This window comes from Girardinichthys multiradiatus, chromosome 11, assembly GCF_021462225.1.
Source record: "Girardinichthys multiradiatus isolate DD_20200921_A chromosome 11, DD_fGirMul_XY1, whole genome shotgun sequence".
Classification (NCBI taxonomy): Eukaryota; Metazoa; Chordata; class Actinopteri; order Cyprinodontiformes; family Goodeidae; genus Girardinichthys; species Girardinichthys multiradiatus.
Genome location: NC_061804.1, coordinates 12,861,477 through 13,005,655, shown reverse-complemented (window position 1 = coordinate 13,005,655; position 144,179 = coordinate 12,861,477). Strand labels below are relative to the sequence as shown.

Here is a 144,179-nt window from a genome sequence, read left to right as displayed (position 1 = left end):
ACTACTAATGAACAAAACCATCTGCCTCTGTTCAATACGTTTGAGTGCTTTTATATAAGTTTGCCAACTTTGATCTTTCCCTACATTCTGGAGGTCTTTTGTTATAAGACCAAGAAGAGGAGTAACAAGAGCTTTAGAAGTCCCTCTCAGGTGTTTAAAGAGGTTCAAATGTCAGGGTAAAGACAAGGGAGGGAATAAAGAGAGGGGGGAGATAGAAGATGAAAGGAATCTGCAGACAAAAAGAGAAAAATGAAAGTCATACAGAGAGAGGCTTTTATCGTTACCAAATGACACATGCACCGCAAATGAAGGAGAGAAACGAGAAAAACTGAGAGCCGTGAAAGTAGAGAGTAAGGTTTCTGGAGGCAACATTTAGCAACAACTGCTACATCCCATTTATTCTCTTAAACCTCCCAATGTCATCTTCTACCCTTTTATATTCACAACAAAGTAGACTCCTTTAAAAACAAAATAGTAAAATTGTACACTTATTTGTTCTGGTGGTCCTTTAAATAGTTACAAATACAGTCTTAAAAACTCTTACAAATAAACAAAATTTGCATAGTGGGTGCATTAGAGTATACTGAGCCCGGCAGGTGTCAGCGCGTGAAAAAAAACAAAGCCGGTGGAAATCCGTGATCACGTTTTATTAAACTCAGCGCTCAGTTTAGCAATCTGCGCATACGGATTACTAAACTGTCTTGCAATCCATGCCCACAGATTACACAGTGACATCTGTCCAGAGTTTGAACACATGACCCACACCTGACAGGTAAGTTCAGTGGATCTGTTGTCATATATATAAACTTAAAGCAATGTTTTAATCAGTACACAGCTTGTAATATGACTTTATTTTTCTTACACTGAGATATCTCAACAACTGTCACTGAGTAATCTGTGCATCTGGATTGCAAAACGGAGCGGACAGTTTATCAAACTATGCAGACAGATTGCTAAACTGAGCGCACAGTTTAGCAAAGTGTGAGCACAGATTTCCACCGGCTAATAAACCCTTTAGCCATGAACGATCAGTTATTCATGAGCAAATAATGATAATGTGAAAATGATTGCGACCCACCACCACCACGAGAGGCAAATCATATTGCTGAGGAAACAAGGAGACAGCTTACAATAAAAAAACTTCTTTATGTTGGACCAGAAGCCATGAAGAACAGTAGAAACCAACAAGGAGCGACAAAAAAACAGATAATAAAACACAAAGGAGCATTGACTGGTTGAGTAAGGGGCAGCTGAGTCTATATTGGTGTAATGAGTAACAGCTGTGGGTAAGCAAATTTACAAAACTTGATCAATCAGTTCAGAGACAGACAACTTTTAAAAATGTGTTATTTCTCACACTTTTTCAACGAGGAAGAAAGACCAAATAATAGGAATACGTGCGAAATTTTAAGCCCACCCTTCAAATAAGACGCTAACAAGCTAACAGCTTATCAGTTGGAGCCATCGCCTTCGTCTTCATTAAAGCTTGTGGTGAGATGTGGGTCTTCGCCTCTCACTGAAATGGTTCAGCTCAAGCGGGAGGACAAATTAGCCCGATCTGCCAACTGAGTTGAAAAATGGTTATCATGAAAGACGGCACCAAAGTGGACCGGTTTCATCTTTTCCAAAGTAAATGGTGATCTAACCCACTACAGAGTAACTGCTAGCATTCATCCCACTTTCTGCACAATAAACAGGTGACATTACTGGGCTAAGCCTAAACGAAACACTGACATGAAATTTCCTATGAGAAGACTTGGTTTTAATTACAGTCAGACATGATTTTTTCCTGGTCAGTTTGAACATCTACTTTCGAACTCAAACACACATGCTAGCATGAGTACTTCAGGATCAAACACGGTTCACATTATAGTCAGTCCGTCCATCCATCCATCCATTTCCTGAAACATTTTCAATCCTTTTGTTTTACATCACACAATTTGGAGATTCACGACTCAACAAACGCATATACCAACCATAACACAATAAAGCCTGCATGATTACCTTTGAAGCACATATTCCCATATACAACTTATCTTTGGGAAGTAATTAGAAACTGAGAACAGGCTAAACAAGTGGAGGATCAAGACAAAATAATGCAGACAGAAGAAATAATGATAGCAAGACCTTTTGTAAGTTTGATAAGTTGGACTGCAGAAGGAGATGGAACAAACAGAAAAAAGTGACACGTGGATGGAGAAGAGCTGTACAGAAGGATCAGCTAGTGCTAATGTTTTTGGGTTTCTTTTTATCTCAAAACGGCGAGCCAAGCAAAAATCCTCCTGGAGCCAAACACCCTGCCTATGACAAGTAAAAATCTAAATGAAACCATATCATCCTCAAAGAGGCAACATTAATTTTAATTAGTGTAGTTTTAGCTGTCCCCACATTTGTTAAAGTGCAGCAGTTTTCTTGAAAACTTTCAAAAAAAGAGTTGAAGAAGCAGCCCACAAAAGGTTTAAGAGAGGAGAGATGGACAGGCAAAAATGTCTCGTCTTATTTCAACAAGTCCTTTCTCTGTTAAATTTATTTTACAATTTTACATGTGATATTCTTCTTAATCACAGAAGAGCAAAGCATTATTCCAATTTTATAGGTCAGGCAGATGGTTCCTTTGTTGAAGAGATTAATTACCATGCTGTGCAGCCTTAATAAAGGCAAATATTTGAAGAGAAAATTTAATTTGCCCTGAGTGCAGGCCTAGCGTAAATAGGCGAATCAGGGCCAGAAAAGGCTGATAGCCCAAGGATGGATTGTAATTTATTCTTTCCATTCGCCTGTTGAGCCTGAAGCTGGCAGAGCAGAGCAGATAGGGAGACTAATGGGCATTCAACCACCTGGCAGCAAACATGGGATCACAGCCTCTGCCAGAACAAGAGAAACACAATGGACCCCTGTATATTAAATACTTTTAGACCTGAAAGTATGGGAAAAAAGGGTGTTTGTGGTTTTGCAGCTATCATAAATCCTCAACACTAATTAAATTAAATTACATAATATAATACATTTTGATCATGTCCCTGTTTTTTTCTTGTAAGTTTTAGTTTCTTGAAGCCTGCTGCTGTCCAGCATGCACCTGTTTTTGGTATAACTTTTAAAAAGTAGCTGCTTCAAACACACTACAATTTTCCATTGCACCATTCCTGTGGTTTAAAAGTCACTGTAGCTAAATGCTGGAGAAAGTGCTAGAGTGGCCAGCATTTTCTAACAGTACAGAGAATAAAGCGGCACAGCCCCACCCCACATGCTCAGTCAGCAGGCTAAAAAAGACGAACACAATTCTCTCTAGCTAACAAAAAAATAATAATAATAAATTCCAGCTAGTTTTAGAAATATTTCACACTAACTAAAGAGCACACAGAAATTAATAGAATATGGCAGGGACAAGAGAACATAATGAACAACAGAGCATAGATAAGATCAAAACAAAACCTAACCCAAACAACCAACCAATTCACACACAACCGCATCCCCAGGCAAGACCTTTTAGTTAAACAAAAACTAGATTAAATATCTCAGACAAAAATAATAAAACAAAAATCAAAATATATAAAGAAAATCCCTATCAGTAGCTCTGAAAAATAAAGGTTTTGGACCTCTACATAGTCTGAACCAAAAGCTGATCTTATTCACAGGTTAATGAGTTCATCTCTGACTACAACTAAATACTTCTTATCGTTTCTTTGCTACATTTTTATAAAGCCCATTCCAGGGCTAAAACAAATAATCGGATTAATAGTGATTATTAAAATAATCATCAACTAATTTAGTAATCGTACATTACTGGAGTATACAGACTCTAAAACATGTCGGACTCTAAAACATGTAATTTGCTGAAAGAACAATCCACTCAGAGCAGTAATTAGGCCACAATTGTACAAAAATATGTCCATTTTGATAAATAAAATTAAAAAATCCTTCTTTGTCTGGAAATATGCTCTATCCAGAACTCCTCAAATGGCATAGTTGCAGGTTCACCTGGTTCAAAATCTGTAAAAAATCTCAAATTCAGCACCTTTTGCTATCCGGTTATTAATCAATTAATCAAAACAAAATAGTCGACAGATTAATCGATTAGCAAAATAATCATTAGTTGCAGCCCTAACTTTAAGGTTTCAAGTCATGTTGCCGGAGGGCCCGCTGTCAGCTGGGAGCTCTGAGCAGTTACAAAATTCTTTTGTAGATTGGGCCAGCCCTTCCAATTGCTGTATCATACAATATGTCAAAGACTGATTTATTTTGAAGGTCTTGTTTATAAAAGTGGGTGGTGCTCGGTTTTTAGGGCTTAACATCAATGAAACCTGCATTTCAAGGCTTGGCCTTTTAGGCTTTAAAGGTTTGGAGGCATTTCATTAAATCATACTCAAAGCTTTAAACAGGCCCCTCATTCACCTGCATCCAAGCTATAGGATTTGAAGACCAATGGTTTTTCACCCTGTGGGTTAACTCACTTTATTATAAAGAGAGATATTTCTTGTCTTATGCTGCATCCTCTGCCTTTAATTAATCGCACAATTTAATTAATAATCAGGAGCTTTAAAGCCATGCGTCAACATGTGAAGTATAGGGTTGTTAATTTAGCTCTGCAATTTCCTGGTTGCAAAGGAGGGGCTGCTTAAAACGGACATCATCTGAAATTGTTCTCTAAATAAATAGATGCAACAGATCAAGAAAAATTGTGTTACAGAGCAGAATATAAAGAAATGTATAGTGACAGAATTTTAAGCGTAAAGTATTCATATAGTAAGCGCAGGAAACTATGTGAATAAGAACATAAAAGCCCATGCTAATATTTGACTTGGCTCTTTCTAAAAAGAAAGGATGTTTTTGAAAATGCTGAGTGCTTAAAACCACTTTGTTTTTAAGTTTGTTTTCAAGTGGCCAAGTTTCAGTGTTGTCTTTGATAGTAATCTGAGAAAAATGAATTTTCAAGCCAGCATTAAACGGCAATATAGATGTATGTACAAAGAATAAGTTTGGTACGTAAAACTGGTCAAACTAAGTGTGTATTTTGGATAATAATCTACTATTTAATCTATGTTGATTGAATATAGTGTGATTCCAAAAAATGACAAAAAAGAACAGTTCTTGTTATGAGTCAAAATTGCTACATCATACTCTACATACTTCATTTGAGGACATTTCAGAAAGTTGCACCTAATAATAGAATCCAGACATATTTTCTTATCTGATATCAAATAAAAAGTGACAGTAGTTGTTTTTTTGTTTTTTTTCCTAAAACAAGTGGGTGAACTTTGATAGTGCCCACTAAAGTTTCCTTGTCATTTTTCCATGGAACATTGATTGATTGCAGATGTTGTAGCAGAGGAAGATAAAAAGGACCATGTGTTTAAATAAAATCCAGTGTTTTTGTTCACCTGTTGCAGTTGTCTGGCTCTAGCAGTGATTGCTTCAAAGAATACACTCCAGATTGAGACTGCGGTTAAATTTAAGCTGATTATTTGCGGCTGTTCTTTCCCAGCTCTAGGCCTCCCCATGTTCAATTGTTGGGCATCAAAAGAAAGTGATTGCACCTGCATTGAGAAAACTCATGGCAAATCGCCTTAAAGATCCAACAAAAGTTCCATCTTTGAAAACAGACATGCTGCATAATTGTTCATTTTCTCACTTCTGTTTCATGTACTGTATGTCAGAAAATAGCAGGACAAAAACTTTTTAGCTGTATTTGAAGAGAGAAAATAATATATATTCTCTTGTGGACATTGCACAGCAAAAATACATGTGTGCACCAAATGAACAGCTACCCAGGTACAATAAAGCATTAAAATTTGAAGGGAAGCATGACACACTGTTTACCAACTATCTAAGTACCACTTCTGTGTTAAAATTGCCACTTGTGTTGTTTTAGGCTTTGTTGTGATCATCCCTAACAGCAGAGACATTGGCAATAAAGAGAAATACATAGTTGCTTTCACACGAAAAAGGGACAACAATTCATTACATGAAGCCATTAAATGCCATCAGCGGTAATTAACCCACTTTAAAACAAGGTATTAAATAGAGAATAAATCAGAATTAAAATAACAACCTGGAGTGTAATGGCATAATCTAACACAGAGTCAGTCTTGCAATGTTTTAAACTCACAAAAAAATGCGAAAACAGGCTAGAAATTATTAAATCTGGAAGCTTAAAGAGCAGGGTTCCAACAAGTGCTTGAAATCCTTAAGAACAGCTGAAATTTGGTGTTTTCAAGGTTTTCCAAGAGCTCAAGTGTCAGTTCAAAAGTGCTTGATGCAACTAATGTTCAGTATTGCTATCGAGGCCTTAAAACTTGATCTTGTTGTGCAAAGCAACCAATAAAAGACTGGTGCAACAATTTGGACACATATGGGTAGATTTTATTTAATATTTTTTGAGTAGAAGTTATATAGGTTTAAGAGCTGAAATAAACTTGAACACAACACGTGAATTCCAACTACTTAAAAATGTACTCATTCATCAAAATGAGTAAAATTTTACAAACAGTAAATGGATCGAATTTATATTGCGATTTTCATTCAAAGCACTCACAGACATGCACACATTCATACACAGATATGCAAATCCGGAGGCAAGTTGGAGTTAAGTGCCTTGCCCAGAGGCACATCGACATGTGGCAGGAGAAAGCTGCAATCAATCCCACAATTTCAGATTAATACAACTACTCTTTCCACTGAGCCTAAGGCCCCCTAACATTTTCCTTACATTAAACTATTTGATAATATAGACAAAATATTTCGGAGCTAATTTAACTTAAACCTTAGACAAATATATGTTGAATTACATCATCAATCAAAAAGAAGTACAATATATAATTTTAAAAATCTTCTTAAAGATGCTTGAATATGACAATAAAGGTAGAGGTTTATAAAGTCTCAAACCCATGTTTGAAATTTGAATTACAATACAACTTCCTGACCACTAGGATGTCTCTTTTTGCTTTCTTTTTCGGGTTGGAATCTGCCAGTAATGGCATTAGATGCACCTGCTTTACAAAAACCGCTGTCATCTCTTCAGACTGGCTCCTCTGACCAGTGGGGAGTTCACCCTGGTCACCTCTGATTACAGCAGGGTTGTGCAGTCTTTGAAACGGAGAAAAGTGTCATAGCTAAAGTTAAACCAGTGCTTGTTTCAGATTATTCTTTCTACTGTTTGAGGACGATGGTGTCCATACAACTGATGAATGTGTGTTGCAAAGTTATTTGGAGAACTCAGAAACACTGTGTAACCTGGAGTCTTAACTCAAACACTTGCCACAGGACAGACATGTTGAGCTTTCCACAGTCATTAAAGAGTCTGGTGATTTTCCAACTCAGACACCTCTTCTGGAGCATAAAATTGATGTAGGTGATGCTAGGCCTATTTGCCAACATTTTAATGGTAAATGTAGAGAGAATCCAATGTATAGTGAAATAAAATGTATGCTTGAAAACATTGCCAAACCTTCATGCTGAGGTTGGGACTCGACTTGTTTGTTAGTGGAAATAGCTGACAAAACAAAGAAGTTTTGTATAGATTACAGCAAGGTTAATGCTATCACAAAGCCAAATGCAAGTCATGTTCACACAGTTGCAGTGTGACTGAAAGGGTGTTTAACATCCTCTGAGTTTCTCCTCCATGATGTTTACTTTGTATCAGTTTAACTATTCGGTCATTTGAAAAGAAAAGTGTCTGGGCACTCCAGCATTTTGCTGTTTATGGAGAGTCAGAACATAATCCCGTAAAGTCTTTGAACTTCTTGCATTGTCTCAATTCGCAGATTGATGTAGATACAGAAAGATATAGGCTACATAAAGGGTTCTGACAACCACCAGGTAGATGCTTTGTCCAGAGCCCCTTGCTCTTTGATTAAAGCTCTATTTACACACTTGTATCCTTAAAGTGCTTTCTTTAGGTGCCAGGGATTGCTGGGCTTCAGATTACGGCTAGAGGGTTAGTTGAGGGTATTTAAATTGGTGAGTATGACAATTCGAGATTTTACATTGCTGCAAGTAATACTTCTTGGTGTCAATTGGATTTCTAATGGAATCCAATTACTTTAAAGGCAGGGTGGGGGGTGACAACCCCATCACTGGGGGGGGGGGGGTCTCTTTTTGTTTTCTTTTTCAGGTTGAAACCTACCATTAGCGGCAGATGAGATGCACCTGGGTCCAGTGTGCTCCTGCCCTATAAAGGCTGCTTCTGCCTACTCTTCAGTATGGCTTTTCTGTTCAGTGGGGATTTCAGCCAGGTCACCTCTGATGTTCTGTGGCAGTTATGTCTGGGGTTTTGCACCAAACACATGTCCACACATCCAGTCATTCTGGCCTAACTGACAACTGATTAAACATATTACTTCTTTGGTTTACTTCAATACATTATTTTTCTTAAACTCCTGCCTCCTTGTGTTGTCTCCCTTTGGTTGTTACAGTTACAGTGAGCCAGGCTGTAACAACAGAAAATGAATGGAAGTGGTTGTGCACTTATAAACAACACTACACTGTGCTGGTATTGACCAGATTACACATGGCATTCCTACACTGCTTGCTGACAGGATCCGTGAAAGAAAACCTTTAAGATTAGCCAAACAAGTCTGGTTATGTTCAGCAGATGCAAAAGAAAGACCAAGAGACATCTTTGGTAATTCTCTCTAAATTAGCTGTGATTGTTATGTTTTTCTCCCTTAGAGCAGGAGTCTAAATTTACAGTCATTGAAGACCAGTGTCCTGCACCAGTGTCCCTGGTCCAACACACCTGAATTGACTGGCTGAATTACCTTTTCGGCATCCAATCAAGTCCTACAGAGTTTAACAGAGTACTCCACACCTGAAAGAAAATTTCATTATAGTAGATCATTATCAGGCGATGCTGTAACAACCTTTAAAGAATCTGTTCCACTTTTAATTTCTCATTATCACTGAAAAGCACAGTGGAGGTCAATAATTCTGTTTCTGCCCCTTCACAAATTGATTCTCTTGTTCATAGTGTTACTTCATCATTGCGTGGTGCATTAGACAATGCAGCCCCCCTGAAAAAGAAGGTAATTATTCATTGGAGGCTAGCTCCCTGGTTTAATTCAGAACTGCATACTTTAAAGCACAATGTTAGAAAATTGGAGAGAAAATAGCGCTTTACACATCTAGAAGATTCCTACTTAATCTGGAAAAATAGCCTACTGTTGTATAAAAAGACACTTCGCCAAGCTAGAACAGCTTATTTCTCATCATTAATAGAAGAGAACAAGAATAATCCTAGGTTTCTCTTTAGTACAGTTGCTAAACTTACACAGAGTCATAGCTCTGTTGAACCATCCATTCCCTTAGCTCTCAGCAGTCATGACTTTATGGGATTCTTCCAAAATAAAATTGATTCTATTAAAAAGAAAATCTTTGACATACTCCCAAAGATGATTACTTCATCCTCAGCAAGTGAGACAACATTGGAAATAACTGCAGAACCTGATTTGTGTTTGGACTGTTTTGATCCTGTGAAGCTATGTGAAGCTGTGAGTTATCAGAAATATTAGCTTCATCTAAACCTTCAACTTGTATGTTAGACCCAATCCCAACCAAATTATTTAAGTAAGTGTTCCTTCTGATTACCAGCCCCATTTTAGATATGATTAATTTATTCTTAGTAAATGGATATGTACCACTGGCTTTTAAGGTAGCTGTAATTAAACCTTTGCTTAAGAAACCTTCCCTTGATTGAGATTACTTGAAAAATTACAGACCTATATCCAATCTTCCATTCTTATCTAAAATTCTTGAGAAAATAGTTGCTAATCAAATGTGTGAGCATTTACACACCAATGACCTGTTTGAAGAGTTTCAGTCAGGCTTCAGAGCTCAGCATAGCACTGAAACAGCTCTGCTGAAAGTCACTAATGATATTCTTATGGCCTCAGATAATGGACTTGTGTCTGTTCTGGTTCTGTTAGATCTCAGTGCTGCATTTGATACAGTCGATCACAAAATTCTCTTAGAAAGGCTGGAATATGCTGTAGGGATCAGGTGAACAGCGCTAGGCTGGTTTAAATCTTATTTGTCTGACAGATTCCAGTTTGTTCATGTAAATGATAAATCATCTTTAAACTCCAGGGTTAATTGTGGAGTACCACAGGGTTCAGTGCTTGGGCCAATTCTCTTTACTATACAGGTCCTTCTCAAAATATTAGCATATTGTGATAAAGTTCATTATTTTCCATAATGTCATGATGAAAATGTAACATTCATATATTTTAGATTCATTGCACACTAACTGAAATATTTCAAGTCTTTTATTGTCTTAATACGGATGATTTTGGCATATAGCTCATGAAAACCCCAAATTCCTATCTCACAAAATTAGCATATCATTAAAAGGGTCTCTAAACGAGCTATGAACCTAATCATCTGAATCAACGAGTTAACTCTAAACACCTGCAAAAGATTCCTGAGGCCTTTAAAACTCCCAGCCTGGTTCATCACTCAAAACCCCAATCATGGGTAAGACTGCCGACCTGACTGCTGTCCAGAAGGCCACTATTGACACCCTCAAGCAAGAGGGTAAGACACAGAAAGAAATTTCTGAACGAATAGGCTGTTCCCAGAGTGCTGTATCAAGGCACCTCAGTGGGAAGTCTGTGGGAAGGAAAAAGTGTGGCAGAAAACGCTGCACAACGAGAAGAGGTGACCGGACCCTGAGGAAGATTGTGGAGAAGGGCCGATTCCAGACCTTGGGGGACCTGCGGAAGCAGTGGACTGAGTCTGGAGTAGAAACATTCAGAGCCACCGTGCACAGGCGTGTGCAGGAAATGGGCTACAGGAGCCGCATTCCCCAGGTCAAGCCACTTTTGAAACAGAAACAGCGGCAGAAGCGCCTGACCTGGGCTACAGAGAAGCAGCACTGGACCGTTGCTCAGTGGTCCAAAGTACTTTTTTCGGATGAAAGCAAATTCTGCATGTCATTCGGAAATCAAGGTGCCAGAGTCTGGAGGAAGACTGGGGAGAAGGAAATGCCAAAATGCCAGAAGTCCAGTGTCAAGTACCCACAGTCAGTGATGGTCTGGGGTGCCGTGTCAGCTGCTGGTGTTGGTCCACTGTGTTTTATCAAGAGCAGGGTCAATGCAGCTAGCTATCAGGAGATTTTGGAGCACTTTATGCTTCCATCTGCTGAAAAGCTTTATGGAGATGAAGATTTCATTTGTCAGCATGGCCTGGCACCTGCTCACAGTGCCAAAACCACTGGTAAATGGTTTACTGACCATGGTATCACTGTGCTCAATTGGCCTGCCAACTCTCCTGACCTGAACCCCATAGAGAATCTGTGGGATATTGTGAAGAGAACGTTGAGAGACTCAAGACCCAACACTCTGGATGAGCTAAAGGCCGCTATCGAAGCATCCTGGGCCTCCATAAGACCTCAGCAGTGCCACAGGCTGATTGTCTCCATGCCACGCCACATTGAAGCAGTCATTTCTGCAAAAGGATTCCCGACCAAGTATTGAGTGCATAACTGTACATGATTATTTGAAGGTTGATGTTTTTTGTATTAAAAACACTTTTCTTTTATTGGTCGGATGAAATATGCTAATTTTGTGAGATAGGAATTTTGGGTTTTCATGAGCTGTATGCCACAATCATCCGTATTAAGACAATAAAAGACCTGAAATATTTCAGTTAGTGTGCAATGAATCTAAAATATATGAATGTTAAATTTTCATCATGACATTATGGAAAATAATGAACTTTATCACAATATGCTAATATTTTGAGAAGGACCTGTATATATGCTTCCAATAGGTCAAATTATCAGGCAGCATGGGATCAATTTTCACTGTTACACTGATGATACTCAGCTTTACTTATCCATGAATCCTGATAAGCCCAACCAGTTAGAAAGACTACAAGCATGTCTTGAAGTCATAAAAACTTGGATGACATTGAATTTTCTGTTTCTAAATTCAGACAAGACAGAAGTTGTCGTCTTTAGACCGGAGTCTTTAAAAAAAAAAAAAACAGCTCAGTCAATCACTTAACCTGGATGGCATTAAATTGACCTCTGATAATAAAGTAAAAAACCTTGGTGTTATTTTTGACCAGGACATGTCATTTAAATCCCATATTAAACAGGTTTCTAGGATTTCCTTCTTTCACCTCCGGAACATTGCCAAAATTAGAAATATCCTATCCAGGAGTGACGCTGAAAAACTAGTCCATGCATTTGTTACTTCAAGGCTGGACTATTGTAATTCTTTATTATCAGGATGTCCACAAAATGCAGTTAAAAGCCTTCAGCTGATTCAAACTGCTGCAGCAAGAGTTCTGATGAAAATTAAAAAGAGAGATCATATTTCTCCTACTTCATTGGCTCCCTGTTAAATCCAGAATGGAATTTAAAATTCTCCTCCTCACATATAAAACCCTTAATGATTTAGCTCCATCATACATCAGAGATCTGATTGTTCCATATGTTCCTAACAGAGCACTACTTTTAAGCTTTCAAGGCTAGGCTTAAAACTTTCCTTTTTGATAAAGCTTATAGTTAGAGTGGCTTAGGTTATCCTGAGCTATCTGTGTAGTTATGCTGCTATAGGCTTAGGCTGCTGGAGGACATAATGACCACTTTCACCCTCTTCGCTACATTCTCACACTACTCTCCAATTTTGCATTATTTGCTGTTATTTCAGCTTTTAACCTTGTTCTCTCTATTCTCTTCCTAGAAGCTACACCCGGCCTGGCTCTGTGTCTACCTTTGACACCTTTCTGGAGAGGGGAATCGTCCGAGGTTCTGCTGGCAACAAGTTAATGCTCACCCTCTATCGATGATCCACATGGCCCTGTCTTTCAGTGTTTAACCCTTTCTCTCTCCTAGATATAGAAATTGACTGAGCTTTTACTGTAACTAATTATATGTGCTCTCTTTCAGACTCTAACCTTGAAAACTGGCTCAGAGTTTATCTGTTCATTCTTTCTAGGTGAAACGACTAAAGGAGCTACATCCATTAACATTTACTTTTCCTTCCCATAGAAAGTCCTGGATCAGTGCTTCTTTGTTCTCTTTGTGTCTCTGCTCTGTTCTCTCAAACCCCCAATCGGTCGTGGCAGATGGCCGCTCACACTGAGCCTGGTTCTGCTGGAGGTTTCTTCCTGTTAAAAGGGAGTTTTTCTTCTCCACTGTCGCTACATGCATGCTCAGTATGAGGGATTGCTGTAAAGTCAATGCCAGTGACTGTCCACTGTCTCTACATGCTCATCCGGGAGGAGGGATTGCTACAAGTCACTGACTGGATGCAATCTGCTGGGTTTCCTTAGACAGAAAAACTTTTTATCCAATTTGAATAAATAACTAACCCTGACTGCACTGTTCAAATTGGAATGTATGTACCTGACTTTTGTGAAGTGCCTTGAGACAACATGTGTTGTGAATTGGCGCTATATAAATAAAACTGAATTGAATTGAATTGCTGAGAAAAGGATCCCCTCAGCATGATGCTGAGTATTCTACATATTCTACCATTTACATTTTGCAAAAATGGCATGGTTTCTTCAGGGTGTTAGCTTTGTGATTTTTCCACTTGAGCTGTGGATCTCAGCAGCTTCTCCAGAGTTACTTTGGCCTGCTTGGCTGCTTCTGATTAATGTTATCCATGCAGAGCCTGTTAGTTTAGTTGGATGTACATGTCTTCATAGGCTTGCAGTTGTGCAGTATTTTCCATTTTCAGATGATGAAACAGTCCAAGCTGTATTCCTTGGTCTTCATGATGCTGGTTGTTCTCTAATGTTCTCTAAGAAACCTCTGAGGACTTCACAGAACAGCTGAATTTATAATGAAACTAAACAAGTGGAATCCATCTTCAGGTTACATAGTTGCATTGGGATTAATTTGGGGGGTAAAAAGAGTAATAGGGTTAAATACACATCCAGGCCACACGTAAGGTTTTTATTTTCCTTTCCATAAAGCAAATACAATCTGATAATGTTTACCTCCAGGCAAAAAGAACCAGGGTGTGCTTTTGAGTTTTAGAACCCAGCCAAAGCCTAATCCATAGAGTGAAAATGGACAGAAAGCACACATGAAGGTTCTACTGAAACTGAGTGGGGTACAGTGTGAAAGCTGTGAAGATGTACCTATCTACAAACGCTATGACTGTAAGAACACTGAGTACCATTTACAAGGTTTATAGCCCTTCCAATATAAGAAGCAAGGTTACAGCCATTAATTCAAAGATCACATAAACACAATAAAGAGGCATGGTGGCAAGCTGCTTATACCAAATCACATCTGCTCTGACTAACAGACTTGACACCATTTTATACCAGCAGGTGCAGGTAATTGACTTACTTTGATTAGAGAACACTGCTGGGGCACGGGTCCAATAAGACATGCTGCCGGTCGGGCTGGATCAAAAAACATCAAAGAGGCGATGTAAAGGGAGGGAAAGCACTAACTGATGAGGAGAAACAGCTCCCAGTAATGATAAAGACTGGAGAGGGGCATTTTCCAAGCTTCTGCTGGCAACAACTTAATGCTCACCCTCTATCAATGATCCACATGGCCCTGTCTTTTAGTGTTTAACACTTTCTCTCTCCTAGACATGGCGATTGACTGAGCTTTTACTGTAACTAATTATATGTGCTCTGTTTCAGACTCTAACCTTGAAAACTGGCTCAGAGTTTATCTGTTCTTTCTTTCTAGGTGAAACGACTAAAGGAGCTACATCCATTAACATTTACTTTTCCTTCCCATAGAAAGGGAAGGAAATGTATCTACTAGACACTGATCCTGGATCAGTGCTTCTTTGTTCTCTTTGTGTCTCTGCTCTGTTCTCTCAAACCCCCAGACGGTCGTGGCAGATGGCCACTCACACTGAGCCTGGTTCTGCTGGAGGTTTCTTCCTGTTAAAAGGGAGTTTTTCCTCTCCACTGTCGCAACATGCATGCTCAGTATGAGGGATTGCTGCAAAGTCAACGCCAGTGACTGTCCACTGTCTCTACATGCTCATCTGGGAGGAGGGAATGCTACAAGTCACTGACTGGATGATATCTGCTGGGTTTCCTTAGACAGAAAAACTTTTTATCCAATTTTAATAAATAACTGAATCTGACTGCACTGTTCAATGGTTAGGATTAATTGGAATGTATGTACCTGACTGTTGTGAAGTGCCTTGAGACAACATGTGTTGTGAATTGGCGCTATATAAATAAAACTGAATTGAATTGAATTACACATTAGTCTACATATTATTCTTGTAGGACTCCTCAATAAAAAAAGCTGATATTGTATAGTGAATATCAGGGTGTGGTATGAGTGGATCGCTTTTCTGCTCTTGTCCCAGGGTTTTTTGTAATCTTGCCATATATGTTTGCTGATTTAAAAATATGTCCTACATAGGTTTAAACGTGAAGAAATGAGGCATTTTTTGAGAAAGCTCTGTCACGTCTGCTTTTGACGCTCCCCGTTTTATGTGATGTATGTATGCACTGGGATGAAAGGAGTAAAATTATTAGCCAATGCTAAATTGCAACCATTGTCCCTGGCTAGGGGTTTGAGAAATTAAACACAAAGGTGGATGGAATACAAAGCATATTTAAAAACATTACTTCATTCCTCCTGAAATTTAGGGATGGAAGTTCAATCCTCTATAAGCAATTAATTAACTAATGTTTAAGAAAATTATTAGCATAAATGATCAGAAAGAAGACCAGACTCCATTCAATTGGAGCTGTTCCAAGCATTCAGCATTCAGAGTTGAGTAAAACTTCATGAGATCAGATAGAGCTTCTGGAAACTGGTGAGGAAGATAAAGTTGGGTTTTTATTGGCTCATTGCAGCAACATTTGAGTACCAAATTGCACATATTTTGCAGTAGATGTGCAGATGTGTAGCATCTGGTGTCTCTGGACTGAGATGCTCATGTTGTGGGGAGATTCCACATGTCCAAAAAAGTCAAGCAAGTAGCCTGACTTAGCCTTAGATCAAACTCCATATGTTACAGTATGGCAACATTGTTTAAAAAGGCAGAACATCTTCCTATGCCATTACAATGCAAGTTACATTTGTTGTATTGCAAATGGGGGTACAAAGATGTTTAGAACAGTCAAATGTTTTACTGCTGTGGTTTTTTACAGGTTATATCTTTAGGGTATTTGTGCTGCTGCTTGTGTTTAAAGTATTCTCTTTTTACTTTTATTTGTGTAATTAGGCTCAACAAGAGTTTTTTTGAAACCTAATAACTCCATAAAATATGAGTTGCATGAAATCAGTGTTAATGTTTGAAGGATAAAGTAGAGCAGTTGATTTAATGCATATATGCCTATGTAAAATTATCAGTGGAGCTTCTAATAGCATTGACAGCACACAGTGTGGATTTATGCTTCTTTGCATGTGAAGCAGATACCTGTGATCTTTTTATACCAGAGGGATTTTAATGCTAGGTGTGAATGGTCATCCAGGAGGTTTGTCTATTAGAGTAAGAATCTACCAGGTCATACACTCCTGATCAAAATCTTAAAGACATATTAAAACTTTGCTTTTTGCACTATTGCATCTTAAAAAAGGTTTTAGGTAGAGCTTCGCAACATTTAAAAAAGGTATAGCAAGAGGCAAAACAATTTGAGCAGGGATGTATTGAAAACAAACATTTAACATAAAATAGGCTGTTCATCAGCAGATCAAAACATAGCTCAAAAAGCCCAAAACCCCCCTCAAAACAGAAATCAAAGTGTCAAAAAGGATTCAGTACTCAGAACTCATAGCTCCAAACAGTCTTGTTGATCACTTGGAACGGTTCTTTAGTCATTCTTGATGCAAGTGTTTCCAGGAGGCAAAAAGCAAATTCTTCCAATATTTTAACTGGTCTTAAGATTTTGATCATGAATGTATGTTGATATCAGGTCCAAATACAGGACCAAGGAGACACATTTATATAAAGTGTTTTGCTCTGTTTCAGTGTTTGGGATCCAACAATATGGACAATGTTTAAACACCAGATTTTTTCACACTGGAATAATAGAGCAAATTTGATGAAATGTCACTTGGCAATAAATCGCAGGATATCAATCATCCTTTGATAATCATGTAATTGTGACATTGAACAACTGGGAGAACAAACAAGGCTGGTGGACTGCATAAGTGCTAAGTAATGCAGGACATGTATGTAAAATCCTCTTAACGGTTTAATTTGACACACTTGAGCCTAGAGTGGTTTTGGATTCTTTCATTTATACCGTTCAGCCGACAGCTTCCTCTCATCCTCATTGATTAACTTGTCAGAGTGACCAGCTGTGTTTCGCCGGAGATAATGTTTTAATTAACGGACTTCAATATCTAATTAAGATTAGATGTAGATGCTTTATAGAGGTTATTTAAATAAAGGCAGACAGGACTGTAGGGGAAGGTCTGGACTGATGACAGGATCAATATGTTGCCGTTGGGGAGTACCATCCTGTGCTCCTAAGGTACTTTTGGAGAGAATGGTTCTCTGACATGTTTAACCAAGACTTCTATATCACAAGGGACAACTTTCTACAAAGGTTCATAGACTCTTGAAAAGTTATCAGATATACAAACTCGAAAGGCTTTCATTTTTGGTTTTCAGTGAAGTAAAAAAACTTGCTTCAACTTTACTATGCTATTAATACCACTCTTATTCTTTATGGATTCTCAATAATGAGCCAGAAAATAGGTCACATGAATGATCTTAACTTTTTTAAATCTACAATATTTTTTTCAGTCTTGAAAAGCTGAAAACTTGGGGTCGGAAAATACAAAACAATTAGAAGTAAAACTTTAATTAGTGCCTAAACCACAAACCTTGCACTAAGAGAAAGCATTAATTGCGGTTTTGAAACATTTTAGGTGTTTTTTTATAAACTTCCTTAAAATAATCTTTTAGATTAGCCTTATATTAAGAATTTGCATATTTACAGTATAACAAAAATAAACCAAAACAAGCCACCATACAGACTTATTTCAGCATAACTGTTCACACTGACTGGGTACGCTGCAGTGGTTTACTGGCGTATTTCAGTCAACCAGAATATAATTGATGTTAATTTATTTTAGTAATTCAGTTCAAAAACTGAAACCTGTATAATAAATAGATGTAATACACACAGAGTCCTATATTTCAAGCAACTTTTACAATTAGGGTTAATACCTAATCTAAAATTCTGTTTCTCAGGAAATTTTAATATTTGCATAGGACCAATGAAAAAAAGATTGTTAATACAGAAATATTATGTTATGTGCTACAAATCATTGGGGAAGATTGCTGATTGTAGTTGTCAGTGTCACGTCCCCCAGAAAAGCTAGCACTTTACACAGTGTTATATACAAGAACATGGGCAGAAAGTTCAGTGGAAAGAAAAAGTGTGGTAAAAAATGCATGTACTAGACTGATATTTGCACCCTTGAGAGGATTATGAAGCAAAGCCTGTTAAAGAATTTGTTGAAGTTCAATAAGGTATGGACTGTGGCTGGAGTCAGGGCTTCAAGAGCCACCATACATACAAGTATCCAGAACACTGGCTACAAATATGGCGTGGTGTTAAGCCTCTCCTGAAGCAAAGGCAATGCTCGAAGCATGGGTTAATAAGAGAATGGACTGGATTGTTACTCAGTTTCGAAGTCCACTTTTCAGCAAGTCATATGTCCGTCTGCCGAGATGTCAATTTTATTTTCCCCAAGGACTTATCACCTGCACACACTACTAAAAGTACCAATAGCTTGATTGGTCAGCAAACTGGCCTGACCTAAACCCCACAGAGAATCTAAAGAGGTTTGTCAAGAAAAATATTAGAGACACCAGAATCAATAACGCAGATGAGCTGAAGGGTCCAATTAAAGCTACCTTGGCTTCTTTAAGACCTCAGCAGAGCCACTGGCCAAACACCTCAATGTCACTCTGCATTGATGCAGTAATTCATGCAAAAGGAGCCCCAACCAGTATATGGACAGTATATGGACATGCTTTTCATCTTCCTTCCACATCACAGCTAAATAGCAAGAGTTTTATTCCATCACATAATATAAAACTGGTACAAATTTGTTGTTGTAACATGACAGTGTGAAAACGTTTAAGGTGTCTGTATATCTTTGTATTCTGCCCATCTTACTAGACAGTCCTTAAAAGATTCATACACCCACGTAAAATAACCCCATTGTTACACCACAAACTTTTTTATTTACAAGAACTCAAAATTGATTGTCGGAAAACAAATCAAAATAAACAATAGTGCTTTGTCTTAATTACAGTTACAATTTTTATTGTATACTTTTGTTACCATACTGGTAAAACTTAAAACCTGAAGAGCTGGTTCATTAATTTCTGAAGCAACTGGCAAAAACATGCGTTGAAGATGAAAGCGTAATGACAAACATTTTACAACTTTTCAGTCTGAGAGGTCAGACCTCCCCAAGGTGACTTTGATCCTTCACCGAGTAATCCTTCCACTTTTTTCCTCTTCTCTTAAATCTCTCCATCATGTCCTCTGTGCCTTCCATAGACCGGATAGCTGCAGTCATACCCCAACACACAAATCATTAAAGGCAGAGCTCTAATTAAAGCCAATGTTTAAATACCTTCACTAATCCATGCACTATTGTAGTGTATTAAGTATCCCATCATTGATTTGGACTTGGTGATTCAGAGGAAAACTCATTAAAGCAGATTTGAAAGATGCCCTTTGTTGATGGTTCCAGACGAATCTTTACCCTGTTTGTTTTCTTGACTAGAAGTACAATTTTCTAAATGGCTGATAAATGTGGGAGCTGTTACAGAAGCCAGACTATTGGACGGACAGGCCTGCAGGATTCCCAGAGCATTATTCTGATTAGTGTCTGTAATTCGGAGAAATAATGGCTTTCAAATGAAGGAAACATAATTGATATTTGTGCGAGGATAGTAAGAATGAGGGTAATTATTAATGAAATTAACAGGCAGGACAGAACAAGCATACAATTAGAGCTCCTAACATGCAAGCTGATTGTTGGATTATTCCTTAATCAAAGAAAGCAGCCTTGCTTATTGTCTTGATTCATGCAACCAGCTGAAAAAATATATTTTCAATTAAACATATTTATACATCTTTGATTGTACTGGTTTTCTCACACGGGCCTAAGGCTTTTATTTTATGTTACTCTTTGGACGGATCAGCAACATGTCCACGATATATTCCCACATCTTCTAAGCAGAATTTGCATTTAATGGCAAATCCCAAGGTTTTGAATTTTCATTTTTAGAGTACAACTTTAATGCTTTGTAAATTTTTGAACTTCGCATTCGATTTTGATACTAGTTAAACAGTGAAAGTTAGTAAATTAAATATATGTCAGGGAAAGAGATTATCCAAACACTTGCCCAAGGGGGGCACTGTACCGGGAGCAAGAGAGCAATTGTTTTCTGCTAAGAAAGGAAAGCAGGGATGAGGACTACAGTCATGATACTGCAAGGATTTGTTTTGCATAAAGATTAGAAGTGATTAACATTAAACAATATTATTTTACTTCGTTGTTTATTAAAAGAACACTGAATGAATTGATTGTAAACAAATTTACTGGACAACACAGCTGTTGGTCAGCCAGTTTAGAGCACAGTACAGCTTTTTCCTAGTAGCGACTCTCCTTGTCAACTCGTCCCTTCCTACTTAATGTTCGTTGCAATGATAACTGGACAGACGGTTTATGGCTGCAACTCTGCTTGCAGCATATTTAAATCGGTTTAACATGATTTGTGGGGCTAAAACCGGACTCAGTAATAGAAGCGTAGGAGTGCTGTTTGGCATCAGGAAAGGTGAAAGATAATGATCATTTTGCGTTTATTTACTTTAATGTTACCACAAAATTCAACACCTCAACGTTGTGGCATATTTCCAGCAAAAAAACAAACAATCAAAAAATGTTTTTTCTAATAATATTAATGTAGCCCCTACATGTGTCTAACTGTAATAGCAACATAGATTTTGTCATCCTGCAACATGATTTTCCATTTATGGTAAGGGGGAGCATTTTCCCATCCCCATTAAAGTACAATTGAAAATACATAATTTTTGAGGTATTTTGTTTATATAGCGCTTTTCAGCTACAAGGCACTCAAGGCGCTGTACATAAGGAAAAACATTACATTGATACAGAAAATCAAACAACAGAGGTAATAAAAAAAAAAAAAAGAATAAAATAAAGAGTATAGATGATGGATAGGAAAATTGGACTGAAAACGTAACTAATAATGTTTAGATGGCACAGTCAAAGGCCACTCTAAACAAATACGTTTTTAATCTTGATTTAAAGCAACTTAGGGTTTCAGCGCTTTTACAGTTTTCTGGCAGTTTATTCCAGATTAGTGGAACATAAGAACTAAGAGCTGCTTCTCCATGTTTGGTTCTGGGTGTGCAGAGTAGATTTGAGCCAGAAGGCCTGAGAGGTCTGGGTGGTTGATACACTCACAACAAGTCTGTAATGTATTTTGGTGCTAAGCCATTCAGTGATTTATAGACTAACAGAAGTATTTTAAAGTCTATTCTCTGAGCTACAGGAAGCCAGTGCTTTAAGGACTTTAGAACCGGGATGATGTGCTCCACTTTCTTAGTTCTAGTGAGGACGCGGGCAGCAGCGTTCTGGATCAACTGCAGCTGTCTGATCGACTTTTTAGGCAGACCTGTGAAGACACCGTTGCAGTAATCTATTCTACTAAAGATGAACGCATTAATTAGTTTTTCAAGGTCCTGCTGAGACATTAATCCTTTAATCCTGGAGATGTTCTTTAGGTGATAGAAGGCCGACCTTGTTACTGTCTTTATGTGCCTCTGAAGGTTCAGATCTGAGTCCATCACTACGCCCAGGTTTCAAGCCTGACTGGTGGTTTCTAGCTGTATTAACTGAAGCTGTGTGCTAACTTTTTAACGCTCTTCCTTTGGTCCAAAGATTATTATTTCAGTTTTGTTTTGATTCAGCTGAAGAAAATGTTGGCCCATCAATGCATTGATTTCTTCTAAGCATTTATCCAGCGCTTGAATGGGTTCATGGTCACCTGGTGACATCGTAACGTATAGCTGTGTGTCGTCTGCATATTTATGATAACTTATGTTGTTTATTAAAATCTGAGTTAGGAGGAGCATGTAGATATTGAATAGAAGGGGCCCTAAGATGGACCCTTGGGGAACGCCACATGTGATTTTTGTGCTCTCTGATGTAAAGTTACCTACTGACACAAAAACGTTCCTGTCCTTCAAGTAGGATTTAAACCAGTTGAGTGCTGTACCAGAAAGGCCGACCCAGTTTTCCAGGTGCTCTAATAAAATGGAGTGATCAACAGTGTCGAATGCTGCACTATGTCCAATAATACCAGCACTGTGGTTCTTTCACAGTCTGCATTTATATGGATGTCATTGAACACCTTGACAAGAGCAGTCTCTATACTGTGGTGAGCACGGACGCCTGACTGGAAGACATCGAAGCGGTTGGTTGTTGTTAGGAAGTTGTTTAACTGCTGAAACACAGCTTTTTCAAAAATCTTACTGATGAAGAGGAGGTTTGATATAGGCCTGTAGTTTTGTAGTAGCAGCTTGTCCAAGTTGCTCTTTTTCAATAGAGGTTTGATAATTGTTGTTCTCAGGGCCTGGGGGAAAACACCTGACAAAAGGGACGTGTTTATTATTTGTGTTAAATCAGATGTTATTACAGGCAAAGCTTTCTTAAGGAAAGCTGTGGGTAAAAGATCGAGACAGCAGGAAGAAGAGCTTAGTTGCTGTATGATTTCTTCTAAGATTTTGCAGTTTATTTGGTGAAATTGGGAAATTTTGTCAAAATCAGTTCTAGTTGGAGACAACATTGGTACTGGAGTTGATGTGGATGTGCTGACTGCCCCTCTAATCTTTTGGGTTTTTTCAGTAAAAAATTTAGCAAATTCATTGCAGGCCCTGGTAGAGTGGAGTTCAGATGCTACAGTTACAGGAGGGTTTGTTAACCTGTCGACCGTGGCAAATAATGCACCAGCATTGTTAATGTTTTTGCTGATGATCTCAGAAAAGAAAGATTCCCTTGCATTTTTCAGTTGTAGGTTATATCTATATAGTCTCTCTTTATAGATAATATAGTGAACCTGGAGTCTAGTCTTTCACCACCTGCGTTCAGCTTTTCGACACTCCTTTTTTTCACTTCTGACTGGAGGAGCACTTCTCCATGGAGACATTTTCTTCCCAGAAACGACTTTCACTTTAATTGGAGCAATTGAATCAATGATGTCCGAGATTTTAGAATGAAAGTTATCTACCAGCTCATCTACAGTGTTACAGGGCAAAGTGGAGGTAGAAGAGTAAATCTGGTTAAAGGTTTCAGCAGCACTGTCCTTAAAGATGCGTTTTCTTATCATGTCTCTTTGGCAAACTGAGTCATTGCAGATGATGCTTTCAAAAATAACAGAAAAGTGGTCAGATAGAGCAACATCAGTTACAGACACCTTGGAAACGTTTAGACCCTTAGTGATGATCAAGTCCAAAATATGTCCCTGTTTGTGTGTTTGCTGTTTAACATGTTGAGTCAAACCAAAATTTCTACGAGTGTCACATAGATTTATTTCACTTCTGTCTTCAGGATTGTCCATGTGAATGTTGAAGTCTCCCACAATAATTAAACAGTCATAATCAACACAAATCACAGATAAAAGCTCATTAAAATCACTGATAAAGTTTGTTTTGGACTTAGGAGGCCTGTAAATATTCAAGAACATGGATCAAACTCTTCAATTTTTTTTAGATAAGTATTCATTTTATTTGTTCCTGTTCTTTTATATTTGTATTGACAGAGGAAAAAAAGCTGGGAGAATACATTCAAACTTAATTAGGAATTAAGAATCGGTCTTCAACTCCTCTACTTTGATTAAAGAAAATTGTTTACCTCCTCCTTTAATTTGAACTCTTCACTGTTAAATATTTTCAATCCTTCAGAGACTAACATTAAATCACAGTGTTTTTTTTACTATTATAGTTTTCTTATCTAATTCTGATTCCGTATGCAAAGACAAATACAAGTCTAGGGGGGAAACCCAGACATTTTTCTCCCGACCAACACTCTCCTGCTCAATCTGAGAGATCCCAAAAATGTTCCTGGGCAGAGAGAATATCTACTTCCTCCACCGAGGGGTCTCCTAACCTAACCTAAAAAGAGAATAATCAGATTGTTGATCCACCTCAACTGATTCCGTTTGGTGTGAAAGAGCAGCCACAGTATCTATAAAAAGCAAGTCTGAGACCCTGACGTTGCAAACAAAATAGCCTCCTCTTCAAGGCTACATCTTGAGATCATGTCAATGAACAGCAGAAACAGAACAAGGGGCAGCCCTGGCGGAGGCAAACCTGCTCTGGGGAGAAGCTTGACTTTCTGTTGATAATCTAGATGCAGTTCTTGCTTAACTTTGAAAGGGCCAGCTGGCTCTCGAAAGTATGGTCTGCACCTTATACTTCCAGGGACCCCCCAAAAAATACATTGCTTAACACAGTTGCAGTGGAAGTTCTCTTTCTGCTGCCCCCCACACCCACTACTAATGTGTCCCTTCTGTGGTTGTTTCCATAACACAAACATCCACTGAAATGGTCCCAGTTTCTGAAGATGTAATTTCTTTGAATTGCCCAATTGAAAGTAGTTAAACACCTTAAGGAAAACAGTCACTAAATACCTTGTGCCCCACCTCACATAGGCATGGTGTGAACATATCAAAGCAATAGAAAACCTGTTCAGGGTGCCATTAACTACAAATCATGTGCCCTCCTTTCTAATGTCGCCTATATGGTTCATATTTAAATCTCCACTGCACAATTGTAAGCCTTCTCCTGATTCATAAAACACATCTGGATCTAACTGCTAAACTTTCACGACTCTCACAGAAAATGCACAGACAGGATAAAGCCACACTGCTCCTAAATCTGAGGTTTGACGGCTCAATAGGTGTTGTCCTTGTCCACCATGCGAGATGAAAGAGAAGTGTCAGCCATAACATACCCAGAGGTTCCGATGTCCAGATGGGAGGCCAACATTGTGGGGATGTTTTTCTTTTTCCCCTTTAATAACAGAGTGTATGGTGCACAATAAGCCTAGCATCAACTAAACAGTATCAGGAGCTATATCTCTGACTGGCAGTGATTTAAAGGCAAAGTGCAGATGAACTATATATAAATTAGTTACGTTATCTGAGAGAAACAGAAAAACCACATGTAAATTTCAAATCCCCACATTTACAAATTAAAGTAATTCAAAGTAAGCCTCTACTACATATATTAGCACAAAAATAAACTAATAAAATAATCAAAAAAGTAGCACCAAAGTGCTAGAAAACAGAAGTAACTGCATTTGTCTATGGTGTCTGTTGGACGAAGCATTTTTTTCCTAATCTTTGCTTAATCCTGGGGTCTGTAACCTGTGGCGCTGGAGCTGCAAGTGGTTCTCTTTGAATCTGAGGTTTTTTATAGAATAATTCAATTTCCACAACAGAATAAGACTAAAGTACCGGTAATATGTTTTAAACCTATTTTTCTGGTTATTAAGTTGGAAACTCTGCGCTTTTTTCCCCCACAAATGTCAACATCCCATAGAAGTAAATGTATCTATCCTCTTTTACAAAACAAATAAATAATTTATATATAACCGTCCTGTAGTAGATATTTATTCTGGTGATTTTAAATTACATTTACATTTTTTTAAAATTCATGTAACATTTGCTGGACTTAGGGCAAAATTGGCCCCTGGTTTAACCAAAGAATGATGAGACTCCCAAATCTCAAATGCTACTCTGTTTAATCTACCTGGATACAGAAGACATATTTTAGTTTGGTATTTTCATGAAACACCACTTGGATGTCGCTCTATTAATCAGAGAAAGTGAGAAATGATGTAACTAGCAGAGAACGAAGGAAATATGTTTCTGTCTCCTGTTCTTTTATGGGGCTGATCTTTAGACTTAGATTTAAGCTCAGTATTGTGTAAAACTCAGTGCTGGTGGCAACTTGTTCTCCTTGCTCTTTTAAACAGACCTGAACCAAAGAAAATACAAAGCGTTTTGCACCAGGAGCACCATGGGGCCCCAATCTTCGCTCCCACTTCTATACTGTTTCCTCAGTTCTTCTCTTACCGTTGACCTTTCTTTCTCTTTGGATTTTCTCCTTTAAATCTTGATGTTCTTCTCTCGGCGCATTGTAAAGGCATCTTTTGTGTAGCACTGATGGAAAGACCACTTTCAAACAAAGACAGCTCACATTGTGTAACAGGGACAACAAATAGGATGTTTTGTGGGCAGTCTGAAGGTGCTCTTTTATCATCAACAGGGAGAGGATAAGAAAAGAGGAAGTGGAAAAAGGTGAACCTGTAAGTCAGGTTTATCATTCTGGAAATCCATGGCTTTCAAAGGACAGTTGGTCATTGTTTTAAAGTCTGTTTTACAATAATTCATATGTTGGCCTAGGATAGATCATTTAGACCCTGACCACAGCCCTTCAGTTATTAATCACAATCGGTTAGACGGGCATTTTGTTCAAGCATGTATCTGTATACCGAACACGAATTCACAAAGCTATGCTTTTTGCTCATCTATTGCACACAGTATTTGTTCCATCTCAAAAAAAACATATAGTGCATTATTAGTTTCAGATGCCAGATTTTCCAAGTTGGAAATGTAACAAGAAAGCACCCTTAAGTCATAATAGTGACAGGGAAAGTGTGAGGTTGTCAAGCAGCCAGAAGTTTAGTATTCAATATGGCTGCCGTGAGTAAAAAACAAAGTGAAAATGGCAACTATTAGTATTTCTGACTATTTGTATCTTATTGAAATAGTGGTGCACATAATACAATACAACAGCTGTTTGGCTTAGAATTTAAAAAAAGTGTGAAGTCCCAGGAGTTGAGCTATGACCTCTGGGCCAAATCAAACCCACCAAGGACGCAGACTAACTCTAACTACATGTCAACATCATAGTTGTCCTTACTTCATCCATAAACACAGCAGGTGCAGAAGTGATAAAAGACACAGGGAGAAATTACTTGACTAAGTGAACCTGGGTCTGACAAGATTTAAGCACACCTCAAAACCAGGAACAACATCTCATCGTATAAGTGAGGAACCAGGTGTGGGATGGCATTTTTAAATCAGTAGGGTCATTTGAATGTTTTTGAGGTGCTGTTACAGACTGTAAAACAGGTATGTCTTAACCTTTTATTTGATAACTAGAAGATCCAGAAGACTGAAGTTAAAAATGTTGAAATATTTCAGATACTTTTTACAAATATATTCTAAATTAAAGATATATAGTATATATTAGTACTAATTTGTGACATTGTCAGAATGCAAAATGAAAGCTTGCATTTTGAGTAAAGGATAATTTTTATTACATTTTTCAACAATTTATTTGTGTGTGACAGAAATTGTTTGCACTCCCACTGTGAGACAATAATTTCTTTGAGATATAAGCAGTGCAACAGGTGGTTTCTTTTACCTTTCTTCTGTGTTTCTGGTAAATATTTCATACAGCAGTGAAGAATTAGACACATTTTGCACTGACTGTAATCTACCCAAGTAAAAATGCATAAAGACAAGCTAAAATTAATGTATAATGTGTCCAAACCGTGTCAGAGAACCACTACTCAACAGCACAGTTTTAGCAGATCCTTCCTTGTATGCATGTTAAAAGTCTAATTAACATAAAAAGGGTGGTTCACATGCCTTTAGCTTTTAAACTAAAAGGTTTGTGAATGTACCTGTTTGACCCTAATTGTATTAGTCACCTCTCAAAGTACCTAGATTTACAAAAACTGTGTTTTGTGCTTTAACATCTTGAACTTAAGGCAAAACTGCTCTCATCCCCTTATTACTATTTATTTATTGTATTTCACCAGGAAAGTCCCACTGAGATTAAGAGCCTCTTTTTCAAGGGAGTCCTGGCCAAGAAGCAACAAAACATAACATCTGTGTAAAGGATAAAAGGACACTGGATTAAACTTGGCTTTGAGAAATCAGAAGATGCTTTAAAAGTTTAAAATCTACTGTTACTGTCATTGTTTTAGGAATTCTTTTGACCCACATGCAAAACTCACTCAGGAGACCAGAGAAGTTTCAAAGGTTTATTTAAACACACAAGGAGAGTTCTACTGAAACGAGGGTTGGAAGGTTCTTCGAGTCCACTGAAGAAAGAGGCAAGAGTTAGTTCAGATCTGGGCTGGAAGTACATCCATATAGCTCCAGACGTTTTGCTTACTTGATCACTTGAGCAGAGAAATTCAGGAGGGTCATGGATTCCAGTTCTTGGTTCATTCTCTCAGTTTGACCATTAGTTTGAGGATGGTAACCTGAGGAGAGAGCAACTCTAGCATTTAAGGCGAGACAAAACTGCTTCCAAACCTGTGAGGTGAACTGAGGGCCTCGGTCCGACAGGATCTCTTGTGGGAATCCATGCAGACGGAACACATGACGGACAAGTAGCCGAGCAGTCTGGAGTGCTGATGGAAGTTTCTTTAATGCAATAAGATGGCATGATTTGGAGAATCTATCCACTATGGTCAGAATAGTTGTCATTCCACGAGAGGGGGGTAACCCAGTAACAAAGTCCAAAGCTATGTGGGACCATGGTCTCATGGGAATAGGTAAAGGCTGCAGGAGACCAGCAGGAGGGCGGTGAGACGGTTTACTTCGGGCACAGGTAGAACAAGCCCCCACATAGCTCTTAACGTCCTTATGTAAAGTGGGCCACCAGAAACGACGTTCCAGGACGGTATGAGATGGTGAGGTTAAACCGGGAGAAGAATAGGGACCAACGGGACTGGCGTGGGTTCAGACGCTTGGCTGACTGAAGGTAGGAGAGGTTCTTGTGATCAGTCCAGACCAGTGCCCTCCAACCAGTGACGCCATTTCTCCAGGGCTAGTTTGATGGCTAACAGCTCTCGATCACCAACATCATAATTTCTCTCAGTGGGGGACAGTCTGCGGGAGAAATGAGCACAAGAGTGGAGTTTGTCGTCATCACTTGAACGTTGAGAAAGCACAGCATCTACCCCAGAATCTGAAGCATCCACCTCAAGGACAAACTGTTTGGAAGAGTCAGGTTGAAGCAGAATAGGCGCTTTGGCAAATCTTTCCTTTAGCTCTCTAAAGGCAGAGTCAGCTTCATGTGTCCAGGAAAAAGCTACTTTGGTGGAGGTGAGACATGTAAGGGGGGCAGCCGTTTGGCTGAAGTCCCTAATAAAGCGACGGTAAAAGTTTGCAAAGCCCAAAAAGCGTTGAAGCTGCCTCCTGGACTCTTGTACGGGCCATTAAAGCACTGCCTTAATTTTTGCTGGGTCGGAACACAACTGACCACTGCGCAGGATAAAGCCCAAAAAGGACACAGTGGACTTGTGAAACTCACATTTCTCGGCCTTAACAAATAATTTGTTCTCTAGCAGCCGTTGCAGCACAAGTCGAATATGTTTCCAGTGTTTAGATTGCAGACTATGTAGGAAACTCTGTATTTGTCCAGCCATTTGTTCCAAATTTTGATTGGTGATGGTAAGCTGGTCATGTAAAGACCTGAGCTTGGAATCATGCGACTGTATTAATTGATACTGATCTGTTATTTGAACTCTGAGTGAGTCTGCTGGGTCTTGTTGGCCTGAGTGTTCTGTCATTGTTTTAAGAATTATTTTGACCCACATGCAAAACTCACTCAGGAGACCAGAGAAGTTTCAAAGGTTTATTTAAACACACAAGGAGAGTTCTACTGGAACGAGGGTTGGAAGGTTCTTCGAGTCCACTGAAGAAAGAGGCAAGTTAGTTCAGATCTGGGCTGGAAGTACATCCATATAGCTCCAGACGTTTTGCTTACTTGATCACTTGAGCAGAGAAATTCAGGAGGGTCATACCACTGGGCTTGGGAGTCAGGCAATCCAAATAGCTTGTCAGAGATGAATAATCCAAATTCACAAACAGCAGTAGAAGGTGTAGAATGTCCAAGTCCAGCTCCGTAGGTAACAGACCACACCTCACAGGTTTCTAACAGGAAGCAGGGAAAGATAAACAGGATTAGCAAAAGCCAAAAACAGACTGGCAAAGTTTCTCTGGCTTGGTGTTTACCACTAAGGCAACAACACTCAGGTGCTGAAGGACTGGTGGCAGGCTCCGAAGTACTCCTCCCAGGTAAGGCCAATCAGCCGAAGATCAGCAACACCTGTAGATGGTTAAAAGAAGCTCCAGGAGGACCTCTGGTGGACAAGCACAGGAACAAACACTCCCAATTCCCAACAGTTACCTGGCAAACCCCTCAGCAGAAATAAGACAAGTCCGTAGAATGACACGCACGATTATTTAAAATTTCAAAACCTTTACACTTAGACCTTTAAGACTGCATTTTTCTAAATGCGCCCAGTCTCATAAATAATTGACATATGGTTACAACAACAACTGTTCACTGTCTGGGGCATCTGGTTTAGTGGTATTAGGGAAGTGTTAAACCAAATTAGCACCTGATATTAGGAACCAACTAATAGGGTGGTATAAAAACTATTCTTTCATTGTACTTAGCTTTCTGAGGGTTTTTTCACCTCTGACTCAGTTTGGGTATATTACTTGGATTTATTTGTTAAGTGATTAACCTTTGTTCATGTGGTCTTACAACTGTGATAATGGATGAAGAGAAACCCACTGATTTTAACTGATCTTGACTTCTACCAGGCAGGTGGTGAGACTGGCTATTACAGAGAACTTTAATACACTTGAAAAAGGCTGGAACTCCAGAGTCACGTCAAGGTAAGGCTTCAATTTAAACTTGAAATGTTTGTTCTTTAGCTGAGAAGTGATATTTCAAAGTTTTTCAAAGTCACAAGCTGATACATTTACATGGCTGTGTGTGTCTCTGTGTTACTCTGTATGGCTGTTTGTGTTCAAGGTGCACACAGAGCTCACAGCAAAAGTTTAAACCTTTAAGTTCTAGCAGAGAATCATACATCATGTCGACAGGTTTGCTGCTGATAATTGCAGCTTTTCTTTACTGTGCTTCTTGGTTTGTGAACCTTTAGCTGACCAGCCGCTCCCCGTTTGTCCAGGTCGTGTTCCACTTGGGAAATTTCTTCTGAAAATATCCACCAGTTCAGGTTCTATGGCTAACCAGGTACAACAGCATCATATTAAACTGAATGTCCTTTTCTTAAATAAAGACTTGGAAAAATATACCCGGGAGAGTATTTGTCTGTGAAGTATTGGGTTAGAAACAAAATCTGAGTTTATCCACCAGCTCAAGTCAATCCAAAATTGCGTTTGTCAAACTGTGCTTGTTGTGTTTCAGTAGGCTGTGCTGCTGCCCTCCTCTTTCCCTAGATTTCTCCGCTCCGCATAAACATATTCTTTCACTTTTAATGTGGTCCGGCATCAGCATTGTGTAGCTGCAGTAAATACTTTGAGAAAGTCACAACAGGTTTAGGCTGCTTAGAGTAAATATGTATACATTTCAAAGCACACATTATTTCACTGCCTCCTGTCCTTTAGGAATGGGTTGTTTAACCACTTTTTAAATTTTTAAACTTTAGATTTTTAACTATAGTACTGGAATCTTTATACATGGAAAAATGCATTCAAAAGTCCTAAATCTGACTTCTTTGGGCTCAATCACAGAATCAGGAGATCAGTTGTTGCTTCTGAAAGTTTTTGACCTGTCTGACCCCTGCATTATGGATGTTCATAATCTGTGGGAGATACCCTCTTCTTCGCTGTTCCTGACAGACTCTGATCTCCCTGCGCGCTCTGCACTCCTCCTGCTGGACGTCTCCGGGAGTTCATGTTGGACTATTCATTTCCTGGGTCTTCTGAATTCGCCGCCAATCAAGAAGGGACTACATTAAATAAACTCTCTACACCTGCCACTAAAGGCAGCTGGTATTTGGACAGAACAGCTCACCACTTCTGACTTTGGTGTTGTGAAATTTTGAAGCTTGGTTATTTTTGTATGCTTACCTGCTTGTTGGGAAGCTTGGGTATTTTGTATGCCTGCCCGTTGGGAAGCTTGGTTATTTTTGTGTGCTCACCTGCTTGATGACTCCATCTTGGCTCAGAGGAGTCTCTTTAAAGTTGATTGGGCTTTGTCTTGATTTGTTTGTTTGCTTGTTGTTAGCAGGGACGTTTTTGATTTAGGAAACTGTTGAATTAGTTTGTCCCTCCTTTTGGGGGATTATTTTTAGTTAAATTACTGAAGGTTGTGTATTTTGTTTAAATTTATGGTTATTGTGTATTTTGGGTTTTACCCCTTTTTATTTTCAAACTGTTTGTACTTTAAGTACCCTCCTTTTGTTTGTTTTGTTAAAAATAACGGAAACTGAACTAAAAAGAAATAAATTACTCTCTTTCATAAAACCAACAACACCTGGTATGAATGTTTACTTCCCCCTACCCCTAGACCGAGTGGGGTCGTAACAGACAGATTAGGACTTTGTCAGCGTTAATGCGGACTCCACTCCAGTTCACCAGTTTATGGTCAAGAAAGAAGAGAAGAACTGTACAAAAAAGTGAAGCTCTCGGTTTTTCAGTCTATGTTCCAACCCTCACCTACAGTCATTAGATATGGATCATGACAAAAAGAACAAGATTCGAGAAACAAGCAGTTCGAATTCTTCCTTCGTGGGGTGGCCAAAATCAGCCTTAAAGATAGAGTCAGTGGTCCAAGATCCACCGCTCACAGACATCCAGGATGTGGGCTATAAGACTTAGACTTTATTGTCATTCAGCTGCACGTTCACAATGTATATTTGAGAGAGATTTGGTTGTTCCCAAATAAAAACAGAGAACTAAAAGAAAGACAGTATAAATATAAGTAGATGCAATATAAAAAAGAATAAAATATATATAAAAGAAACAGAACAACAGGAATGTGACAGCAAACAATTTTGTTTTTTTAATAATGTACACAAAAAAATATATATGTACAACATTATAGATTATCTGCAATTATTATTTGCAATTATCTGTAGCAGCAGGGTAGATTGAGTTCACAGTGCCCATGTAAAGTGACTAGTGATGCATGTATGGGAAGGGGGGATTATTGGGAATTTATCAGCCTTATAACATGGGGGATGAAACTGTTTTGGAATCAGGTTGGTCTGCATTTGAAACTGTCTGATTCTTTGTGTTAAACCACTATTTAACCAGAAAAAAAACTTTAGAAGTGCCGTACCTGGAAAAATAACTGCTGCTCTTCTGAAGTAAGAGTAAGAGATTCCACATTGCTTAAAGTCCTGTGTAAAGTTTCGACACTCATTGATTATTTAGGGTGTTGGTGCTCTGTGTTTTATCCAGTCTAAGGTCTGTGGAGCAATCTAGCCTAAATTAAATCCCCCAGAAAACCAAATATTGACTGCATACACTGTATAGTACATAAACATATCATGTTGACATTTCTGTGTTAAAAATCATGTTTATAAATTAACTTCTTAAATAAAATGATTTTGTGTTTATTAAAACACTGACTGAATGACAAAACAAGACTGACAGAAACAGACAGCTCTCTCAGGTTTTATGTTTCAGTCTGTGATTGACGCCCTTTCTTTGTTTCTGTTAAACAGACAATTGAGCCGATAAAAGTTTGTGTATTGAAGCACAAACTCCGGCAACCAGTAAGAACACTGTATGGCATACTAGAAAACACATTGAGATGTTTAAAACATATACAATAGCATTGTTGAACACACCTAAATCTGTTTAAAAAGGAGTAAATCTTTAGATAATTACTCCAAACCCCTGTAACAATATCCTGATTGACAACTGAGAATAATCTGCACCTTTAACCAATAAGTAAATGAAGTACAAACATAGTGCGAAGTTAGAAGGGGACTGCTCCCAGTGTAATATTAAAACCTCTTAGTTATAAGCTCTTCTGACTGAAGCATAAAAAGTAAAAGTGCTTTTGTCACAGCTTGGGCCCCCAATCACCACTATCGTTAAGTGCCAGCCACATCAACTGCTGACAGACCAACAAAGCAATAATAATGTCCTGAACGCAGGATGGGTGAAGAGGACCATGAGAGAAAGTATATTGGAGGTAAGGTTTTATTTTTGAGCAAAAGGATAACATAAAAGAGACCAAAGAGAAGGAAAAATAATAAAGAGGAGAGTCTAAAAGTGTGTAAAAGTTTTAGGCTCAAAATAAAATTCAAGTATTAGTGAAAGAATAGGTGAACGTGTTGGAGGAAGGCAGAACTACAGTAGATGGGAGGGAAGGAAAAAAGGTCAGCATTGGGATCGTGTCATATGATCACCAAAGAAACTTGGTTCCTAACCAAAAAAATCTTTGTAAGTTATTATTTTACTTTGAAGTTTTTTGTTCTTTTATGGAAAATCAAACCAACATCTCCACAAAGCTCGTCAGCAGAGGGAAGCATCATAGACAGCTGCAGTGACTTAGGCTTGATAAAACAAAGTGAAGGGTAAAATATCTGTTCAGTCATGTCTGCCATTTTATAGCGCTCTAAAAAACATGTGCCCTCATACAGAGTTGTTAAATGTTTCATATCTAATAAATTTAAGAGCAGAGTAAACACTAAAGCAAGTTTTCAAATTCTGATTTCATTGAAACAGAACAAACTTCTCTCTTTGAACAAACTATTCACCAGCTGGCTTCCTGGTTAAATCATGAATTTACTTTAATTAATCACATTCTATAGACACCTGAGTTTAATTTTGTTAGCCACACCCAGCCTGATTATTGTCATGCCTGTAGAATCAAGAGAACCCCTCTAACAATATGAAGTAGGCTAAAAGATCACGGAAAGCAACACACCATGCCCCGCTCTAAAGAAATACAAGAACAGATGAGAAACAAAGTCACTGACATCAATCGGGAAAGGGTTAGAAAACCATTTCAAAGGTATTGGGATTCCACAGTTTCAGCAATTGTCCACAAATCGAGAAAACATAGAACACTGGTGGTGAACCTTTCCAGTAGTCGGCTAACCGAAATTAGCACAAAAGAGCACACCAGTAACTCAAATAGTTCACAAAAGAACCCTAAAGAACTTCTAAAACACTGCAGACTTGTTTTGCTCTGTAAAGGTCTGTGTTCATTATACAATCAGACAAACTGAACAAAAACAGAATCCATTGGAGAATAGGAAATGGACTGAATTTATAAAGCACTCATCTAGTCCCACTGACCATTCAAAGCACTTCACACTACATTCACCTAGTTGCACACACATTCGTAAAACCTATATATCGGGGTTTAGTGTCTTGCCCAGGGGCATATTGACATATGGCAGGTGGTAGATGAAATGTACACCCACACCTTTCATACTGCAAAACGACTAGTCTACCAACTGAGCCACAGTCGGTTGTTCAACAAAAACACAGAAAACTGTCTCATATTTTCATCTATATTATTATATTTACATCTTTGGTACAAAACGAGTTGGAAAAATATTTTGTGGACCGATAAAAAGAAAAGTGTTTGGAAGGTGTGCCTTACAGATCTGGTGTATAACGAACAGAAATTCGGAAACAAAAATCATACCAACAGTCAAAAGTAGTCCGGTGATCTGGTGCTGTTTCAGGACCTGGAAGCCTTATGCAACCATACATTTTGCTCTCTGCTCTCATCAGTTCATCTTAAGTTGAGGTGCTATTAGGTTGTATAGGACAATGATTGAATGCACATCAGTAAACCCAAATCTGAATGGCTCAAAAACAAAAAAAAACAAAAAAACTGATTTTGGAGTCCAGACCTAAATCAGATTTATATGGTAAAACATGACTTTAAACAGGCCCTTCATGCTCAAAAACCTTTCAATGCATCTGAATTAAAACAATTCTGCAAAGGAGAGTGGGGTTAAATTCTTCTACTGTGATTTGAAGACTCGTTGATGGCAGTTTTTGCCACCAAACGGGGGAGCACACACACACTAATAAATTTAGTGGGCAGTTACTTTGTCAATCAGGATCACAATAGTTTGGATAGCTTTTTCCTTTACTAAATGAAATCATCATTTAAAAACTAGAGCAAAGAGAAGAAATTTGTAGGAGGATAAATACATTTATAACAGTTGTGTTTTTCATAGATAGCAGAATGAAATGATTCTTCATTCCACACTTAAAATGTTTCCCGTTCCTCTGGCTGCAGCATCAGTCCAGCACATTTAAAGATTTTGTTTTAGATAAAAAAACACATATTTAAATTTTCTAGTTGAACAAGAAGAGATGCATGATTGGACAGATGAAGCAAACGTCTGAGAAGGTGTACACCATTGAATCTGCCCAGAGAACCGTCTGTAAAAGCAACAAGACAGCAGCTTGATGACAAGCTGGAAACTAAAAGCTTGTTGCTCCTAAAGAACTTGGAGTCTCCCAAACCAATTAACACATTGCTGCTATCACTGTCTGGAGCTGTGAAAACCTCTGGATGTGTTCCAGACAGAAACGATAACAACATGAACAAGAATAACAGCTTCAACAGAGGCTGAATTATGCTTCTATGAGAACTTTTTCCTTTCTAATCGGAGAGAGCACGAATGTTTTTGACGCCATATGTGAAGAAGATAATGATTCTTCATATTTACCACTTTGTTTCTCAACAAAAGTGAGACTTCCAGAAAAGATGAGGTGCGCAATTTGCAAGTTTCACGAATCCTCAGATCCAAGAATAATTTATCCTTAGACAGACAAAATGTAAAGATTGATACATATTTGTTTGGCAACATTAAAACACCAAATTAAATTTAGGGAGCTACAGTGCCTTGCGAAAGTATTCGGCCCCCTTGAACTTTTCAACCTCTTGCCACATTTCAGGCTTCAAACATAAATATATAAAATTCTAGTTTTTTGTGAAGAATCAACAACAAGTGGGACACAATCGTGAAGTGGAATGAAATTTGTTGGATGTGTCAAACTTGTTTAACAAATAAAAAACTGAAAAGTGGGGCGTGCAATATTATTCGGCCCCCTTGCGTTAATACTTTGTAGCTCCATCCTTTGCTGCAATTACAACTGCAGGTCGCTTGGGGTATGTCTCTATCAGTTTTGCACATCGAGAGACTGAAATTCTTGCCCATTCTTCCTTGAAAAACATCTGGAGCTCAGTGAGGTTGGATGGAGAGCGTTCGTGAACAGCAGTCTTCAGCTCTTTTCACAGATTCTCGATTGGATTCAGGTCTGGACTTTGACTTGGCCATTCCAACACCTGGATACGTTTATTTGTGAACCATTCCATTGTAGATTTGGCTTTATGTTTTGGATCATTGTCTTGTTGAAAGATAAATCTCCGTCCCAGTCTCAGGTCTCTTGCAGACTCCAACAGGTTTTCTTCCAGAATGGTCCTGTACAGGTCCTTCTCAAAATATTAGCATATTGTGATAAAGTTCATTATTTTCCATAATGTCATGATGAAAATGTAACATTCATATATTTTAGATTAATTGCACACTAACTGAAATATTTCAGGTCTTTTATTGTCTTAATACGGATGATTTTGGCATACAGCTCATGAAAACCCAAACTTCCTATCTCACAAAATTAGCATATCATTAAAAGGGTCTCTAAACGAGCTATGAACCTAATAATCTGAATCAACGAGTTAACTCTAAACACCTGCAAAAGATTCCTGAGGCCTTTAAAACTCCCAGCCTGGTTCATCACTCAAAACCCCAATCATGGGTAAGACTGCCGACCTGACTGCTGTCCAGAAGGCCACTATTGACACCCTCAAGCAAGAGGGTAAGACACAGAAAGACATTTCTGAACGAATAGGCTGTTCCCAGCGTGCTGTATCAAGGCACCTCAGTGGGAAGTCTGTGGGAAGGAAAAAGTGTGGCAGCATTGGAGTAGAAACATCCAGAGCCACCGTGCACAGGCGTGTGCAGGAAATGGGCTACAGGTGCCGCATTCCCCAGGTCAAGCCACTTTTGAACCAGAAACAGCGGCAGAAGCGCCTGACCTGGGCTACAGAGAAGCAGCACTGGACTGTTGCTCAGTGGTCCAAAGTACCTTTTTCGGATGAAAGCAAATTCTGCATGTCATTCGGAAATCAAGGTGCCAGAGTCTGGAGGAAGACTGGGGAGAAGGAAATGCCAAAATGCCAGAAGTCCAGTGTCAAGTACCCACAGTCAGTGATGGTTTGGGGTGACGTGTCAGCTGCTGGTGTTGGTCCACTGTGTTTTATCAAGGGCAGGGTCAATGCAGCTAGCTATCAGGAGATTTTGGAGCACTTCATGCTTCCATCTGCTGAAAAGCTTTATGGAGATGAAGATTTCATTTTTCAGCACGACCTGGCACCTGCTCACAGTGCCAAAACCACTGGTAAATGGTTTACTGACCATGGTATCACTGTGCTCAATTGGCCTGCCAACTCTCCTGACCTGAACCCCATAGAGAATCTGTGGGATATTGTGAAGAGAACGTTGAGAGACTCAAGACCCAACACTCTGGATGAGCTAAAGGCCGCTATCGAAGCATCCTGGGCCTCCATAAGACCTCAGCAGTGCCACAGGCTGATTGCCTCCATGCCACGCCGCACTGAAGCAGTCATTTCTGCCAAAGGATTCCCGACCAAGTATTGAGTGCATAACTGTACATGATTATTTGAAGGTTGACGTTTTTTGTATTAAAAACACTTTTCTTTTATTGGTCGGATGAAATATGCTAATTTTGTGAGATAGGAATTTTGGGTTTTCATGAGCTGTATGCCAAAATCATCCGTATTAAGACAATAAAAGACCTGAAATATTTCAGTTAGTGTGCAATGAATCTAAAATATATGAATGTTAAATTTTCATCATGACATTATGGAAAATAATTAACTTTATCACAATATGCTTATATTTTGAGAAGGACCTGTATTTGGTCCCATCCATCTTCCCATCCATTTTGACCATCTTCCCTGTCCCTGCTGACAAAAAGCTGGCCCAAACCATGATGCTGCCACCACCATGTTTGACAATGGGGATGGTGTGTTCAGGGTGATGAGCTGTGTTGCTTTTACGCCAAACATATCGTTTTGCATTGTGGCCAAACAGTTGGATTTTGGTTTCATCTGACCAGAGCACCTTCTTCCACATGTTTGGTTTGTCTCCCAGGTGGCTTGTGGCAAACTTTAAACGAGACTTTTTATGGATATCTTTGAGAAATGGCTTTCTTCTTGCCACTCTTCCATAAAGGCCAGATTTGTGCAGTGTACGACTGATTGTTATCCTATGGACAGACTCTCCCACCTCAGCTGTAGATCTCTGCAGTTCATCCAGAGTGATCATGGGCCTCTTGGCTGCATCTCTGATCAGTCTTCTCCTTGTTCGAGATGAAAGTTTAGAGGGACGGCCAGGTCTTTGTAGATTTGCAGTGGTCTAATACTCCTTCCATTTCAATATGATTGCTTGCACAGTGCTCCTTGGGATGTTTAAAGCTTGGGAAATCTTTTTGTATCCAAATCCAGCTTTAAACTTCTCCACAACAGTATCTCGGACCTGCTAGGTGTGTTCCTTGGTCTTCATGATGCTCTCTGCGCTTTGAACAGAACCCTGAGACTATCACAGAGCAGGTGCATTTATACGGAGACTTGATTACACACAGGTGGATTCTATTTATCATCATCAGTCATTTGGGACAACATTGGACCATTCAGAGATCCTCACTGAACTTCTGGAGTGAGTTTGCTGCACTGAAAGTAAAGGGGCTGAATAATATTGCACGACCCACTTTTCAGTTTTTTATTTGTTAAAAAGGTTTGACACATCCAATAAATTTCATTCCACTTCACGATTGTGTCCCACTTGTTGTTGATTCTTCACAAAAAATTAGAATTTTATATCTTTATGTTTGAAGCCTGAAATGTGGCAAAAGGTTGAAACGTTCAAGGGGGCCGAGTACTTTCGCAAGGCACTGTAGCTCCAGAAATTTATACGCTACGCTTTCTTCTTTTCAGAGGTGGTCTGAGTAGAATTGGGGAGCATATGCACAAACACCTGCTCCCCAAATTAGAAGCAAAAATTGTTGAAGCATGGATCTCTTTGGGCCATAGGAAGAGACAACTCACACAGGCACATGACAAAAACTCAGAAAGGCCACCAATGAATGTTTGGAAACAGTTTCTTCTGTTGCTAATTTGGGTGTTACTACATTTTCCTGTATATTTATGGTAGTAAATGAGCTGGAGTGTCAATTAAAATAACATTCCACCTACTGATATTGGACTATTGCCAAAAAATTATAAAATACAAATATAAAATACACAATATAGCCTGGTTCCCAGAAGCTCCTTGTAGGTTTAATAAACGTACCCTGTAAAATCTTGAAAAGTACCTTACAGGTTCCAGAAAATACCCAAAAAGTTCAAGGAAAGTACACTGTAAAATCCAGGAAAGAAACCTGAAAGTTCTAGAAAGTTTAATGTAAGTTCCTGAGAGTAGCCAGTATGCTTTTGGAATCATCCAAGATCTGAGAAAGTAACCTGCAAGTCTTAGAAAGTAGTCCAGCAACATAAGTTTGACGAAAGTATCCAGTTTCAGTTGCTCAAATGAGCGTATAAGCTTAAGGAAAAGATTTTACAAGTTCCAGAAAGTACTCCTCAAAGTTCTTAGAAAATACCCCAAGAGTTCAAAAAAGTACATTTGCAACATTTCAAAAATATTTTAAGTAGTTTATATTTCACAGTGAAAGATTTGAAATTATTGTTAAAAAAATTAGAAACCCAATTCACATCTTACATAAAATTCATTACCCATTTTTCACAGACCTGGTGGGTCTGATGAAAAAAAAGATTAAAAGGTTTATAAAGAAATACTTCAAATATTGGGATACAACACGTAATTGGCCTGACAATCTAAAAAAATGATGTCATCATTTTCTCGTAGCAACCAATAATTGGTAACCAAGAGGTTTAGAAGAGGTTTGAAAATTACTTGGAACGTTTCAAAATAAATGCTTGAAAGTTTGCACAAAAATCTATTCCCATTTGTTTGCAAAGGGAAAAGGAACATCCCACTGCTCTTAAAAGAACTTTAGGACATATTTAAAGTCTTTGGTAGTGCATTTGATCATTGTTTAGGGATTCCCACAAAAGACAGTCATCGAAAGATTATCTCCATCCAGACAAGAGGACATAAGAAGTCTGTAAATCAACAATGGACACAAATGATCCACAATTTGTTGTAACTTTAAATATTGCTCACAGTGTTAATCCTTGAATTTAAGCCCATCTTTGATTCAATGGAATGAATACAAGTTTTAGAAAAATAGCAACCTCAATTGGTTGGGTATTTTGTGTTCACACTGTGCACTACACTAAATTTTATTGTTGTATAAAGATTTTGTTCTGTTTTTTTTTTATCCACACGTTTGATGTCTGCTCAGTGTCACTAAGTAACTTTCTAAAAGTAAATTTCCTTTCCTATCCAGCTAGTTCCATACATGATCCAATGTGTGGAACCTCCAGACATCCAAAGTCTCTGCCAGAACTGACAGCGTGCCAGTCTCCGAGTGACCTTTGGCAGTTCGAACCACTCTTGCCAGAGAAGCAGACTATCCTTCAAGCTGAGACAAATGGCGGTGGGAGCCGTGTGAGTAGACTTGTAAGAGGTGACATGAGAGAGGTGACAGAACAGCACATCTGACTCAGAAAGGCACTCCCTTCCAGTTTTGCTGTGTAGGTTCTGGAGCTGAAAGCTGACAAAGATGTTAGTCTTAGTTTTACCTTTATTTCCCCCCCTTTTGTCAGATTAACATAGGTGTTAGAATTCACAATTGGGGAATAAAACCTTTTTCCTCAGGATTCTAGGACTTGAAAAGCTCAAATATCATAATTCCTTTGTTTGAATTTTCCATTTTGATTAGTGTGTCTATCAACTAGTGGTCTGCCTTTGTTAAACACTTGTGTTTCTTTTGATCATCTTTATATGAACTGTTCATTTAGAGTTAAATCCTAAACATTTACAGAAACCTCCAGTGCTAGAGATCATTCAAAGGGACGGTAAATAAATCATGTAGCTTAATATCACAAAAGTGTTGAATAAATAAACGTTTAAAAATACTGATGAAAATGTAAGAGGGTGTTGATGTATACCAAGTAGTACTACTTGGCTGCATATTTTGACAATTTTTCTTGTTTTTTTTTCCTTGGGGTAGACAGCTGCATTTGATCCATAAGCGAAACCATAACCATGACTATGTGGGTCAGCAATAGGACTAAAACTAAACAAATACTGGGTTTTGGTAGAAGCTGATTGGCTTATGTTGACAAGCACAAGACATGATTTCATGATTCATCGAGCGTTGTGGACAACAAAAGGTATTGACAGCTGAATGTTACTCAAATGCGTGCCTAAACTATGTTATGTAGTTAAGACACAGACAAACAAGCACACAGAATAGGAAACAAAATGTTTGGCAGACGTTCAAAACAATGCGTTTGTTCCGCCTCTCTGTCACTGATGCAAACAGGTATGTACACACAGACTTACTCCCTCTCTGGTGCACAGATGCACTCAGAAAAAAACAGATCAGGCTTTTCCAGGCATCCAGAGAAGAGTAGGAGAAACGCAGCAACGCTCTCAGATGCAGCTCTGCCAAAGAAAAGCTGTTGGTTGTTGCCAAGGTGGAGCATAGATTGTACGTCGCAACAGAAAAGCAAAAAAGATGCAGACACCTCACGTTGTCTGAAAGTCAAATAAATAAATCCTTTTTTTTTCCTGCATAGCGGCTCTGGCGGTGTCTAGCAACAGCATGTCAGTGTCTCTGTCTATCTGTGGCATAACACCACATACAGGCCGGAACAGCTGTTGATTACTGATAAAGTCAAGGCTTATTTAGCAAACACAGAAACTGCATGAGGAGATTCAATTCCTCTAATACGTTCATCTGCACTCAACTCTTTAACACTTAGCTGCTGAGAGATAAAATTTTTAACTTGACAAACTTCAGAGAAATTGCCTTTTTTTATATTCCCAATATTTTGAATGGTTTCATCTTCCTTTACCAAAAGATCTGACGAGTTTAAGATGTTGTGACTCACAGGGTTATTATCAGTCTATATTCATAGATCTATTCATTGTGAAAGTGTTGAATGAAACATTTTATCAGTCTGCCTTGTATAGATGCTCACATGAAACACAGCGCAGCGAGTGCATTTACAGATTGAGGCAACGTGTATTTTTCACAGGCAGCAAGGCTGGCGCAGCTTGGAAACAGAGCTTTTAATGAAGGTGTAAGAGTGTTTGTACCTCTTAAAAATGACTGGAAAAGACTTTCCAGTTTAAGCTGGTAAGATTTGCTGTATGCAAAGCCACAGTAATATCAAAATAAACTTACATTTAGCAAAAGTATTTTTCCAAGGCGTTATACTGTTACATTTTTAAACTGTTTATGTTCCCTTGGGAGAGATGATTCAGTAATATGGAGCATCTAAATTATCGAGCTGTCTAGCTGCTCGATCATTCCTTGAATGTTGACCAAAACAAAAGCTAGAATCAGCGTTTTCAAGCCCTGGTCCAAAGAACCCACTGCCCTGCACGTTTTAAATGTTCTCCTGCATAACACACCTGATTTAAATAGATGAGTCATTAACTTCTGCTAAACTTAATGACTCACTAAGGAGGACATTCAATCATTTGAGGCATGTTGGAGAAAGTAAACATCTAAAACATGCACTGTAATCAATGTGTCTCAAAGGCTAGGACTGATAAGCATTGCTAAATAAAGAATAAACAAGGTTTATATTTGGTACAGTTTCCTGTGTGTCCTAGTTAGTGTTGGGTTGCCTGTGGTTGACATGAGGTTTCTTTACATTTCTAAAATTTTGACAATACTGCTGTTAAACAAAGAGCTTTAAATGTATTGTTCTGCTCCTGTAACACACACTGATAAACTAAGGTTATCTAATGACTTTCCCATCTTGAAATTAAAACTTCATTGGTATTTCTTTATTTTAGAGACATAGGTAAGACACAACCATTGTCCTATGAGTCAGTACGTCTGTATCAACTCTCTTCAGTGTTAATATAGAGGTGGAAGACACCCCTTTACGTCGGTCTAAGCATAAATCATGACATCAAAAAGTAAGAACATGGATGTTCTAAAGCAGAAACTTGATGAGGTCTTCTTGAGAGCATCATCAATAAAGTGCATTTCTTTTACAAAAGCATGAGTATTTCCGAACTACTACACTACAAATGATGAGGTCTTTTCTTTCATTATAGTGGTGGCTGCATGTCTGGGTTCTGGTCCTGATTAAGAAGCCTGGTATTAGTAGTGATAGTTTATCCATCATGTGTTGCCAGTGAACACCTATTGGACTTGGCCAGAGATTTTGAAGGATTGTTTACCCTAGCCACATATACAGGCTAAAACCCCATCATGCCGGTAGTGCTCCAAGTATTTTATCGTTAATGCACCGCAGCTGCTACATCAATGCCAATAATCTCTTCATGCAGCTAAAACATTCAATCCACACTCTCCAAAAAACATGTGCCGTGGTCAGAGCCACAGCACATAAAGAGCAGTAAGCAATGTGCTCCTGTAGACTAGGACTGCCGGTGGGGGAAGAGCACATACACCTCAATATTGCACATATTGATTGGGCTGGTTGTTAAAATCCTGGAAAGTATTTTTAAGCAACATTTTAATTTTGACATATTTATCATTCTGCAATACAGAAGCAATTGCATCGTCTTTTGTGATGAGAAGTGATAAGAAAAAAGTGCAAATATGCCTCACAGTGTTTTCAGAGCCTTCGTGTAATTAGCTCAGATCAGTAACACCAACTGTAGTAGAGCCATACACTACAGCTGATATTAGAAAATGATGTAATATTGATATTGTTGTGATATTGTTGAATATTCCAATGATATATCAATTGCAGTAAAGATAAATTTTCTCAGCACCCTAATCTTCAACATTAGGCACTCTGATCCATTTCAGGTGTGGGTTTCTACTACATTTAGAGTCCAACCAAGAAGCTGAGTATTACATTACCATGCAAAGTGTGAACACATGACACATAGAATACAGAAGCCAACAAATATTGCATTTCAAGGTTATTTGTAATATAAATGTTGCATTTCAAATAATCATTCGTTAATATGACAGGGACGGAGATTGTAATGACAATGTATTTGCAATATATCATACTGCTCTAGTATGGATACAGAGTGCCTGCCACTGTAAAATTACTGCGTGAAAACAGCATGATTAGACGTGCACATTGCTTGGTACAGAAAAGCCCTTCCCCTCTATCCTGGAACGATGCTGATAAGCTGGTAAAAATATTTTAGCCATTTTCCTCCTCCACACTACAACTATAAATTTAAGAGGTTTCTGTACGCTCACCATAGGTTTCAGAGGAATTCTGAAGCTTCTAGGTAAGACGTAATACCTGTGTTGGTAGCATTGTTACCGGATGTGGTTAGATGTGTTTATATTTTCCTTATAGTTCTGGTTCCCACTTGTTAATGTTTTTTAGTTAGTCTTATTGTTTACTTGCTTCAGTTCATTTAGATGTTTTCTGTTACCTCCCTGCACTTCCTGCTCATTTGTGTAACTCAGTCCTTCCTTCCAGTCTCCTTTCCACCAACTGCTTCTGAATCTCTCTCTGATAAGCCTCCTCAGTTTATTGGTCCATACTCCACTTCCCTCCGTATTTAAACTCTGGTTTTCATTGTTTGCCACTGGTTCCTCCTGATAACTACCCTGCTTGCTACCCGTCGGTTTCCTAGTGCGTTTTTCCTGCCCAGATCTATGTTACCTGCCTGCTCACCACCGTGCTTTGTAAGTTTTGGTTTAGGATTCATTATTGAAACAATTTTCAACTCACCTTTATGCTTTTCTATAATTTGTTTAGATTTATTATATTTTCTGAAATTTTATTTACCTTAACGAATTTAAACATGTATTTGGCTGCTGTAATCAGTGCGTCTCCATTTTTGTTAAGACCTCATACCTCTTAAACTGAGTTGTGACGGTATCAGCTTAGGTAGAGCAATATATATTTTTTTCTTGATATGCAACCTAATACCACTCTTCCATACACACAACAAATAATACGAATTGCTAAATTTTATGATTCTTAGTTGAATCCTAATAAGTTCCTGAATTCCTAACTGATTCATATTTCATTCTTGCAATTTATGAGCCATCTGGAATTTGTAGCAAACGTTTTGAGCTGTTCAAAATATTTGTGCTGAACTCTCGAATCCAAGAAATTCGTTAACTGAAATAGGAATTTGTTTATTCTTAGGCATCATAACTGATTTCCAATTAATTCATAGGTTCATTCCTATGTATTCTTAACTTGATATGTGATTTATTAAGCATTGTCTTGACCACTCAGGGCCATCATACCCCCTTAAACTGCCCAAATCTCCAAATATGAAATAGGGAAAATAATTAATAAAAAAAAAAGTAAAAACAAAAACCTAAACATAAAAAAAAATTTAATTACAAATATAAAACTAAGTAAAATTAAGTTTTTATTATATTTTATGTCCAAAAACAATCACTTCACCTGAAATATTTTAACTTCTAAATGTCATGTTATCGTCCAGTTTAGATGCAGTCAGCATATTGTTATCTTTTCCTAACATTAATGCAATATTCTTAAGAGACTCTTGTAAACCGTACTGAATATTCGTGCGAATCAAGCAAGAATCTCTCAATTTTATCTTTATCTATGGTAACTGTGTCGTAACTGAATGTTAGGGCATCACAAATAGGACCAGAAAATTAGCTAAATTCCAAGAATCCTCACGAATCCTTAAAAAAAGGAGGAGGTTTTTGGTCTAGTTCAACAATATAACTTTTTTTGAAAGCAAAATCACTGGCGTTGTCTACTTCCAAAACTATTTTAACTTAAGTACCAGTCAAAAATTGTTTTATCTCTTTTCACTTCAGCAGATATCAAGATCAAATTCTTTGAAATGCTTCTCTGTTAAACTGTAAAAATAAGCTAAAATGCGCTCAAGGTCACGTCAAAAACACACATGATTCTATGGGGCTCCTATCGGTTGTTACACCTGATCGAACTGTCGGGTTACCCTTGACAGTGGCACTTGGTCCTCCGTTAAGTTATTTTATCAACCGCTGACAGTTGCTATACTGTATCCTCTTATCTCAGTTTCTTTTTCCACTCTGTATGTGTATGAGCATGTGCAAACACTGAGATGTGGGTGTCAGAGTCACAGGTGGTGTGAGTGTGTCTGGATTTGCCAACAGCCTCAGTATTGTGAGTAGGTGTGCACCTGACAGGGAAAACACATTAAGCTGATGCTGTCATCTCTCTTCTCAACTTTATTCCTCTGCCAAAAAAAAAAAAAAGGAAACAGTACCCACCTGCGCCAGTTGCCATCGCTCAGGTCTGTCCCTTTGTCTCAGCAGAGAGAGAAAGAGGATGTGAAGAACAATAATAAAGGGGAAGAAAAACGTCTTTTGATGCCCTGCAACACAAACACAAACATCACGAGAGATTTCACAAAAGAAGATGGTCAATCCAAGTTTCAATTCTGCTGCACTTGTTAGATGTTTTGTATTTATTCTGTCAAACCTGTATTGTAATTGTAAAGCATTAGTACCAGGATTACGTCCAGGCCAAGCTGTTTATGCTGCACTCCGCAGATGGGTATAAAATTAAATGTGGAAAAAAAGAAGATTGCACCTCCCTTGCATGCCAAGACAATGCAAGTTTTCATTTTTCTGGCCACAGAAATTCAACACGGGAAGTCTGACTTGTAAATGATGGCCTTTAAAAACAGAACAAGCGTTTACCACAGCGACACTAAAGCAAGCTAAGTGAGTAATCCCTTTCAACTATTTGTTTTAATAGAGTCAGCTGGCATTGCACATCTTTGTAGACATCAGCAAACATTACATGAGCAAAGTCATCAGTCCATGTGAGAACAAACTGTGCATTTTATTCATAATATCTGCAAATGCTGCAGTTCTCAGTAGGAGCTTTGTTCATGCCTGCTCTGTGTCTTTCACATTTCGAGCAGGATGCATTTCTTTACATGAACGTTTCATGAAATATGTGCAGTTATATTTTACTCCTCTTTAAGTCCATACAGTAATTTCAACCCTTGATCTTGTTAGCATTTTGCTATCTTACAACCACAAGCTTAAGTGTGCCTAATTGTAATTATACTTCAAAACGTTTTACAAATAAAAATTTGAAAAGTGTGGTTTGCATTTGAAAAGTCCAGTCCAAGTCCGACCCTTAATTAAACTCTGAAACTGTGGCAAGGCTTCCATATTGGTCCAAATGGACAAAGGTATGCCACTGTGAAGCTGAACCAGTCTCTTTAAGCAAAGATTCCCTGCTTGTAAGGAGAAGATTTTGGTCTCTTTGCACTTCATTCGTTGAGAAAACAAACCCATGTGTCACTCAAGACAAAGCCACTAATTGACTTTCGATGGGTATTGTTTCCATGGTGCCAGCACACAATGTCAACAGGCAATGCTAATAGAAGCACAACTCAAACCGATTGTGCCTCCTTCACATATTCAAAAGAAAAATCCGAAATGATGAGATAAAAATCAAAAAACGTCTCACTTGAGGAAAAACAAATCCTCAAAATTATTAAGATTCATCACCACGCAGATAAGAAGATTCAAAGATAGAAAATAGAAGCCCAACTGAATAAATAAAATGTTTGAACAGATGGAAATTGGGTTTTCTCATGTGAGCAGTGAAGATACTGTAGTTGGATGTAGTAAAACTATTTCCAAATGCTACAAAGTTCCCACCCTTAAATACATAAATTACAACTGCTGCTGTGAATAAAACCCCAAAGACCCATTTTAGTGTATACATTTTGAATCATTTTGGAATGCTTTTCCATTTTGGAAAACAAAAAATCCTGTTATTTTAAAGAATAAAACTATTAGAAATACTAGTAGGCTGTGAAACTCTAAATACTCATTTTTATACATTTGTAAAAACCAAAGACAAACGGTCTAGGATAGGTTTATTTGTAGTTTCTATTACATGGTAATAGTACAACACCACAGGATTTTTCAATCATTGTTTTTTGTCATTTTTAATGGCCCCATGTGGCCCCCCATTGCCTGCTGGTAGGCAAGTCTCCCCCAGTCTCAAGTCTTTTGAAGCCTCTAACAGGCTTTCCTCTACTGTATTTAATTCCATCCATCTTCATCACTCAGGCTGATGTGACTCTAATTTTCTAGCAGTGTTTCACAAGTGGGTCAGAAAGTTCAATTTGCTCTGCTATGACCAGAGCACCTTCTTCCATATGACTACCATATTTCCTACATGACTTGTGGCAAACTTTATAGGGACCGCATATGGTTATCATTAAACAATGACTTTCTTTTTGCCACATCTCCAATAAGGCCATATTTTTTTAAATGGATGTTTAATAACTTTTCTGTTGATAGATTCTTCCAGCAGAGTTGTGGATGTCTGCAGCTCTTCCAGAGTTGCAATGGACCTCTTGGCTGCTTTTGAGATAATGGTTTCCTTCCCTGGTCTGTCAGTTCAGTTGGATGGGCGTGTCTTGGTAGGTTTGCAGTTAAGGCCACATCCTTCTCATTTTCAGGTAAATAAAAATAAAATTACTCTTGAACAAGGATCTTACTGAGATATTGTTTCATAATCTCACCCAAATCAATAAATAAAGATGAAGTAGCAACACTTTAGCAATTACATCAAAGAGTGCATCTTCCCAAATAACCGTATCTCAGGTCTTTCTGAAATCAATGTATTTCTTTAGCTTGCAACTGCATAAATACATTTTGGCAGCGAAAAATGCTTTCCTTTCTTTTTGTTTTATCCTTAATGGCTTATTTACAAAAAGCCAGCCAGATATTCCCATCACTGCAGATATTTAGTTTTATTGCTTGCCTACATCCTACATGAAATCTTATTACAGTGTACTATCACAGCAAATCTGTTTTATTTCTGCCATGAATATTTAAGCTGGAATGAACAGTTTTTAATATACTCTATATCAAATAGTTTGTTTTATGGTTTAAAAATGTTTGAAGACATTAAAACAAATCTTTTAAATCACATTTAACTCACTGTTACCCTGACACTGATTGCATTAACAAAAACATTGCTGCATTTTGTTCTTGTTTTTGGCAGCTTGGCTCCAACATGTTCAAGGATTCAGCTACCTCTAAAGGACACAATGCAACCGTCTCACCCCTGTAATTCAAGCTCGTCTTCTGGTTGTGTGTGTTCTTGATGAAAAGATCTGGTTGGGCCAACTCGCTCCCCGGTGGGCAGACCTGAAAGGGGAAGAGAATAGAGGTGCAGATGAGAGACTGAAGCAAGAAGAAAAAAGGTTAATTGGTTTTGTTGACCATCTGTCTATGAAAGACAACGTGGTTAACAATGACACACTTAAGCCTTAACAGAAAGGACTTGGATCTAAAGGCAGTGATTGGCTGTGACCAGTATAGTCACCCTTTCCTTTTATTAGAACAAGTTCATAAAAGGAGAAAATGAAGTACTGAGTTTCTGCACTTTTGTGCAGTTATAGCATTTTTGGTTCTGTCAAACGTTTTTTTTACTGTCGTTTCATTTTTTTTATGTTCCATAGATATAAAAGAGAAATGGCTAAAAGCTGTATTCAGCCATTAGAAAGACATTGTGACATTAATTCCCTCACAGGCCAGTTTTATAATTCAATTCAATTCAATTCAGTTTTATTTATATAGCGCCAATTCACAACACGTCGTCTCAAGGCACTTCACAACAGTCAGGTACATACATTTCAATTAATCCTAACCATTGAACAGTGCAGTCAGATTCAGTTATTTATTCAAATTGGATAAAAAGTTTTTCTATCTAAGGAAACCCAGCAGATTGCATCCAGTCAGTGACTTGCAGCATTCCCTCCTCCCGGATGAGCATGTAGAGACAGTGGACAGTCACTGGCGTTGACTTTGCAGCAATCCCTCATACTGAGCATGCATGTAGCGACAGTGGAGAAGAAAAACTCCCTTTTAACAGAAAGAAACCTCCAGCAGAACCAGGCTCAGTGTGAGCGGCCATCTGCCACGACTGACTGGGGGTTTGAGAGAACAGAGCAGAGACACAAAAATAACACAGAAGCACTGATCCAGGAGTACTTTCTATGGGAAGGAAAAGTAAATGTTAATGGATGTAGCTCCTTTAGTCGTTTCACCTAGAAAGAAAGAACAGATAAACTCTGAGCCAGTTTTCAAGGTTAGAGTCTGAAAGAGAGCACATAGAGTTAGTCACAGTAGAAGCTCAGTCAATCGCCATGTCTAGGAGAGAGAAAGGGTTAAACACTAAAAGACAGGGCTATGTGGATCATCAGTAGAGGGTGAGTATTAAATTGTTGCCAGCAGAAGCTCGGACGACTCCCCTCTCCAGAAAGGTGTCACAGGTAGACACAGAGCCAGGCCAGATGTAGCTTCTAGGAAGAGAATAGAGAGAACAAGGTTAAAAGCTGAAATAACAGCAAATAATGCAAAATTGGAGAGTAGTGTGAGAATGTAGCGAAGAGGGTGAAAGTGGTCGTTATGTCCTCCAGCAGCCTAAGTCTATAGCAGCATAACTACACAGATAGTTTCAGTTCAGATTATTTAGTTAAACGGCGCTTGTTTACAACAATGTCGTCTCAAGACAGCTCACAAAGGGTCCCACTGATGGTCATTGTTATACTAAAAACCACAAGGATTGGGATACCTCTCTCTGTCAGACTGATTATAACCATTGGAAAAGAGAAGGGGTCATACAGGTAGCAGAAATGGAAGGTGTGCTTGCACCTCAACCATAACTGAGCCGGTTTAGGCTAAACCTGACTCCCCCTTACTCCAACCAACAGGGAGGGAGGAAGGCTCCCTCCCTGATAAACTAAGCCACTCTAACTATAAGCTTTATCAAAAAGGGAAGTTTTAAGCCTAGCCTTAAAAGTAGACAGGGTGTCTGCCTCACGGACTAAAGCTGGGAGCTGGTTCCACAGGAAAGGAGCCTGATAACTAAAGGATCTGCCTCCCATTCTACTTCTAGAGACTCTAGGAACCACCAGTAAACCTGCAGTCTGAGAACAAAGTGCCCTGTTAGGAACATATGGAACCATCAGATCTCTGATGTATGATGGAGTTGGGTCATTAAGGGCTTTATATGTGAGGAGGAGAATTTTAAATTCTATTCTAAATTTAACAGGGAGCCAATGAAGGGAAGCTAAAATAGGAGAAATATGATCTCTCTTTTTAATTTTCATCAGAACTCTTTGAATCAGCTGAAGGCTTTTAACTAAATTTTGTGGACATCCTGATAGTAAAGAATTACAATAGTCCAGCCTTGAAGTAACAAATGCATGGACTAGTTTTTCAGCGTCACTCCTGGATAAGTAAAGCTGAGTATCATCAGCGTAACAGTGAAAATTTATCCCATGCTGCCTGATAATTTGACCTATTGGAAGCATATATATAGTAAATTGGCCCAAGTACTGAACCCTGTGGTACTCCACAATTAACCCTGGAGTTTAAAGATGATTTATCATTTACATGAACAAACTGGAATCTGTCAGACAGATAAGATTTAAACCAGCCTAGCGCTGTTCCCCTGATCCCTACAGCATATTCCAGCCTTTCTAAGAGAATATTATGGTCGACTGTATCAAATGCAGCACTGAGATCTAACAGAACCAGAACAGACATAAGTCCATTATCTGAGGCCATAAGAATATAATTAGTGACTTTCAGCAGAGCTGTTTCAGTGCTAATGAGCTCTGAAACCTGACTGAAACTCTTCAAACAGGTCATTGCTGTATAAATGCTCACACATTTGATTAGCAACTATTTTCTCAAGAATTTTAGATAAGAATGGAAGATTGGATATAGGTCTGTAATTTTTCAAGTCTTCTCGATCAAGTGAAGGTTTCTTAAGTAAAGGTTTAATTACAGCTAACTTAAAAGCCTGTGGTACATATCTATTTACTAAAGATAGATTAATCATATCTAAAATGGGGCTGGTAATCAGAGGGAACACTTCCTTAAATAATTTGGTTGGGATTGGGTCTAACATACAAGTTGAAGGTTTAGATGAAGCTAATATTTCTGATAACTCAGGAAGCTTCACAGGATCAAAACAGTCCAAACACAAATCAGGTTCTGCAGTTATTTCCAATGTTGTCTCACTTGCTGAGGATGAAGTAATCATCTTCGGAAGTCAAAGATTTTCTTTTTAATAGAATCAATTTTATTTAAGAAGAATCCCATAATGTCATGGCTGCTAAGAGCTAAGGGAATGGATGGCTCAACAGAGCTATGACTCTGTGTAAGTTTAGCAAATGTACTAAAGAGAAACCTAGGATTATTCTTGTTCTCTTCTATTAATGATGAGAAATAAGCTCTTCTAGCTTGGCGAAGTGTCTTTTTATACAACAGTAGGCTGTTTTTCCAGATTAAGTAGGAATCCTCTAGGTGTGTAGAGCGCCATTTTCTCTCCAATTTTCTAACATTGTGCTTTAAAGTACACAGCTCTGAATTAAAGCAAGGAGCTAGCCTCCTATGAATGATTACCTTCTTTTTCAAGGGGGCTGCATTGTCTAATGCATCACGCAATGATGAAGAAACACTATGAACAAAATAATCAATTTATGAAGGGGCAGAAACAGAATTATTGCCCTCCACTGTGCTTTTCAGTGATAATGAGGAAATTAAAAGTGGAACAGATTCTTTAAAGGTTGTTACACCATCGCCTGATAATGAACTACTATAATGTAATTTTCTTTTAGGTGTGGAGTACTCGGTTAAATTAAACTCAAAGGTTATTAAGACATGGTCAGACAGGACAAGGTTATGAGAGAATATTGTTATGTCTTTACACTCAATGCCATAGGTCAGCACAAGGTCCAGAGAATGAAGACAAAGGTGGGTAGGTTTGTTAATGTTTTGAGCAAAGCCAATTGAGTCTAAGATAGCCTAAATATAGCGTTTAATGCTATCACTTTCAGCGTCGACATGAATGTTAAAATCCCCCACTATAATAACTTTATCTGTATTTAACACTAAATCAGATAAAAGGTCTCCAAACTGATCTACAAATTGAGAATAAGGGCCTGGTGGACGGTACAAAACAACAAACAGAAGTGGTTTTAGTGCTTTGCAATTGGGATGAGGAAAACTAAGGATTAAATATTCAAAAATGTTGTAGCTATTGATTGGTCTGGGACTAATCAACAAATCCGACTGAAAGATGGTTGCTACTCCTCCGCCTCGCCCAGTACTTCGAGGAATGTGAAAATTCAAATAATTAGTAGGAGTTGACTCATTTATAGTAACATAATCGTCTTGCTGCAGCAAGTATACAGTTGAGGTCATAGGTTTACATACTTTGGCACTTTCAATTCTATGGCAATTTTTCCAGGTAATATAAATGATATTTGAAAAACTTTTTTCTCATGGCTAGTGGCTAGGTTAAGCCATTTTTTAATAAAATAAGTGATGCTCTTTTTAAAAATCACAACAGAAGCAACAAATATGACCCTAATCAAATGTTTAATTAACCTGGCGACACACAAGCTGATACACATGCATAATAATGACTACTGAAGGTAACCATCCTCACTTGTGAGCTGCTGCTGACAGATTTCTGCATGTTTCATCCTGTGCTGTACTGACCATTGGAAAGCAAGCAAATTATCTGCAGGATCTGCAGGAAAAGGTAGTTGAACTTTACCAAGAAGGAAATAAATATAAAACCACATCCAGGGTATTAAAAATGCCAATCAGAAATGTTCAAACAAATAAATTGAAGATTAGGGTTTCTGTTAAACTAAGCCAAGGTCAGGTAGAAAAAAAAATCTGCCACAAATGTCTAAAAATAGTACAGGATACAAAGAAAACCCCTAAAATAACTTATACTGACATACAGGACTTTGATAAAGTGGCGTGGTTGTTTCAAGATGCATAAGAGGATACCTAAAGAAAAAAAAATGGCTTCCATGGTCGAGTCACCAGAAATAATCCATTACTATTTCAATGACACAAATCAGCTCACTTAAAATTCTCCAAAACAGCACAGAAACAAGCCTGGAAACCTCTGTAACAAAGTTATTTGGTAAAATGAAAACAACCATAAACATTACATTTGGAGAGGAGTCAATGAGGCCCATGATGAAAAGTACACCGTTCCAGCTAGCTGTGAAACACAAGGGTGGGCTGATGGTGTTTTGGGGATGTGTGAACTACAAAGGCACAGCGAACTTGGCCATGAATGATGACAATATGAATGCAGCATGTTATCAAAAAATGTCCACTCATCCACCCAGAAGTTTGCTTTCACTCCTGATTAGAATGGCGACTGTGGCTCAGTAGGAAGAGTAGTCGTCTTGCAATCAGAAGGTTGTGGGTTCGATTCTAACTTCCTCCTGCCATATGTCAATGTGCCCCAGTGCAAGGCACTTAACCTCAAGTTGCCTACGTATCTGTGTATGAATGTGTGAGCGTTAGTGAGTGCGATTGGGTGAATGTGGCGCTAGTGTAAAGCGATTTGAGCGGTCTGTATGACTGGAAAAGCGCTATATAAGTTCAGTCAATTTACCATTTACCATAAGAAATAAAATTAAATATGACTTGATGTCTAGGCAAGTCTCGAATCTTTAGTGCACAAGTCAAATTGAGGCTAAAGTTTTAAGTGCCACTGAAGTCAGAGCCTCATGTCACGTCTCATTTTTCACAAGACAGAATTGTCATGCAAAAAGGCTTGAGAGGACTGCAGCAAAACTAAAAGATTTTTATCTTAGTCTGTTTCTATCACATCCTTTAAAGATTTTAAGCCAGTAATTGTTGAGGGTGTTGTATATCAAATAAGACTTTCTAATCCAAACATCACTAAAACTGCCTTTAACTTGCAGATCAGAGGAATCTAACAGATATCTCCGTTTGATAAAGTATGGTTATTTTGTCAAGCATGTTTATACAGCTTTAGTTAACAGCAGCACACAAATAAGAAAACCTTGGCAACCCTGAACAGCTAAAAACAATCAGATGCAGTCCATAATTTGGAGTTTCATTCAGTCTTAAAAAAACTGAAGGATTTTAGCTGGGCAGATCTACAGATCTACAAGCACAAAGCAAATATTCCATATGTTGGCACATTGCATGTAATTATAATTACATACGTGTGCTAGTGATATTTTCTTCATATTTTGATGTCATAAACAGTTGGATAATATGTATTATATAGTGTTTTTATGAGAGCGTAGTTTAAAAGAACTATGGCACCATTTTTGGAGGCTTTTCTTTTTATCTTCAGAAATTCCTTGGTTGCTTTTCTAGTACATTCCCTGTGAATTTATTGGAATCGGATCAGACAGGATTTCCCTAAACACTTCAGAATTCATCCGACTGCTTCTGTCTTTTGTCATGTTGTCAATAAACACTAGTGACCCAAATCCATTGGCAGCCATGCATGTCCGTGCCATCACACTGCCTCCACCTGTTTTACAGATGATGTTTCATGCCTCTAAGATTTTTATCCCAATTCCTTTTTCCTTCCGGTCCTTCTGGTGCCGGTTGAGCTTTATTTCACAACACCAAAAATAAAAATGTGTTTCACAACTACCGTGACTTTGAACATGTTTAAAATCAAATCTAATCCAGCATTTCTATTTGTTATGCTTCTTCTGACTTTGCATATTGTGGTTAACTTCCCATTTCCTTTCTATTTTTTCTATATTTATACAATGACATCCTGGGTTGGATGGGTATTATGATGTTCATTTTGTGTCCCATGACATTAAGGACTACTCTCATCAGCAACACACAAACAGCAACTCTTCATATCATCCATTATATTACTGAATAAGTTATTTTTTTCTGTTTTTAACTACTGCTGTCATATACTGGACACGCGATGGATGGATCCACTGTCTTTAGGTTTTCTTAGTAAAAACCCTGCAGGGTAGTCTTGGAATTAACATGTTTTTCAATTCATTACCTCGTGTATTGTCACTCGTACAGTTTTATATAAGAATAAAATGGCTTTGTTGGCGTATTTGAGTACTAAAGTAGCTTTCTAAAGGTCTTATAAATATAATGAAATGTTCATAAACTTTAGGAAGAAAACCATTATCCCCTTCAGCTTGTACTCTCTGTACAACACCCTCTGGTCATCCAAAAGGTCAGACATGATTTACTGCGCATCATCAGTGTAAATTGATTTACACTGATGATTTAGAGTTGTATGTCAAGTGTTAAATGTCTCTTTCAGTTTAGAGCAGATAGAAATAACTGAGTTTACCTCAAAATAACTACAGAAATAGCAGGAATATGTATTTGAATTTCTAGAGATAATTTTTGCATTATCGGTTGATTAAATAAATAAACAAATAAGACAGACAAATGCTCTGTTGCAAAAAAGAAAAAAAAACAAAAAACAGTTCAGGGCTATTCTTTAGTTTGTTTTATCACTAGAAAACATGGTGATCTAAAACAAAAACATTAACACCTAATCTTAACCAAATATTTGCCCTCATCTCCACTAAGATGAAAATAAAAATATAGCATATCAATTTATCACCTTATTTAATGTCTTAAACTTAAAAAAAGCTTAACCAAACAGCATAACATGTTGCTCTCTGTAAGGTTGCAATAAGGTTGCTGCAATATTTATAAAATTTCAGCCTTCATAACCAGGATAAGTCTACACACAAATTAGGTAAGGCATTTCCTGAGCTATGAACACACACTGAAGGATTTCTTTGGTCTACTGTGGGGAGATAAATAAAATCTATTTATTTCATACTTTTAATGTAATATAGGCTTTAACACAAGCCATGATTTCAACAACTTTCCCTGCACTATGTAGGATGGAATGGAACATGTGAATGCATTTTTTATGGACAAACATTTAGATAAATTAGCAATCTAGACAACCTTAGCTTCAGATTATACTCTATAACATTTTTCAAATAAGTTAATACTTCCTAGATCAGCATTGCACATAGAAATGTAGGTCAGCATAAGGCAGTCTGATAATGAAGGTTAGGTTAATGACTAACAGCAAGTGGAGGTGCTTACATATCTTCAACAGCACAGGGGAAACCAATATGGAAAGCGTAACAAACAGGAATAAACCCAGGAGAAAACAGAAGAATTCAGAAAAACTGCTGGCAAAGTTGATTACTAGAGTGAAAACAGGTCACTCTGATTACAAAATGGAGAACAGCTGAGGCAGAGCAGGGGGCTGAAGGGAAAACTGAGTGAGAAATAATAAAGAAAATCCCTAACCAGTAAAACACAGGGGGACAATACCTACACAGAGCATGGCCAGGAAAGAGGCTGACTAGGAACGCAAGACAATTCAGACAAAAATAATTGAAACAAATGGGTTACAAAGCAAAAAATAAGCCAGGTTACCAAGAAACATGAGATAACTTATGCAAAACAATGAACCCAACCATCACTGCAAATGAACATAAGCAAGTAAAGTACAGCACCCAAGGAACATGTCAAAGGTTGGGTTTGTTTCGGACCAAAGCGCAGAGATGGGAGAGAAGACTTCGTGACGAGGCAAACAAAGATTTATTAATATCCAGACTTGGACATAAACTCACAGCAGGAAGGCAGGGTAGCAGCAGCACATCAAAAACTCCAGGTCAAAAACTAAACACTTGAACGAAACTAGGTTCCCTAAGCGGGGACAAGACGAAGCATGAAGACAATTTTACAATCCAGCATCAAACACAGAAACCAGACTAACTAATATACCGAGGGATAACAAAGCGCAGGTAATCAAAGAAACAAGGAACAGGTGTGACATGGAAGCAGGGAGGCAGAGGGAGCAGGTGAACCTAATAAAACTAAAGCATGAGAAAAGGGACTAAATGACAAGACAGTGAGCAGACCTAAATGAAACTATAGACCAAGATAAATTAAAGCATAAGAATCAAGAATAAACATGAACTGAAGGAAACTGAGAAACTGGAGGGAACACAACAACCTATGAACTTAGCAAAATAGAAACCATAAAGAAACCCTGACTACAAAAGTAAACAAACCTAAACCAACACTGATAGAACAAAACTGAGAATGAAGCAGAGGAAACGAGGACTAGAATAAAAGTAAACAATAACTAAAGCTAACCTATAAAGGAGGGACTGGAGAACAAAGATGAACTAGAGGAACAAAGCTAAGAGGAACTGGAGAATAAAGGGAACTTAAACCGAGTAATAAATAACTAAAAGAGAAAAACAAATGATGAGAGGAGTAACGGAAAAGAAACTAATAAATAAGACAGTGCAAGGGAATCCAGAAAACTATAATAAATAATAATAATAATAATAATAATAAGGAAACCATTCTAAGAAAATAAACAAGAAAGCAATGCCAAGGGGACTAGGAGCGAGAGGAGAACACACTGGGAGCAGAAGAAAACCTAAACTGTCAGAAAACCACAAATAACATGAATACAAAACACAAACAAGAAACATCCAGCTAAAAGTAAACAGAACACAAAAACAAAGTCCAAAATGTCCTAAACCCTGACAGAAAGGAGATACAAAAGTAAACTAAGATTTTAAGAGTAATAAAATATCAAGACTATGACTCTAAATAATACATAAAAGATTTAAGATATAAATCCACAAAAAATGACACAGTATAAGATTTTCAAACACGCTCAGTAAGATTGGGAGCAGTGTGTGTGTTAAAACAGCAATTATCAAGTTTTGAAACAGATTTTCAATAAAATTGAGATCTGGACTTTAACTTTCAACTCTGACCAACATTGTTGTTCCTGCTGAAGAAAAGCATCCCCCACAGCATGAGTTACGTTTCCTTCACACAAAGTGTTTTGTTTGTACACCAAATCGTGTAGTTTAGGTCTCATCTGAAGAGCACCTTTATGTTTGCTTCTCTTCAATAAAGACTACATTTGATGCATGCATGACTGATAGTGGTTCTACTGACAGACTCTCTTCCACTTAAGTTGTGGCTCTATGTAGCCACTCCAGAGTTACTGGTCTTATTGCTCTGTCTGTCAGTTTGGTGTCTTTGCAGTTGTGCCATGCCTTTTAATTGTTCAGATGATTGATTGAACAGTGTTCTGTAAGATGTTCACAGCTTTTGATATTTTTACAATAGTATTCTGATTCTACAGGACCCGTCACCAGTGGGACAGGAGATACATTTCCTCAACAAAAGGTAGCATCAGTTTGCACACACATACTCCAGTCAAGTAAGCAGCAATAACACAGCATCAAACCGATGCAAGACAAAGAAGAAGAAGAAGAACAACAACAACGTGAGGAAGAAGAAGACATCTTCTCTGACACAGCGTTGGCCAAACTACGCAACTTTGTGAGGATGCATATCCACCACCTGTTGCAAAGCATTTCAGCTCTTAGCTCAACCAATGATATTTGGACAAGCATTGTTAGCCTGATTCCCTCATCGGTTTAACCGCATAGTGAACAGACAAAGGTTTTACAGGGTGGAGAGTTGTTCTCCCTCGGTATTTGGGGTTCCAAGACGAGCCAAGCCATGGAGAATGAGATGAGTTTAAGTGACAGGTGTGCCAAGGCTGTTTATTCAAAATAAAAGATGAAGTATAGGAAGTGTAATTCCGTATACCGGTGCATATAAAATGCACTAAAAGTGTAGTCCAAATAAATCTGACTGAAAATAAAACATTTTCGAAATAATTGCAAGATGTGTAATGGCATTATTTAGTTGGTACTTTGTATCAGCAAGTACTTAAATGCAGGTACTTGTACTCAGTTTGAAAGTAAATGTGTCATTGGTGCACCCCTAATTTACACTAGTTGAATTACACACAGTTCAACACTATTTACTAATTAACTGACTTCTGAAGGCATTGGCTGAACTGGAATTTAACAAGAGGTACTAGAGTAAAGGGGCAGAGACCAATGTAACCGTTTTTCCGCTTCATAAGTACACATTATTTTGTGTTGGTTTACTACATAAAATATTTCAATAAGATATAATGAAGTTTTGCGGTTTGAAGTATGGATGCTGTATACCCATAAACTAAGGTATAATTAGAGAACACTGTGACAGACAGAACTGATTTTCAATCATTAAAAGTAGAATCATGATCTGTGAAACTTAACATAACTTTGGTTCCCTTGTAACCTCTTGTGCTTCAGTGTTTTCCTGTTTTGTGTTTTTGGTCACTAGAGTTACTAATTTACCTCAGTGCTTCAGTTTAGTGGTCTCTAACAGCTGTTTCTCATCTGTACATTAACTCATCTGTGTAGCATTCAGTAATCAAACTCCCCCGGTATAAATACTGCTTGGTCCAGTTACTCTACGTCAGATCCTCTGTTTGTCCACACCCTACTATTTCCAGTCCGTCTCTGTCAGTTTAGTGCTTGTTATTAGAACATCTCTATTTAGTATACTCCTGCCATTCACGTCTTTGCATTCAGGTCTCCAACGATGTCAAAACATGACAAAAATGTATGAATGCAAGCAATATCTATGACATTATCTAACAGAATGAAAGGCTAAAAAACTCATGACCATTGCTGAAAAATATGTTCCTTTACCTGACTATTTCCTTTGTGTCAGATATAAAGAAGCTCTTTGCAGCGCTGATGATTATACTTTAATAACTCACTAAATAGGCGATAAAGCCATGAGCGTTTGATTTTCAACTCTTGAAAGTGACTCTGGGTGATGCAAAAACTCCTTATCACACATAAATAATGATACTCTGCCATTAAACCACATGTATGATTTAGATAAATGTGCCCAATAAAAACTGGCTTAATCAAATGTCTTTTCCTATTCTCCAAAGGTTTGGCAATAAAATAAAATGTAGGTCTACCTCTTTTCATTTATTACAATAAATTATTCATTTAATTTCTCCCTCTCTGAACTATGAGAGTCAAATAGCTTTCAGAGGATCATTAAGGCAATGGGAATTTTTGCATTGAGTCACCAGCTAGACTGCAGATCATTCACTGCATGTTATTTAGACATGTGCTATTTGCATCAGACTAATTCATTACAGCAAGTGTCAAAAGGTCTTTTGAAAACATTTTATATTTTAATTATTCTGACATCTGAGCTGTGTTTCTCTTTGACATCTATATAAATAATTACTTTGCTGTGACCTGAATTATCCTGGCAATATTATAAAAGGAAATTGCTGATTACTAATCAACCTTTGTTTTGTTGACAACTGGATGAAAGAGACACAAACATTAAAAACGTCTCTCGCTTTATTGTATTCAAAATTGTTTGTTGTGCAATCAGGGCAGGACATGCTAAACAGGTAAGAACTTTGAGTAGTACTAATACACCAAATACTTGTTTCCATTCCATCATTTAAAATGTTGACTTTTTTTTTTTGACTTGTTGAAATCTGTCATTACCTGTCAGTCAGGAACCACTCCTAACACAGGGTTGGGTCCTGAAAGAAAACTATCTCTCTTCCAGTTGCACAGCAGCTTGACAGAACTATGAAGAAAAACATCGATTTTCTCATGTTTTGTCAAAAGAAGACAAAACCATGAATGAAGATTTATAATGCCAGTGTACAGGCAGGGAGCAGGTGGATGTGAAACTCCACTACTTAACAAGAGTAAAATATCCAGCAATTACTATAATTCTATCCTAGGCAGGGGGCAGCAACCTGTGGCTCCAATGACACGTGTAGCTTATTAGCCCCTCCACTGTGGCTCTTACAAAACCAAATAAGAAATATTTGTGATTATAAAGGGAATAGAGGGATTTTAGCAGTTCTTCTGTATCATTTTATGCAATATCAACACTGAATATCTACAACAGAAGGGAACCAATAGTAGAAGGATTTTAAAGGTAATATTTGTTTAGCTTCAAACCGTGTGCTTTATATTTTTAAGTGGGCTACCTTATTTGTCATCTTTATGGAAAGGGCTCACTCAGCAGACCTCCTTCTACAAAGGATCCGATGATTAATTTTCTTCTAATACCTGAACATAGATATACCTTTTAGATTTGTTAATTAGCTTTCAAAATAAAACATTTCATTTAGTACATATTTATAATATCGTTCTTTTTCTGCGGCTCAAGACAAATGTTATTTGGTAGCAGCGGGGGCAAAAGTGTCTCTTTGAACTGAAAATGTTGCTGACCCCTGATCTGAGGCAACAAAGATAAGACCAATTTATGGCAAAACTCTGGACAAGGCAAAGCAATAATGAAAAAGAGACAAGGATCTGACAAAAGAAGAACAAAACACCTTGAACTAAATACAATGTCAATGAACATTTTAGTAAAACCCTTTCTTGAATTTGACTACATTTATGCAGTGTCAAAAAAAATCCCATTTTAAGAAATCACTGTTATTAACCAAATCACAGGTGGCACAATAATTGACACCCTGGTTCATGTACAACGGTTAAAGGGTTAGTTTGATTTTTTTTTAACGAGGTCCTGTGAAGTGAAACCAGTAATATTTCCTCTCCCTTCAGTAGTAAGATGTCTTATCATGATAAAAAAAAAAAATCAAAATGAATACTTGATCTCTGATGTCTTTCTACTTCAGGCTTATTTCGTGAGCTAGATCGCAGACAATGAGTAGTCTATCCATCTACTTGTCATGTTTGAGGGTTGTTGAGAACCAAAGCGGGCAACAGGACATCGGCAGACTCATGGTGGAAACTGAATGCTTTAATAAACAAACTGAAGACTTTTCAACACGGGGATCAGGCAACAGGTCAACAGAAGAAACCAGCAGTGAGGCAAACTGAAACCAAGAACTTCAATACTGCTGAATTGAGAAGGAAATCAGGTGAGTGCAATCAACAGAACGGGAGCAATTGAAAACAGCTGTGAATCATGATACTGGTGGAATTAAATTTATTATTTCTATCTCACATTGTGGTTTTATTGAAAAGGTTGCTTCCAACACACTTCTGCTATTTTAGCTATGAAACTGCTCACCAAACTTTACCTCTAAAACATTTTTAGCCTGCATTAAAAAATAAGTTTAACCAAAAATAGTTCTGGCATAGAGTCTCAATACATGATCTCTAAAATATTATCTAATATTTATTGGAGTCCAAGCAGGTCTTGTGATATAACTTCCCATGAAGCAATCTGATGATTTTGCACATGATCGTTCTTGCTTTCACATTACAGATACCTGGAACTTTCATTGACAAAAAGCTCAACCTCAGTCTTATCTGGTTCCGGTTAAAGTCCAGTAGAGTTTACATTTGAGCTGGTAAGTCATATTTATACCCTAGAGAAACAGAAATGCATGGACTACTTATTAAAATCTACCAGAAACTGTGATAAAAATGCTAAAATGCAAAAATGCTTCAGAGCAGGTTATGTGTTCAGATGTCTGGATTAGACCATTTTTAGTAAGGTCCACTCTAACGAAAATCAACATGTATGTAAGGAAGCTTCAGTCCTTCAGAGTTTGCAGCAAGATGCAGCATATCTTCTCTAAGTCTGTTGTGGAGATTGCCATCCCTTCTGCCATCATCTGTTGAGGTAGCAGCATCAGACCAGAACAGTAACAACATAAAACATACACAGTTGAGGTCTGCAGAACCAAAAGGTATTTCTCCTATTTGAGCCTTATTGGATGGAAGTATCTTCCCATAATTGCACTTTTTCACATGTCTGGGTTTCCCTGAAATAAATGCCCCAGAATAAAAATAACTGCCACTTTGCTCTTTTAAGAAAACTGCAGTTAACTTCCTCTGTCAGAAACACAGAACTGAGGGTAAGTTGAGAGTTTAATGTTGGGCTAACACAGCAGCAGAGAAACATATTTCAGCTGATGAAAGGGAATGCTTTAATAACTGATGGTGTTAACTCTCTGTAATTGACCCCTCATGGCAGCCATCTAAAGGAGAAGAAGGCTCAGTGAATTGTAACCACTAACTTTTCTGGAGTGATGTGTCAGGCAGCATAATCCGACTTCAGGGAAAATTGTGCATGAAAAAGAAAGTTAAACAACTTGTGGCTCCCTGTAAAGCTGCATTAACTTATTTGTTACAAAATACATTTTGTGTGCCTAAATACATTTGCAGGAAGATGTCAATTCGTGGATTTATATTCTAGTATCAGAAATTCCTTTAGTGTGAGATAATTTTCTCTAAAATAAAAAAAGTTCACAATCATAATTGGGAGTGTAAAGTGAAATAATACTCACTGATTGGTGGATTAAATTGAATAATCCTGTATTTATCCCTCAGTGTGGACATTTAAAACTGCACCAAACTTGTGGATTTTTTATTTTAATTACATTTTAAATCATTTATGAACCAAGCAAAAAGACAAGACATACATACACTATTCGTCCAAAACAAAAACAAAAAACACAATAATATTTTGATTTACTGCCTTTAGCTTTGATTACGGCATGCATTTGCTGTGGCGTTGTTGATAAGCTTCCGCTATGTTACAACATTTGTTTCAATCCAGAGTGACATAAATATTTAATCAAGATCCTGATTCAAGGGCTGCACGGTGGCAGAAAGAGGGACCTGGGATCGACTCCCGGCCTGTGGTCTTTCTGCATGGAGTTTGCATGTTCTCCCCGGGCTTGCATGGGTTCTCTCAGGATACTCCAGCTTCCTCCCACAGTCCAAAAACATGACTGTTAGGTTAATTGGTCTTTCTAAATTGCCCTTACCCTCAGGTGTGACTGAGTGTGTGCATTGGGTGTTTGTCCTGTGTGTGTGTGTCTGTGTTGCCTTGCGATGAAATAGCGACTTGTCCAAAGTGTCCCCCGCCTCTCGCCCACAGAAGACTGGAGATAGGCACCAGCTCCCCTGTGACCCTGTGCGGAAGAAGCGAGTATAAAAAATGGGTGGATAGATGGATCATAATTGATTCAGTATATTCCGGTATTCAGCTGATCTAATGCCTCTCTTCTTACCCTGATGCCCCTATAACTCTGGATCAGTGTAAATCTGACAGGAAGTCAGTGATCCACCTGCAGGTGGAGTCGGGCACACTCAGCTGGGAGAGCTTCTCCTGGAGCAGAGCTGGGACGATGGTGTTGAAGGCAGAGCTGAAATCCACAAACAGGATCCTGGCGTAGGTTCCTGTGGAGTCCAGGTGCCGGAGGATGAAGTGAAGGGCTAAGTTGACTGCATCATCTACAGACCTGTTGGCTCTGTAGGCAAACTGCAGGGGGTCCAGGAGGGGGTCGGTAATGTCTTTTAGGTGTGAGAGCACAAGGCGCTCAAAGGACTTCATCATGTTTTCTTTACTTCATGCATGCCAATAATTTTACCCTCCTGAAGCCAATTAATATCTTTTCCACAACCACACGATGTGTCTTCCAACATGATTGTTTAAGAAATGTGAAGCTACTTACTGCATCAGGGTTAATAACGTGTTGTCAGTTGAAACATAATCATCCATGCAGGAATTATGCAATGGTAGGCTGTCCTGTGCTAGTATTGCGATGCCAGAGAATAATTGGCAAACACAATATAAATGTCATACTTGTAAAAGACATCAATAATGTACAAGACACAAGAAAACAATAAAAAGCAGAGCGACGCGTGCAAAATGGTTGTGCAGAGATGAAAGCCTGTGATGTTGCGATGTTGTGATGGGTACCGTGAGGCCAAGCGTGCTGCGGCCCGGGCGGTGGCAGAGGCAAAAACTCGGGCCTGGGAGAAGTTCGGTGAGGCCATGGAGAAGGACTACCGGTTGGTCTTGAAGCGATTCTGGCAAACCATCCGGCACCTCAGGAGGGGGAAGCAGTGCTTCGCCAACACTGTTAACAGTGGGGATGTGAGGCTGCTGACCTTGACTGAGGACATTATCGGGCGGTGGAAGGAGTACTTCGAGGATCTCCTCAATCCTGCCATCACGCATTCCCTGGTGGAAACAGAGGCTGGGGACTCGGGGTTGGACTCTTTCATCACCGGGAGGGGCTTGGAGTAGAGCCGCTGCTCCTCCACATCGAGAGGAGCCAGTTGAGGTGGCTCGGGCATCTATACCGGATGCCTCCTGGACGCCTTCCTCGGGAGGTGTTCCACGCATGTCCCACTGGGAGGAGGCCCAGGGGATGGCCCAGGACACGCTGGAGGGACTATGAGTCTCGACTGGCCTGGGAACGCCTTGGGCTCCCCCCGGAGGAGCTGGAGGAGGTGTCTGGGGAGAGGGACGTCTGGGTGTCTCTACTGAGTCTGCTGCCCCCGCGACCCGGTCCCGGATAAGCGTTTATAAGAGTTTATTCAGATTAAAGCAACTCAATTCAATTCCGTTTATTTACATAGCGGGAAACAACACATCGTCTCAAGGCACAGAGTCAATTTAGTCAAATCATAAAGATTCCAAGTCAAGTACATACATTCCAAGTTAATCTTAGTTATCAAACAATGCAGTCAAGTTCAGTTTATTATTCAAGTTTCTTAAAAAATGTTCTATCTAAGCAAACCCAGCAGATTGTATTAAGTCACTGACTTGTAGCATTTAATCCTCCTGGATGAACATTTAGCAACAGTGGACAGTTGCTTGCATTATATCGTTGACTTTGCAGCAGTCCCTCAAACAGAGCATGCATGTAGCAACAGCAGAAAGGTAAACTTCCCCTTAACAGGAAGAAACCTCCAGCAGAACCAGAACCTGATTCAATGTAAGCGGCCATCTACCTTGACTGATTGGGGTTTTTTAGAAGACAGAGCGAGAACACCCCTCGCCTCCTTGAACCGCCACCTTAACGTGGTGGAGGGGTTTGAGTGCTCAAATGATCCTAGAGGCTATGTTGTCTGGGGCCTAAATGCCCCTGGTAGGGTCTCCCATGGCCAACAGGCTCTAGGTGATGGGTCAGACAAAGAGTGGTTCAAGAATCCCTCATGAAGAACAAAATATCGAGGCATGTGATGTCGCCCGGTACGGCGGAGCCAGGGTCCCACCCTGGAGCCAGGCCTGGGGTCGGGACTCGTTGGAGAGCGCCTGGTGGCCGGGTTGCTCCTCGCGGAACCCGGCCGGGCCAAGCCCGAACGAGAGACGCGAGGCCATCCCCCAGTGGGCCCACCACCTGCAGGGGGAACCGTGAGGGACCGGTGCAAAGAGGATTGGGTGGCGGACGAAGGTGGAGACCTCAGCGGCCCGATCCCCGGATGCTTAGGCTGGCTCTAGGGACGTGGAATGTCACCTCGCTGGGGGGGAAGGAGCCTGAGCTTGTGTGGGAGGTCGAGAGATATTGACTAGAAATAGTCGGGCTCGCCTCCACGCACAGCGTGGGCTCTGGAACCCATCTCCTTGAGAGGGGTTGGACTCTCTTCTACTCTGGAGTGGCCCACGGGGAGAGGCGGCGGGCTGGTGTGGGTTTGCTTGTTGCCCCCCAGCTCAGCCGTCTCGTGTTGGGGTTTACCCCAGTGGATGAGAGGGTCGCATCCCTGCGCCTTCGGGAGTACTTCGAGGATCTCCTCAATCCTGCCATCACGCATTCCCTGGTGGAAACAGAGGCTGGGGACTCGGGGTTGGACTCTTTCATCACCGGGAGGAGCTCGGAGTAGAGCCGCTGCTCCTCCACATCGAGAGGAGCCAGTTGAGGTGGCTCGGGCATCTATACCGGATGCCTCCTGGACGCCTTCCTCGGGAGGTGTTCCAGGCACATCCCACCGGGAGGAGGCCCAGGGGTCGGCCCAGGACACGCTGGAGGGACTATGTCTCTCGGCTGGCCTGGGAACGCCTTGGGCTCCCCCTGGAGGAACTGGAGGAGGTGTCTGGAGAGAGGGACATCTGGGCGTCTCTGCTGAGTCTGCTGCCCCCGCGACCTGGTCCCGGATAAGCGGAAGACGACGAGTACGGGTACGAGAGCGAGAACACAAAAACAACATAGAGGTACTGATCCAGGAGAACTTTTTACATTAAAGAAAACTAGAAAGCAAATGGCAGTATTAGATCCTTTAGTGGCTTCATTTAAGAAAGAAGCACAGCTAAGCAGATACGCTCTGAGCCAGTTTTCAAGTCTATAGGATGAAAGACAGCACATACGGTTAGTCGCAGTAATACCTCAGCCAACAGCTACTGTATGTCTAGGAGAGAGACAGAGTAAAAACTGTAAGATAGGTTCAAGTGTATCATCTATAGAAGGAAAATATTAACTCCAGGTTACATTTCTGAATACAGCAGTCAAATGCTTTGAATGACAGTGAGTTTCAAAGTATTGTGGTGGGATGGTTGTTCATGCAGAATATTCTGGAAACTCAATCCTGACTCATCTCCAAGCTGCAGATCTTGGCATTTACACACTGAGATTTTTAATGACTCCCTAAATCTCGAAAACTGCCATCACACTGTATATCTTCTTGCCCTGTGCGTTTGTGTATCTAAAAGTGTGTTTTACCTAGGACTAAATGCCACATTTAAAGGCAGGGGGGGGGTACAGGGTGGTGGCACTTTATATTAAAGCTTAAACCAAAACCAGAAACCCCATGACAACAACTAATCTTACTCTTGCAACAACAGTATGAGTGCAATGATGCTGTACTCATACTGCATAAATGTGTGGGGAAGAAAGCGCCACTTACACACAAATAACAGGCACTCCCTGCCAGATGTTCAAATTATCAGCGTGTCACCCATGCCATTAGCTCTTGTATCAGTGTAGCAACATGTTGATACGTCTCCCAGCAGCAGCTTTTTTGGGATTCCATTAATGATGTAGAGAAAAGAAAGATTTTGTTTTGTAGTACACTTCAGAGATAAAATGCTCCACCTCTGCTGTCTTGTCTTTCATTGTTTCAGCAAATAATAGCCCACCTGCATTTGTGCAGAAAAGGTAAGCCAAAATGACTGATTTCTTTCCAAAGAAATGTTTATATCCTAATTGACACTGATATTGATACACTGTTGAATGACTGCTGGATCAGCCCTTCTGGACTATTCAAGCTGTGTGTGCAAATATTAACTCACTCCCACCTTGCTGTTAATCAAACCTGTGTTGGATTTGAGACGAGAGCTTTCTCAACAGGTTGACAAAAGCTTATAAAGATGAAAGTACTATAAACAAGTCACCTCATTAAAGGACAGGAAATAACTTCTCATCGCTTCAACCTCGCCAAGCAACGTGTTTGTTCTTAATCAACAAGGCTCTCTGTCGGTTTGTGATTGCCGAGGGAGTTCTATGTTGGTTATGTGCAATTACTTATTTGCCATTCAATAAAGCAGCGAGGCAGTGAACCAGCTTTGTGGTAATCTAAAATTAATTCTCATGAATAGTAGATCAAGAAGAGAGATTTCATGCCACGGAGATAAAATAATGATGCGCTTGCTCGAGATTCATTAACAGCAAAACTCATGAGAGCAGAATGGGTGGCTCACTTTGTGGTGTGACATGGGTGCAAAGCATGTCAAATTTATTTTTCCACCTGGCAGTCATGCAGATTAAATAGCTTTTTAAAATACACTACTCACAAATGTTAGTAATATTCAGCTTTCGGGTGAAACTTCTGGATGAACCTAAAATGCACTATAACCTGTACAGGTGAACTTAAACCTTTGAATGCACACGTCCAACTGTTCAATGTTACAGTGCGTTTTGCACAACTGGCTGTTCTTTAACAAAGAGCATAAGGGCAAAATTCACAAGAGTTTGATTCATGAATCGACCAATACGTTTCCAGGTTCAATCTGAATTGGTATTTAAGCAGTCCGCTTCATCATGCTGTTCACACTTTCACATCATGAGACCAAGAAGACACCTAACAATTCATCAACAGTATCTCGCCAATGCGAGGCTTCAAACAGGATGTTCTCAGACAGAAGTGGCCACTGAGCTTAGAGAGTCACAGAGAGTCACAGAGTGTCATTAGCAGGGATACAGAGAGACTGGAAGAGTCACAAAAAGGCATAAAGGTAGAGGTCCTTTGGCTACAACCCATCTGTGTGCTAGACAACCTGCAGGGGTACCTGACCACACCACCAGGCACAGGCATCATCGTCTCGCATGTTCCAGGGAGCATTTACACTAGACAAGGGACCAGTGGGCCTCAATGCTGTTCTCTGATGAAAGTCGCAGAAATGATGGCCACCAATGATGTTGGAGATGTCATGGAGAGTGCTATGCATTGGCCACTGTTGGGCCGGTGTGTCCAGTCAGAACTGAACTGCCCTACACTTTGTAAATGATACGGTGACAAACCCATACAACCTGGATAACATCATTAACCCAGCCGTTGTGCCCCTGCATGACCAACACAGGCCTAACTGCATTCACATGGACAACAATGTTCCAGCTCAGCGAGGTTGCATTATTAGGGTACAGTTGCTGGAGATTGGGGTAACTCACATGGAGTGACCTACACTTTTTCCAGACCTAAATCGAATTAAAAAACGTATGGGATCAGCTGAATCGCTGTCTAGAAACTTGGAACTCTGTACCCCAGAACCTTAATGACCTGGGAGCCTCCCTTCAAGAAGAGTGGGATGCCAAGCCCCAGCTGACAATAAGTCGACTTCTACACAGCATGAGATGTCGCTGTTAAGCTGTGATGATGCTCAAGCGGACATGACACAACCTTGCGACGCTGACATTTTTGGTTGTTGTATACCCACCACTGTTGTTGGTTTTGTTTCCATGAATTGTTTGAGATGATGAAATCACCACTGCATGCTTCTACTTAAATGCCCTTTTTCATTATATACAGGTCCTTCTCAAAATATTAGCATATTGTGATAAAGTTCATTATTTTCCATAATGTCATGATGAAAATTTAACATTCATATATTTTAGATTCATTGCACACTAACTGAAATATTTCAGGTCTTTTATTGTCTTAATACGGATGATTTTGGCATACAGCTCATGAAAACCCAAAATTCCTATCTCACAAAATTAGCATATCATTAAAAGGGTCTCTAAACGAGCTATGAACCTAATCATCTGAATCAACAAGTTAACTCTAAACACCTGCAAAAGATTCCTGAGGCCTTTAAAACTCCCAGCCTGGTTCATCACTCAAAACCCCAATCATGGGTAAGACTGCCGACCTGACTGCTGTCCAGAAGGCCACTATTGACACCCTCAAGCAAGAGGGTAAGACACAGAAAGAAATTTCTGAACGAATAGGCTGTTCCCAGAGTGCTGTATCAAGGCACCTCAGTGGGAAGTCTGTGGGAAGGAAAAGGTGTGGCAGAAAACGCTGCACATCGAGAAGAGGTGACCGGACCCTGAGGAAGATTGTGGAGAAGGGCCGATTCCAGACCTTGGGGGACCTGCAGAAGCAGTGGACTGAGTGTGGAGTAGAAACATCCAGAGCCACCGTGCACAGGCGTGTGCAGGAAATGGGCTACAAGTGCCGCATTCCCCAGACCTGGGCTACAGAGAAGCAGCACTGGACTGTTGCTCAGTGGTCCAAAGTACTTTTTTCGGATGAAAGCAAATTCTCCATGTCATTCGGAAATCAAGGTGCCAGAGTCTGGAGGAAGACTGGGGAGAAGGAAATGCCAAAATGCCAGAAGTCCAGTGTCAAGTACCTACAGTCAGTGATGGTCTGGGGTGCCGTGTCAGCTGCTGGTGTTGGTCCACTGTGTTTTATCAAGGGCAGGGTCAATGCAGCTAGTTATCAGGAGATTTTGGAGCACTTCATGCTTCCATCTGCTGAAAAGCTTTATGGAGATGAAGATTTCATTTGTCAGCATGACCTGGCACCTGCTCACAGTGCCAAAACCACTGGTAAATGGTTTACTGACCATGGTATCACTGTGCTCAATTGGCCTGCCAACTCTCCTGACCTGAACCCCATAGAGAATCTGTGGGATATTGTGAAGAGAACGTTGAGAGACTCAAGACCCAACACTCTGGATGAGCTAAAGGCCACTATCGAAGCATCCTGGGCCTCCATAAGACCTCAGCAGTGCCACAGGCTGATTGCCTCCATGCCACGCCGCATTGAAGCAGTCATTTCTGCAAAAGGATTCCCGACCAAGTATTGAGTGCATAACTGTACATGATTATTTGAAGGTTGACGTTTTTTGTATTAAAAACACTTTTCTTTTATTGGTCGGATGAAATATGCTAATTTTGTGAGATAGGAATTTTGGGTTTTCATGAGCTGTATGCCAAAATCATCCATATTAAGACAATAAAAGACCTGAAATATTTCAGTTATTGTGCAATGAATCTAAAATATATGAATGTTAAATTTTCATCATGACATTATGGAAAATAATGAACTTTATCACAATATGCTAATATTTTGAGAAGGACCTGTATTATCATTGTAGCGTGAACGATTTCCATAAATTTGACCTGAAAGCCAAATATCCCTAACTTTTTGTGAGTTAGTGTATTTTAAAGCATATAAAAGCTTACAATCAGTCTTGACAAACTGCAACAGGTAGAGACAAAATAAAATGGTTTAAAATGTTAGTGGTGGAAAAAAGGAAAAGTAAGATAAGGAATACAAAGGGAGATAAAAAGACTGCAGTGTGTTCTCAGAGTCTGTTTGGTGATTTATTCTGCTCCCACTACTCTCCTAACCAACCACAGCCCATTCACAGCCTTCTGCACAGAATCATCATCACATAATTGGTTATAAATCAAGAGTAAGAGCCTGTTGCCCAGCGGGGACCACGATCAGTCAAGGGAATCGATGACAAAACACTGAGATAATGCTTCCCAAATCGCATTTCTCAGCCAGGAGGGGGGCCTGAGGAGCCAACCTCGACGAGCCTGGGACAGCGGAGGGTGCATTGGCTGTCAAATGCCTTAATTGCTTGATGTGTGATTTACTAAAGTGGATATTTATTGCCCCCTTAGCTGCAATGTATTTCTCTATATAAACAAAGGTAAAGCATGTTGAAGCAGATGAACATTTATTTTGCGATGTATGAGAGAAATGTTAAAGGATTTCTAAAAAGCAGGACTACAGGTCAAAGAGCACGAAGAAAAGGTCAAGGCACAGATGTTCCTGTGCTCCTGTAATAACATTACTCCTGGAGCTGCACAATATAACAAATTGCCGTCGTAATCATAATATCAATGTGTGCAAAATCACAAATATTGCAGTACTATTTGAATGGAGTGTTTGGGATGCTTTTGTCTTTTGACTCCTGTACATGCAAATTCTGTATGAGAATAAATAGTTTGCCCTGTTGAACAGACCAACTCCCCTCAATTTGATATTTATACTTTTATGTACCAAGATTCTTAAGCTCAGCAGCACCCGTGGGGCCATTGTAATGAAGGAAAAGAAAGAAAGGAAACAGGAAAATGTGGCTTAATTGTCTAAACATTCAGCAAAAGTATTGTGATGACATGTTTTCCTGATATCGTGCAGCATACATTTATAATTTGAAAACAAGTTTAATTCTTTTGCCAGATGTTTTTTTTTTTTTTGTATTAGATGTTGTACTGCTTACTCTGCTTTCACTCTCAAAAAAAGTCTTGCTGGCTTACAAATACGCTCTGCTCCTCATGTAGAAACTGTTTCTGAGGTCAGATTTAATGGCTTTTGCACAAAAATCTACTGCTCCTGGTTTAATCCTAATGCCCATGATAAAACCTACTTATCGCGCATGTAAAACCTGCATTCTTAGCTGTTCTCACAGCCCATGGATATCTCTAGAAGCAACAAGCATAGCCCAGAGAAGTCACTAGTGCCAAGTCGAACTGTCATTCTGTTTGCTCGAACTGTAACCAAACCACCACATCATTCCAAGATAAACCAAAGAAAGTCTGCGAGAAAACACAACTGAGAGCGCAGGTTTCATCCCTAAAGACAAAGCTAAGGCGTGAAGTGTAGGATTAAAAAGGATTTGCACAAATGGAATACAATCTGAGCGCAGAAACATACTTTTTAGGTATGGTCTTGCATATCTGTAAGCCAGATTGTTTTGAGTGTGAGAGCACAACACTGCACAATAAGTCTTTCAACTTCTGTTGGTCAATCACATAAAATAAATTGAAGTTTGCAGCTGCAGCATGACACAATAAATCAGTTAAAGAAAAATTTGCAAAACAGGCCTTTGTTTAGTCTTCTTAATTTCACACACAAGTTAAGAATCGAGTGTGTTATTCCACTTCAAGAAGCCATCTGACTTAATAAGGAAATAATAGAAGTTGTTGTCTATAAACAGCTTTCTTATAATCTGTGTAAAGTTTGCAACAGAAAGCATTACATACCAGCAGTTTTTCTATTATGAATAATTTTGATGCTGAGTTTTTTATGGTGCTCACTAAAAGGAGTGCTTTATCTGAACACAAAAATGCTGAGATTGTGCTTGGAACTCTCCACAATGGTCAGCTGTGACAGAAGGTGACATTAACTTATTCCTTTAAATGGGTCAAACAACGGGTTAAGGTCTTAGGTCATCAACCAACAGAGAAAACTATGAAGCATCCAGGTGTATAATTTCTTCTGTCCTTGTTCTGTCAATGGTCCCAGCTGAAGGTGATACTGGTCAACATGTCCTGTCCTAATTACTAGTCTAGCAGGAAAGACCTCGGGCTCAGATGCAGTCGGACTCTCCGTGAGCATAAAAGAAAAAGTCCCAAGCCTCTACCCATCCAGGAACGCACTTCTCCAACACACTTGAGGTGTGTATGTACTGAGACATGCACAGTGGTCCAGCAGCTTGAGCTGAGGATGGGGACACAATCAGGCAAGAAGTGTGTTTGCAGGTTCACAGACACATATCTGCATTATGCAATCACACAGCTATTCTCAGATTCAAAAATACAGACAGGCCCATATGTAGTGGGACTGTAAACTCTTCCAGGTCATTAGCCCCTGCCTGTCAGTGTGAGTTGACATAGCAGGGGTGGCATGTGTCTCCAGATGTGCCAGATGTCCTGCTGATTGTTGAAAGACATAACCATCTTTTATTTTTTTTGCGTTGTCACCAAACTCAACATATTTCTAGGTTGTAAAGTGGATTTGGTTGGAGCAGGCGTTTGTACAAGACTTTGACTTTTTATGATGGACAGGTATATCTGGAAAATGAGAAGCAGAAGTAATGGGTCCAAAACATTCTAATCTGATGCTATCCTAAATGGCTTTAATGTCATTAGCTGATATGTTATTAGGTTAGGTCATTTGAAAGTTGCATTACTGGCTCTGTTTTGTTCCACAGCAGCTCTATGAATTTGGCAAAGTCAACACTGTTTCACTGTCTATGAGCATTAAAACCCTTTTGATTGCTCTTGGCAATGAACAAGGCTTCTGTTTCAGTTTCTTGAGAGAATAAATAACACCTCAAGACACACTTTTCATCTCCAAATTAGTGTGACTGGAAAATATGGTAAATGAAATCTTTACTCCAGATATTAAAGTTTTTTTCACTTTTCTCCAGCTCAAAAGCAAACCCATAATTTCTGACTAAACCATCTTAGTGCTAAAACCATCTTAGTGCTAAAACCATCTTAGTGCTGCCCTCTTAGGACTGAATGGTGGTTACTGCAGTTGACTGTTCCTACTGGTTCAAATGGTACAGCTAGGGACATGCTGAAGTCACACTCACAGCCCCCGGTTCGGGTATAAAACCGTCTCACTCACGCCCCTCTAGTGTTCTTCCACTGCCGCGGCAGCACCGGCTTCGGGCACGGCTGAGTCAGCACTTTCACCAGTGGCTGGAACTGTTAAGGTTCAGCCCCGCTGGCCTCCATTAAGGCTCTCTTAACCTCCGGTGACAAGGGGGGTGAAAACTCCTCCACCACAAAACATCTATCTGTGGCAAAACTACCAGCATCGCTCTGCTTACTCTCCATGTTTCAAAGTACCAAAATAAGCTTGCTGCCACTTTCCCTTGTTCTCCTAACCACACTCCCGCATAACCCCCTCCGCCCATCCCCACACTTGGCACTTTACAAGATAAACTGTTCAAATTTATATATACTTATATAGAATACAAGTAAATCCACATTCCATTCATTCTTAGATTTAGACACAATTACATGCAGTCCAGTTCAGACCAAAGTTATAATGCAATACAGTCAGATTTAGTCATTTAAGGCAAAATGGTAAGACGTTACCTAAAGTCAAGCAGAGTCCATACAGTCATTGGCTTTGCATCAATCAGTGCATCCTAAGAAAGCATGTGGTGACAGTGAAGAGAAACTACTCTGTTAATAGACAGAAACCTCCAGCAGGACCAGGGTGAGTATGAATGCCCATCTACCGCAACCAGCTGGAGGTTAAAGGGACAGGAAGGACACACAGAAAAAATGAACAAAACAAAAAAAACACAGAAGCACTAGTTCTGGGGGTTCTTTCTATGGGCCGGTTAAACAGAGTACACAAGCTTAATGAAGCAATAGTTCCAGAAAAGAAGCATCGCTTAACTTAGAGACTATGAGTCAGAAAACAGTTAATGGCCCCTTTATCTTCATCAATGACCCCTTCTGAGAAAGAGACACAACTAAACACAGAGGCACTTACTCGAGGGTTACTTTTTATGGGAAAGAAAAACAAAGAGTATGCAGAGTTAAAGATGATGGAAGGAATTACTTGTTCACTTTCTTCAACCAGGAAAGAAACACATCTCAGCACATAGTCACTGACCCATGGGTACTTTTTATGGGAAAAGAAAAAGTGAAGTCAATGAAGTCATAGCTTCATCATCATTAGTCGCTTCCTAAAAGAAACATAGCTAAACACAAAAGCACTGAGCCAGAATTTATGTGATTTTTAGAACTCCTGATCTTCAAGCAATGACCTTGTGTTGAAGGTTTTTACTAATCTGTCACATGTTTATTTGATAAATAGTAAATGGACCAAATATATATAGAGCTTTTCTGGTCCTACCAACCACTCGAAATGCTTACGTTTATCCTGCTGCCAGCAAAAACAGACACATTCATACATCGACATTCAGACCAATAGGCATACTTGGGGTTAACCAAGCAGGAGGAAGCTGGAATCAAACTCACAACTTTCAGATTGCAAGACCAATACTCCAGAGTTGCCCCCTACAGATGCCCCTATACTTTCATGTCAGTGGAAATTTCTGAAAACACAGCTGAAACAAATAGGTTTATTCAATGCAACAACATAAAGGATATTTTTCAGTTTGGGAATCAGTGACAAATTATGATGACAACCTCGATGTCACCCTCAGAGGGTAAACCTCCACATCTCACATATGCATTTCGTGTTTGCAGGTCATGATTTACAGTCTATTAGCTACAAAATAAGCAAAGAATGCATGCTCAGAATAAGGGATTGCTGCAAAGTCAATGCAAGCAACTGTTCACTGTCTCTACATGCCCATCCAGGAGGAGTGACTGCTGCAAGTTACTGACTCAATGCAATCTGCTGGGTTTCCTTAGATAGAAAACTTTTTAACCAATTTAAAAAATAAAATGAATCCGACTGCACTGTTTGATAGTTAGGAATAAATTGTAGTGTATGTCCCTAACTGGAAATCTGTATAATTAGATTAAATTGACTATGTAAAGTGCCTTGAGATGACTTGTGTTGTGAATTGGCACTGTATAAATAAAAATGAATTGAATTGAATTAAAAAACATAAAGGTTTAAGCAAATTCAATATTTGAATGCTTTCAAGTATAAACATAAATAAAAGTGTGCCTGAAAGGTTGGCATGGTCCTAATACAAGACAGTGTAGGAAGTGTACAAAGAGACCACATTAGGGAGACAGAGCTGCTGGTGGAGGAAACTTGGCAAAGTGGCAGTCTGGGCTTCATGCTGCCTCCTTTGCTCTGGAGCGAATTTGGCTAGTGTGAAAGAAAGGACAGCCAAATCCCCTAACCCTCAACAAATATGTCTAGCTACAGTAACTGCACCATTATACAGAAAGGAGTCAATTTAGTTTAAATTCGTTTTTTTTTTTTGTGGCGTATAAATTAAATGACATTGCCATTTCTAGTACACATCTTAATCTATCAACAAATAACTGCATTTGAAAGCAGACCTGTTGCAACAGACATTTTTGGATTGCTTCCAAAACTGCTTCGAGGGTACGGTACACATGTGGACATTAAACAAATTTAGAAGAAACTGATGGATCGTGGCGGAATATTTTCATTCAGTTTAATTCTCCAGTGTTCCCAAATTGACTCATGGTTTCCACACCCTTTTGCTGGACTTAAACCAGCTAAACCTCTGTGCCCACAGCAGTTAAAAGGTTGCATCCCCTTTGAAACATGCAAATGACTAAACCCTCTATTTCCTGACACATTAAAAGTTCAAATTTCTTGTTCCCATCTAAGCTGTAAAATGTTCCAATAAGTGCTGATGTTCATTAAATCCCAGGATAAAAAGCTGACTATTCTTTAAAAAAAGACATACTCACACAAGCTGCAACTGTGGTGTAAAACACAAACTCCTTGAAAATAAGTGAGAAAACTAGTAAGCCAAATAAATTAAATATTTATAATGACAAAATGTTAAATAGTATATTTCAATTAAGATCAATTTAAAAATACAATTTAATCCCAAAGGGAAAATAAATAACAAATGAACTTGATCTTTTTCTGCATTTTATCTCATTACAATGACGGTGGCTCAGGTGGTAGGGGTTTGTCCTACCGCTGTAAGTGTGTGAATGTGTGTATGAATGGGTGGATGACTGCAGTCCTCTGGCTTGATAAAGCGCTACCATTTAACTGCAAACAGCATTTTACTGGAATGTAATCTAAAACACCAACATAGAGCATATTTGTGAAGTGAAAGGAAACAGATACATATTTCAGATACATAAACAGATACATACATACGTCTTTTGCAGTAGGCCTACCAGTTTGTACATCTGGAGACTGGGATTTTTGCTTCTTCTTATTTGGAAAATAGCTGAAGCTCAGACTCATTTCATTTAACATTTTAACATTTAAAACCATCTCAAAGCAACTGTTTCGTTTGATGATTTATTCAGTTGTACTATTGAACATGTTGATGGACTTGTTAAAGTTTGGCTTTTAGTTTTGCGACCTTTGACGTTTTATATTGTGAGAGGTTTTCATGTTTCATATTTGTGCGCCGGTTTTTAGCGTTATCTTGAGCTGCTGCCATCTTTGCCGGGACGCCCTTGTAAATTAGAATTCTAATTTCAATAGGTCTTTTCCTGGTTAAGTAAAGTACAAATAACATTTATGGTATGATGAAGCAAATTTGGGAACAACAATTTTCAAGTGACAGCTTCTCAATGTGATTTAGGTCTGGATTTTGCCTGGGCATTTCGAACACATGAAAATGCTTGGATCAACACCTCTCCACTGTAACTCTGGCTCTATGTTTAGAGTAATTGTCCTGCTTAAAAGTATATAAAAGCATCCACACAGCATGATGCTGCCACTATTATGTTTAGTTGAGGCGATGGTTTTTTAGTTCCAAAAGCATCCAAACACAGCATGTCCCTCAACATATTTGCTGTGTACCCTACATGGCTTGTTGCAAACTACACAGGGGACATTTCCATAAATCCCACATTTGCAGAGTGCACAACTAATAGTTGTCCTGCCGAAAGATACTCTCTCAGGCACCAATTGCTTAAGGGGCAAATAAATAATAGCAAAAACGTACACCCTTTTCTCATGCTCAACATGGAAAAAAAACTATATAAACAACCTGAGCCCCCTGACGCTGTTGTTACTCAGTCTGATAAACCTCTCACCACAGTCAATCAATTGCTCCAAAAGGGAAAGTGAACCCTGCACACCGATGCGCCACAATCGGCTGATCCAACATATGTAAAGACATTTTTTAATTAATTAATTCATGATACAATGAATTTGTAGCGTGTCTGAGAGTGATTGGTAACCTTTCTAACATGTTCCTTAAGGTACAGATGAGCTAAATAGCATTAGCAGGTGGGTTCTGTTGTTGTAACAAGCTTAGGTTAGCTTCTGGTACACATGTTCCATATTTGTGTTTTTCACCTGAAACAGCTGTGAACTGATGTTAGAACAGCTTCATTTGAGTTCACTTGCTGAATGGTTCTTGGACAGTATTTCCTCTGAATAAGCCAAGGAGAGGCCATACTAAGTCCTAAATAAACTGTTTTAAAAAAATTACAATAATTGTTTTTTATGTATTTTTACTCCATATCGGCCTATTGTTATTTAGTTTTCATAGTCTTGATGCTCAAACAGCCAAAGGTTGGAGTATTTTAACTTTAAATTCATGTGGACTAGTTAAGTGTGAACAGAACATGTTAGTCTTAGTTTTTCCATCAATTTCTTTTATTTGCTCCTTTAACACAGAAATAAGTCTGCAATCGGAAAAAATGGGAATAGTGTATTCGCATTTTAAATGGTTGGAAGGGCTAAGACACTTAATAATAAGCTTTTCACCTTCTCTCCTGTCATCTTATATATATTTCACAAAATATTATGACTCTTTTCCATGTTCTTATTGTTAACAGAATATGATAAAGCTTTAAATGAAATACTAGACGTAATAATACATTTTTTTTGCCCCATTTTAATATTCTTTCGAAAAAAAGTTGCAGATTAAATTATTGGGCCATGCCTATGTTGCTGGTGAAGATCAGAACTGCTCTAACTGCTAACTTCTTTGTCAGTTTATTTGTGATTATTGGACATAGTACATTGTGCAGTTCTGCTTTTACGTTTAGTGTCTGATTTTCTTAGGCTAGCTTAATTCAAATTAAGCAAAGTTGCTTTATAATGCTACAGTAGATGCTGTAGCTGGCCCAGTTTGTTGATGGACCCACCGTTGCCAGCAACAGCAACAATAACTATTCTGTAAACATCTTCCTCAAGGTTCATAGTTAGATGAGAAAACCAGAATAGCAGCCTCCTCTCTAATTCATCCCAAAGGTGTTCATGAAGGTTGAGGTGAGGACTCTGTGCAGGCCAGTCAAGTTTCTCCACACCAAACGTTATACACCTGCAGCCCTGGTAGTGATTGGAACACCAGAACACATTGATTTGGTGGTGTGATCCAATAATTTTGGCAATATAGTGTACACGACCTTCCTCTAAAGGACTCAATTTTTAGAAAACAAACAGTATCTATTACAAAAAAATCTTACAACCTTTTATTATGCTTAAAGTTGTGAAATAAAATTTATGTGATGGTAAATATAGTTTACACTGGGAACACAGGCTGCAACCAACAACATTTATTCAAGCTTTCTCCATAACATATTAAAAATAATAATTATGATTATTTTAATAACTGATTAATCTGCCTCAGTAATTGACTGATTATTCGAATAACAGAACAAGCCTTTTTTTTCTTTGAAGATCTTGTGATCAAAACACAACAGAACAGTATTAGTCCAACAAAACTGCCAATAATAGGTATATTTCTATAACAATAAACTTTATGGCATTCAACCCTTTAAAGTTGCTGCACTATATTCCAACTTTTAACAGTTAAAACAAAAATGTTGATTTTTACCACTAATTACATTATCTATTAAAAGATTTTTAGGATAAAATAAAACAAGCTGCATATTGTTCAATTAAAATAAATGTAACAATAAATTTAAATAAATAAAAGTAATTTTTCGGTTGGGTTTTCTACAAGCTTCAGCTGTTTTTAAAATAGTATTTACCATTCAACACAAATTAAACCAATGTACTAAGACAGCTGCAGAAAACCGCTCTGATGGGGTGGATGTTACTGTTACTTTGTCAGTAAAAGATGGAGAAAGAAGCCCCTAAGAACACAGAAAATTACACCGAATATGCAAATATGTAAAAAACATAAATTCTTAAATTGGACTGGAGACTGATGAGCCTGGAAAGTTTTGGAATAATGATGATTCGGTTCTGATGGAGCATCTGTCAATGATGTTGGATAACTTCAAATGTCTAAACCAGAGATCCAGAGCAGCAGCAAGCAGGACTATGTTTGCAGATTCAGGGTTAAAAGTTACAAGACCAGACCATCTTTTAGTTATCTGTTCTGCCACATAAGTCTGGGATGCCTTTACTGGTGCTGTCTCAAATTTTTCTTCCAGTATGGATTTCCTCAGACTTTGCAGTACATTTGGAAGTGCAGAAACTGTCAGATATTTTTGTCCACTCAGAAACTCTGTAGCCATGTCAAGAGGTGCAAGAACTGGGCAAAACTCGTCAGTCAGGTTCCACTGTTAGGGCTTGAGATTGAGAAAAGGTTTCCTTTTTTGAGTCACTGCTGGGTCTGAGAGTGCAGCAGTCACTGGCCATCTTTGTTACAAGCAACCGGGATAACGTGATAGCTCCTGTTCCAGTGAGAACTTATATCCTGCACCAACATGTGCTGTTTATTGCTGTTTAGTGACCTTTTGCTTTCGCCAGTTTGGTGGATTCCAGCTCACTCTTCTGAAAATGCTCCACAAGGCATCATGTGCAGCCACAGATTTGTAGATTGTTTAGTAATTTATGAGAGTATACTGCAAAACTAGGTTCAGGGTGTGACCTGCAACGCACCTACAATGCACCAAGTACCATCCATACTTCTAATGAGATTTACACTGCTGCAACAACATTAGCACCATTGTCATGTGCAACAGCTTTAATTTTTTCTGAGAGAAAATCAAACTTCTATCTACTGTCCACTCTGCAATGATTTCTGCTGTGTCTCTCTCATCTAGGGGCATTGTTCTTAAGCTAGAAGACTCCATTTTCCAATCCATCCCAAGGAAGTGACATGTCACTCCCAGATAAGCCTCAGTAGTAATGCTTGTCCAGATGTCAGTTGTCAGTGCAATGCAGTCAGTCTTCCTCAGGGTGCTCTTCATATAGTGTTTCTTCATATTTATCTTCCATTTTCTGGCTAAAATAGGTTCTTGATGGAAGAACATACTTTGGGTTGAAAGTGGATATCATCTTTTTAAAACATTCATGTCACTATGGAAAGTGGACACATAAATACATTTGCAAGTCACTGTTTTACCACACCTAGAATGGAAGTCTAGGAGGTTACAGCGTTGTGGTGGACCAGACTTAAGCAAGGACAAAAGGTGTTCAAAAATCGGAAAAACTTCAATTTAATACTGTCAAAAATAGTTAACAAAAGGTAAACTTCAATACAAAACTAACTCAGATAATAAATGACATGTGTTTGGGCCCAACTCAGCTGAGGTCAACTGAACAGCAACAAAACTCAAACAAAACTGACCCACAGACCAAAAAACAAAGACTACTTAAATAGGGGTGGAATAACCTAGACTCAAATGGGGAAGGCACAACATAAGAACAAATGAGAAAAATACATACAAACGAATTAACAAACATAAATGACACAAATTAATCTTTAACTTAACACAAATAAGTGAATACTAAAGTGACAAAATAACTAAAATTTTTAACAAGTTGAGAAGTTAAGTCCCCCCCCCTCAGTCTTTTGGAATAATGGTATGTTCCTGGCTTCCACCTCCAGCTGGTCTGCATTTGCAGAACCTCAAAGAAAAAAAAAACAAGTATAAGTAAACCATTCAGACAAATCTTAACTAAAGTGAGCACCCATTAGAAAATATGTCTAAATAAAATAACTTAAACTTATGTCTTGTATTGTATTGTCTGAAATAAATAAATAAATAAATAAAGAAAATATGTATAGTGTCATCTGAAACTAATAAATGTAAAACAATGAAACAATACTAACACTTTGGGGTGGTGGTAGAAGCATCCACCACACACTCCCCCTCCTCTGAAGGCTCACCGACACAGCGGGACAGGTAGTCAGCAGTAATATTCTGCTTGCCAGGGATGTAATGTACCCTAACCTGAAACTTGTAGGGTTGCATTGCCAGGTACCAGCGAGTTATTCGACTATTGGTGTCCTTCATCCTCTCCAGACATTTTAAGGCTTTGTGATCAGTTGCCAGTACAAAATGTCTTCCCAGAAGATAATATCGAAGTGAATCCAGAGCCCACTTTATAGCCAGGCATTCCTTCTCAATAGTGGAATAATGGGTTTCTCTAGGAAAAAGCTTTCGGCTGATGAAGGCAATTGGATGGCGGTCATTTGGGGGGCCCTGCAACAACACAGCATCAAGACCTTTATCTGAAGCATCAGTTTGTAAAACAAACTCCTGCCACATTCCAGCGCCTAATGGATAAGGTACTCGATGGCCTCTCACATTTTGCCTCTGCATATCTGGATGACATCATTGTTTACAGTAACTGTTGGGATGAACACTTGCAACACCTAAAAGTGGTATTTGAGTGTCTACAGAAAGCAGGATTGACAGTGAATCCAGCAAAGTATGCCATTGCAAAGAGGGAGACGGAGTACCGGGGTTTTGTTATTGGAGGAGGACTGGTGAAGCCACAAATTCAAAAAATTGAAGCCATCCAGTCCTGCCCCCTTCCACAGACAAGAAAACAACTTAAATCCTTCTTGGGTATGTCTGGTTGGTACCACAGATTTATTACCAATTACTCTGCCAGAGCTTCTCTTCTTACAGACATGACCAGTCTTCGCGGCCCAAATGTTCTACGGTGGTCTGATGAAGCTAAGTCGGCATTTAAAGACATTCAGCAGGCCCTAAGCCGAGATCCTGTGCTCCATTGCCCTGATTTCCAGCAGGAGTTTGTAACACAAAATTTATAAAAAAAATAAATCTAGCAACCAACAAACCTTAAACTACTTACTGAACAAAACCCAGCTCGGTGTAAACGTGATTCATTTTCTGAAGTTCATGGTTTCACACAGAAGTTAACAAATTAAAAGGAAGCAATAAACTTTAGGGTCTCCAAGGCCAAAACAACAAACAAAATCCCCCCTTCTGACTGAAAATACAAACAATTCCTATCTAACAAACAAAAGTACAATACCTAAGCTCCCTGGCTGGCCACAAAACAGGAGAAAAACTAGTGGAAGGAAAGCGGCCAGAAACCTCCCACCTAAAACAAGATATCTTAAATGACAGTTCACCAAAACAAGAAGATCTAACCACAAAATTACTTTCAAACTCAGTACACAGGATTAAGTTTCACAGTGAACCAAGTCACAGATGCCCAAGGAGAAGGGATGTGACACGGGATGGCTTCTATGCAGTCCGCTGCTGAGAAGGAAGTGACTTCAGCTGTGCATCAAGGTGTGACAGCAGACCTGTAATTTGATTTCAGTACCATTTTAAATCCTTAGGTTTTTCATCACTTTAATATCTCAAATGAAAACAGTAATTTCAGGTGTAAGAACTTTGCTAAATATAACACCCTCCAAATAAATCAGCAGTGGCCTCTCTTAAAAAACACCAGCAAAAATTCACAAACAGAGGAAGACAGACTTTATCCCCAGCTAAATCCCCCATCTCAAGCACACCTGTGCTGTTGTATGCAGACCAGTGAGAAGTGTGTCTTTCTCCTTGGCGTTTGTCAGGTCTAATTAAAGAGCAAGCTGCTCACTAGAGGGGTTGATGACACAGAAGGGTGTTTAATTAATATTCAAAAGCAGCTACGCGTGGCGGAGTTGCGAGATGGACCAAGCTGCTGGAGCAACAGGGGACAAAGCGAAAAAAGAAAAAGAATGGAAATAGTGATTTACATGTATAAAATTTGCTTGCTCCAATGGAAAGTTTTAGGTTTAATCTAAGCATGCAGGAAAAGACAACAGAGAGGAAAAGAGAACAAGAACATTGGAGCAGTATTTTAATCAAAGAAAAAGAAAGAATGAAACAGAAAAGAAAAGGAGAAAAGGGGAGAAAGGCAGGGGCACAGGCGGTGCAGAGAGGCAACTGAATTGTTCTGAGAAACATTTTCATTTTGTGTGCACACATATCTCAAAATCCCTCGAGCTCAGCTGGGGAGTGTGTGTGTGTGTGTGTGTGTGTGTGTGTGTGTGTGTGTGTGTGTGTGTGTGTGTGTGTGTGTGTGTGTTTGTTTGTGTGTGTGAGAAGCAGAAGTTCTTAAGGAGACCAAAACCAAACTCTACAAGAAATGTCATATTTTAACCACAAACTTTATTGCTTTTTATTGGGATTTTTATTTGAATTTGTGGGGAGAGAATCTGTTGACAGGGTCTTGCACTCCACAAATCTGGCCTATATGAAAGAGTGGCAAGAAGAAAGCCTTAGTTTCAAGTAAGCCATGAAAGGTTTAATTTGTAGTTTGCCACTAGGAGACACAGCAAACATTTGGAAGAAGGTGCTCTGGTCAGTTGAGACTAAATTAATCTCTTTTAGCCTACATGGAAAATGCTTTCTGAGACAAAACACTAACACTATGGGCAAATAATAAATAAGTTAGATACCGAGGAATCCTGGGAGAAAACCTTTTTAGAAATAGTAAACGACTTAAGACCGGGGAAACAAATTCACCTTCCATCGGGACGGCGACCCTAAACTTACAGCCAGAGCTACAATAGGATGGTTTAGATCAACCCAATTAAAGTTCAGACCTAAATCTAATTGAGAATCTGTGGCCAAATGTGAAAATTATTATTGATAATAATTATTGAGTAGATTTTAATAAAATCCACTCATCCATAATTTACCCTGAGCTATTCTGCAAAGATGAATGGGCAGAAATTTCACTCGAGGATGTGCAAACCTGGTAAGAGTATAAACCAAAAGACTGGCAGCTGTTGCTGGGGATAAAGGTTCTATAAGGTTTTGACAGGCTGAATAGACATTTTATATCTTTATTATCTTTAAAAATATCTTTAAAAGCATGTATATTTTTCTTTTCACTTCACACACTGAAATATTATAAGATTATAGGATTGCCCCAAAAGTAACAAGATGAAATGTAAAAAGGTTTCATGGGTTTTAATAATTTTGCAAGGCACATCAGAAACAACAATAGACTGGATTTTACAAAGATAAATAAGTGTACTTCAATCTGTTTCATCTTAACTTTACGCAACAGGAAAGTGTCTTTCTTTTGCAAAAACTGCAACTGATGTCTGCTACAGCCGCACTTCATTATGTTCTGACTTTATAGAACTCTAACTAATGTATATGACATGATTCAACAAATTACTATTAATATATAAAAAAATATATATTTTCCTAAAAATAAATACATCCATAAAAGCATAGACATTGGGGTGACATGTGGTGTAGTGGCTTTTACCCCTTTACGCAGCCGTCCGGAGTTTCATTCCTGACCTTAAGACCTTTGCCACATGTCTTCGAGTTCTGCTCGTTTCTTGTCTAATTAGTGTCAATCCAGGCTAATAGCACCACAAATAATAATGATAATAATAAAAAACCATAGAAACTTTATAGTAGCAGGCTGGTATTTTAGTTCCAAAACAACAGCTTAGATGTGGAGGAAAAGAGAGTTTGATGGGCCAAACAAACTCTAGTTGCAAAAGGTAAATATACTATATGAAGACTAGGATACAATACAAAAATATCAGGCGAATAAAACAAGCGCACCTTTAGAATAAAATATACTGAAGGTAAAAAGCACCCAACATCCCGCAGATATGAGAACAGAATGTAAGCAACAAAATCAGGTGACAAAACCAGGTAGATAAAGCAACCCTGTTGGAATATGTTCCAAACTGAGCTTCTTTGATTCACCTACTTAGTTTCAAGCAGATGACATGAGGCCAGATTTAAGAAGTGCAGTAGAGGCAAAAAGATTCTGTTAAATTTTTACATTCTTGTTTCTCGCATTTTTTGAACAGATATTTTCCAAATATACAGTCTAATATCGGTGCATTATCCAAATTTGGTGGTGTTTCTTTGCTTTTCTCTAAGTGACATAATGTCCCCCTTGTTAAATCATTGACTATGAATAATAAAAAATTTTTGTGGAAACAAGAAATTATTGAAATAGAACCCCTCTGATGACATGAAGTAGGCTACGTTGGGTGTGAGTGATTTTATGTGTATGCATGAGGGTGTGAGTGGGTAATTGTGACTGTGTGTGCCTGTTTTTTTGTTTTTTTTTTGTGACGGGTTGGGTCTTGGACTGCTCCCTCTCCTGGATCAGCTTCCTCCCCGCCACACCGCCTGCCGGTGGCTGGTGTATTTGTGGTTCTCAGTGTCCGGGGCCCGGTGCTTTGGTGTGTGCTGGTTCACTCCCGGTGGCTGCTTGCTGGGGCCTGGCCCCCTGGGCTCTGTCGGGCCTCTGCTTGGGGGGTGGTGTGTCCTGGGGTCTTGGGCCTCTGGGTCCATAGCTGGATCTGCTTGGGCGTGGACGGCTGCCGGCGTGCCTGTGGGCACGTCGCTGCGGCTCCCTGGGGCTTCTGCACTGTCACTGCAGGGTGGTACCCCTGGGACTCTCCACTGCTCTTTTCTGGGGGGGTTGCGATAGTCCTGGCAGTGGTTCTCCTGGGGTTCCTGTGCTTTGGGGGGCCTTTAGATGTCTGTGGCTTGGATCTCCCCAGTGTCCGTCCAGAGACCATGGGGCAGGCCTGTGGGTCCTCACACTCGCTATTGCATATTTGTGTGGAGAAACCTTGTATACAAAAGCGCGACCACACCCATACTCACAGGTGTTAAGCTTCAGGTGTTGACAGATACACAGATGTTCTATATTGGGCTGCACCTCTCACTAAGTACATTTTACATTCAGAATTACCGTGTACCATTTTGTTAAAAAAAACAACAAAAAAAACAGCTGCAGGTGTATAAGCAAGCAGGGTGTAATCTTGTATTCTCTTCATCCTTCTTTCTCTCCTCCACTCTTTCCTCCTTTTCTCCCCTTTTTCCAACATCTCTCTCTTTTTTGAGCTTCTATTTTCCTTTTCATTTCAGTCTCCGTGTCCATAACAATTATAAACGTCTTTATTCCGAAAGACGTTTATAATAAAGTTTATTTTATAAATATCAAGCAGAGCTTTAAAGCATTAGCTGTGATGCTCTGCTTGTGAAAGTAAATCTGTTGGGCAATTTCTTGGCACTCAGACAACAATTCTGAGCGATACTCTGCCGGACAGGACACGGTAAAAAAAAAAAATACATATATTTTACGTTCTTGTTTCTCGCATTTTTCGAACAGATATCTTCCAAATATATAGTCTAATATCGGTGAAATAGAAATAGAATTGAAATAGAACCCCTCTGATGACATGAAGTAGGCTAAAAGATCTCAAAAATCAGGAAACCATTTACCTATTGAAAGAAATTCAAATATAGCGGAGATTCAAAATCATACTGGAAATGGTTACAAAGTCATTTTTAAGGCTTTGGATCTAATGCAAACCACAGCGAGAGCTATTGGCGATGAGAGGAGACAAGATGAAACAGTAGGGAACCTTCACAAGAGTGGTCAGCCTATCAAAACTACTCCAAGCGCACATAATACCACTCTTCCACACAGACCATGAATAACACATATTGTCAAGAACTGCCAAACTTTAGGATGCTTTGTTGAATCACAATAAGTTCCTAAATTTGAAACTGATTCACGTTTCATTCTTAGTGAGTTCTTGCAAATAGTGAACCATCTGGAGTTTGAAGTAAAAGTTTTAAGCTGTTTCAAATGTTGGTGCAGAAATCCTTAATCCAAAACATTTCTGTTAATTCTTAACAAATTCCTAGTTCATTCTTAGGTCTCATAGTCGATTCCTAATTTATTCTTAGGCATTTCTATGTGTTCCTAACTCAATTTTGGATTTGTGAAGCATTGTCTTGGCCACTCAGGGCCATTGTACCCCCTAAACCTGCCCAAAAATAAGATTCATATAATTCACGGTCTTTATGGAATGGTGGCTTAGAAGACTACTCATGAGGTCACAATGTGGATAAATTAAAAACAATTCTGCAAAGTATAGTTGGCCAAAAAAGAATCTGTAATGGGGCGAATACTTTTTGTGTAATAGCGTATATGAATTGGTGCTATACATTTTGTCAAAAATGTTATGCTTAGGTTCCTCAACCCACCCACCCCCTCACCACAACATCCAGCTTGTCCATTGTTTGTTTAAATATAGTGATATTGGCTAACTTGCCAGTCACAGTCCTGCACAATCCCAGAAAGTGAACATGTCACTACAGTGTTTGAATTTGTAAAATGTACTATAGAGTTACGGTTAACTATAATCAGCCTGGTGTTTAATCACAAGAATTAGCTAACCCATCTGGTTTTCCAACTTCCAAATGTAATAAAGTTGACCCCGTCAGACACAAACATGTGCTCAAAATATAATGTATCTTTGAGCACATGTATCATTAACTGAATAAAAGTGACAAGAAACGTCTATCCCATATGAATAACCGACCACATGGAGAGCTGTGAACTGTGCACTACACACTTCAAAGTTTTTCATGCATTAACTGTCTTGAACACAGAGACACAGTTGGCAACTCCACCAGGATGCCTCCAGTCACTCTATTCTCCTTTATAGCTTTATTTGTTTTGTCATAAAAGCAAATTTTTGAAAATTGACACTTGCCGTAACGAGCATCTGTTTCTGCCATCTGTGGGCTATGCAAATTAAGCCGATGAATATTCAGACAGGACTCAGTTTAGAGGCGAATTTCCTCAAGATTGCTCTCAGTTGGTGGAGAAAATCAGGTGGGCCAGCGGGACAGGTGGGGAAAAAAAGGATATAAATCTCTGTTTCACTGTTCTCCACCTACCCATCTTCTCTTTCAGTTTAAGTGGGCATATGCTGAATGAAAGCTCCACTAATTTGGAACAATTTATGGATTGACAGACATGACTGCTTTATTTATCCATTGCTGGGGACATCTGATCCTACACTTCTTCTACACGTCTTTGTTCTCCAACTATAATTTACCTCGCCGCCCTTTTTAAGTTCCACATTTGTCTCCTCTGTCTTTGAACTACTATATTTTTCTGAAAAAGGTTCAACAGGTTTTTAATTCTGCTCTTTTTATCACCTTTATTTCACTCTGCATTTTTCTTTCTCTTACCCTTTTACTTAATTTCCATTTTTTTTTCACCTATCCCCATCTATTCACTCTCTCCCTACAGCAAGGCCATCCCATGAATAATTCAAACACAATGCAGGATGATAATGGGAAATTAGAGGTGAGATTGTGTGGATCTTGTGGGTGTATGTGTATAAAATTACGAGATTTATTCTAGCCAGGAGGCAACAATAAGGGCCTCTTTATCCGTATAAATTACATCAATAAAGTAACAGTTATGTTTGAAGTTGCAAAGTAAGGATGAGCGACAGTTGATTTAGCAACCCTAGGATGATGAGGTAATGATTAACATTGAGTTGTTACATCAGTATTATTACGAACACCATTAAGACCATCAGTCAAAATGAATTTCTTCTAAAATGTTTCAGAAAAGAGAAAGAGAGAGCACTTTTTACTAGGAGGCTATTTTATAGCTCCACTACAGACATTCTAGAAATATCTGAGATAAAACAATACTAATGTGAAAATGTTTTTTAAACTCCTCCATTGGCAGAACCTAGAATGTGTCTATCCACCTTACTTTAGAAGCGGAATTGAACATGCGTCCAACTTCCGGTTTTATGTGCGGGACTTCCGTTTCATTGCTTTCCTGGGCTAAATAACATAAGCTTAACAAAATTTGTGAACTATGCCATTGGATCATTTCCAAAAATCACTGAAAAATAGAAATGGTAGGTCAGTGCCACACCCTCAAACTTGTTGTATTAGCCGCTACAGTGAAAATAAGTCAGCTAGCCAGGGACCTGAAGTGCCCGACCGGAAGTCTCGCACAAAAAAACGTCAACTGACAGTATCCATATTTCCATTAAAAATAAGGTGAATAGCTAACTACAACTGTGCAGCTTCGGAGGTGAAGATTGATGTTCCTCAGGGCTTCATCTTGAGACCAATTTAGTTTTCTGTAAATATACGGCAATCTTGGGATGGTCAGGATTCAGCTAAGGTTCTTTTTCATGCAGATGATACAGTCATATACAGGGGTTGGACAATGAAACTGAAACACATGTCATTTCAGTGTGGGAGGTTTCATGGGTAAATTGGACCAGCCTGGTAGCCAGTCTTCATTGATTGCACATTGCACCAGTAAGAGCAGAGTGTGAAGGTTCAATTAGCAGGGTAAGAGCACAGTTTTGCTCAAAATATTGAAATGCACACAACATTATGGGTGACATACCAGAGTTCAAAAGAGGACAAATTGTTGGTGCACGTCTTGCTGGCGCATCTGTGACCAAGACAGCAAGTCTTTGTGATGTATCAAGAGCCACGTGTCAGCATACCACCAAGAAGGACGAACCACATCCAACAGGATTAACTGTGGACGCAAGAGGAAGCTGTCTGAAAGGGATGTTCAGGTGCTAACCCGGATTGTATCCAAAAAACATAAAACCACAGCTGCCCAAATCACGGCAGAATTAAATGTGCACCTCAACTCTCCTGTTTCCACCAGAACTGTCCGTCGGGAGCTCCACAGGGTCTATATACACGGCCTGGCTGCTATAGCCAAACCTTTGGTCACTCATGCCAATGCCAAACGTCGGTTTGAATGGTGCAAGGAGCGCAAATCTTGGGCTGCGGACAATGTGAAACATGTATTGTTCTCTGATGAGTCCACCTTTACTGTTTTCCCCACATCCGGGAGAGTTACGGTGTGGAGAACCCCCAAAGAAGCGTACCACCCAGACTGTTGCATGCCCAGAGTGAAGCATGGGGGTGGATCAGTGATGGTTTGGGCTGCCATATCATGGCATTCTCTTGGCTCAATACTTGTGTTAGATGGGCGCGTCACTGCCAAGGACTACCGAACCATTCTTGAGAACCATGTGCATCCAATGGTTCAAACATTGTATTCTGAAGGTGGTGCCGTGTATCAGGATGACAATGCACCAATACACACAGCAAGACTGGTGAAAGATTGGTTTGATGAACATGAAAGTGAAGTTGAACATCCCCCATGGCCTGCACAGTCACCAGATCTAAATATTATTGAGCCACTTTGGGGTGTTTTGGAGGAGCGAGTCAGGAAACGTTTTCCTCCACCAGTATCACGTAGTGACCTGGCCACTATCCTGCAAGAAGAATGGCTTAAAATCCCTCTGACCACTGTGCAGGACTTGTATATGTCATTCCCAAGACGAATTGATGCTGTATTGGCCGTAAAAGGAGGCCAAACACCATACTAATAAATTATTGTGGTCTAAAACCAGGTGTTTCAGTTTCATTGTCCAACCCCTGTATATCAGTCAGTCAGTCATTTTCTACCGCTTCTTCCATAGTGGGTCACGGGGAACACAGTGTGTAACTTCAACAGCTGACCTCTATATCATAGTTTAGCAAGTAGCGCCTTTGCTTGTGCTGTCAACACTCCTTTAACCAATGCTTTTTCTTTTTGTAATGTTTTTTCTCTGTTAAAATTAGTCTACAAACTGATCTCAAGAGGTTTTGCGAGATTTTCTGTCTGATATCTCAATGTTCGTGAGTGAAATCTGTTAATCTGTGGTGTGTCATGCTTGCCGTGTGGCTGTACACCACACACTGTTGGAGCAAACCTGTTGTATCTACGATATTTAATTGTCACGTGTGGGGTCTCTCAGGTTTGGAAAATCAACCAACAATTTTAAATATTGCCGTGTGAACCAGGCATTAGTGGAGGCGCACCTTAGTTTACACTTTTTTTTTTAGACTAAACAGTCTGAAACAGGCCTTGGTTTTAACATATAATGTCAGGTTATGTCGTATAAAAAACTTGAGAGACGTACACATGTAACAATGGCAAAGACATTACAATTTAGCTTTCATTTTCTGAACTTTTATAGATTTACATTTTTGGCATGGGTAAGCTCAAAATACACAAATTGTTTGATATTTCCTGTATAAGAGGACCAGGATGTTTGAATGAATTAAAAATTAATTAAAACTAAATTTGACAATTAAAACAGAAATATTTGATTAATATGTAAATGCTTTTCAGTGATGGACCTTTAAGAAGCTTGAATTATTGATTTCCCATCGGACAATCTGATGTTTATTCCAACCTTTATTCTATTATTCAAGCGCTTTCCATTTGGAAACAATGTCAGGCATCTCCAGATTCAATTTTCTGTCTGACAACATTTAAATCTTTATTAACCTGATTAAGCTGTCTAAGATATCGTCGCGGGAAACATTCACTGAGACCAAGAAGCTCGGTAGGGCAGCTCAGAAAGATGCATGAGTCAGCTTCAAATTTTAAGGCAAACAGAAGTTAAAAGAGATGTCTCACAGGAAAACACCCGGAGATTTGGAGCTTCACTCACAGCTGCTTTGTTTACTGTCACTGCAGACATTTCTATAAAATACAAGCAGAAAGGGTTCTGCTTCTCATTCCTTACTACTTTTTCCATGAAACCCAACAGTGTTTAACCAGCCTGGAGGAAACTCAAATGCAGCTGGTCAGTATGTTTCACTTCAATGTGCTTAGATTGAGACAATTGTGTTTTTACATCTTTCTTAGTCGGTAATTATGACCATATGGACGAAGTTGGTGTTGTACCCAACTAATTAACTTCAGTATGTTTTTCACTTATGAATCCTCCTGCTTCCTCAAACAACTAATAAAAAGCTCACCTTTTCTTGATTTTCTGCAGTGCTGTTTAAAAAGTTTCATTCGGTAGAACTCACAGGTCTCCATTGTAATATCACCATCTCCAAAGGTGACAGCAGAAAGAATCTCTATTGGGTTTTACATTCTGAATGAAAGGCAATTTTGCTCTGTTTGCTTTGCTTTGAGTGCTGTGGGGAATCTCACTGACTCTCCTTCAAGGCTTCATTTAACTAACTTAGAGTCTAAGCTGCACAAATCCATCCAGCTGGAGGTGTCTGCCATGCAAGCAACTGTCAGCTGCAAACTGGCCTCAGTTCAACTAAATCCCAGAGAAGCAGCACTGACAGAAAGGGATCCCGATGCAGAACTAACCAGAGGGGCACTTTGGCAATAAAAGGCATCATCCTCTTATTTTCACTGAATCGGATATCTAAAAAACGTAAGAGTTGAGACAAGAGTTGAGAGACATGAAAAAAATAGGAAAAGAATAATAGGTTTTAAAGCTGAAAGCAAGAAATCAGATGTCGGTTAAAAAATCTGAATAAACTGTCCAGTGCCATGGGGTAGGCTATGAAAATGATTGAGAAACACCAAAAGACTTCAATTTCCGTCAATGTGAAGACACTAAAGTAAACTATTCTGACTTAAAAAAGTTGTTTAACAGTAAGGTATGTCAGAAAAAGTCCTAAAAATTACAGGTACTTTCTAAAACTACACTGCAGCTGTGAAAAGGTGCAGTTCTGGAGAGTAAATTTAGATGCACTGGTTTTTCACATCATACCATGAATAAAACTCGATCCGTTTAATAATGAGAGACTCTACATTTTATGTAGGCACACGTTCCAACCAATTACTTGATTTTTGGGGTTATTCCTCTGACATGTACTCTTTACTAGAAAGCAGACAACTTCTGATTTTGGGGAGTTGTTCCCCATGGTAACATAATCTCTGTTTGAAAGCTGACAAGTATTTATTATCCACACCAGGTTTCAGAAGAGCCTGAGAACAAAATGTTTCAGCACTGTTGTGATTATGAATATGAATATATTATTTAATATTAATACTTTAATATTTTCTAAAAAAAATATGTCGGTCTGGAACAGTTTGCTTCTGTTGACCTCAGAGAGAAAAGTCAAGCAACGCTTGTACCTTAATTACCCCCGTTCATGAATGAATACTGGATACACAAACAGCAATTCATTCCTACTTAACGTAGTGCATATGATCGTGTGATCGTATGACACTCTTGAATCCAGTTTGAAGAATTATGTCTGTTTGCCAGCAAAGAGACATTAGCGTGCTGTGTCCCTCCTTCCAGTTCCGCCGGGGACCTGCGTGGAAGAGGTTAGTTTGTTGGAACGCGGGGTTTTTATTCGGACAGTGGAACAGCGGACACGGGAAGTCCGCTGTTACCCCTTTTTCCTGGCTGTGCTGGAAGTAGGTTAATGCTATTTATTTTGAAAGTTTCAGAAAAGTTCTTACTGGCCTTTAATGTTGTAACCCATGGCTGGGGTCCCAACAGCACGTTAACTTAAAGTTAACTTCCATTAGTTTTGTGCTAGTTTTTAAAGCAGCATTAAATGTTTAGGAAATTAGACGTCATTAAAGAACATTTTTGAAAACTAGCTTTATGCTTTACTGTGTCACGGAGTGACATTTTGGACTTTGTTTTATGTTTTCTTGTGATGGTTTATTTCATCTAGATGTTTCTATTAAGTTTGTTTGTTTTGCTCCCTCTACTGCCTCCTGGTGTTTTGTTGTTCTCCTCCCTCATTAAGTTTCCTTATGGTTGTTTCCTTATAACTTTGTATGGTTCTATTATTGATTAGTTTCTGTATTAGGGTCGTTTGTTCTCCTGGATTCGTTAGCTCCTCTTTTAATATCTCTGTGTTTATTTATGGTTTGGTATTCTTTTCACCTTGCACACTTCTTGTTTTTCTAGTCTGTTTTCTGTTCCTCCTCGTCTTTATTCCCTCTTCTGTGTTCTTATTCTGTTCTGTCTAGCTTAGTTCTTTATGTTTAGTTTCTAGTGTTCCGGTTCTGATTCCTGTTAGGTCAGCTTGAGTTATTGTTGACTTTTATTCTAGTCCTCTGCTTCATTCTCAGTTTGCTTCTATCAGTGTTTGTTTGTTTACTTGTAGTCAGGGTTTCCTTTTGCTTAGGCCTTAGGTTCTTGTTATTCTTCTGTTCCTTCCAGTTCCTCTGTTTCCTTTACCTCTTGGTTATTCTAGACTTCTTATGTTTTGGTTGTTTTATCTTAGTCTATTGTTCTGCTTAGGTCTTGGTTTCTCTTTATTGTTTATTTGTTTCACCTGTTCCTTCTGCTCCCCTGCCTCCTTGTTGCACCTGTTCTCAGTTCCCTCGATTACCTGCCTTTGTCTTTCCCCAGTATATTAGTTGGTTTGGTGTCTCTGTTCGTGGCTGGTTCCTTGTGTTCGTCACACCTCGTTCTTGTCCATGATTATGCTTTGTTTTTTGCCACGTCTTGCCTTGGGAAACCTGCAGTGATTTTGCTACGTTTTTGACCTTGTAAATAAATCTTTGAATTTCAAAGATTATCCTGCCGAGTTCTTGTCTGCACTTTGGTCCGATCCAAAACCACACCGTGACATACTGTTCATAACAAAAAATGCATCTTTCCTACTAACTGCTGAGTTCCTGAATGAGTATATTATCACATCTGCAGCCTGTGAGCTTTTATAATTTTGCATCAATTTTTTGTTCATTGTAAGACAGATTTTAAAAAGGTGCACTAAAATCATTTGATAAGATCTGTTTGTGAAAACTTGTTTTATTAAGATAATTATTTAGGTATATTTATACTGAATCAAACCGAATCACATGAAATCCCAGTGTTGACCCTAAAATCAGTGATTCGAAATACATTGAGATAGATGGGTGAATTGTATGGTGTTATATTGTTTTGTCCAGCTATGTACCTAAAATGAATTGGATCGTCGTACATCAAGGTACACATTATATCGGCCCAGGAGCAGGGATGCACAACCCTAGCATATGACCATCAGGACTGATTTTAGTCAGATATACCATATTTTCTTTTTGTGCATTGATCAACTGGTGGACACATGGGACCAGGATGCACTACAGGAGAAAGGTATGACAATATAAGCAAAGTTCTGTTAAGAAACCTGTCAATTATGTCATCCAAAACACATCCTGAAAATGGAATTCCCTGATGGCTGTGGCATATTTCACTAGGACAATCTGCCATGCTACAAAGAAAAACTGATTCAGGAATAGTTTGAGGTGTTGATTTAACTTAACAATTCCCAAGATCTCAATACATTCAAGGATCTGCAGGATATGCTGGACCAACATGTCCGATCCATGGAGATTTCACCTCGCAACCTGCAAGATTTAAAGGATCTACTGGTAATATCTTGGTGTCCAATACCACAACACGCCTTCAGAGATCTAGTGAAATCCATGCCTTGACAGCTAACAAACCTTTACGCAGATTTTCATAACATAATGCCTGATTGCTGTATTTCTAAAAGTGGAGATATGAACCTTTAAATGCCAGATGTCAGTTTCCTGTATTCTTTAGAAAGTCGTCTTGTTGAAACAATCCTTAAAATCTCTTGTCATTATTTCTCCTTCTGTTCTAAGCTTTTTTATTTTTATGCTTTTTTCCACCCCCAGAAAGGTCGAACAAAGGTTATCTCAAGATGACGAAATCAAAGTGGAGCATGTTAGACAAAGACATCTGTCAGAAAATAAAATACTGTCTTCAGGGTAGATACAAAAGAAAAAAAAACATGCACAATTGCGATCAGAGGTTCAGCCTTGAGGTAATAAAAATATAATTTCTTTGTTCTTTAAAGTCAGAATCTCTTTATTTCACACACAAACACTTTTTAATTCTTCTGTTGTACTGCAGAATCTCTCCCGTATCCTTCATGTCCTTGGGGAGAGGAGCTTCCTATATAATACTCAAAAAAATTATTGGATGAGCCTCAACACCTGCATCTACCTCAGTTTCCTTAAAGCTGTGCACAACTCTGATAGAGCTGGAAATCACTCTAGGGTAGCTGCCTAAAAGAACCTGGCACCAGTTTAGCCAAAGTCACAAAGCTTTTCACAAGGCTATCATTTAAAGACATTTGTCTGAAACTACTGCAATCATAAGCAAGTCACAAGCCTTACCTTACATCAGAGGCCCAAAGGTGTGTATCATAAGAGAAAATGTTCACACTCACATTATAATTGGGTTGATCCTAACAGCCAGATTTGTTTTAAGCACTAGAAGGTGATTTATTGCAAACATTCTTAGTTTAGGTATGGTTTTATCCTTTTACCTGAACTTGCACTTGCACTTACATTTCACTCCATGTCTTTTCTCAACCCTATACTATGGTAAATGGTAAATGACCTGCACTTGTATGGCCCTTTATGCAGTCCGATGACCCCAAAGCGCTTTATGCCATAATCAGCCATCCACTAATTTATACACACATTCATACACACTCTACATTGTAGCCACCACTGCCCTAGGACAGACTGACAGAAGTGAGGCTGCCATACAATCAGCGCCACCAGGCCCCCTGACCACAATCAGCAGACAAGGAGGGTGAAGTGTCTTGCCCATGGACACAACAACTGAGAAGAATTGAGAAATATTGATGGAAGACACTGTTATTTTAATATACATGTCACTGACTTTAAATGAAAATATCGCACAGGGATTCAGTACTGGGGCAAAATAATTCTGATTAAAACATCCCTACCACTGAGTTGCACAAACCAGCTACATTATATCCCCAGTCATTGATAAGGTGAGGAAAAAAAACTTCACTACCAAGATTGCATTCAGGCCTGCTACTACAATCATTGCAATTCAGATTTATAGTCACCCTCCTTGGCACTATCCATCTTTCACCGTTCGTGTACCAAAGCTTTCAAAGTACATCCATACTGACCTCTGAGCTTACCGCAGGAACAAGCGACAGAGACCTCCATATACAAAATTTACTCATATTTTTCCCCTTCCTTACTCATGATTTAAACATGAAACCACCATGAGGAAATATCTGTAACAAGAAAAAAAGCTGAATATTCATGCACCCTTAGTATGTCAAGGGGAGCTCATCATAAATGTGTCAGTAATTAATCTAATAAGCTAAAACATGATTCTACTGGACAGTACATTAAGTCTTTCCTCATCTTTTTTTAAACAGAGTGAAGCAGCATGCAGTGGGCTTAGTTATTATTATTCAACGGAAGATTATTCATCATCATTTTTAAATCATTAAAGCTTTTTGCTGAATATAGATGATGAGATCCCTTAGAAACTGCAGTCAACTGCTTCCACTCCACAGGAAGGAACTGTACTTAAAAAAATGAAACTTGTACTTTAAATGAGGTTCATACAGGTTTGTATTATGTTAATAATCCAAAACCATCTGGTGTCATTTTTAACTCAAATCCTAAACCTAAATGTCCTTGTAATGATGAAACAAATTAGTTTCACATGCGTATGTGGTTATATATATATATATATATATATAAGCCAATAGTGTTAAACCTTTGCAGTGCAGTACTTAATATTTGCTAAATGAGGCACTTACATGTGTCAAACTTCTCATTTTGTATTTTTTTTTCTGATGTATTAAACATCAGTGGCACTCAGAGGTGCTTAAATAAAAAGCTTTGCTACTGGCGCACAATGAAATTGCACAAATATCCACAGTCTTCTCCTGAGGGTATTAACTCTCTTGATAAATTATTCTCCCCCTTATTTGTTCTCCTTACATATTTTTCTAAAGTGGAAAGAAATCAAAAATGATATTGTTTCACTTCGTTGTGTAGAAAACAAAGCTTAAGATATCACTGAAAACATTCTTAATTAATCTTTTTACAACAAAATCACTAATATTAATATGCCTTAAAACATTAAGAAATTATATGATAATCGACTTTCACTTATGTCTTCTCCAGCTAATCAGCTCTCTTCAGTATATTTTCCTCTCTGGTTCAGTCAGTCATTGCAAGTTCTTTCTGTTGTCAACCCTTAATGCCACTGGTCACTGATTTGTCTCTGTTGCAACCTACTGGAGTATGGTGGACTCTAAATTTAACCCTTTATTTAATGCATCTATACTGCAATTTGGATCACTGTGAAAAATTTAAAATTTTTACAACAATGACCATTGCAACATTTAGAGGAGAAAGGGGCAATGATGGAAGCATAAGAATACCAGCCCAATAGTTAAGTATGGGGGAGGAAACATTATGTTTGGTTAGTGTTTTTGCTGCAGGAGGGACTAGTGCTCTTCATAAAATAGATGTCATCATGAGGAAAGAACATTATGTGGAAATGCTGATGCAACATGTCAAGACATCGGCCAGAAAGTTAAAACTTGGGCACGTATGAACAACATCGCCAATATTTTGTTGGGACCATCACTAAGCATTTCCATCAATTCTATAGAAAATTTGTAGGAAGAACTCAAAAAGTGTGTGCAAACAAGGCAATGTTCAAACCTGACTTTATCCATATCAGTCAGGAGGAATGGGCCAAAATTCTAGCTAACTATTGTAAGGACAGTTTTTGGAAAGATACCCAAAATGTCCAACCAAAGGCATACCATTTAAAATTCAATTAATATAAAGTTTAAGGAAAGAAAAATCTCATCCGAATAAAGAGTTTTGTCTGATTTAATGTCAGACACCTAACAAATCAAGAAGAAATCTATTTTCCAACTAGAAGGAAAGTTTGTTTTATTTGTTTGTTTAATTGTACTCAATCATCAAAAAATCTCTTGACTGTTGCTAATCTCTTTACTTTCAGCTAAATCTTGCTAAATGTAATTGGGAAAAGACTGTACTGTCACTGAAATGAAAATATTAACAGTGAAAGAACTACAGCAGTGGTTGTCCAACATTTCAGGCTGCTCCATTTTAAGTGAAGAAAGATTTCCAGCCTTCTCTGTTTTGTCTGCATCATGAGCAAAAATAAACAATCAGTACCCAAGAGAGGCCTGGGTCTCAGACTAAATGGACGCCACCCAAGTGAATGTCCCAAGACGCAGTGACTTGAATGAATCAAGGAGCACACTGAGTACCGAGTGAGGTGTCTATTTCACTTTAATACAGCATGGTGTCTCACTGCTTTATCTTTGCTGGTGCTGTTTTATAACAAGTACTTTCCTGCTTGGAAGCAAACAAGTCTCTGTTTATATTTTATCATCTAACAGTTAGGTGTTATTTCCCTGCCACTGTTTTCTCTAAATCAGAAGCTTCTATTCACTATACAAAAAAGCAAAAAATGTTTTACATTTTATGTTATTTTTCTGACCTCGGTCTCTCACGCTCATTTTCCCACCTTCCTCCTATTTATATTTACCGTGGGACTGTGGCAGCTCCATTACTCGAGGTCAAGGCACTGTGCTGGGAAATGGAGATTAACTGAGCAATTAGAGAAGTGAAATTCCCTGGCAATGTTTATTATCCTGCCCCTCAGTCTTGTACAGGGGATCAGCCAGTGAAATATGGATGTACATTCAATATTTAACGTAGGGACATCAAAGTGGGCCCAAACCTGGGAGCATGGGTGAAGGAAGAGAATGAGGCAACTTCATCCACTGGTATTAGCCAGCAATACTCATGTGGGGCTCCCCAAAAATAAACAGTCTGAAGCACATTTACAGTAGAAAACTGTTTTTTTGTTGAGTTTGTTTTACATCTTCTGTTTTTCTTAAAGTATGTTGGAAACCAGAAAATGTTGTTCAATGTGTAAACTTACCACAGCCAGGAATTTCTGAAAATGTAAAACCAAATAATTTCCCTAATTCAAAATGCTTGTACAGAAAACTTAGACTCAGGCTGATTTTATACCAAAGTGTGCCTCTTAGGATTTCAATGTAATTTGTAAAAACTGTAAAGAATGACATGAATTTTTTTACAGATGCACCAAGAAATTGTCGGATGACCAAAGTTGGCCTGTCTGGTCTGGTCCTGACTGGTGAACAATTTGTCGACAACTCGAAAATCCAATCTTTTTAAGAAAAATGAAAAACGTCCTACCCACAGTCATAGTGACAACACGACCACTCTTCAGTGTGGATGCTGTGACTGAAGTAGACTCAAAGTTAGCTATTCTCAGTATCAGGTGTTTAAAGTGAAGAGAAAGGACAAAAGCTGTAAGAACCTTTTTATAAGGAAACAGTATTACCTAAAGAGGCATATTGGCCCTTTCATTTAGGACACTGCATAAAGAAAAAAAGAGTGCAACATCAAAGTTGCTCTTTTTTACTCTTTTCAGTTTACAACCTCTGTCTGACATGGAAAAGGCTGTCTTTGGAAATGTTGGCATCTTTCCGATGAGCTAACCCCTCCCTCCTACTTCCCTATGTCTAAGGGGATTGCTCAATCCAGCTCTCCATCCAACGGGTCCGGACTTCCCTAAACCTGGAAGATCTTACTAAGCAGGTTGACTGAAAGTTCTGTTTAAGCTGGTGTCGGGAAATGACTCGCCTAGCCTCTGAGAGCATTCATACAAAAGTCTCGCCCTTCTTCAACTGGAGGTCAGGATGACTGAGTAGCCCACAGCAGTCATTCACACTTCAACAGTCACTTTTGTTCACGGCTGCTCATTCCCTAATATTACAACTGGCTATTGGTATATGGGCTAAGTTAATTTTAGTGGCTCGGCACGAGCCCCAAGGGCGCTGTTTTCACAAACTTGGCTGAGGCAACCTATAAAAACCTCCTAAAGTATCTAAGAACCAGGCAACAAGACTTTTTACCACCAATGAAAAACCAAAAATACGGTGACTCAAATAATTGAATGTCCACAATTTAACTAGAATTTTATATGCTTTCTTTAATTAGTAATGCTTTAGCAGGGGTCAGTAACAACTTAAATTTGGCAACACATAATAATTTCAATTAAAGTTGCAAGTAGCATTGAAGGCCCTCGCACCTCAGCGCACCTCGGCCTGTGCAGCGACGGCTGCACGCCACCAATGAGGCCGCCGTTCAATTCCAAATGTCGCCTCTAGGTGGCGCTGTGAGCATCATGTCATGATCTTCACTCACGCAGAATTCTGGTCTGGCGAGAAGTGTTCAAAATTTGGGGGAAATCCGACCTCCCAGATGGAAGCTGCACTCACTTGTTTATTAGTGGGTGGGCCTGAAATGATGTCATAAACTGACTGTGGCAACATGTTCAGCATTGATCCCTGATGATGTATACTACATCTCAAATGGATCCGCTGATGTATCAGAGAGATATAGCCCTTGAAGTGCCCTAGGGGGCGTTGTTGATCCAAATTCCAATAGAGCTGTTTGGGGGTTGTCAAAGATGATCCATATTCAGTTTGGAATAAATCGGACTAAGCATGTGTGATTTAGTGCCAAACGTATGGCCGTGGCGTGACATCAGAATTTGCCACGCCATCATCGCCACACCCTTCAGCTAAAGCAGTCAGTACTGGCAACTGTCTTAAACCATCATCTTATTTGTTACTTGGGACAGTTTCACATTGATTAGGTGAAGAACATCAAAAATTGACTCTCTAAAGGAAAACATGACACTTCCTGTTCTCAGGGAGCGGGGCTTTGATGATGTCAGCATCTGATCAGTGAATATTGTTCGGGGCCAGAGGCAGATCAATCTTAGAAGGTTTCAGGTCTCTGTGACTTTCCTTGTAGGAGTTATATCAATTTCGTCTTTTATGGCAAGAAGTCATATTTTGAGCCGTGGCCACGCCCACACGCTTTCATGTATCAAAAAGCTTTTGATAACTTTTGATCCCCAATGCCTTAAGAGTATACTGAGTGATTTTCAAGTCTGTAAGTGAAAAGCTGTAGGAGGAGTTTGCTCAGATATGCGGGCTAGAAACGGCCAAACCAGGGTCAAAATGGCAACTTCAATCCAAAATGGCCGACTTCTTGTGGGGTTTGGACCAATGCTCCGGAGACTTTTCTGTAGGTCCTGAGAAGTTATATATGTGTACCAAATGTCAGATTCCTCGGTCAAAACATGGCTGAGGGCTGATTTTTTAAAATTTTCTAGGGGGCGCTGTGGACGAATTAGGCCACGCCCACCAAATATGTCATCAGATCTCTGTTGGGGACTGGACTAGGATCAATCACATTGAATTTGCTGCAGATCAGATGATATATGTGGAAATTGGAGCCAAACATATGGCCATGGCGTGACATATGACTTCGCCGCGCCACCATGGCCACACCCTATTATGAAAAGTCACTGTGCTTCAAACGAAGTTAGACCCACTAGTAATCTGTCTTCTGACACACTTTCAAGTTGATTGGGTCAAGAGGATCAGGGAGGCACTTTTCCAAGTGAAAAAAGTGACTTCCTGTTCTCAAGGGGCGTGGGCTATGATGATGTCATCATTTGACCAGATAGGGTTGTTGGTGACCTGAGAGGGATCAATAATACCAAGTTCGGTGTATTTCAGGCAATTTATGTGAAAGTTATTGCTGTTCAAAATTTGCGGCGAGAATGCTAACTTTGAGGCCTGGTCCCGGCACTTCAACATGCTCAGAAACTCACAATTCTGATAACTTTTAATCCCCAATGCCTTAACTACCGTATTTTCCGCACTATAAGGCGCACTTAAAAACCTTTAATTTTTTTTTTTAATGACAGTGCGCCTTGTAATCCGCCTTATATATGGATCAATTGGTTAATTGGTTGATCCATACTGGTTGTACACGGCGCTCTGTCAAAATGTTTCAGTACGACTGGTAAACTACAAAGCCGCACCGCTTGCAGCATTACGGCTACCGTAGTCAGGGGCGTCGCCGAAGTAATAACGGTAAACACCTGTACTGTGCTTACTCCTAGTCCAACACCACTTGTGTGTGTATAACGTTTGAATGTACTGTTGCAGGAATTGCCTGAACTATATGTGATTAGAAGCTCAGTGTGTGGGGTGTATGTTTCGTGTGTGTGTATGGAAGATGTTGACATTACTCCTCCGGACAGAGGTGGCGCTGTGTGCTGCCGTAGCTGAGAATCAAGAGTGAAGGAGTGACGTCGGTATTATTGTGTGTATGGGGTGGGTAGAGACGGTGACCGGAGCAGCGGTGTATGAGTCTGTAAGCCCTGTGTTTTTACGTGCTGCAAAGTCATTAAAAAGAACCCCGAATCTCGTCAACAACTCAGTGTTTTGATGCTGTTTCTTCATGCTCAACTCAGCAACGTATGAGTGAGGGAGTTAACCCCGAGGAAACTAGTAACTTCGGCCCTGGAGAAAGCGTCTCCCCTGTGTCATCAGACTACGGTCAGGGGACAGAAACAGGAAAGGTTAACAGTACTAACGTTTGATTTAGTGCATCAAACTGTTTCTTTTACGTGTTTACTGAATCAGGGAAAAGTTCCCTTTCACGTTTTAACTAACGTTTGATTTCAACTTCAACTTCATAGACTCCAATGCATTCCTAACGTGCGGTTGGCTCTATTCAATAGAATTCTATGTAGATGAGACCTTACCATGAGAGTGAATGGAGTTATCAGAACGCTGGTTTGTAGTGTATTAATAAAGTTTGACTGACTGACTAATCTGACTGTTTTGTTCTCTTTAGCACAGCTCCATCTAGTGGATGCTTAACGCAACCCCAGTCAAACGTTTGACTGCAGTAGCTTCTATTCTATGCGCCTTATAATCCGGTGCGCCCTATATATGAAAACAGTTCTAAAATAGGCCATTCATTGAAGGTGCGCCTTATAATCCGGTGCGCCTTATAGTGCGGAAAATACGGTACATACTGACCAAATATGAAGCCGGTAGCTCAAAATCCCTAGGAGGAGTTCGTTGAAGTTCGAGACGTATGAAAAGTGAAAAACGTCCAAAAATTACCGTTTGACCCAAAATGGCCGACTTCCTATTGGTTTTAGGGCATACCGCCAAGACACTTTTTTTCATGATTTGGGGAGATCTAGCTATGTACCAAATTTCAACTCTCTAGGACTTACCAGTTGGCCTATTTCACTTTAGGGGGCGCTGCAGAGCCGTTTGGCCATGCCCATTTTCAACTTTCTGTGAAGTTTGGTGAGTTTTTGAATATGTTAAGGCCTCCAAAAAGCCAATTCATTTCCTGGATGAATAATAATAAACGGAGCAATTACAATAGGCCCTTGCACGCCTTCCTGCTCGGGCCTAATAATAGAAATGAATCATTCCACTCAACCTGTCTTTCCCTGATGTTGAAACTAGTGAGTTTGGAGAGGCTTTGAAGACGGAGGCTCATCCATGCACCTAATGGTGATGTTTCTTCTGGTAACAACGAGTGATTTCTTGAAGGAAATACGACTTAATCTTCAGTTTTCTTCCTCTAAGTGGACAGGCACTGATGCTCTAGGCTTCGATGGTCAAACAGAAACTTTGTTGTCATATGTCTCAGTAGACAGTAACTTCCAGAGGCTGAAGAGTTGAAGGAAACCCCAAAGACATAAATGAGGTTGATTCAGGACTTCCAGAAGCCTGAAACTTAGAGCAATCAGTTGTTCACCAATCAAGTTCACTTTAGATGTAATCAGATTCTTAATCTTGAGGCACAGTCCTTCCAGGGCACACGGGTTGATCCTCTTTTTAATGCTGGGCTGTGTATCTGGTCCTCTGCTTCATGTGTAGTGTCTTTCTCCGTCCGATCTTGTTCACTGGTCTTCTGCGAGGAAACAACCAACTAGTTCCTCTATTCTTGCCCATTTTATAGAGCATTTACACCAAACTCTTTGTGCTCATTGGCCAGTGGTTGTTGCCATGGCTGTCCCATTGGTCAACCGTGACATAAGGTGATCTTTTCTCTGGAACTTCCCGAGTTGTGTTCATATCAGACATGCCATCATCACCTCAGTCCTGAGCTGTCACTGGCCTCTTCTTTGACCTGCGCCCCCGCCTCATTCATCAGCCGTGTGCTGTAAGCTACAGTTCTCACTTCCCCAATTCCTGAACATCTGCTCTATACCTGTCTAACTCAACATTACACTTCCTCTTAAACAGAGGCTTTAATTCTTACATTGGTGCTGCTCAAACTTTTAGTTACAGAGCTTACTTCATTTACAGTTTAAAACCATTACTTCAACTTCATCCTTCTTATTCATACACCACAACTGATCAACATTATATCTCTTTCATATATAGCTGATTGAGAATGTTAAACCTTAATATTTTTTTTATTTTTAATTATCAATTCTCAATCATATTTCAATCATATGTCTTTTAACTTGATAATCAAAGATTACTCATTTCATTTAATACTTGTAGAAAATGGAAAATCATTATACATCATTTCGTTGGTTATACATGTGTCTCCACACAGGCCTCTCCAGTCTTTCAGTCCCAGAATATGAGAACATGCTTGTTTCACTCTCCACTGCTTCAACTGGGTATTTGAATAATTATTGCATGGATTACACAAAAGGATATTTATTTTAATTTTAATGAATTTAACTGTGAGCAGTTAATAAATGTTGCATGGATTACATGGAAAGATTTCACGTTATTTTGACACATCCTAATGGAAAGAGTTGCTATTCGCTATTTGATTCATCTACCTCAGAAGTTAATGTGAAAACTTGCAATAATTCCTGCTGTTATTTAGATTAATCAGACATGATCTAAATTTTCTTTTTATGATTATAACCTAGCCATTTTTCCTTATGTTTCATGACCAAATTATTAGTAATCTCTAACTCTCAAGATTAGTTCTTACGATTTATTGTTTTGTTCTCCAGATGTTCTACTGATACTCAATAATTAGCTACCTAATTTATCACTTGTTTTTATCCTCCAATTATTTTGCTGGATTAGATCTGCATATATTTAGTGCAATAACTATACATCCACTTCTATGGAGTTAAATTTGTCTCAATATTATTCAATCAAACAAAAAACTAATCTCAATCAAAAAAAAAACTAATCTCAATCAAAAAAATAATAATCAATCAAAAAAAACTAATCTCAATCAAAAAATATTAAGTTGTGATCAAAACCTTCAGTTTTTTCTCACAAAGAGAAAAAAGTTATTTGCAAAACATAAACTTTTATTTGCGCAGGTCAAAAATCTTTTGTTACGAGTCTCACTTTTTTGGTTTTGACGCTCTCTGTTTTTGGTTGAACTCAACGAATTTTGAGTGCTGGAAACATGAACATCCTGGGCGGGGCCTAAAGACGAACGCTGTAAGATGTTTCCCTATTGGTTAGCGCTGACTAAATCAGCAGACTCTAATCCCCCGCATCTCTGAACTTCTGCTCAAACTGCTGGGCTCGCAGCGTCGCTTCAGTGAGGAGATATCCACTCTACAGAAGAAAACTGCGGTCAAGTGAGCCGAAAGTCAGAAATATGCGGTCACGCCAGCCGACACCAGCTCTCTCTTAAAGATTAGTGTCGGGCATACAAGGTGCATTATGGTAATGGAGCAGAAAGGACGCTGATCCTGGCAACGGTTGAGAAAATAAGAGGAAAACAGAAAGGTAACCTACAGAACATTTATATTAATTACATTTTTACAACTTTCACATTCATGTTTTATGTAAAAGAATAAATATTTTATATTTTACTGTACAGTTTTGGAGAAATATCTTGTCAAAATACCTCAAAATGCTCAACCATTATATGCATTTGTCCCACTTTCAGGAATTTATTTCTCCAAAACCAAGAGAGGTGACAACACAATCTCTTCAATTATATTAGAGGGTTATCTATATTATAACCAGAATTAGTATTTCATAATTGCACTGTAGGTTTCTGGAGAAATACACAACTACCCCAAGTGTAGTATAAAACAGAGTCCATGTCGGGCAGATGGCATCCCATAATCCTGTGTGTTGTCCTCACAACCCGTGATACTTCCTTCCTCTCCTATGCAGTTCCCTCACCACACTGTCATGCTGAGACACAGAGTGCTTTCCACCGTGGCCCTGTAGACATCTGTAAGCAGCTGAGGAGATGAAGAAGAGCTGTTGTTGGACCTTCTTCAACAGGCGAGGGGCGTTTCCGATCCAGGAGAGGTAAGAGGAGATCTGGATGCTCTTGCACTTTAAGCTGTCCAGACCACTTCCCAGGATCTCATCAACCTCACCAAAAAGAAGCGTTTGTGGTACTTTGTTGGGGTAGTTGTGTATTTCTCCAGAAACCTACAGTGAAATTATGAAATACTAATTCTGGTTATAGTATAGATGACCCTCTAATATAATCTGAAGAGATTGTGTTGTCACCTGTCATGGTTTTGGAGAAATAATTTCCTGAAAGTGGGACAAATGCATATAATGGTTGAGCATTTTGAGGTATTTTGACAAGATATTTCTCCAAAACTGTACAATAAAATATTTATTATTTTACATAAAACATGAATGTGAAAGTTGTAAAAATGTAATTAATATAAATGTTCTGTAGGTTACTTTTCTGTTTTCCTCTTATTTTCTCAACCGTTGCCAGGATCGGCGTCCTTTCTGCTCCATTACCGTAATGCACCTTGTATGCGCGACGCTAATCTTTAAGAGAGAGCTGGTGTCGGCTGGCGTGACCGCGTATTTCTGACTTTCGACTCACTTGACCGCAGTTTTCTTCTGTACAGTTGATGTCTCCTCACTGAAGCGACGCTGCAAGCCCTGCAGTTCGAGCAGAAGTTCAGAGATGCGGGGGATCAGAGTCTGCTGCTTTAGTCAGCGCTAACCAATAGGGAAACGTCTTACAGCGTTCGTCTTTAGGCCCCGCCCAGGATGTTCATGTTTCCAGAACTCAAAATTTGTTGCGTTCAACCAAAACAGAGAGCGTCAAAACCAAAAAAGCGAGACTCGTAACCAAAGATTTTTGACATGCGCAAATAAAAGTTTATGTTTTGCAAATAATTTTTTTTCTTTGTGAGAAAAAACTCTGAAAGTTTTGATCACAACTTAACATTTTTTGATTGAGATTAGTTTTTTGTTTGATTGAATAATATTGGGACAAATTTAACTCCATACACTTCAACCTTTTATTCATCTCTCTCAGAGAAAATTATTCTCTGGGACTGCAAGGTTTGAGCAAAAAATTGAAATGTGACACTAATGTTTAATGCAAGGTTGCTACACATTTTTTATGCAAAAAAAGTGAATAAAGCATAAAATTACACACATTTTTTTATACTCTTCTTTTTGCATACTTATCCTGACCTTGATAATTAAATACCGATATCAATGTATCTCTTTTTCTTTTCTTTTCCAGGCTCTGTAAGAACCCTGTGAATATATGATAACAGTATTGATTGACAAAACTACATTTTTATTCTCTTTTCTATTTCTTTATCACAATGCCTCCACCACCCTCCTTGACATGTAGCACCTCAGCCACTAAAAAAATACATCAGGCGTGGGCATCGAGGGCAGCTGGGGGCCAATCCAAATGGCAAAATATATTAGTGAACTGCAGAGCGTGGATGCTTGGCACTTGAGACGTAGTAGCCTCCCAAGTATTGCATCCAAGCAATCATTTACAACTGATATATTGCGCACATTGATATTGCAATGATGATGGAGACTTGAGATATTGTGTAGCTCTAGTCTGGGTTATTTCTTTATTTTTTTTAAATGGTAAAATCTTGTATAACAGAAAGTACTCTTTCACATACACACACACACACACACACACACATACACACATCCATGTTTTACTATCTCTATGAGGACTTTTTGGTTACTTCCATTGACTTCCATTCATTTTCCTTGATTTTTAGTGCCTAACCCTGACCCTAACACTAACCCTGACCCTAACCAGTTAATACCTAACCCTAACCCTAACAATAACTCAATTCATACCCTAGTCCTGAACCCAACCCCTGTCCCAAGAACGGAATTTGAAAAAGTGAGGACCAAGAAAATGTCCTCACTTTGTCAAAATGTCCTCACTTTGCGATAAAAATACGAAAAATGGTTCTCACTCAGCAACAAGTACAAGAACACACACACACACACAGTGTGACATCACCTCTGCTTTTAAAATAATAAATATTGACCAGCAACAACAGAAAAGGCTAGAAAAATATTTTATAGCAAATATAAATATTTTGAATAAAAATTGGCCTGTCAGGTCTGTGTAGATTCTTTAGCAGTCATGCACTACTTTCACCACCTGTGAATAACGGGTCTCTTTTTTCCTGTCAGCCTTATTCCTTCAGCTCTCTGAACTCCTTACACAAATAAAACACATCATTTCTCCTCTCCAACGTGCTGCCATCATGTGGTTGCACACTATCTGCTTATAGTTGTGTAAGCCTATATAATCATCCATGGCAGGTGCCCCCACACTGTTTGTTCCAAAAAATAAAATAATAAAAATGGTAAAATCCACACAGTCATGTCGTGTTTCAAATGGGGTAAGAGTCAACTTGTAATGCTGTTTACAACAAAACCATGCGGTCACCAATGCAGCAGTCTCACTGTGACACAGATTAACTTAATCTTGTGTCAGAGCTGCAGTGGCAATGTCACTTTCAGAAAACTCCAGGATTTTCTTTCTCAAAAATGGGAGGAGAAAAATAAGCAAACATACTGTATGTGACTTTCTTAAGCATGCTTTAGTCAAAGGTAAGGTGGATTTCCCCCAGAAAATGGGCAGTCTGATATTTAGTGCTCTTTCTGACATTTGTTTACTTCTTCCTTGCTCTGCTGTTTACTTTCATGTGGTATATTTGCTCAGTACTAACAGTACTATTTTTTCTTTCAACTTTGACTAAATTTACTTGCGTGTCCAGCCATGTAAATTTTAACTGTCTGATGCATTAAAATTGTTCCTTTTTACGGGTTTATTTCATTGCTTTATCTTTTCCACACATAAATGTTTCCTTAAGTATTTAACAAGTTTTCACCATCATGAAAAACAGAAAAAATTTTTTTTACAGATTTTCTTTCCTGTTGCCTTCACCTTGCTATACAACTCTCCCAACTGAAATAAATGAAAACTCTTCTCTCAAGCGTCCTTTCCCACCCATGATTTCTTCTTGCCTTTTAACAAACTCCAGGACACTGAAAGCCAGCCATTTATCACAGCTGCAGGGCTACACCACGTGACCCAAAAGTACTGAAGCGGTCATAAATCTGAAACGCACAGGGGGCATGTTTCACTCTCCAAAGGAAAGGGTCAGGAAATATTGAGTACTTTGTCAAGACAAGAACTGCAGTAGGCGTAAAGAGGGTGGCTTCATTCTAGAGCTAATTAGAAGGGTGGGATTTTAAAAGAAGCATGACTACATTTTTAAGGCTTGGCATAAATTGTTAGGAATTATTGTCTTCTGCTTGTTATGTCAGTGTGAGGTTGTACTGTATTGCATAGCATACCAATTTTCATGACTTGAAGGTTGCACCACTTAAAAGCATTAGTGGACATGCTAGGTACTGTGATCAGCCCAATCCAAAATTCATTAGTGTCTGAAATAGATGTCACAAACATGTCTCCATGCACTTACTGCTGTATGACCTGTGATCTTTAGTTGCTAAAAAGAGAAGTTGGAAAAAGAAAATATAGAAGGGACACATTTCTATCACCAAGACCAAATACAATATTGACAATGAAGAAAACCAGCAATAACAGTCACACCAAAGGACAAGTGCAAGGGCCTAAACATATGTACAAGATCAGTTGGTCAGCATTTTGGCTGAAATAATGCAGGTTTTCAATACTGTCCAAAAGCCAGGAGTGAGCTCGCATTTCTTTAAATTTTGCTCCAAAGTAGCTAGATTCCCTTGTGATATAAATAAAGTGGTAAGGCCCAGCATTTTCTACAGGCTTTCTGAAGGTCTGTCATGGCTTTATTGAGACAATGGTAATTTTTTACTTTGTTTACTTCAATTACTTCAATTTGTGATAATGTTTCAGTTTTTGTGGCTCCATGGTGGCGCAGTTGGTAGCATTGCTGTCTTGCAGCAACAAGGTCCTGGCTTTGACTCCCGACTAGGGGTCTTTTTGCATGGAGCATACTTTGGTTTAAAGTAGTGTTTTAATATAAAAAAGCATGTTTTGAAAGGAAGTATTGTTAACATTTTGCAGTAGCCCAGCCAGGATCCTGACTTGACTTTGACAGAGAATCTATGGAGGGAGCTAAAGATTAGGGTGATGGCAAAGAGGCCTTCCAACTTCAAAGACCTGAAGCTCATCACCTAAGGTAAATCCTCAAACTACCAGTGGAGATATCCAAAAGGCTGCTCGGAAATTATAAAAAAAGGGTTTCCTTTTTATTGCATAAGGTACAAGGACTGAAAAATATGAGTGAACAAGAAGCCAAAGTCCAAAGAAAATCTTTAACATACTTTTAGAGAGGCTGGGAATCTAAAAGGTCAAACCTATTGTAAAGCATGGAAAATTATATAGAAATGTAAAATATTTGCACCCATTGTATCTCATTTACATAAATTATATGGTCTTTTGTGATGACAACCCACGAAAGCTTCTACAAAGTTTTTAAATGGCTGGTCACATGGGGATCAGATGGGGATCAGTCTTGTGGGGGCAAAGGTGGTCTGGGAGTTTTATTAAAAATTTTATCATAAATAGGATGCTGGGACTGAGTCATCAATGTGTAAAAGTGGCAATTTATGATGAAAATAAACATGACATGAGAATAAAAACATGTGCAAAAACTGTTATTACAGGCTGAAAATTAACTCACTATGAGTGAAGCTAAAATGTACCTCATTAGTAGTAGTAGTGGTAGTAGTACTAGCAGCAGTGTTAGTATACTAAATATTAGCTAATTCAACAACCGCACATTATTTACATCTGCATGCAGTGAAGACAAAAACTAATTGAAAAAGCCTTCCTTGTGCAATTTCAAAGTTTCAATTCTAAAATTGATTAAATAATTATGTGACGCTGAGTTCAAAACACGTAGTATTTACTACGGCTGTTATGACTGCGCAGCGCAGACCTCCGTCAAGGCAAAAGGGTCATTGACACTTGTCAGGTTTTTTCTATACTGATGAGCTGTACTCTGGATGAGTGTTGGCCACTGCATGTCAGCTGCTGAAAGGGTGACTAAATATGTGGGAATTCCAAATTGTCGCACCATGGTCTGACAACAATAAAGAATCATTCAAGACAATCCTGGATCCAGATGTTGCCCTGCACCACCACCAAAATCTAATCATCTGTTCCATGTCATAATACACACCTTGCCTGAAAATTTCATCCAAATCTGTTTATCACTTTTTGAGATATTTTGCAAAAGACAGATGGACAAACAGACAAACGTGAACAAAGATGTAACTTCCTTGGCAGAGGAAAATATTGTTTTAAAAAGGTATTATTAACAGTAGGAAGTTTTATCACGACATTTATTAAAACCAATATTTCTTTCATCTCTAGTGCACCCGCACTTAGAAGAAATACCTCTTGACATGAACCAAAACAATGCAGAACTATGCAGAAACACCTCAATTCCTATTGAATATTTATATCATGTTTTTTTTCTGTAGGAGCAAGCTGCTGCAGAAAACTTAAAGCCAGATTTCTGAATGCAGATTTTGTGATATGATCCCCCTGTCTCATTACGTGTTTGCGTTAAAGTCTTCTCCATAAGTACTTCAACAGAAGTGAGAGCTTAAACGTTGTTCTCAAAAAAGATGCAGCAGATGAATTATAACCACCGGATTAAAGTGATAATAGTGGTGATGGTTTGAGTATCTCAATTGAGACTTGATTTAGTTATCAAACTCTGGCAAAGTCATAAAAAGCTTTATAGTTGTTACTTTAATAATTAAACATGAAGCTCTAGATGTTTAAATAATATATATGTACACTGCAACTGACTGAAGTCAATCGGAGTTTAATTTGCATCTACACTTTATTTATATTTATTTTTTTACTGCATTTGGTTTTTTTTAATACCTGAACATACTGGTCAAAAATCCTCTCCAGGAGGGCTCTGAACATTTGTTTGTTTGTGTCTACTCAAACATCAATCATTCTTGCTGAGCCGGCTCACAATTAACAGTTGGCACTTTGCTCAGTAAGCTTACACCTGTCAGCTTTTGTTGGGGTTCTTGCTTGCTTTGGCTGTGGACATAATTAAGCATTGAGGGGCTTTTGGACAATGAGTGTTGAGGAAATTTAACCAATGAGGTGGCAGACTTTGCTCAGTGTTACACAAAGCTTGACTGTTTGAGCTCACTGGAGATGCAGGCTGAGTGTATGTGACTAGAATCAGAATGAGAGCATCCTGATAATTATTTTTTGCTTTTGAAAACTGCTTCTCACATTTGAAAGACAACTTGTTTTTCAATTCAAACTGCCAATTTCAGTGCTACTTTATGTATTCAGCATCTGCTAAAGACTGAGGGAAACACCTTATTTGCCTGGGAAGATGGCATGGTTTCTAATGGGAGGCTCATCCCCAGACATCAAATTAATGTACAATGTTGTGTGATGCTTAAACAGGCACAATCTTGCAGTATATTGGTGAGGAAAGCCTTCTGAGCTTAATTTATTTTTCTGGTGTAAATTATTTTGATAGTGATTAGAAAACACCACATTTTTTATCAGTTATTAGCACTCCTGGCATCAGGGCTCCTATAATACCTTAACTTTCCGGTCTCCGCTTTCCAAAGGTCTCAGTCCTTTATTTCCATTTTAAAATATAAAGTACTAAAGTACCCTATGAATCCATGGCACATATTTCTATTCAGAATTCACAAAACCAGGAAGGAAGGAAGATTGCATAGAAGTGCATTGCATAGAGTGTGTCTAATTTCACTCTTTTTCCATACATGTGTAGGAACCCTGTAGTACAAAGAATAAAATTATGACAATTTCAATAACGACTAACCCACATTTTCCTGACTGTCATCCTTTCTTTTAGTTCATCACGATGCCCCCACCACTCCTTTCAGTTTTAGTATCTCAGCAACTAACATATATATCAAGTGTGGGCATCAAGGGCAGAAAAACCTCATTGAACAGGCTAGGTATTTTATTAGCATGCAGCATTTGCAGCCTTAACACTTGACATATAATGTCCTGCCAAATATTGCATACAAGAAATCTATTGCAACCTTACACGGATTGCTATTGCAATGATAATTGTGATTCAATATGTTGTGTAGCTCTAGCTAAAATAATGTAACTAAACAATTTTTTTGTAACTTGTAATTTATTTTTTACCCTTACATACATCGGCTTATAGAAACTGATAAAACAGCAATAACTGAAACTTTTTCAACTGGGAATGTTGCAAACAAGGCAAGGCGAGTTTATTTTGTGACTGCACAAAGTGACGGATGGTAAAGGATGCAAAAAAAGGTCTAAAAGGTTAACTGGTAAAGAACTGCACCAAATCTTTCAGTGTGGGATTGTGCTATTGCAATGTCAGTTGCTTTTATTTTTAAACTTTTTACACATCTTCACCAGGTGGCCAATTAGTGGGGACGGTGACATATAAATTATCTCCAAGATAGAAAGGAAAAGTACAAAGGTAGACAAATTGAGTGTTCAGCTCGTACCAAGAAGTCATAATTTCTGAGGTTCCAAGTCGTAAAAATAAAACAGAATAATCCTGAAGTTAAAATTCCCATTTGGAAGACTGGGGATTCCCCCCAGTCAGTTTTGAGTTCAGGTTGAGAATGACATCTTGACATATATGTTTTGTCCAAACTATGCCATTTCTAGCAGAAAAAAGTAAACCCCAATCAGTCTCTGTCTGTGGAATATTTACATATTTTCTTACTACTATATCAGTTATACAAGAAACACGCCCCTATTTCTTAGCATCTAATGGGAGCTCTGTGTTCTGTGTAATCCTGGGAAACATTTCCATAATGTTGCTATTGGAATGGACAAAAAAAAGGAGATGCCTGCTTTAAAATAGCCTGGTTATCACACTATTTCATAAATAATGTGTTCGTTTTTTTTGTGTTTTCATAACAGCAGTGATGTACAGTGTAACAGTGGCAACATACAGAAAAAATTAACAGCCTGTCTGTTACGCTATAAGATAGTCTAAATGGCTTAATCTCAGTAGCTCTACCCTTTCTTTTCTCTGTGTTAGTAGATGTCCTCACTCACCTACGCCTCCTCACCCTTTTCCTTCTTTGCAGAAGATAAAAGGAAGAAGTCAGAAGGAGGTTCAAATTATGTAGTGCCCTGAAGGATCTGGAAATTGGAGAAAGGTGAATGGATGAAAAAGGAAGAGACAGGAATCAATGTAAGACATCATGTGGAAGTAATAATGGAGACAACCCAAAAGAATGGAGGAATGATGATAGAGGACACTATAGGATGTACAGTGCCATATGAAAAAAATCAAAGCATGTTTTGGAAACTTTTTAAATAAGCAAAGTTTTGATCCTAATGGAGGCTGTGCCATTAATGAAGGTATCAAATAATCCCTAATATTAATATAAGCAAACAATTATGTCAAGGTTCTTAAAGGTTGCTATGTAGCCCAAGTGGTTGGGTCACCTTAAACCAGGTAGGTGGTGCATAAAAACCCTTAATCACATGCCTTATTGCATAAAAAATAGGTAGTCAACCTTAGATTGCTTTAGCGCTGCTTAACAATTGTACAAACCTTCAACAAGAACAACTTCCTGTTTACTGTGACTAAATGATGAGTCAAGGGATGTGCTTTTACTTATCTAAAAATATAACATTTTTCAGCAAATGTGGAGAAATAAAAATGCCAAATCTCCTTGCAAGAATATTGAGATATGCCATCTTTACTTATCTCAAAGTTTCATTGATTAATATAGTCAGATATAGGCGAGAACGTTTTCTTGTAAGTTCAGATTAAAAAGGAAAATGGTAAATTTAAAAATTTTATAGAAGACTTTAGAGTTTGACCAAAAAATGGAAGCTTGTGCAAGGCAAGATTTTCTAATATATTGGAATACTGTAGTGAAAAGACAAAAGATGGTAAAGGATGATACAGCGTAAAAGAAGGAAAGAGGAAGTTAGGTATAAAACAGTTATTGGTGACGAAAATGTTCGCACAATATTTCTCATCAAAGTGCATTACAGGCTTGCAAAGCACTATCCAATTGCTTTTTTAATTTAAACTTTGGACATGACATGGTTAAAACCGAACTTATGCAATTATTTCCTGACTGATTAGTTTGACTAATAATTATCTGACCGCTTAGGGGCACTCGGAGTTTTGAAATGTCATTCCCAGATGGTCGGCTGATCCTTTAATATATACAACAAGTCATAGAGAAGTTATGTACCTGTTCATGACGCAGCAGAACACTATGAATTTCACCACATGGATCTTAGTAAATACCAACATACTGTATATCAAACCGAGAGTGAATCAGAAGTGAAACACATACTTCAAAGACTCAGCAGGACTTAATTTTGCACAACATTTGTAATATCCTAAAGTTAGGACACATGTGACTCATGTTTTTCATAACACCAACAAACATGCCAAGATACAATATGAAACAGTGTCTCAGCAGCCTTAGTTTTCTTAAAAATATTGTTATTGCTCAAATAGACCCATTGTAATATTTTGTCGCTCTAACTACACTACAAATTACAACAAATCGATAGTTAGGTTGAGACAATCTTTAAAGGTTTTAGATCTTGTCGACAACTTTGTATTTGTTCTTTCTCAATTTTCAAAAAATGTATTCATCCATGCAAGATATGTCCCAAAATGTTATAGTAACTATTTCAGACATGTATGAGGTAGTGTAACCCAGTTACAGAATTACACAAAACCCAAATAAGGGTACATAGAACATGAAGAAAGTAGCTATTGTTGCTTTTAGAGGTTGGTGTAGAGGTGGAGTAATGACATTGCATATTGGTTAAACAAATGTCAAATTAAATAAAACACTAAGTGGCACTGGCATAAAAATGTTTTTGGAAAAATAAAACATGAATTAGTTGTAAAATGATTTAAACAAAAATATGGTGGGGGGGGGGGGTTTCATGTCTTGAGCTGGATGAAATATTACATTTTTAGAATGCCAAAAAAAAGTAGGATGTTGTAAAGGCTTAAATATTATAAAGGTAACTTGAAGAATGATAGAAGCTTACTGAGATGAACAAAAGCAATCAAGAAGACAAAGAAAATGGCGGCAAACAGAAACAATTCATAATCCTGTGTTGTCAAATCTGTTCAAAGAAAACACTAAAGGGACACAAATCCCAATTCTCTCTTTCTGTTTGTCATTTGAACACACAGAGGGATTAAAAAGGTTCCTAAGACACCAGGAGACAATCAAACGTGTCAGGAACACATGTAGACTATTGTTCCTAGAGGAAACAGTCTGCCAGATGTTGATTTGGAGAATAAATGCACGTTGGGGACAAACACATTTATTTATTAAATCATTACTTTGTGGTGAATAAAAGAACAAATTTATTATACGCATTCATATTTATTTTCTCACCTAAGAACTGAATTTGTGTCCACAATACGATTTCTCGTTACATTACAAATTAGACAAATAAGGCACAGTGTTTTCATTGTTTTTAATGAGAAGTAGGTGATGACTGAGCAATTATGTTACAGGGGAGCGTTTCAAAGGCGGCATTTTCTTTTGCTTTTTTACCTAAAAGCATACTTTCAATTCTCTTAATTAAATACAACCTCCATGTAAAGGGAAAAAGGTTTGACGTTCATAAACAGGATCCTTATAGTGACACTATAATTTGTATAATATTCCTGTGGATGTTCGTGCTCTTCTAAAATACTTTTCAGAATCACATCAATGTAATTTCGGCAAGACACAATAACATGCAGAAAAACAAACAGTTGGAACCAGATATTTACGTACGCTCTATAAGAAAACATAACCCATTTTTTTTCTCACTGCTCCATAAAATCAGAATAAACTTGTTTTAAGTCAGGTAAAATTCTGAAAATAATTGTATTTCCTACATGCCAAAATATGAAGATATTTCATTTATTAGAGATTTTTAGAAGTTTACATACAGGATTACTATACTACCCAACTTGAGGAAGTCCAGATGATGATTTCATGAATTTGTAAGTTTCTGATAGGATAGTTCACAACATTTGAGTTAACTGAGAGTTGTGGGCCTCCTCATTCATCCTCATTCATGTTAGATACAATCTCCAGATGCAATGAAGGTGCCATGTTCATCTGTTTAAACAATTATGCACAACTATAAAGACCACGAGAGGGTTCAGCCATCATAGAGTTCGCGAAGAAGTCAAGTTCCATGTCCCGGATATGAACACGTTTTGTTGCCGAAGGTGCATATAAAACACAAAATAAATGCAAATGACCAAGATTCTTCCTGAAGCTAGTGAGTGAAACAGGTCTTGTACTGACATAGGCTGAAAGGTCACTCAAAATAGGCATATTTCGTTGTTAAATTTTGCAAGTCCAAAAGGGGAAGTCTCCGGTTATTCATCATGTGTTAATATGGTGAAACGGTACATTGTTGGTGGTTGCAGCCTAACTACAACAGCAGCCGTTAGTCTGCACTACTTTCCTGACGTGAAGAGGATCAGAGCAGCCTGAATCAGAGCTGGAAAACCGACGATTTAATGATTTTATGTTGGTGGCATGTCCTGTGGTCTGATGAAACTAAAATCAAAGTCTTTGGCCATAATGACCTCCATTACATAAGATAAGGTAAGATAGACTTTATTGATCTCTCACTGGAGAAATGTACTTGTTACAGCAGCTCTTAGTAACACACAAGAAGGGTGCACAGTTATGAAACAATGTGCTGTCAAAGAACAAGGTAAATGGGTAAAAGCAAGGAGTAATAATAGAATAAAATAAAAAATAAATATATAAAATTACTTATGTACAGTAAAAAGTGGAGGTCATTTGTGCTAAAGTGACAATGACTGCAGGTATTTACAAATACAGAGGGTGTTGCACTAGTTTTTATACGGTAGAATTGAACAGTCTGACAGCGGTGGGGATGAAGGACCTGCGGTAGCACTCCTTCCTGCACTGAGGGTGCCTCAGTCGGCCACTGAAGGAGCTACTCAGCCCCTCTACAGTCCAGTGCAGTGGGTGAGAGGTTCTGTCCATGATGGATGTGAGCTTGGCTAACATCCTCCTCTCACACACCACCTCCACAGAGCCAAGTGGGCAGCCCAGGACAAAGCTGGCCCTCCTAACCAGCTTGTTCAGGCTCTTCCTGTTCCGCTCTGTGCTGCCTGGGGCCCAGCAGACGACAGCATGGCAGAGGCTACCACAGAGTCAGAAAGTCCTGAGCAAAGGCCTGCACACTCCAAATGACCTCAGTCTCCTCAGGAGGGGGAGGCAACTCTGAACTTCTTGTACGGGGCACTGGTGTTATGGGACCAGTCCAGTTTATTGTTGAGGTGAACAGTAAACTGGACTGGTCCCAAAACATAAGAAATAAGCCCAAGAACACCAGGCCAACCGAGAAGCATGGTAGAGGCAGCATTACAGACTAGGTTACTTCACAAAATAGATGGCAACACAAGGAAAGAATGCTGCGAGAAAATACTGAAGGAACATCTCAAGACATCAGCCTGGAAGTTAAGCTTGGCCACAAATGGGTCTCCCAATGACCTTAAGCATACAGATTGGTTACAAAGAAGTGGAAAGACAAAAATATCAATGTTTTGGAGTGGCCATCACAAAATCCAGAATATTTGTGGTCATTGCAGAAACGTTGTGTGTGAGCAAGGCAGCTTACAAACCTAAATCACTAACAGTTCAAACAGGAGAAAGGGTCAAACTCCAGGCAAACTGCTGTTCATACAGTTGAAAAGGCAATTCTACGAAATATTAAGAAAATACATGGAAACTTCTGAATTTGAAGAGAGTTAACCAAAAGTTCTCTAAGTGTATGCAGAGATATGTGTAGAAAAAGAGAAGGCAGCCACACAAATGATCCACTCACTCACAAATGCACCTAACACACATATAGTCACAGCTACAGCTGCTGTCTCCTGTTTCTCTCTCTGCAGCCCCAGCAGGGTTTGACAACAGCAGACCGGAACACGGAAACATGCAGTTGCTTGTATTTTGTACACCACAGAGGGTTCGCACAGGTGCACACACACACACACACACACACACTTCAACTTCATCCAGTTGCGTTTTCATTTTTTTCTTTCCTCCTGAGCATCTTTCCACCCCTATCTCTCCCTCCCTCATTGTTGCTCACAGTTAGATGCTTTACAATGAGCCTCTCTCTTCTTTTTCTCCTCTCCTATACTTCTCTCTGTATCCCTCGTTGCATGTTTTTTATTATTAAAGAGCTCATTTACACTCTACTTCAAAATGACATTGTTAACCCATCTGTGATGGAGGTTTAGTGGAAAGAAAACCTGCTTGCCTGTTCAACAGCTGTAGTGGAGAACATGACAGATGATATTTTTACTTTAACACCGCATACTGTGCTGAAGTCAGTAATTTCCACCATATATTTTCATCAAGGTAACAATATACTGTGTGAATACATACAGAGCTTTGCAAAACGATTTATACCCCTTGTTCTTTTCCACATCTTGCACAATTTTCTTTCCTACCATTTTGTCAGGTAAACAAACTATTACTACACCTCCCAGCATGCACTGCAGCTCTGACTTCAACGGCAGAGGTGATAAATAGGTAGCTAAAGCTAACGTTAGTTGCTATTTCAGTGTGGACCACCACTGGTCACCATGTAATGGAAGCAGTCTTGGAGAAGCAGACGCTTGCGGGCGGGTTTTTTTTCCCCTTCTCTACACTGGCTAATTCCTTGAAGAGCTTGACAAAGCTGAGAATCTTGCTGGGATAAAACAGAAGATTTACCTTCCGATTAGAGCCCTGCTTGTGGCACCACTACCCAGGTGAAGTTAAAAAAAAACCCACAGAGGTTTTTCCATGGATCAAATTTTCCTTCTTTGTTTCAGTCGACTGCCATAACATATTCTCCCCCGTTTTCGGACAAAGGAAAAGCTGTGTTCAGAGCGGTTTGAGTGGTAATTATTAAGTGCTGTTAGCCCAATCATCACAACCCCCATAGTGTATCGCTGTTATCTATTCGTAAACATTATTTTTGGTTAGAACTCATTACGTCTGAATTATGACTTTTAATTATAATTTTGATAAATATTTATAACCAGTATTCATAAATCCTTACAGTAAAGTAAAATTATACATGGTTTTCAGGTTTTAAAATCAAAATTTTAAAAGTGTGGCTTGCACTTTTATTCAGCTCCTTTACTCTGATACCCCTAAATAAATCACTCAGAGCCTCCTGTGAAGGCTTTGGTAAATTAGTGAAATTTATTTTACTAACATATTACTTTTCACAAATCTATTACTTTTTACAGGCAAAAATCTGAAAGTGCTTCACAAATAGAGAATAAATATTAAAAGACACTTAAATTTAGGGTAAGAGCAAATCAAATAATTCAAAACAAGTACAATACCATTTAACAAGACGTTAAGAAAAGCATGTTTGAATAAGAAAGTCTCCAGCTGCTTTTTAAAGTGATCCATTTGGTTAAGACCATGTAAAAACAAATGAAACTCATTCCACAGTCAAGATGAAACAGCCTGAAAATTGCAATCCCCTCGAGGTTTATACCTGGTCCTTGGGATTATGAGTAGATTTTGATTTGAGGACCTAAGGGCGTGAGTTGGGGAGTGTGGCTGCAGGAAAGCTGAACATCTTGCAGCAAAGTTGCTTTTGTTGTGGTGTTGTCATGCTTTTGGAAATCTCTGAGTAAAGGTAAATACTTTAAACCCTTCAATCATAAGGCAATTCATTTTTCTGCCCAGATTAAAATTTTTCCTCACATTCACAAAGATATCTGGCTGCATGAGCATCTGTGGCACAAACACGTGTTAGTTCTAAAAAGCATTAAGACATTAATGTCTTGGCTTTTAACCCACTGTCTGAATACATTTAGAGGCTTCCATTTTAACTGGCTGCTAGTAATATACCTGTCTTTATAAAGCTAATGCCTGACTTTATTCCTATCTGCAACGTGCCTCAGCTGACTCCATTCAAACGGCTCCAAATATGTCAACCCTTGCCTCTTGTCATTTATTTTCCTTATGAACATCTGTTGGTAAGCAGTCATAAGCAATACTTTAGCCACACATGATGCCACCGCAACAGCTGCCGTGTTAAAGTGAAAACCAGAACCAGAGAGACTCTCAGAGGGCCCAGTATGCCCTCTATTTGACACAAACTTCTCTGGTGTGGCTTTTCAAAGGTTTCCCCACAAACACAGCTGTGCAGTGACAAAGATCATCTGCAAAGATGCAGTTTACTGATGGCTAGATAGCTCAAAATACACAACAGGATATCAGGATTGAGAAGGCTAATTCTCTTAAGACTTATGCATTTAACAAAAAGTCAATGCACATTTGACTCTTTGCCCTCTTTCCTGTCTACCTACTGTCAAAAAATGAAAATAAAGGCCTCTAGTGCCTAATAAAAGAAACTGTTGATTAAATAAAACTGATTTATCTCTATCAACGTTCAATGACCAGTCTTTCACCTGTTTGCCATGTCCCATACATGGCTTGTGGCAAAATGCAAACAGGACCTCTTATGAATTTATTTTAACAATGGCTTTCTTCTTGCTTCTCTTCTATAAAGGCCAGACTTTTGGAGTGCACAGTTCATAGCTGTCCTACCGACACATTTTTACACCTGAGCAATGGTTCTCTGCAGTTCTTCCAGAGGGTTCTTGGTAACTTCTCTGGTTGATGCTCACCCTGCTCACCCTGTTAGTTTAGGTGGACATTCAGGTCTTGGTAGGTTTGCCATTCAGCCATACTCTTTCCATTTTCATTGAACAGAGTTTTCTGAGATGTTCAAAGCTAATACTGCTTTAAACTTCTTCACAACCTTCTCCCTGACCTGTCTGCTTTGTTGCTTGGTCTTCATGATGCTGTTTGTTCACTAATGTTTTCTAACAAACTTACGAGACCTCACAGAACAGCTCGATTGATACTGAGATTAAATTACACACAGGTGGACTCTAATTACTAATGAGGTGACCAGTAAAGACAATTGCCTGCACTAGATCTTATTAAGGAGTATCAGAGCACATAGGGCTAAATACATATACATCCCACAATTTTTGTCTAAAAGATATTGTTACATTCCTTCCGGTGTTTCTGTGTTCCTGCTCATCTGTATTAGCCTTCCTCCTTCAGTTGTTCTGCATTCTCCCTGCCACCAGCTGCTCCACATTTCATCTGATTAGCTCTTCTAGATCATTGGTTATTTCTCCACCCTGCATCTGCACTTGCACTCTCTGGTTTTCATTGCTCGCCACTGGATTCTTCTGTTGCCTCCGTGATTATGTTTGTCATGCCAAGCCTGTCCACGACTATTTGTCTGTCTGCAGCATGCCAGTTGCTCTACCCATGTTACGTGTCACGTGTTTCCTTGTAAGTTTTTACTTCAGTTATTAAACATCTTTCGGCTTACCATGTGGCTCTGACGCTCCTGCTTGCGCTTTGGTCCGGCAAAACCTCAGCACAACATGACACTGTGTCTGAATAAAACAATATATGTAAAACAGTTCTGTCCAAAGTCAGTGCTCAAGGGCCGGTGTCCTGCATGTTTTAGATGCTTCCTTGCTTAAGCACACCTGGTTTCCATCAATGTCTGATTAACAGGCTTTTGCTGAAATGCAATCACCTGAATCTGGTGTGTTAAAGCAGGGAAACATCTAAAACATGCAAGACACTAGCCCTTGAGGACCGACTTTGGACACCCCTGATGTAATAGGTTAATTAGACTCTGTTAGAAGATACAAAATCAGGCTGAAATAAATGAAACAATTGTGTCTTTTGATTTAGAAATATCAAGTGAAATGTCTGTCAATATTTTGTTCTGCTAACTGGAATGATAACATAATACTAGTGTAGCAGAACTAGCCAAGAGGCTCTAACATAACTGAGATCAGTGTTTTCTCGAAGACACACCTGATTTTAAAAAGGTGTTTAAAAACCACACAATATCTATTGGACAAAACTGAAATAAAATACATTTTAAGATGATAATAGGAGAAAACCTTAAACTGTTCAGAATCAATTAAGTCATTTAATGGGAAATAAGCTCTTTGCATTCTGAAACAATCACTTCCTGTAAACAGTAATTTACCAGACCTGGCACAAAATAAGCTGAATAAATTTAGTAGAATGATTTGTGTTGCATGTAGAGGTGAGGGGGAACTGCTAATTGAATTTAAATATTCACTTCTTGTGGATCATTAAGTTTTTTATTTTCCTAATTTGTTACATTGGTTTCATAAATGCAACACAAAATCATTTGTTAATTTTAATGAATTAGGCTGGGTTTTTTCCACTGCACAGAAAACTATGAAACATATGCATCTAATCAAAATCTTTAGAGTGGTGAAGAAACCCGAAGTATTTGCATTTCATCCCGCTAGGTTGTAACAAGGTTTAAGTAGAACACAAAACAACTGCAAAAAGGAGAAAGAAGAGGAAGAGATAAAACAACTAGAGTTGAGGATCTGCTTGTGTCCATGAAGACACACTTTTTGTGTCCTCCCACACCACAAATTTGTCTTGTGGAAGAGGTTCCTTCATGAGCTGACAGCTTTTTCCTTAGGTGGAACAAGGAAGCTATTGGATGTGCAGGGTTATCAAACTGCAGCTGTCTATGTGGAAATGTTACATCAGACACCCATCTTGACCCAAAGGTCTGAGTCTTTAAGCAGGACAAAACTGCAGTTCACAACACCCATCTGGTAAAAGACTGAAAAAAAAACTTTTGTCTTTGCGCAATCCTGCATCTTCCCCTGCTCTAAATCTCATTAAAAACATTTGGGGAGGATGATAAGAGAGATTTACAAAACTAGTTCTCAGTTCTATGCTGTGATTGCTCTTTTATTAATTAAAAATTCGTACTTCAAGTCCAATAAAATGCATTCATTTTTTTCCACAGACAAGTGAAAATTATAAGAAATTACTATTTGTTGTGTTTATTTTCCTCACAAAGTATTATTCTAAATAGCCAACTTTAAGTGTTCAGAGTTCTAAATAAGAGGCATAGGTACAACATTACAACCTGGCTCATGGGCTGTAAAATAAGAAAGAAACTGAAGAAATATCAGGAAATATGGGCTTTATTGTAGAAAAAAAAACACTAAAGACAAAATAATATAAAAACTAAAATATGTGCCAACTTAGCAGAGGTATCAAATCTATGACAACACAAGTTGGCCCAGATATTGACAACATCACATGTAAAGCCAAAGACCATTGTGTAGACATCTCCAGACAACCTTACAGGTTATTCAGGTCCAGAGGATTTTAACAAAGGCAAGTTTTCATCTTGAGAAAAATCTTGAAAAATGCACAAAGACAGCAGACAAGACAAAACTAATCCTAACCTCGTGTGTCAACAATGTAGAAACACTGATGGCTATGAATAAATCAGATATAGTTCTGATTATTTATACCAGTGATTAACATTCAAAAGAAAAACAGTGAAGTTTTCCTAAAAGACTATTTTGTGCAAACAAGACTAAGTCTGGACAGAGCTGCTACAGAAACTCTGCAGGCTGATACTGTTATTTGTTTACTCTAAAGTATTATTAGCACAACTCCTCTTTAGAAATTCATAACAGCTATCAGGCAAAGTGACAGGAGAAGGGAGAAAATTAGAAATCAAGCATTTCCTCTATGTGCCATACAGATGACATGGTAAGAAAGACATCAGAATAACAGGAACAGTTGAACAGAATAAAAATAAGATGTTAGAGCTGTGCTACACTTAGGTCGGGGAGTACATAACGGAAAAGGAGAGGGAAGAATCCGATTGGCTGAAATTACTGATGTTGGGCCCAGCCATCGGAGAACAAAAAACTGAACTGCACACACAGAACAAAAAATACTGGTGAAATACATTTCCCAGCATGCTCTGTGGTACCATCATACTGGGGCATGATGATCTCCTAGAAAGGAGGGATTTCCATACAGCTGAAGGTCCTGCTTATAGGGGTGAAACCATGCATGGAGCAGCCCTTTATGTTACTTTATGTATAGGAGAGACCTCCACGTATGAAGGTCTTGAGCCAGCTGATCGAGTGAAAAGAATAAGTGGTTTTCCCCCACTGCCTGAAAGAAAGCATCGAAACTGCAGCTACATGCAGTGAGTGTGAGCATACCAGTCCCGAGCAACCACTAATAAAGAGAGCAGCTGCTACAGTTCTCTGGCCCATTAGACATTCCATAATTCCACGTTTCACCGTTAATCAGGACGGTCCAAGTAAGAGGTTGTGTCTGGGCAGAGATAATTAGTTTAGAATAAAACAATTTAGAAAGTGTTTATTTCATTGGGGGTTTTTTTTGTTGCTGTTGTTGTACTTTACATTTTTAAGGCCAGAGCAGGCCCGAGAGCAAGCCGGAACCAAGGCTATCAGTGCTACAACTTTATTTAAATGAGTGGTTTGAGCACTTGTTGTCTGGACACATTAACTTTTTCCGTTTTGTCTGTTTTCTCTTCCTCTCCTCTCTCTAACCTGAATGAAAATATGTCAGCATAGCCCTAGATTTGAGTTGGTTATGACTGCTAATGCCAATGCTAGCCACTGCTACCACTAGCTGGGTTAACTGAGCCGCTGAGTCGGGATGTTACATCACCTCACCTTCCATTTTTCCGCCATCATGTGAATCCATACATGTTATTTTGCGTTATTTTGTCTTTGTAGTGGCAGGCTGATTAACACAGCATTATGAATCAATTGTCAGTGAATGCCTACCAGCTGTTGTTCACTGTTAGCTAAAGAGATAATATGGCCTCCTTCCCAAATCCTCATAACTCAGCTTGGGTGTGCTGCATGCATATTCACACTGAACTGTCATATTACTACACTGTTCTTTTATTAGCATTTCTGTTTTATACTTTACCCAATGTTACCATTAATTATTCTTTAATATGATGAGTTTTTAGTTTCTTTTTATTCTTTTATCTTTTTTCCCCTGATAATCAGGTGGTGCTCCGACTTGTTGGTATTAATTAAAAAACACTAACTTTATTAGTAATTCCCATTGGTATTTATTAATAGTTATTCATAGCCAAACCAAATTATTGTTCCACAATACTGTTGAAATGCAGTATAAATAAATAATGGGGGGGTTAGCAACAGTGATGTAACAAGAGCAATGATTATGTGTGAGTGTTTTAAATGCCTGCAGGAACAGACTCGGAGCAGATTAAGGAAACATTAACTTCTTCCTCGGAGCAATTTATCTTGAGGCACAATTTAAGAACACATTAAGTTTCTTATGCAATCAGAACAATATGCAGTTAAGCTAAATTTTTAATGCTAAATTCAATCTAGAAATATTTGTTTTCTTATGCTCTAATTAATAACACAAATATGATTACAATGTTCATAGTCAAAAATAACCATTCGTTCTGATCCATATTATCAAGTGCTTCCTCAAAGCATTCCTGCAATGGACATCTTGTGTAAATACAAAAAGCCGTTTTTAAATGTTGATTTAATTTAAGTAAGCTATCAAACCAACATAACATGTTTGGATGAAAGGTTGACTGCATAACCTGTATGCTTAAACATAAGGTCACAAAGTGATGGACGAGAGCAGAACTGATTGTTCCTTTGATTATGGCAAAGCAGCCCCAGACCATCACACCACCACCACGTTTGACTGTAGGGTCGATGTTCTTTTTCTGAATGGTAGAAGGTCAGCCAGCTCGCCTTGAGGCAGAATGTTGCACGTCTTTTCTTCCCAAAATAAATTCCCCTGGAAATTGCATTATAAATATTTCGTTCATTCTTGAATACAACGGCGTTAGATGATGTTAGGATGAGATTCCCTCACTTCCAAGTTCGTAATGTAAAAACCATCATTGTTGGGTTGAAAGTTATCAAGAGAGTGAGCTCCACTCATGCTTCATATGTTGATCAGATCCATGTCAGGAACATATAAAATAAATTAGCTTTATTAAGTTTACAATACACGTACTTCATGTAATATAAAAAAGTAAAACCATTGACTTAAATCACTATCTATAGGCATAGAAAGTGAAAAGAAAAAGACTTCATGTAACTGATGTTTTCTGTAGTTGTGACTGATGAGACTGAAACTATTATTCAATTCTTATTTAAGGGAAGAAAAAAAATCACAAGGTCACATTTAATGTTGTTTTTTGAAAGAACACAAAAGGATGTAGCAGGCTCAGGATTTGTAATTTAAAAAGGTGGGTATGTAAGTTAGGTATTTTGTTGTCTTATTTAGCGTGGTTGCTCATAATCGCTATTCTTTCCCCAGATTTATCTACCTGAAACACTTTCACTATGACTTCATGAATATAATAAACCCGTTCCTAACGTTCATAACGCAACAGAGAATTGTAAAACAGCACTATCTATCCTTGTTTCAGTAAGGGTGCTTATGTTTTCTGAGCTATCAGTTCATATATTGGTTCCCAGTAAAAACACCCCAGATTAACAGACTTTCTTTATTTTATAACAATGCTCTTCTCTCCTCCTGCCAGTGACTCAGATCAGTATCAGTCCCCTTTTTTGAGGGATGTTTAAATTCTGCAAAAAGGAGGTTTAAATTTAGAAGTTGAAGCATGCAAAAAAGAGTCATATTGGTTTTGTGGCCACCTTTAGTGGGTGTTCTTGGTAAAATGGCATGAGGTGAGCCCCTTCTTTGCCCTAAACCCTCCACTCCCCACTGCAAAAAAGTCAGTTTTATTATGCAGCTTAAAGAACCATTAAAAACGGTACCATGACTCAAACGGAATCACTAAGAACAGGCCCAGGTCCTGCTGCCATGGACCATGACCCATATCATGTCAAAAAAACAAAAACAATACTACTTACATGGCCACGACACCGTGTGTAACATATACCTGTAAAGAAATCAGAACTACTATCCTAAATTAACCATAGGTACTGAAAACACAGCATGCATTGGATTCTCATATTGGGAATAGTAAATGTCAGTTGGTAGTTGTACCACTTTGGTGAAGATTGAAATAACAACTACAGGATGGATTGTCATGAATAGCGATACAGACATCTGTGGTCCACAGAGCATGAATCCTAATGATGCTTTTCATCCTGCTAATTTATGCTTCCTGCCTTCCTCGCCCCTCCATCTTCTGGCTGTGTCAGAAAAAAACCAATCTCCCTCCACCATCATGAAGGATGTTCCAATCTTTTAAATGTGTTGTAGAGATACAGATGTAGCTCAAGATGGAGGATTCCCAGGTCTCTGGTGTGGAGGAGTATTTTTCTTTTTACTTTTGTAAATGAAAGATTTTCTTTAATATTTCCAATTAATGAACACCCTTTTTAGCATTGTTATAGGTTCTATTTTTTTCCATTATATATTATGATTTAAAAGCTTATGAAGAAGTTGTAGAAAATAATAGTCTGTTATTAGTCCTATAGATGTCAGTCTTTTAATTATATCAGACAGTTCATAATTGGAATTTATAACCCCATATTTTTGTTTGTTCTGTGGTTAACCCGATACAAATATTTTAAATTCAGGATGGCCAATATTTTAGGCTAATTCAATAGATCATATTTTGTCAGTCTTTCTGTTGCAACAATTTTCTCAAACATTTTTAGCTCATATTTGCACTACATAAGCTATAAGCAGAACATCACAAAGGAGATGACATTGATTGGGACTCACAAATCTGATTAAGTGCACAGAGCTCAGTTCACTTGTTTAGAAAGTGTCAGTAAAGATATTCCCATCTTATGTCATTTCTGATGTCACAGTCAGCATCACCTCCAGTCCGGTGTTATCAACGTTTTAACAATGCGTTTTTTTTCACCATCGTTCATAACAATGAGTCTGTGAGGGTGTTGCAGATGGAGAGTGAACCAGAGAGTACATTCAGTTTGTACACAACAGCAGTGTGTGTGAGGCTGAGCTCCCAGCTGTTAAATATTTACATGCAGGAAGTATTTAGAGAGCTAGCCAACATGAGGTTTTTTAAGGGATTTTAGGATGTATGATAGCAGTCCTTTTTGTGCATCATTTGGAATTTACAGTTTAAAAGAAAAGGGCCTTTCTCCGGGCATCTCCTGTCAGGAAGATGTTCATTGTAATCCTTAAGAGTGCAGCTTTTCACAGGACAAGAAATACCAGTGGGTCCATAGAGCACACCCACGCTTCTGTTGTGCATAAGTGGAATTAATGAACTATATTAACACTTTAAAACTAGATGATGTCAACTAGTTATTTGAAGTGTGTGTAACATTTCCAACAGACCTATCATTCTATCACACTGAAATAAATGCTAGACAAATCCACACTCAATTGCATCCTTTTGTGACTTACGTGACTTTAATAAAGCTCCATTTGTAACACAGCTCTAAAAGTAAAAAAAATGAGTAGAGTTTGTGGATCACTAAGTCCTGTCATGTCTTTGATGTGGTCCCGGTTTGAGTACATGTATACTGGGATCAAGGCTGTGGAATTCAGGGGTGTCCAAAGGCACCATGGCAGGGTACCTTTCTGTAACAGTACTGAGTCAAACTTTTTTCCCTTTATATAAGATCAACTGACTGCAGGGTTTCCACTACATGTAATTGATCGTGGCGCACCGCAACGGCAATATAAAAGGCGCCACACCTTCAAAATAATGTTGTTTTTTTTAAGTACACACACACTTATATATATATATATTAAATTGACCTCCGGTAATAAAGTAAAAAACCTTGGTGTTACTTTTGACCAGGACATGTCATTTAAATCCCATATTAAACAGGTTTCTAGGATTTCCTTCTTTCACCTCCGGAACATTGCCAAAATTAATGAAAATTAAAAAGAGAGATCATATTTCACCTATTTTAGCTTCCTTCATTGACTCCCTGTTAAATCCAGAATAGAATTTAAAATTCTCCTCCTCACATATAAAGCCCTTAATGATCTAGCTCCTTCATACATCAGAGATCTGATTGTTCCATATGTTCCTAACAGAGCACTTCGTTCTTAGACTGCAAGTTTACTGGTGGTTCCTAGAGTCTCTAGAAGTAGGATGGGAGGCAGATCCTTTAGTTATCAGGCTCCTCTCCTGTGGAACCAGCTGCCAGTTTTGGTCCGTGAGGCAGACACCCTGTCTACTTTTAAGGTTAGGCTTAAAACTTTTCTTTTTGATAAAGCTTATAGTTAGAGTGGCTTAGATTATCAGGGAGGGAGCCTTCCTCCCTCCCTGTTGGTTGGAGTAAGGAGGAGTCAGGTTTAGCCTAAACCGGCTCAGTTATGGTTGAGGTGCAAACACACCCTCCATTTCTGCTACCTGTATGACCCCTTCTCTTTTCCAATGGTTATAATCAGTCTGACAGAGAGAGGTATCCCAATCCTTGTGGTTTTTAGTATAACAATGACCATCAGTGGGACCCTTTGTGGGGTTCCTTGAGACGACATTGTTGTAAATAAGCGCCGTTTAACTAAATAATCTGAACTGAAACTATCTGTGTAGTTATGCTGCTATTGGCTTAGGCTGCTGGAGGACATAATGACCACTTTCACCCTCTTCGCTACATTCTCACACTACTCTCCAATTTGGCATTATTTGCTGTTATTTCAGCTTTTAACCTTGTTCTCTCTTTTCTCTTCCTAGAAGCTACACCTGGCCTGGCTCTGTGTCCACCTGTGACACCTTTCTGGAGAGGGGAATCGTCCGAGCTTCTGCTGGCAACAACTTAATGCTCACCCTCTACCAATGATCCACATAGCCCTGTCTTTCAGTGTTTAACCCTTTCTCTCTCCTAGACATGGTGATTGACTGAGCTTTACTGTAACTAACTCTATGTGCTCTCTTTCAGACTCTAACCTTGAAAACTGGCTCAGAGTTTATCTGTTCTTTCTTTCTAGGTGAAACAACTAAAGGAGCTACATCCATTAACATTTACTTTTCCTTCCCATAGAAAGGACTCCTGGATCAGTGCTTCTTTGTTCTTTTTGTGTCTCTGCTCTGTTCTCTCTAACCCCTAGTCGGTTGTGGCAGATGGCCGCTCACACTGAGCCTGGTTCTGCTGGAGGTTTCTTCCTGTTAAAAGGGAGTTTTTCCTCTCCACTGTCGCTACATGCATGCTCAGTATGAGGGATTGCAGCAAAGTCAACGCCAGTGACTGTCCACTGTCTCTACATGCTCATCCGGGAGGAGTTAATGCTGCAAGTCATTGACTGGATGCAATCTGCTGGGTTTCCTTAGATAGAAAAACTTCCAATTTGAATAAATAACTGAATCTGACTGCACTGTTCAATGGTTAGGATTAATTGGAATGTATGTACCTGACTGTTGTGAAGTGCCTTGAGAAAACATGTGTTGTGAATTGGCGCTACATAAATAAAACTGAATTGAATTGAATATATATATAGAGAGAGAGAGTTTGGAGCAGACATATGTTGCATTTGAATGACAACAATGTAGTTAATTAATATAACTTTTACCGTAATGCGTAATGTTCCATGTTTCAGATACGTTTTAAATAGCACAACGTAACATCACTCATTCAAAGAACGTCCACCACTGGTCCTTCTCCTCCATTTAACGTACCATAACTCAAATGGTAATCATCCCTCATTAGCAAAGAGCCTGGGGAGATTAGCAAACTTGTCAAGGACAATATGGATCAAATACCGAAACTAATTTGTTCAACACCTGCTTGAGCCCCCCTGGAGCTATAGCCCTTGCCCTGCACCATTAACCCTCAAAACACAAATAAGGCAAAATCAAAATATTCACCATCAGCATACGATTTCTCACCTCTTCCTCAGAAGTTCTGCTCTGCAGTTTAAGCACACTGCCTTCTCATAGACCTTCAAATATTATTCATTCAGTTTAGTAAACCTAACCTTTGCCTTACTTTATGGCTCTCATGTGTTCATGCTAAACCTCCTACCGCAACAGTTTCCATACAGAAACCAACAGAAAACCCTATCCCTACATACTCTGAGTGAATCAAAGTGAAAAAGGCAACAGCAGGATCATCAAGGCCCTGAGATCCAATTGGCTACACTCTCATTTTTCCAATGGAGTTGGCTAACCACCACTGTAGGTTATTATAGATTTTCTGTCTCCTCTTCACACATCAAAGACTATTACTAAATGCTTCCCTTGGTAATGAATCATGGGAAACTAATAAATCGTGTTTATGTGTAGAGGGCATCCAACCTGGGATAGGAGTTCCTGGATTATGTCTAATAGTTTTATGCTTTAACACAGTGTGTAAAAATTTGATAAACAGCATAACTGATTTCTCTTGACCCTTTTTGAGGCATCTTACTGTTTTAATCCTTGTTTTTATTCAAATGATTTGAGAATAAGTAGACACTATTCATGAATGAAAAAGATAATCACTAAAACAAACAATTACAAAAAGTACAGAAACTTTAGTTGCATACTAAACATCAGATATTGCAAGGGTTCGTTTGTCTTCTATGTCCCTTCTGGAACTTATAGTAAAAGAATAGAAAGCCTGCTGTCAAATTTGAGGAAATGTATCATTGCAATTCAACAATACCTTTCAAAATACCAATTTGTCAGAATGAGCAACAAATGAAAAAAAGTCAAACTTTTAAATGAGTTCATATGCATTTTTCAAGTAAAAACTACAAAAGATTCCACACTCACGTTTCCAGTGTTCCCAGTCCTTCACCTTAAAATACAAATTACATAAGTTTAAAATAAATTTATGGCAAATATGTTTCTGCTAGCGAGGTGGAAGAGAGGACAAACACAAGGTAGGAGAAAAGGTAGGTAACAGAAATAAAAAGTTTGTAGACCATGAAGATGCAAGGCTAGAAGGACATAGCAAAGAAGGACACTAGAAAGGAAAGAAGATTCGAAGAAAGGAGGGGAATCACTAAAACGGCAGGAATGAAGAAGGAACAACAACTTCTAGACAACAGGAGATAAAGTCTGGAAATACAAATATTTCATATTCTTATTTGCTTTCTCCCATACTTTTCTAGACCTGAAAAATAAAGAAATCAAATCGCATACGTTTCTAGACTGCCAGGAACCCTACTAGGATTATCTGACCACAACTGCTAAAAATTAAAAGGAAATGTTTAATTGTCTTTTGATTCTCTTTCAGTGAGCAACATAAGCAATTCGTGGTCAGTTTCAAGACTGAAAGATTTTCAACGTTACTATCAGTCATTTATACTCTTCCCTTTTCTTCCTCTGAACTTTGGCTTCTTTATCTCCCTTCTCCTGCTCTGAAAAGCTCCTTTGTACCTTCTGATCTATTGTGCTGCAGCAATGCCTTCATCAAAGTGAAGGAAAAGGTTGAGGAGAGAGTTCATCATGTACTACAGCATGCAGACAACTCTGTGTGTGTGTGTGTGTGTGTGTGTGTGTGTGTGTGTGTGTGTTCCTGTCTTGGCATCACAGTGAGAACCATTTTCCCGATTTCACCATCAAATTGAGGACCGTTTGTACCAAAGTGAGGACATTTTGCTGGTCCTCACGAACTATTTTGCTAACGGTTAGGTTTAGGACTAAGGTGTGAATTGGGTTTAGGTTAAGGTTAGGGTTAAGCATGCACTGGTAATGGTTAGGTTTAGGGTTATTGTCAGGGTTAGGTCATAGAAAGGGTTGAAAATGACTGAAAATCAATGGAAGTCAATGGGAGTCAACACATGGTCCTCACTACATATAGCAAAACAAGAGTGTGTGTGCGTGTGTGTTTCACTCTGGCACCAATGAGAAAGGCTTATTAAGACCTTTCTTCATGCAGTCAGTCTCATTTATAATTTTAATCAGCTTTATGCAAACAGATCCATTCTTACCAAAGTTGCTGAAAACGTCACAGTGATGGCGAAATGATTACAAGACAATCATTAAAAAGCCAAAGCAAAACAAACATGTGATTGTTGGGGTTTCTGGGTATGAGTGTTTTTGTTCTGCCTGCTTTTGTCTGTTTAGTCCCTAGAAGGCGCTGGTGACCGTGGTGTGAGGAGACAGGTGTATTCCATTCCCAATGATTATCCCTGGAGTATTTAAGCAGGACGCGGCCAGCATCTCATTGCTCAAGTGTTAGCCAACCGTAGTACAAGCTCAAGCCAAGTATCCTTATAAAGAATCTAAGTTTAAACCTCGTCTAACCTGTTTGTGTCCTCTTCTACAGTACTATGCCGGAGACGACCTGAACTATACCCAGACTTGCCTCCGGCTGACTACTCCAAGTGTTACCTTGCTTCTCGGACTACTGGTGATGCCTGAACGACTACAAGCCGCTACCAAGCTGTGGATCAACCGGATTTATTCACCAGCTGGCCGCTACCTAGCTTCCTCCACCACAAACCTCTTCCAGCAAACCCTGTCCACCCTCCACCACACTCCACATCCTACACCTGACGCAGACATTGCAGAGCCAAGGTTCGTATCCCAAGATCAAGAGACTAAGGCAACCTTCGGACCTACCTTTGTTGTTCAAAGCTGCTTCCAGTTCCCTGCATTACTCTCCTCCTGGCGGTTCACATTCCAAACCTAGTAAGACACAGTATTCAGTCAGTTTCTACTTTAAGACCATTACTCACATTCTGTTTTCTTCCATACAGTTGGCGAGTTTCCCTACTGGTACAGACCGGGCACCATCTTATCTTATAATAAACATATTAAATTATTCAGATTCTCCTGAGTGTTTTCTGCATGTGGGTCAAGTCAGTTCCTAAAACAATGACAGCGATAAACTGAAATATAAAAGAGAAGCATAAAGGGAAAAGCAAAAAGACAACATGTTTACCTTCATTATTCATTCTCATAAAAAATTATTGGAAGATTACTGAGATACCAAAAGTTGATAAGAGAATGGTGTTCAGCCTGAGTGAATGGTTTCTTCACTGAGTTGAGGAAATAAGATCTGCTGATTTGCAATAAGAGCTTGAATCCAGCTCAACAGACAGATAAAGTTTGTTTTGCCACAGTACTATGTTGCACCACGAAACCTGATCTGATTCAGTCAGTTTATGCCAATCTAAACACTAAATATTTAAATAGTAAAAAGTACTTCCAGCATGAGGGGCCTCAGAGAAATCACTTGCAAAAGAATGCGGTAAACTTCCTGCCGTATGATGGAGTGGACCTGTCCAGTTATATACCTTGCAGGCCATTGAGCACTGACTGCTAAAGGTACTGCAAAGCAAGTTTACTTTCATAACATCATTCATTCACAAGGTAATCCAAAGTGCTTTACAGGGGACCAAAGGAAAGACAGGAAGAAAATAAAACAGAAGCATTAAGTCATCGCATAAAAGAAAAAGATGTAAAAATACAGATATTAAAGACATAAAAGAATCAAATGCTTCAAACACTTTATAAGTTAAATTGATCAAAAACTGCAGTAAACAAAAATGTTGTCGGTCCTGATTTAAAGGAACAAGCAGTTTCTTCACACCTCAGGTTTTTAGGGAGTATTTTAGAGCTGAGGAGAATAGAAACTAAATGCTGCCTCACCTTGTTTAGATCTGGTCTTGGGAAATCTGAGTAAGCATGTCTCTAAAGACCTGAGGAATCTGAATGGTTCATACTTGAGAAGCAACTCAGAAATCTATTTCTGCCCATGACCATTTAGTGCTTCGTAGACCAATGGCAGAATTTGTATATCTATTCTTTAACAAACAGGGAGCCAGTGCTCAATTGTGATACGATCCATTTTTATGGTGTTGGTCAGGTCTCTGGCAGCACCATTTTGGATGAGCTGCAGCTGCCTGACTGATGCTTTACATAGACCTGTAGAGACACTGTTGGAGTAATCTAACCTACTGAAAATAAAGGACCAGATTTTATGTCTCCTGTTTTGACAGGAAACCCTTTATGTTTTTAGGATGATGTGTAAGCTGATTTACTAATAGATTTTATGTTGTTTTAGAAATTCAGATGCGAGTTCAAAACTATACCCAGGTTTTTTGCATGCCATTGTGTCTTGCTAAAGACAGAAGCAAGCCCTGGACAGGATTAGAAACATATAGAAGATGCATGAATGGATGGATGTTAACCTTCTTACTTCAAACCTGAACACAACTGAAAAGAACAAGTTGTAAAAGTGACAATTTATGTTCTTTAAGTTAAAAACAGTAAATCTGCCGTCAATGCAGTACAAGTGAAATTTGTGTACAATAGTCAGGATCAGATAAAAGATTAAGAAGACGAGGGAGGATAAGTAGCGGGAGGGTAAACACTGAATGAGGAGAAGCCATTGAACTGCCTGCAGAGACTGCAGGGGAAAAAAAGCCAAAACTGGTCAAAAACACAAACCCTCAAGCAGGAATTCCTCAAAATCCAAAAACTGACACACAACCCAGAACTTCATGACACCAGGAAACTGTCCAAGAGTAGCAGTAACCCTGAACAAAATTTAAACCTCTTTTAACACTGGCACCATTAACCATTGTTTATCCCCATTAATAAAGATTTGCTGGTTTATTTAGACCTACTGTTATGGTTGTATTGTATTTTCCTTCTGCTAATAATATGAACTGGTGTCAGTTAACTAGAAGGCTAAGTAGGTAAATTCATGTGAGGATTGCACACTAATGCAGCTTCTAGACCTGCTCATTTGAACTGGATCAAACTGATTCAACCATCAATTTATTTTCAGATAAAATGTTCAGTATTGTGTGTTTTTTGCCTCTGAATACTAATTAATCTGAATCACTGTGAGTGGAAGGTGTAAATAAACAGCACATCCAGCTTTAATAACTTTAAACTGCATGGTGGAAACCTAACACCTAATTGACGAAATAATTTACCCTTTTAAGATCAATTAGCTTCCGGTGTCGTATACACAATACGATTAAAAGTCCCACTGTGATCGGGCACAGTGGGTATAAATATTTTGCTGGGTTTCCATTGTGTTTTGCTTCATTAAAGGTTTACAATTCCTCTCGGGCACGTTTTTTGGGAAAAAATGACAGATTTGCCGGAAGAAAGCTGTGTGTGGACGTACTTTGTCTACATTGTTCTTAGCATACTTCAACACATCTATAGTAAGCGATCCATTTGCACTTGGACAACTCGAAATGCCTGTGTTAATGCTCACCAGTTTTTAACCATGCTACAAATTGAGGAAATACTTCATCTAATGTGCATAATTTGCATAAAACTATTGAACTAATCCTCTAATTATCTAAAGATAAACCTTACAAACACCATTTTTTCCTTTGCTTACAGAGAATCATCTATAATATAGCCAGTTTTATTGCATGTCAAATAACTGGCATCGGTGTTGCAAAAGCCTCAAGTGACAGAATATTTATCCATCCTCAAGAAATCCTGTGGAGGAGCCAACCACATGCAGCAAGACTAATTAATGCAAAGAAGACATACCTAAAATACACAGAGACTTTACCACACAGACAGTTTATGAGAAGCTGGGTGAGAGATCAAAGTAGCAATAGAAAAGTGTCTTAAGATCGAGACAGAGCTGAGAAGTAAGATACAAGATGCAAAGAAGCGAGACAAAAGAGGACAAAGTAACAAGACAGATAGGGAAAACAGAAAAGCAAAATGAGACAGATGAAATAGTCAAAACCAAATTACCTGAGAGGAAGACACACACTGTCAAATATTCAAAAGCAGGCGTTTTTTCAGATCTTGGGTTGATAGGTAGAAAAGCTCCCCTGAGTGGAAGAGAGATAGGGCTTTAAAAAAAAAAGGCAGTGACAAGAGCTGTTAAATGTTCAAAGTGTAGAGGGGAGGAAAATGAGAGAGGGAAAAATGTAAGGCAGACTGTGACAAGAACTTTAAAGAAGGAATTAAAGCAGCTGGCATAATGAAGGAAAAAAAAATATTAGGTGTCAACACTTTCCACTCTAGATTTGTGTTTATCGCCCAAGGGGACAGCTGCACTTCAAATGTCTACTTTAAGATATTGAGATATCTCAAATAATTTTTTCCCACAGCTAAGTACTGAAGCTATTGTGTTATTTTATCCAATGACTAAAAGCTAGAAAGCCTTAAAAAAAAGACTGTCCTGTGCAAAACATGTAAGGATGTGGCCCCCTAGTGTCATTTTTTAAAAAGTTAACAGCTGGTTCCTGACCAAATTACTGATCCCTAATCAGCTCCCTGATTATAGTGCTAGACTGTGTAGATAATTTAACATCTGGTCCAATAAGAGATTACCCGAGTTACCTCTTACAGTCCTAGACTGTGTATGTGAGGTTCTTAACATTATCCCTGTAGAGGGAGAAAAAAAAAGATACCAAATATGTGTCCATTATGCAAGGGATACATGAACACAATTTTAAAAAAATGAGGACTGGGTGCAGCGCTGGTTAGTCCTCGATGCAGACAGTTGTGGGATCAAATCCCGGCCCATTGACGCTTTCTGCACTCCCTTACTCCGCTCTTTCTGAACCATTTCCTGTCTGATTACTGTCTAAAAAAATACTTTGAGAAATAATAAAGGCCGCTAGAGCCTAAAAACAATTTAGAAAGAAAACAATAAGGACTAATTTTAGAGAGTCTTATGCCATTTCCCATGTACAATTTTTTATATTTACCACTCCACATGCTAAAATAATGTGGTTTGCTATGTTTAAATCTGCTAAAAGTTGCATATGATAGCCTGCTTAAGATTTATAAGTAAGTGTGTCATAATACACCCAGCTCACAAGAGATCATGCACAAAATTGGGTTCAACAGATTGAGATGAGACAAGATTTTTTATATATTTTTTGAAAACTAAGGCTGTTTTCAAATAGCAAGTGACATTGCTGCAGGGCTAGAGCCAAATGCAGGAGACACGAGTGCTGAGCAGGAAATGAAAGTCACAAACATTTGAATAAGGACATCAGTTGTAGATAAAAGTAAAGTCCTTCAGCTTCACATGGTACTGATACCAGGTTAAACTGATTATAAGGAGAGATCTTTTCATATTTTTAAACTCACTTTTTACGCCTAAGTAGCTAGATATGTTCATTCCAAAGCAAAGGTTTTGTTAAGATCAAAATATGTCTTTTCATTTTTTTAATATTTTGCCAAAATTATTGACTCATCTTATTTCACACACATATGAACTCGAGTGACATCACATTCTTAATCCGTGGGGTTTAATATGATGTTGACCTACCTTTTGCAGCTAGAACAGCTTTAGCCCTTTTGGAAAGGCTTTCCACAAAGTTTGAGTGTGTTTATGGGAAATTATGACCATTCCTTTAGAAGCAAATGAGGTGTGAGGTCAGACACTGATGCTGGACGAGAAGGCCTGGCTGACAGTCCAATTCCTCCCCAAAAATAGGCATTTTCAGGCACGCAGGCCACACCCAGCCCGCTGCCTGCCTTTGACCAGCCCACATGAGTTTGTAGTTGAAGTATTACTCAAAGACTGTTGGGTGGAGCCTGCAGAGCTAATTTGCCACAACAAGGTGGATCGAGAACATCACAGGGAATTAGGAACTTCGGCTGCAAAAGAAAATAGACAATTTTGACTTGTTTTCCTTGGTTGTGTATCCCTGATGCAGCTCAGTCACTTGTCTTTGCATGTGGATCAACGAAATACTTTGAGATGATGGAGGAGCTGGCAGCTATGCAGCCAATGAAAGGCACTACAATGGGGAGTGATTAATTAATGGACACGCTGGGACTAAAATGGGACAAACTGGTAGGTGTTACAACTGATGGCTGTCCAAATCTGATGGGGAAAAATGTTGGACACCTGAAACGGATGTGAGATAAAGTAACTGAAATAAACCCAGAACCGAAACTGGTATTTTTGCATTGTGTCGTTCAGCAGGATATATGACATTTTGTTGCACTGTTGGAGGAATATGACAGAGTACACAATGACATAGACTACCAGACCACTGTGAGAAGGCTCAGTCTGAGCAAAGTTCTTACAAGAGTATGGGACCTGAGAGCAGAGATTCAAGAGTTTTGTGAAAACAAAGACAAGGACATCCCAAAGTTCTCAGATGCACACTGGATGGCAGATCTGGCCTTTGACGTTGATGTGACGGCACTAATGACTGAACTAAACACTAAGCTGCAAGACAGGGGCCTCTTTGCACACGAAATGGACAGCTTGGTGACAGCTTTCAATTAGAGGGCAACATTCTCACTCACATGCCAACACTGCAGGAAGTCACACTAT

At 38.8% G+C, this 144,179-nt stretch overlaps 2 long non-coding RNA genes across 6 annotated transcripts; both read right to left on the bottom strand.

The window, feature by feature from the left end:
* Positions 1-28,052: 28,052 nt before the first annotated feature.
* Positions 28,053-28,698, bottom strand: LOC124875994. The gene is made up of 2 exons (XR_007040185.1): positions 28,201-28,698; positions 28,053-28,126 (listed from the first exon to the last, which is right to left on the bottom strand). It is a non-coding gene; the product is annotated as an uncharacterized LOC124875994 (long non-coding RNA).
* Positions 28,699-28,702: 4 nt separating this feature from the next.
* Positions 28,703-141,709, bottom strand: LOC124875993. Of its 5 annotated transcripts, XR_007040181.1 has the most exons (8): positions 141,626-141,709; positions 138,509-138,574; positions 136,712-136,736; positions 118,184-118,270; positions 50,087-50,171; positions 47,256-47,359; positions 30,051-30,144; positions 28,703-29,969 (listed from the first exon to the last, which is right to left on the bottom strand). It is a non-coding gene; the product is annotated as an uncharacterized LOC124875993 (long non-coding RNA). The 5 variants fall into 5 exon arrangements; XR_007040182.1 differs by lacking the exon at positions 118,184-118,270; XR_007040183.1 differs by lacking the exons at positions 118,184-118,270; positions 136,712-136,736.
* Positions 141,710-144,179: the final 2,470 nt, after the last annotated feature.